We start from the raw sequence: 144179 nt of genomic DNA on the forward strand, positions 1-144179 counted from the left end.
ATTGTTGGTTGGACCAGTTCAGAAGATGTGCACAGGCGCATAGGTGTTGGGGAGAGGTAGGTTCTCAAATGCAAGGTGTGGTGGCTTAAATGACAAGTGCCCTCTATGAGCTCTATTTGAACACTTGAGCCCTAGTTGGTGGAGCTGTTTGGAAAGATGCTGCAATCCTGCTGGAGCAAGTTCCTCACTGAGGTCGGGCTTTGAGAGGTCCCAGTCTCACCCCAGTTTCCATTGCTCTTTCTGCTTCGTGTTTATAGTTGGGAGATCTCTTAGCATCCTGCTTCTGCTGCCTGCTGCTATCCCTTCCTGCCACAATGGCCTCTTACCCCTCTGGAACCGTAAGCCCAAACCAAAAACCAAAACAAGAAACCAATACTCTTTCTTCCATAAGTTGCTTTTATGGTCAAGGTATTTTACCATGGCAACAGAAAAGTAACTTGAGACATAAAACAATCCAGATTTTAGGTTCTCAGAACTGGAACTCACTATGTATACCAGGCTGGCCACTCTGTAGACCGGGCTAGCCTTGGACTCACAAGCATCCATTTGCCACTGCCTCCTGAGTGCTGGGACTAAAAGAGTGTGCCAACCAGCCAGAGGAAGGTACTTTGTTTTGTCTGAGACAAGGCTATTTTATGTCACTCAGACTGACATTTAACTAGTTATATACTCCTGCCTCAGCCTCCTGAGAGCTCCTATTATAAGCCTGACACACAAAACCCAGCACCAAACATACCCAGGCCCAAATAAGAGTTGTTTTTTTTTTCTTAAGATTTATTTATTTATTACATGTGAGTACACTGTAGCTGTCTTCAGACACCAGAAGAGGGTGACAGATCTTTTATGGATGATTGTGAGCCATCATGTGGGTGCTGGGATTTGAACTCATGATCTTTGGAAGAGTAGTCAGTGCTCTTACCTGCTGAGCTATCTCTCTGGCCCCTCTGGTTCTAAAAATGCATTTATTATATGTGTATGTGTGTGGGATATGTGTATGGGCGTGAGCACTACTGCTTGCACATGGAGGTTAGAACACAACTTTGTGGAATACATTTTATACATTTTCTTCTTCTCCTTCCACCTTTATGTGGTTTCCGAGATCAAAGTCAGGCGCCAGGTTGGCATGGCAAGTGCCTTTTTATTTTTTTAACCTACCAAATCAAATCTCTGCTCCAGACGTTTAAGACATTTTTTGCCTCTTTTATTTCTTCAGTCCTGAGACTTGAACATGGGGCCATAGGGCCACCAGGCAAGTGCCCCATCACTGGGTGGCTTCCCTGTCCCTTACTTGTTAGTTTTGTTCTGAGACAGGATCTCCTGTAGCCTAGGCTGACTTCAAGATTGCTACAGAACAGAAAATGACCTTGAAGTTCTAATCTTGCCTCCACCACCTGAGTGCTGGGATTATAAGCAAGAGAAAGCGACAAACTATATCAGCCACCTCCAAACATTTTTTTCTTAGATCACCTAGTTTATGCTGCAAAACAAAAGTTCTCCAGTCTGTAAAATTTCATGCTGCTTATTTGAGAAACATTTCCAGTTTTGACATGTTAAATACTGCTGCAATTTCTGTTGTGCCAGCAACTGCTATGAAGCAGAGTCTGTGTGATGTAATTTATGACATGCCAGAGGATAGAAGCCTGAGCTGAGTTAGCTCAGTGGTAGAGCAATCGCCTTGCATGTATGAGGCCCCGGTTCTATCTCTGGTACCAGAAGTAAAAACTGAAAGCCCAAATCCTTTGAGGAGTGGGAGAACTAATAAACCCTCAACAACACAGTGACTACTTGAGAGAGCCCATTGGCACTTGTGAGTGCCAGAGCCAGAAATCTCAGCAACATTCTGCAAATATTAAGTATGTTGTATAGTAAAGGCATGGGATATGCCTGCACCCAATGGAAGTTGGCTCATACATTTTTAAGTGTGTTGGGAGAACCAAGAGAAAATTACTTATTGTCATATAAAATGATTTGTTTTATGGTGTGTGTGGGGGCAGTGGGGGGATAGGTCTGTGCACCCCAGCAAATGTTTGTGGAGGCCAGAGGAGATGCCAGATGTCTTCCTCCATTCCCTCTTTAAGACATGACCTCTTTCTGAACCGGAAGCTCACCTGAGGTGGGGCTGTGTACCCAGAAAGCTCCCAGGATCTACCTGTCTCATTACCCCAGTTCTGGGCTTCCAGCTATGTCTGGCATTCAGTTTGCTTTAAACTACATATGTTTTCTGGGGGGGCGGGAGGGGAAACACAGCAGGAAGGGATAGAATTTCTTCCTAACTTACTGGTACAACAGTCTCTCCCTTGTATGTTTCTCAGGATACGCAAGACTTTTTGTCTCCTTTCTCAGTAGCCTAAGCAGTCAAAAGTTCTTAACTTCCACCTTATATGGATAGCCAACACCTAATATGGTTATCCAATAGCAGCCTAAGTTGCTAAGAGTGTAACAGGCTGATGCCATCTTGGATGGGTTAACCAGATACAGACAGATGGAGCCAGGAGGGATTTTCTCACAGGTCAGCTCTGGGCTGCTGCTTCATAAGCTGTGTTCAGGCCACACCTGTCCTGTGAAATGACTACCAGCCTTCACACATAACACTCCGGCAGCCATCTGAGGGCTCTCTGGGGCAAAGGGGCCCTCTAGAAGAGCTGACAGTTGTCCAAATGCCACACTGGGCTATTGCGGCAACCTCACAGCACTCAGGTTGAAATTGTCCAGGTTGGAGTTCAGGGAGCTATGAAAAAAAAGATCCTTTATCTAGCACGGGTCTCCCAAATCTTTGAAAAATTTTCTCCAGGATGTAAAAAACCAAACCAAAACAACAACAACAAAACTAACACCCTCACAAAGAAAAAAAACAGAATAAAAACAAAAACTAGTAATTTCTCTTCTTTCTTTCTTTCTTTCTTTCTTTCTTTCTTTCTTTCTTTCTTTCTTTCTTTCTTTCTTTCTTTCTTTCTTTCTTTCTTTCTTTCTTTCTGAGAAAAGGTGTCAACTGGTCTGGCTGGTCTGGAACGTTCTCTGTAGACCAGGCTGGCCAAATGCCTAGATTAAAGACATGGCCTGACACACCCACAGACAGAAGAGGGTGTCAGAGCCCCTGGAACTGGAATTACAGACAGTTGTGAGCTGCCATGTGTGTGCTGGGAACTGAATGTGGGTCCTCTGGAAGAGGAGCCAGTGCTCCTAACCACTGAGTAAGCTCACCAGCCCCACAAATTGCTTTTAAAAAAAAGTCACATTTGCTACAGTGTGGTCAGCTCCTTACAATGACCTCATCTCAAAAAGAAATACTTGAGTAAGGCTAGGGGGAATACACCTTTAGTTCCAGTGCTCAGGAGGCAGTGGTAGGTAGATCTCTATGAGTGTGAGGCCAGCCTGGTCTACATAGTAAATTCTAGGCTAGGCAGAGGCTATGTAATGAGGCTCTGTCTCAAAAATTTATTAGTTTTTATTTATTTTATTTATTTGGGACACACATGTGGAGGTCAGAGGACACCTTTCAGAAGTCACGTGTTTCCGTTCAACTTGTGGGGCAACAGGGGTCAGGACTCAGGCTTGACTGCAAGTACTCTTATCTACTGAGTTAATTATCTCACACAGTAACTGCCTTTATTGTGCGGCTGCTTGTACCAGACTCTGTAGAATGCCTAACATACTGGAAACTCAGTGAACATTACAACCTGCAAGGAAGTATTGTCCTCATTTTAACAGATGAAAAGCTGATGGAGACTCAGAGGGGGTTAAATGACTTGCCCAAGTTCATCTAGCCAACAAGAGGCAAGGCTGGGACTTGAACTCGGGACTGACGGTCATGCTTGCCCACTGTGTTGTAATTTTACGCAAGGTTTTAATGTGTATAGTAAGACAAGAAGTCTATGCCAACACAGAATCAGGTGTGAGGTTTAACTGAGACAACTTATGTAAGTATATAATCCAGGCATATGGCAGTTCAGTAAGAATTATTTTATTTTTGAGACACTCTTACTATGTAGTTCCTCCTGAGACTAAAACCAGGCTTGCCCAGAGGTTCCCCTTACCACTGTCTCTTTAGTGCTAGGGTTAAAGGCATGAGCTGCCATACCTGCCTAGTGTTTATTAATAATAATAATAATAATAATAATAATAATAAACTATTGGCTTACAAAACTGGGCAAGGTAGTAAAATCATAGTTTGTGGAATGGAGGCATGAAGATCAGAAGTTCAGGTATATTCTTCCCTCCATAGCAAGTTCAAGGACAGCTGGGATAAGTGAGACCCCCCGTCTCAAAAACAAACAAACAAATAAACAAACAAACAAACCCTGAAACATGTGCTGTAAAATGAGACAATGCTTTCCTGTTAGTGGATTTCAAGGGCAATTATTATTTATTTAAAAATAGCAACACTCACATGGCTCCCTAGTAAGTCAGTTGGCCAAGTTAAAAATAGCTTCTAAACACAGCAAGAACAGAAACTCAATCTTCGCTATCATGGGAAGCCGTGATGGTGGCTGCAACTTAAAAAGAGCCCGAGTGAACTAACTATGCACTGCATGAAATTAACCCATCTCCAGTTCAGTTCCAGTCTGCCCTTTCCACAGCAGAAAGAGCATGCATATGAATACACACACAAATCAACAGACTAAAGACAAATTACTATTTATCTGCAATAATACATACACACCTCTTAATGTTGAAGGTTGATACAAACACAGGCACAGTGCAGCAATATTAAGGTCCTTAAAAACATCTTTAGGTGGAGGACAAATGATGTATTTATTTATAAAATTAAAAAGAAAGACTAGGTCTCACTAAGTCTCACTAGGTGGATGGTACAGTTTGGCCCAGAACTTGATATGTAGAGCAGATTGATTTCAAACTCACAGCAATGCTCCTGCCTCAGCCTCCCAAGTGCTAGGATTATTAATGTGTGCCACCACACTCAACAACAGGAATGATTAATGTCTAAAGGATCTGAGGTGCAGATGCCAGAGAGCCTAGGTTGGTCAATAGCTAAAAGAGGCAGGTAACTGTTCCCTGTGTTCTCTGCCAGTTCCAGTGGTAGACTGGAGAGCTGGGTTTACACTTGTTCTGTCATTTGAAACCCTGAGAATTGGCATGGCAGGCAAATAAGAACTGTATCCACTGTGCTAGGCACTCACTCTCCAGAACCTCTGCTGACTCAAAAACTGCACTCAGTGGCCATAGTGTGTGCACACATACCTTTAACCCCAATGCCTAGGAGGCAGAGGCAGGCAGATCCTGTGAGGGAGAGGTCAGCCTGGTCTGCATAATGAGTTCCAGGACAGCCTCCCTTTCAAATGTAGTGTGGGACACTTGGTTCTTTTTCTCTCCGTTTCTAGGGTTCTTCAGTTATGGACAGAATTATTTCATGAGAAAGCCATCAAATGTATACACTTAATCTTGTCCTATGGCCATCAGGAAGACAATGGGAAAGCCAGGTGTGGGATGATGGCACCTGTTGGTGAATCCCAGCCCTTGGGAAGTTGAGGAAGAATTTGTGATGACCAAGGTCAGCTTGGTCTACAGAGTGAGAGCCTATCTTAAAACATCCTCCCCCAGCACACATGCACACACACACACACACACACACACACACACAGAGAGAGACAGAGACAGACAGAGACAGAGAGAGAGATTATGATAGATGGGTGTGTATTATAATTTAAAGTAATAGCAATATAAAACAATTTGTTCTGAGCCAAGCATGGTAGCAGGCAGATCTTAGTGAATCTTAGATCAAGGCCTGCTTGATCTTCAAGGCCTGTGAGTTCCAGGACAGTCAAAGATACACAGTAAGGACCTGTCCAAAAAAAAAAAAAAAAAAAAAAAAAAAAAAAAAAAAAAAAAAAAGACAAGAATACAGATAAAAACAGGAATGAGTTTGTTGGCTGCCATAAAAAGAACAAGGAAAAAAAAAAACCCTAGAGTGCTCTCTTTGATAGCACATATTCTAAAATTAGAACAATACAGAGAAGATTAGCTTGGCCCTGTGCAAGGCTGACAAGCCAATTTATGAAACATTCCATATTTAAAAAGAAAAAAAAATCTTACAAAAGGACTAAGATAAAACTGATTTACAAATTCATGAACATTATTTTCTCCTAAAAAAGAACTTGAAAAAGCTTCATACTTGTAAAGTCCTGAGGAAACTAAGAAAATTGAGGACACAAACATAGGAGAGAGTGGAGTAGTTAATTGTGTAGAATTTGGAGTCAGGTTGCCTGCATTTGGTCTTTGGAGGAGGGACCTCACAGCTTTTTGGATTGTTAAGTGGCAGGGATTAACTACTGTAGTTGTGAACGGTAAAAGTCCTTCCTGTATGATACATATGGATGGAACACACAGGACCCTAAGTATTAGCTCTTAGAACCTTCTGAAACTGAGAGGCTGTTGGTACTGTTGAATACTTGAGTAGGGAAGAGAGAGAAAGCCAGAAGAGAACACATGTTCCTTTCCTGCCTCCCTGCACAGTGATGTGAATACTCTCTCTGCTCTACCAGGCCATCTCCATCAGAACCAACTGAACCCTCTGAAATCATGGACCCAAGGAAATCTTTTCCTTCTTAAGGAAATATCCCAAGAGCTATTTTGTTACAGCAATAAGGAAAGTAAGGTGGGATAGACTTGAAAGGGAGAATGGCAACGAAATAGGAAGCTCTCAGCCAGGAACAGTTAAGACTCACACGTGGAGTTTTGTCTGCAATAGCCAGGTCTCTGACGTCAGCATCATATACCACAGAACCAGTTGCTTACATGATGCTCCTTTGGTTCATTTCCTGAGAGAGTTGAGTAGGTGTCTTACTTTCTGTAGGGCATTGGTTTCAATGCTTTGAAGTAATCTGGGCCCCAAAAGTAGGTATCTGTGTGTCCAAATGCTGAAGATTCTTGTCCTCAATTGGTTTTTGATGGATTAATAAAGAACCAATGGCCAATGATTAGGCAAGTAGACTAAGGCGGGAATTGGGGACTTGCGCAGGCTAGGAACTGGAAGAAAGGAAGGAAGGGGATCACCAAGATTTGGAGGGAGACAGATCAGATTTAGAGCAGCAGATGGAAAATCATCTGAAAAGCAGGTGAGAGGGAATGGGGCCCCTGGAAGGGCTGCCCGGAAGCATCGTGAGCAACAAAGACCAGGGGGTCACTCAGAAGGAGCCAGGGCTCCAAGATAAAATATGGAATTGAAGGGTGTTAAGCCAGGAGTACTGGAAGGAAATGTGTGCTAGCCACGGGGAGGATTAGAACTAACCAACCTTTGAGCTAGTCAAGGCATATTTAAAATTAACTAGTGTGTGTGTGTGTGTGTGTGTCTTTCATTTGCAAATCCAGATAACTCTTGTGTAGGTGTGCCCGAGCACCCCGTTGGGAGCACAGAGTGGTTAGCCAACTACTGCTACAGCTTTCTACATGTATTTTTTTTTTAAGTTTTAATTTATGTGTATGAATATTTTGCCTGGGCTAGTGAGATGGCTCAGTGGTTAAGAACACTGACTGCTTTTCCGAAGGTCCTGAGTTCAAATCCCAGCAACCACATGGTGGCTCACAACCATCCGAAATGAAATCTGATGTCCTCTACTGGGGTGTCTGAAGACAGCTACAGTGTACTTACATATAATAAATAAATAAATCTTAAAAAAATTGAATGTTTTGCCTATGTGTGTGTATGTCTGTGTATCACCTGTGTGTCTGGTGTTGGCTGAGGCCAGAAGAGGGCATCTGATCCTGGGGAACTAGAGTTACAGCCAGGGTTGTGAGCTGCCGTGTAGGTGCTGTGAATTGAACCCAAGTCTTCTGGAAGAGCAGTCAGTGCTCTTAATGGCTGAGCCCTGTCATGGTTAGTTTTGTCAACTTGGTACAACCTAGGGGGAGGAGAGTCGCACTTCCAGTAGGTCTACATCACTGTGGGTATCTGTGGAATTTACTTGCTTGTTTAATTCAACTGAGAAGACCCACTTACTGAGGGCTGCACCATTCAAATGCTGATTTCTGTGCCCCCATATCTGGTTGCAATCCTTATTCTAAGTATCTCCTATCTCAATGTTGTGTAAGCTTTGCTCCCCATTTATTCTCTGTTTTGTCAATAGAAGCTGATTAGCCAGTGACTAGGGCAGGGAGACATTTCCAGCTAGTGGGAGGGAGGAAGGAGAGAGAGGGAGGAGGGGGAAGTGGGGATTAGCCATAGGGAGAGAGTCCAAGAGAGACCTTGGGAAAACCACCTGTCGCCCAGAGAACCAGATCAGTACTAAAATGCAAGTATCACTGGGATTTTGACTGGGAAGTAGCCAGATTAATTTAGAGGATTAGTTGTTGTGCCCTCAAAGCTTGTTAAAGAAATATAATAGTCCAGTCTCAATTATTTGCGAGCTAGCTGGGTTAAGAGAAAACAACAAACAACACTTATTAAAGAGCTACTGACAGTCCTGTGTAAAGTACAGAGCAGATCTGAACAGATAAGGATTTCTTCTTTCTGCTCTTGACGGGGTGTGTGACTTGCTGCTTCTGGTTCCTGTCACCTTGACTCCTCAGTGTTGGATTGCACCACAGTAAGCAGAATAAACCTTTTCTTCCTTAAAGTTCCTTTGCTTGGGTATTTTATCACAGCAACAGAAATGAGATTAAAACTGGTTGTGTATACTTGTAATGCCAAACTTAGGGAGCTAAGGCAGGGAGACCATTGCAAGTGTGAGGCCACCCTCTGCTACAGAGCAAGTATAAAGCTTGCCAAAGTTTTGTCTCAAGGAAAATAGATAGATAGATAGATAGATAAGAGCTGTCTTAAGGGTGTCTAGAGATCATTTCATTTAAAATTAAGGACCGTGGGCTGGAGAGACGGCTCAGAGAGTCAGAACACTGGCTGTTCTTGTGGAGGACCTGCCTGGGTTTGGTTCCCAGCACCCATATGGCAGCTCACAACCTTCTGTAACTCAAGGAGATCTGAAGCTTTCTTCTGTCCTCTGTAGGCACTGTACACATGTGGTGCGTAAACATACATGCAGGCAAAATACTCACACATACAAACTAAAAAAAAATCTTTAAACATAAGGAACACAAAGAAAGAGTTCACAATCTTTTTTTTTTAAAGAAAAAATCATTTAAAAGAAGATATTTATGATCCTTCATTCTGAATAGGTATTTAACGGCATATAGGAAAGGCTTTCTATTTATGGGGACGTTAGCCTCTAAGTCATAGTTTTTAGCCTCAACTGATTCCTATCTGCTAAGTGGCCACAATCCTGGGCTGGGCTTACACAGTCAAGGTGGAGTGTGGCACTAAGGCATTTTTCTGCTGAACTTTAAATTGAAAAGTGAGAGTTGGTTGTCTCTAGTCCAGAACACTGTAACAAATCTCCTTGTTGTGTGAGAGACAGTCTCTGTATGAGATCAAAGTGACAATGCTGCCCTCAAGTTTACGATCCTGCCTGTGTGGCCATACACACTCCTAGTCCCAGCAGTCTGCAGGTAGAGGCAGGCAGATCTCGGATTGGTCAACAGATGGGGTTTCACATTAGTGAGACCTAGGCTCAAAAAACAATTTATGATTCCCCTGCCCTTTATACCCCTGTCACACCCCGACTGCCACCTGGGACTACAGGTGAATGTCACAATGTCTAACAGAAGTTCTCTTTTTAGTGGCTGATTGTTTATTATACCTAAATCAAAAAAAAAAATCCATTATTATGACCCCAATTATGTAGGGTCAGTACTTGGGAGGTGGAGGCAGAAGGAATTTCAGTTTGATATTTCAATATCAAATTGAAGCCCAGTCTGGACTATCTGAAGCCTTGTGTCCAAACAGCCCCAACAACACAAATTTGTCTTTGGATATCAGTGGTGAGGGGCTCAGAGGTAGCATGGGTCCGGGAAGACCTCAAATCCATCCCCAGGACCACAAAACACTACCCACATATGTGCCTCTCTATTGCTACAGACACTACCTAATGCCAGGGACACAATCCCTCCACATGGCATCGTGGTGATGCAATCCAGAGATCCGGTAAGGCGTGACACCTGGGCTTTCCCAGCATTGTGTGGAATGTGCCTTCCTCAGACCTTATTATGACACAGGCGTTTTGCTTTTCTGTGGTGAAGAAGATAAAGGAGGAAGAAGAAAGAGTCAACTCAAGATGGACGCTGCTTCTATTGATAGAACATGCATTAGTTACTCTTCTGTTGTGATAAACCCCACGACCAAAGGCAGTTTACAGTTCCAGAGGGACAGAGCTTATAGTGACAAGAATAGACGTAGCAGTGAGAGCTGGAAGCTGGCTGATCGTGTGTTCATCCTCACACAGGATGTATAGATAAGCAGAAGAGGAGCCAGGCTATAACCTCCCAAAGCCCACTGTCCTACTTTCTCCCTCAAGGCTCCACCCCCTAAAGGTTCCATGACCTCCCCAGACAGCGCCATCACCTGGGAGCAAGCGTTCAAATACAGGAGCAGGTGGAGAACATTTCTTGTTCAAAACACAACCCATAGCGTTTTGCCATACACTTTTTATAACTCGGAGTTCACTGTAAAATAACAGTAAATACACAAACTAGCAGTGTTTGTGTGTTTGCTATGATCAAGTATTCGACAAGTATAAACAAGCATTATGTATTATACATAATTGTTTTGTAATACCTTGTCCTGCTGGCATGCTGTAAATTCATTTACCCCAGTATTGTGTTATCATCATAATCACTGTGGGTTGTTTTACACTGCTACTCATTGCTAGGAGACAACAAATGCTCGTCTCTGTGTTAGACTTCTTACTGATGTGACCAGACCTCTAACACACAAGTCTTTGGAGAGAGAGTTACCTCATATCCAAACCATAATAGACTGCACTATAATCTTATAGGATCGCTGTGATATAAGGTTCTGCCACTGTTCAGTGTGTGCCTGTATTTTTTCATTATCTAAAATATTTTCCCTTTGTCCTTCAAGAGTCTCATGCACTATCATTATTTACTTCGCAAACTTAGGGTAGAGAGATTCATCGTAGTCCTAGCGATCCTGACCTAGCAGGGAGAAGAGCTATACAAACATGTGCCCAGGACACCACCACCTTCTTACCATCTCAGAGAGTCAAGAACGTTATGCATCAGGGGTCATGCCTGGGAAGATTGTCTATGATTCCAGAACTTGGATAATCTCATTATGGATATGGATATCCATAATCTCACTGCAAATTCCAGAACTTGCAAGTCTCATCATACCAGCTCCTTTCTGTAGACCAGCAGCTTCAATGCCTCCAAATGTTAGCAAACAGATACTTAGCTAGGAACAGGGCAGCAAGGAAAGTGGAAGTTAGGAAGGCTGCAATCTCTAGTTTCCTCAGAGTGTCTCTCTTTACCTCATGCGATGAATAGTGCTTGAGAGGGTAGCAAGCTAATTCCCTAGGCTTGAAACATGGTGAGGGGAGGTTGTGGGGAAGATAATTCCAGATGGAGATTTTTTTAAAAGATTTATTTATTAGCCTGACAGTGGTGCCACAAGACCTTTGGAAGAACAGTCAGTGCTCTTAACCACCGAGCCATCTCTCCAGCCCCCAGACTGAGATTTTGAGCACAATTTCAGGAAAGGCTCCAGGAACTGAGTGGTAAACAGAGAGAAGCCCATTTTGGTTTCCTCACCCATAACTTGGGAGTCACCTTAATATGAGGAATGCCTTGTAAGACTTGCTATGATGAAGCAAGGCCATCCATGTAAAATATGCTGGCACGGTTCCTAGAGCACTATATGTGCTCCAGATATTAGTATTCCTGGCCTTGGAGTCATGTGAGGGTCATGTGGATAGAGTCCAAAGAAATTAAACCCAGCTTTATGTAAAGGGAGAGCTGTAGATTGCATTCCATATTTGAAACTGAGGTTATAGGTTAGAACAAGTTATATATCCAAATTTTTATAGCTGGGCTAGGGGCATCGCTCAGGGGCATAGCTTACTTGTGGATGAGTCTCCAGGCTCTGTTTGGTTTTTTTGTTTGTTTGTTTTGGTTTTTTTGGTTTTTTGAGACAGGGTTTCTCCGTATAGCCTTGGCTGTCCTGGAACTCACTCTATAGACCAGGCTGGCCTCAGATTCACAGAAATTTGCCTGCCTCTGCCTTTCAAGTGCTGGAACTAAAGGTGTGTGCCACCTTCTGGCTAATCTCCAGGTTCTGGGTTTGATTCCTAGCATACAAGCAATCAAATAAAACCAAAGTGATGTAGCCAGTGAGCAGCATATTGGGATCTACCCCTAGATTCCTTTGCCCTATGAGACAAATTTGTTAGTTTTCCTTGGAGTGTTTGCTATCTCTCAATACAAATGTTAACATAAACAAGACTTTATTTCGAAGATCCCAGTTTGGAGCTTCTCTTAGTTAACATGTTCTATTACTGTTCGAAGACACCATGACCAAGGCTTATAGAAGAATGCATTCAATTAGGGTTTTGCTCAGTTTCAGAGGGTGAGTTCATGGCTATCATGGTGTGGAGCACGGCAGTGGGCCGGCAGGCATGCTGCTGGGGCAGTATCTCAGAGTTTATATCTGATCCACAAGTTGGAGGCAGAAATCGAGAGACTGGGTGTGGCCTGGACTTTTAAACCTCAAAGCTCACCTTGAGTGACACATCTCCTCCAACCAGGCCACACCTCCTAATTCTTCCTAAACAGTACTAACAACTAGGGACCAACCATTCAAATATATGAGTCTTTGGAGCTGTCTTAGTTAGGGTTCCAATTGCTATAAACAGATACCATGACCAAGGCAACTTTTATAAAGGACAACATTTAATAGAGGCTGACTTACAGGTTCAGAGGTTCCATCTATTATCATGGTGGGAAACATGGCAGTCACCAGGCAGGCACAGCAAGGGAGAAGCTGAGAGTTCTACATCTTGATCCAAATGCAGCCAGAAGAGGACTGTCTCTTCTGCACTGGGTGGAGCGTCAAAGACCACTCCTCCAGTGACACACTTCCTCCAACAAGGCCACACCTCCTAATAATACCACTTCCTATGGGCCAAGTATATTCAAACCACCACAGAAGCCATTCTATTCCCACCACCAAAAAGATACAATCAACAAAATAATACACAGTCAATTAGCAGTGTGGGTTTACCTCACACTTTCACACTAGAGGGAAATCATTGTGTAGGCAATCAAACATTCATTCAATTTTTGGGTCAGCCATCGACCTTCATTTTTAAGGTCTGCTAACTACTATACTTTTAAAAGAGAAAAGTAATTTTATTTGTGTGTATGTGTGTGTGTGTGTGTGTGTGTGTGTGTGTGTGCCAACACAAAGTCATGGATCTGAACCTAGGACATACCTGAATTGATCAGCACACCAGTCACCTGTACCTGAATTCCCCAGCATCATCTCTCCAGCACTGCCCCAGCTAGCTCACCTAGTGCTGCAGGGTACAGGGCCAGCTCTTCTGCTCTCATGTTCTTGGGCCTGCTCACCCTTGCTTTCACTATCAGGGCCCACTCTCCTGAGTGCTGCAGCCAGTGAGGGGGCAGGGCCAGCACTCCCACTCTTGTGATCTTGGGGCTAGCTCTCCTACCTGCTGGAGCCATCAGGGGGGAAGGGGGCATCTTTCCCTTGCCCATGCCACAGGTCTTCTTATTCATCTTCTTCCTCCTCCCCCTCTTCTTCCTCTTCATTGCTGTGCTGAGAATCAAACACAAAGCACTAAGCCATATCCCCAGACTTGTTACTATTAAAATAAAAATAATTTTAAGTATGGTTTTGTGTGTTGGTGGTGTGCGTGCGCGAGTGCACACACACACACACACACACACACACACGCCGTGGCACTCCTGTGAAGGTTGGAGAACAACTTACAGCAGTTGTTTCTTTTCTTCAGCTACCTAAGTTATGGGAATTGAATTTAGGCCATCAGGCTTGGGAGCTTGTGCCTTTACCTTCTGATCCATTCCGTCAGACCCACTGTTACTGTTTCATAGTACCCTGGTGTCTTTATCAAAGAGCGTGGGAAGCCATGGTGAGTTTTGGGGAGGAAAGGAGCAGCTGAATCCCGTGGATGTTGAGCTCCTTAGGAGCTCCTCCCCCACGTCTCTCTGGGCTTCATCTGTGAGAGCAGAGCAGCAGCTCTGGTAGACCAGAGAGTCTCATTCTCAGCACATAAAGGACAGAGCCTTAGTCAACAATCCTTGAAAAGTGCTGCTTAGGGACCAGGGCTGCGTAAGCAATGAATTAAACAGCCATTTTCTGTGTCAGTGCTGTGTTTTAAAGAGAAGCGGAAAGAACTGTGCTTGGACAGGGGACGAAAGGCTGGGGCATGGCTGCTGAGGTGTGCCTATTCCTATAGGCCATGGTTTCTGCAAGGCTTGCTTTCAAGGTGCCACAGCCCGGCTTTCTGGGCCCACTGCCTCAGAATGATGATGCTACTGCTAGTTCTGAAAATATTCTTTTATTTATTTATTTATTGGTTATTTTATTTATTTATTTGTTTGTTTGTTTATTTATTTTGGGTTTTTTTGGATTTGGTTTTTCGAGACAGGGTTTCTCTGTATAGCCCTGGCTGTCCTGGAGCTCACTCTGTAGACCAGACTGGCCTCGAACTCAGAAATCCGCCTGCCTCTGCCTCCCAGAGTGCTGGGATTACAGGTGTGCACCACCAGCGGTTATTTTATTTTTTTACATTTCAAATGTTATCCCCCTTCCTGGCTTCCCCTCTACAACCCCCTCCCCTCCCCCCACCTCTATGAGGATGCTCCCTCATCCACCCACTCCTGCCTCTCTACCCTGGCACTCCCCTACACCAGGGCGTCGAGCCTTCCTATGAGGACCAAGAGTTCCCCTCCCATTGATGTCTTATAAGGCCATCCTCTGCTACATATGCAGCTGGAGCCTCGGGCCCCTCCGTGTGTACTCTTGGGCTGGTGGTTTAGTCCCTGGGAGCTCTGGTGTGTGTGTGGGGGGTCTGGTTGGTTGATATTGTTGTTCTTTCTATGGAGTTGCTAACCTCTTCAGCTCCTACAGTCCTTCCCCTAACTCCTGCATTGCAGTTTCCTGTGCTCAGTTTGATTATGCTCAGTTCCAGCATCCGCTTATGTACTGGTCAGGCTCTGGCAGAGTCTCTTTGGAAGCAGCTATACTAGGTTCCTGTCTCTGAAAATATTCCTGTCCAGGGCTATAACTTTCATTTCTCCTTCATGAAGAGGCCCGAGATCTAAGTGAGCAGCGAGGCGAAGAGAAGAAGCCACAATCTGGCCAGGCCCTTAGTTTAAATCATCGTCTGTCCAGACAGGACAAAGAGCGCCCCTCTGTGTGCCTCCTTCAGCGTTTCTGAGAGATTCTGCCACATTTTCTGCTTCATGTTTTGAAGCAGATTTTTTTAAAAAGAAAAAAAAAAAACCCACAAGGAGAGGTGACTAATTCTGTGGAGAATTTTGCCTTTAATGTTCTTCTGTAAGGATTCTGCTTACTAAGTTGGCTCTCCCAATGGCACACATAAAAAAGTTGAGTTCAGATGAGCTGTAGTTCATTCCAGACACATAACTATCTACAATACAATATCTGAAGGCAGACATGGCTCTGGAGAGGCAGCTGAGAGTTCTACATCCAGATTGGTGGGCAGCAGGAAAAGAGAGACACAGCCTTGTCGAGCACCTGGAACCCCACAGCAGACCTCCGGTGACACACTTCCTTCAACAAGGTCATACCTTCTAATGCCCGTCACTTAGCAACTACTCCCTAATGACCAAACGCTCAAATATACAAGCCTATGGACCATTCCTGTTCAAACCGACACACTGTTGCTCTCAAGTCTCTGCTGATCTTCATTGTGAGAGATACTGGCAGAGAGCTTCTCCTGGCGTCCCTGTGGGTCCTGGTCACTCCCACTGCCAATTTGGAGGAGGCCTGGCTATGTCTGCTAGGTTGTGCTGCCACTGCTGGTTGATGTTTGCTATCCTGACTCGACTGAACTGGACTGCTGGTGTATTCGTGAAGTGTTTTCGAGTGGATAGAGCTGCCACTGCCAGTTCCTGAGAACTGAACTGCTGATTTCCTGACAATGCAGCTGGGATCCTCTCCAAAGAACACTGTCTGTTTAGGTTCACTTCCCTCATATCCTAATAACCGTTCTTTTCCATTTCCTCTGATGGGTGGTGGGCTAGAAGGGAGGTTAAAGCATTTAAGAACCAGTAATAAAGTAGGTTTTGAAAAAAAAATTAAGCCTACATTAACCAAGTTGAAAAATTATATTAGATACCTAAAATATGCTCCAATGAGACTAGGTCCCGTTGATATGGTAAGATCTGTCTCTTGTTTTCAAAGGTGGAGGGGAGTATTAGCTAACATATTCTGTCTGTCTGTCTTTGTTTTTTACTACCTGCCCCAGCAGTTTATTTTTTAAAATTTGGCCTTTTTTGGGGGAGGGGGGTTCAAGACAGGGTTTCTTTGTGTAGCCCTGGCTGTCCTGGAACTCACTCTGTAGACCAGGCTGGCCTTGAACTCAGAAAACTGCCTGCCTCTGCCTCCCAAGTGCTGGGATTAAAGGCATGAGCCACCACTGCCCAGCTAAATTTGAATTTTTGTTATAGGATCTTAGAATATGATCTTCCACACCTGATTTGAATGTATTGCTTAAAATTTTCAAGAGGAATTCAAAGAAGTACAGACTAATATGATATAGAATAACTAAATTGAAATTCTTTACTAGTTTAGTAGAATGCACAAAATATTGGGAGGGGGGTTACAGAGAAATTTTCTTAACTTTCTTAATTTAAAATGTTAACTAGGTATATGAACAAATGCCTATGTAAGGATCCCATTTTATTACCATGTGCTGCCAATACTTTTACTGATACAAAAATATAATGCAAGAGGAAAATCTGTCTTACAGTAAGTTCATTGGTTCCGAGTGTGTTGGAAAAGTCATTGAGAATATTAACTTGTCTTCATTTTTAAGACCTATATTATATTTCAGACTAGATGTCAGCATGTTCCTGTGAAGTCCTAGACACTCACGAAGGCCAAACAGGAGCATCATTTGAGCCCAGGAATTTAAGACCAGCCTGGGTACCTAAAGAGAATCCTTCTGCATACAAAATACCAAAGCAAAGACGCAAACACACACGCACACACATCTCTCTCTCACACACACATCTCTCTCACACACAATTCCAGTCAGAATGTCCCAGTGTATAGCACAACTTTACTGGCTAGAAATGTACGTGGTATAAACAAGTAAATAAAATAAAAAGCACTATAAACCATTTTGAAAACGCTGCCTCTGGGACCACCGAGGAAGACTTAAGGGGCAGGTGACCTTCAGGATCATCTGCAATCAGGAAGGGACATTTCTCTTACCACACTTGCTGCTAAGTCCATCTTCAGGGAGAGTAAGAGGGAACACATAAAATGTAAATATTAACATAAATGAGTGCTGATTTCCATATTTTGAGGTGATAAACTTACTGTGTACACCTGAGTGCATCTTAGAAGTATTTCTTAATATGTACCATTTTCTGATTATTCAAATTGTAGTTAGACACCTCATCAAGTCATTATTTTCTATAGAAAGATAAATGTTTTTAATGAAGAATACAGTTGGCCTGCATTGAGGGTTCATCCACTGAGATTACAGAAGTCCAACGACTAAAAACTAGCAATAAAATTAAAATACTAAGGCGTAATGTGAATAAACATTAATGAAAAGTCAAGACAAAACAAAAATTAAATACTACCTTGAATTTTAAAGGCCTCAAAATTTAGTTACCTTTATAAAAATATTTAAATAAGTACACATATACCACAAAATACCATTAAAAGATTACAACTAGATATTCACTTGAGTCACACTGTTAGACATTTTAAAACTGTTTTCAAGAAAGAATATATCCTAGTATTCTGAACTTATCTATAAAATAACAAAATATGCGATGGCCAAGTTTCTCAGGACTCAAAATTCTCACTGGAAGGTCACACCAAATTGCACCATCAACATATCAATGTGTGCAACCCTGAGAACAGGGTTCAATTTATTTGTTGCTATGAGAACACTATTTTGTATCAGAAATTGCAGCCTTGGCGACGAAGTGTTTGCGCCTATTTTGTACATGTTTTTCTACAAGTCCTCTCCCCCAGCGATCCCGGGGAGAGGCTTGGCTTCCTCCCGCACCCGGCGCACGTCCGTTTTCGCTCCATTTGCACAGAGGCTCCGCTTTGGAGAGGGTGACGCCAGAGAGCCACAAGGCCTGGCCCGGGTGGGGTTGGGGTGGGCGGAGCTTTTCGGGGAGGGACCGTGTGGCGCGCAGGGGCTGCCTTGTCTGCAGCGGGTGCTGGGGTGCACCTGAGATGGCGGGAACAAAAAAAAGCTAAATAAAACAATTAAATAAATAAACGAATAAACAAACAAGGCGCACTACGTCCTTGCCAGTCACAAGCAGGCCACGGCGGATTCCGGAGCCTTATGAATAAATGGCTCCCCTAGGCCCAAAGAACGCGGGCCTCGGTTGGGGCTGGGGGGATCGGGAGGGCCGCCATGCGTCCAGGGGCTTCCCGCTCGCGCGTCCCGCAGGGTTTGTGATGGGCATCTCCCAGGCGACGGGCTCCGCACCAAGATGGCGGAGGAAAAGGACTCGGAAGGAACAGGTAGGGTCGTGCCTTGCGGTGCCACGACGTCTCGCCTCTGCGCCGGAGGAAGCGCGTCCAGACCTCCATCTTGAGCCCCTAGGCCGGGAGGACGGTGGGCTGAGGAGCGGCGCCAGCCCGCGTCCCCGCCGCCCGCCCAGCCCCGCTCGCTCCTCCGCCCTCGGCCGCCCCGCCCTCCCTTCCCTTCCCCTTGAGAGGTCTGCGCGGGCCCGGCCGTGGCCCCCGCCGGGGAGGTTCATAATGGCGTCCTTGTCTCTGGTGCCTCCACGCCCCGTGAGGGCGCCGACCGCGGCCCAGGCTGTGGGTACCCGGAGGGCGGCCTCACGGAGGACCCGAGCTGGCGCCAGAACCCGGCGGGTTCCTCTGCGGCAAGCAGTGCCGAATCCCCGCCCCGCCCGGCCTGGCCCTGCCCGGCCCGGCCCGGCCCTGGGCGCTGGCCGCCTCCATTTTGCTTCCTCTTCCGCCAGGCGGAGCGCGGCCTCCAGGTCAGACTGGGCCCTGGCGGCCCGGGTCATGCCCAAGCCTTGCTTAAGGAACACGTACTCAATCACTTTAAGAAGGATGGAAAGAAAACCCAGCCGGGACCGGTCGGGTACCCGAGAGGCCCCAGGGGACCCGAAAAACTAACGATCCACGTTGAACTGCAAGACCTTTTGAATTGTAGCTAACCCAGCGGAATGACTTAAAATCGGATCCGTGGTTAGCAACTAGTGACTCAAAAGCCTTTACGTGATAAATTGACATCAAGGCTAAATAAATATGCCAAGCAAGCCCTAAAACAGTAAAGGGCAAACATTGTAAAAAAAAAAAAATGAAAGCAACACTCCATCCTTGCTGCAGTTTTTGATCACCACCCACCCCTTCTCTCTCCTAGTCCCCTCTGTTTGGAACAAAGTAGTTAGGTTAACAACTAATATTTACATGAGATGTTTAGTCCATCGTCATGGTGATTACAGAAAACCAGCCGGGAAACATGAGACCGTGCAAGAGAAATTATTGATAACCGGGAAACCTGCGATTTATACATGGTAAAATTAATCTCAGAAGTCGGGATTGTAGTAGAGTTTTAACTCTAAGGTATAAAGATTTTGTGGTGCTGCTTTAGAACTGGAAGATTTATTCTATTTTTTTTTGTTGTTGTTTTTACAAAGAATATGAAGTTAGAGGGCAGGGAGTTTGGGGGAGGTGTTGGGGGAAGGGAAAGAATATGATCAAACTATGTTGTATGAAAAATGTTTTAGAAAAAAAATAAAAAAAAGCTTCCCCAGAAAGTATTTTTATTTAATTAAACTTTTATATAACCCCCCCCCAAAGAAAGAAAAGGAGAAAAACATTAGGAGATGAATTAGTTTTTTAGATTACTTTATTTTATATGTATTCGTGCATTATTGCCTTCGTGTATGTCTGTGTGAGGGTGTCTGATCCCCTGGAAATGGAGTTGCAGACAGTTGTGAGCTGTGTTCTGGGAATTGATCCAGGGTCCTCTGGAAGAGTACGGAGTGCTCTTAACCTCCGAGTCATCTGTTTTTTAACAAAATCTAAATCATTTGGTTTTACCAGTGAAAAGCTGGGAGCCAGAATCTGTGGTGAGAGCTTCCCAGCTCAGAGAAGCAGAGAAAGCACCCGCTGACCGTCCTTCCCAGCCAATGTCCCAGCCATTGGTTTTTTCCCCTTAATAATTCTGTTTTCTCCCTGTCAATTGATTGCTTGCTCCATCTCTTAACTTATGGTTGACTTTATTTAATTCTGTTTACAGTATTCAAGTAGAAAACTCTTGGATAAATGTGTATGCTGAGGCTGAGCCACACCACAACTAGAGACAGATTTTTCCAGCAAATAACACAATCGGGATTCCCAGTGTGATCAAATGTCCAGCTCTCCGGCCCCTACTTTTTATTTAGTTAAGGGCTTATTTAGGGTAGCATTGGAGTATACAGCAGGTTTTTACAATTTAAAATTATACACACACACACACACACACAGAGACACACACGCAGACACACAGACACAGACACACAGGCACACACAGACACACACACACACACTACACTTAGGGCCTCACCTTGTAGCTCTGATTGGTCTGGAACTCCCGGAGATCCACCTGACTCTGCATCTGACTGAGTGCTGTGACTAAAACTGTGTGCCACCACGCCCAGCCTGATCTTCACAATTTTAAAAATAGAGACAGAGACAGACAAAATTTCTGTGTCTTTAGTTTCCCAAACATATTTTAATGTTTAGTGTAAGTTTAGAAGAAACAGTTCAGTCTGCAACTAAGTGTGGAAGTGATGGCTGCTGAAAGTTGGACTTCATCTATTCAATTTCTTACACATTTAATGCTTGCTTCATGGAAAGTAGTCTGGTGAATGTTAAACCTGAAGATTGTGAGGAGAAAGACCAAACCCACGGTTGTCCAACTGAAGCAAGCTTTATTAAATACTGGCCAAGTCCATATGTGGGATTCCCACAGAAATGGTGATGAGTTACATCGGTCAGGTGCCCATAAAGGCCGGACCCACAGGGCTCCTTACTTCCCACCTAGGTTCACCGGGGGCAAGCATCATCCTGACTGACTTCCTGCCTATGTGTCTCCTGCCTGCATTTGATCAAGCACATCTGGTGCAGTTGGGACAACAAACTTTGTTTATTGAAGTTGAACAAGTGATTTATTATCTTACAAAACCAACAGCCCTCAGCATTCCGGGGAGTTATCTGTCCTTGGGCAAGTGGGGTTTAAAGCTTAGCTTTAGCCCTTATGTGAAGGCAGAACTTTAGTGAATAGGGAGATGAAGAAGGCATTGTCTTTGTTCTCCCCAAAAGGGAGGATATCAGTAAGGGCGATAAAAGAGGAAGAAATGGAAAACAAGAAGCCAAGAGGAGCAGTAGGAGGGAGCCAGGGCCAAGATAAGGTCCTCAAGGCACACCCTCCAGTATCCTGCTTCCCCTAGGACAGCGTCCTTTTCGCCATTCTGTTCAAAATTTTGAATCTATCAGTGGATTAAAATGGATTAAGTCGGTGCCCTCAAGATCCAGTTGTTTCTGGAAAAGCCCTCTGAAATACATCCAGAGGTATCCAAGTCAAGTGGATAATATAGATTAAGAATGGACTGGGAGAATGGGGGGTGGGGCAGCTGGAGAGACAGCTTAGCAGTTAAGAGCACTGACTGTTCTTCCGGAGGTCCTGAGTTCAAATTCCAGCAACCACATGGTGGCTCACAACCATCTGTAATGGGATCAAATGTACTCTTCTGCTGTGTGTCTGAAGATAGCTACAGTGTACTCATATAAATAAAAATAAGTAAATTAATAAAAAAAGAATGGACTGGGTGGGAGCTGGAGAGATGGCTCAGCTGTTAAGAGCACTGACTGCTCTTCCGAAGGTTCTGAGTTCAAATCCCAGCAACCACGTTGTGGCTCACAACCATCCATAATGAGATCTGACTCCCTCTTCTGGAGTGTCTGAAGACAGCTAGAGTGTACTTACATATAATTAATAAATAAATCTAAAGAGAGAAGGGAGAGAGATATTTAAAAAAAAAAAAGAATGCTCTGGGGCCTGGTAGTGACCCCGGCCTTTAACCTGTCAGAGCCCTCAGGAGGCAGAGGCAGGTGGGTCTCTAAGTTCCAGGACTGCACAGAGAAGCCCTGTCTCAAAAAAAATCATAACTTAAAAAAGAAAAATAAGGAATGATTTGGCATTTTTATGTACTTAAAAAAATACTGTGTGGTTATATATGTTGATGTTATGTTTCCCTATAGCTTATTTTGTGTTTGAACAACATAGATTTCCTAGGTTATTTTCTCCTAGATTATTTTTTCTGTAATTAGCTAAAAAGCAAATGAATTAAAAAAATTAAAACCAACTTAATTTTAAGTCATTTATCTTTTTTGTACTGAAAGAATGTTTGAAATGTGATAGAAAAAGCTTCTCTTTTTGAAGTTTTATCATTTCTTTGAAGTTTCCTCAGCATTTTTTTGTTTGAAGTTTTTTTTCCCTTTCCTGTTTTGTTTGTTTAAGTGGATAGTTGATGAGGTTGTTAATTGGTTGGAGCTTTTAATACCAATGTTCATGTTTCCTAGAGAATTTTACACAGTGCTAGAAGGCTCTTCTGTAATTAGAATCAGGAAGCCAACTGCTTAGGTATAGATTTGTAACTTTACGCAGACCAGAGAGATTTAGGAGGTGTGTCAGTTTTCTAACAGATTCCCTTTCAAGTTTATTTTTGTCTGTACTAAATTATTACTTGATATTTTGCACTCTTTGATATCATTACTTGGAAAAAAGACTAGTCCAATTGTAGAGGAGGTTTTACATGTTTTGTGTTTTTTAAAAAAATTCTTTGTATGGTACCACTCTGAAACCAAAACATTTAAAAACCTAAACGAAAATGTTGGAGAGATCGCTTCCTGGGTAAGAGTTCTTGCTGCACAAGAAGGAAGACCTGAGTTTGCATCTCAGGGCCCGTGTAGAAAGCAGGCCACTGCTGCACGTGCTCTTCAGACCTCTGCAATATAGGGGCAGAGCAGGAGGGGCCCTGGGCTTCTGGCTACCAGCCTAGCTCCAGATTCAGTGAGACCCAGCCCTGTCTGAAAAGATTAAGACACAGTGTGATACCAGTGTCCTCTCCTGGTCTCTACATATGCACATAGTTGTATACATATAATAACACACACACAGACACACACAGACACACACAGACACACACAGACACACACACACACACAAAGGCAAATTGAAATAGAGGAGATAGAGAAGGTGAAAGTGAACTTATGTGTGTGCGTGCACTTATTTTTTTTTCTTAGTAACTGTTGTTTATATGCTAAAGACTGAGGGATAGTACAGTTAACACAGGTGAGCTTTGGAAGGAGACCTGCTTTTGTATGTTATCTTTCCCAAGCTACAACCATCTGATCTTAGCCTGGGTGCTAAACCTAAGGAGCCTCCGATTCCTCAGATATAAAGCAAAGAGACATACCTGTTTATGTTGTAGTGAGGATAGTATCTTCTTCTTTCTTCTTTTTTGAGATAGTAGTCCCACTTGTTCTACTATGGCTCACTATGTAGACCAGGCTTTGAGAGCTTCTCAGAGCTCTGCCTGCCTCTGCCTCCCTAGTGCTGAGATTAAAGGTGTGCAGGATGCTGCACACCTAGTGGATGGTGTCTTCCTGTTCCTCATTATGGTTCCAGCACTCTCAGTGCCTGGCATGAGAATGCTGAGAACGCAGGGAGCACTCTGCGGTATGGGGCCTGGTGGTAACTAGTATGTGCTTGACATGAAATCTGAGGGTAGCCGGTAGCGCACGTCCTTAATCCCAGCACTTGGGAGGCAGAGGCAGATGGATTTCTGAGTTTGAGGCCAGCCTGGTCTACAGAGTGAGTTCCAGGACAGCCAGGGATACACAGAGAAACCCTTTCTCAAAACAACAACAACAACAACAACAACAACAACAAAACCAAAAAAGAAAAAAAAAAAAAAAGAAATCCGAGGACAACAAAAACAAACACAAACCTAAGGCCCACTGTTGATCATACATCCAGCATTTGTGCATATTTCTGAAGCCACTTAACAACTATTCTTCCTGTTTTAGGAACTAAAACTAACAAAGAAGAAGAAAAAAAATTTTAAAGTTTACCTTTCTATATACTTCAAAGCTCAAGACAGGACTTGAAGATAGTTGGCCTAGCTGATAGTGGGAATGACGTGCCACAGGATGGTTCTTGTCTCTCCAACAGTGGGTGGCACATTCTGGGTTTAGTTCTGTCAGTTGTCAGGAATGTCTGTTTCTGTGGATAGCTTTCACTGAGATTCCCTCATTGCATATAGCCGACTCTTTGGTTTCATTTGATCTAAAGTAGTAGTTTTGGGTTTCTTTGTTATATTGTCAACACTGATTGGTTCAGAAAGGGTTTGCATCTTTAGAAATTTATAGGTTCCTTATATTTCTACAGTTCTCACCTCTATTTGGAGCCAACTTTTTATATGGCAGAGAAATGATAAGCCATAAAATGCAGAATGCATTGATCAGTCTGTCTCATTTCCTGTCTCTTCAGCAGGGTCTTACAGCCTAGGCCAGCCTTGGATTTGATGAGTGGCCAAGGATGCCCTGATGCTTTCATCCTCCTGACTCTACCCCCAATCACTGAGTATTAAATACTCCTAATAGTTCATGCACATTCCAAGTTACATAGTTTTAATTTATGAGGTGCTGGGGGAAGCCAAGCAGGGCTTCATGGACTGCAGGCAATACTCTGCCAAGAGAGCCACAGCCTTCGCCCTTCAGGTTCTTGACACATTTCTCTGCATCTATTGGGTTACTGCAAACACCTCTAGCTAATTATAACCAATTTACTGTTCTTCATCTGGATATGAATTATTTACCCAAAACTCTTACTTGCATTGTTTTAGAATAGTCAGAACTCCCTAGCAAAGCAAACGAAGCAGTCTTTTTTTCTTTCATTTTTTTTTTTTTCTGGCTACATGGTTAGTAGCACCCTTTATACATGCTTTGTTACGGGGAGTGAATTATTTGCTAGTCTTATAAGCAACATTCTAACCTGGGCATGTATTATTTCTTCATCCTACACTTAGTAAATAATACTTGTTCATAGCTCAGGTCATGAACTCTACAGAGAGGTGCATGAGCTGGGAACCCCAGTATTCTAACTTCTTCACATGTCAAGTGAGTGTAGGAGAACTACTTCATTCACTGACAGAACATGTAGCAAGAACTACGTGTGTCATTAGAACTTTATAAATGTCCTTACTGTGTTAGCACTGTGCTCAGTGGGGAATAAAAAGATGCTGGCCTTGTCCTCTTTGAGATTACTTACTGTTCAGAGAGCCATTACAGAATTATGTAATTATTTAATTACATATAGGATAAATTGTTCAAAAACCTCAAGGCTACAACAAAGGAACATAGATGTAATTTTTCCTTTCTTCAGGAGCTTTGAATGTGACATTTCCATCTGCTGAAAAGCAGCTGGCTGAAATTCAAATGCTTGACGAAAAACAAAAACAAAACTCATGAAAAGAAAAGCAGTAAGCCAGAAAGGAAACTGGCTTATGAGAGGAGCTAAGTAGGCTTGTATGGTTGGACGATGAGCTGGGGAGGGAGGGGAGGGGGGAGGGTAAGAGGTGGAGGTGGAGGGGTGGAGGTGGAGGGGTGGAGGTGGAGGGGTGGAGGTGGAGGGGTAGAGGCGGGAGCGGTGGCAGGGGACAGGAGGGGGAGAGGGGGAGGGGTAGAAGGTGAAAGGTAAAACAAGTATATAACAGAGGTAGACAAGCCCTCCCTGAAAACAGGCCACAATCTATCTGTCTTAGATCAACAGGAAGCCATTGGAGCATTTAAAATGGGGACAGTGCAGCGTCTGCCTTAAGAGGTCAGTTATACCTGACTCCTTTGATCTGTTGCTGTGATCGCAGGCCCCCTCCTCTCAGCTGTTTGGAATATAGACTTGATGCTGTAGTCAGTGCTCTGTGTGCTGGTACAGCAAGCACAGTTTGAGCCTGTGTAATGGTAGCTTAGTGTGCACTGGCCCATCTTCCCCATCTCTCTGAGAAAACTATTATTTCACACAGTGTAATTTAGGTGTGGGTTTGATGAGAAACACAAAGTATGGGGTGAGTTTTTCATATCTAAGGCTCAATGTTATTAGTGAATCTATTTATCTATATGTTGCATACCAATTTATCTTGACCCTTGGACTTTTTATTATATACATTTCTAGAAAATATCTTTTAAAAGCTGTGCTGGCAAGTTTTTATGTCAACTCGACACAGCTAACATCATTTTTCAGCTGAGAAAAATGTCTCCTCCAGATTGGGCAAGCCTGGGTTTTTGTCACTGAAGATTTATGTGGGAGGGCCCAGCTCATCGTGGACAGGCAGTGCTGAGCGCTGTAAGAAAGCAGGCTGAACAAGCCATGCGGAGCAAGCAGTGTGCTGTGGCTTCTGCTTCAGTCAGTGCCTCCCGCAGGGTCCTGGCCCATCTAGGCTTCTATCAATGGACTGTGACCCCTGATATGTAATCCAAATAAACCCTTTCCTCTCTGCGTTGCTTTCTTTGGTCATGATCTTTATTAGAGCAGCAGAAACCAAACAAGGACAGGTACTAACAGAAATTAGCGGAGACTTTAGTCTAGTGCGTTTAGATTTCTTGGAATTGGAGGAAAATATTTGGAGGAGAGCTAGAGGTGAGTTAACACCTCACTAGTATGAGTCAGACTTTGAATTTCTAGGATCTGTCCTCAGGTCTGAGGTAGGGGCTGCTCGGATTTCTAATGAACCACTTACTCCCTGCTGAGTTTAATATTGACCTGTTATGATTTATTGTAGCTGGTCTGTTTTCCTTTTACATTAGAGAGGACCTACTATAAGTGGATTTTTAGTACTGTGCTTGTGTGTGTGTGTCTATGTTTGTGTTCTCATTGAGTATTGAACTCAGGACCTCAAGCATGCAAGGTGTGTGTTCTACCACTGAACTATATTCCAACCCTCAATAAACATTTCGTATAAAAGCTCAGTGTATAAAACTAAATGATTGACTTATATTTTTGGTTGGGCGTTTGTTAATATATTCTCTTTGGAAAAAGTTATTCATAAAATATGAATCACTAAGAACTTCTTCCTCCACACAGGCAAGAATTGGTTCCTTGGCTGTTTTTAAACACTGTGTGTCTGGAATAGATGTTGGCATTTCTTGAGTCAAGCAGGACAATAACACATACTTTCCAGTTAATTAACCTTCAGGGCATTCTCACCTTCTCCCTTGTATACTTTGAACAGTTCTCATGGTAAATGCTTCTCTTGGGATTTGTTATCTTGTCTTCATTTCTACAGGTTAGGATTTTGAACACCTAGTTAAACATTTGAACATGTACACAGATATCTAGGTATCAGAAAAATCTCAGCTGCATTTTTATTTAAAACTCTTGTATTCTTTGGTGATTTGACTTCTGCTTAATTAGGACTGCTTTCTCCGTGTAGAGTCCCATTAATTTCTTCCTTAGAAAATAGGCTTACTCCCCCACTCCCAGTTTGATTTTTAACATGTTGAAACACACTTTTAGTCTTCTTAGCATTCTGGTTGCCAAAAAATAAAATATTTCTATTCCCCAGCACTTCAGAGGCCAAGTGTATGGATTTTCTATACCAAACAGTCTCTAGTTCTTTGTGGACACCAGTGGGTGTTCTGGTACTACTGGAATTAGTGCACACTATACTGGTTAAGTGTTAGTCCACAACATTGTTCCCATGGAAATATGCCAGCTGCAGGCAGAGGCTACCCATCCCTCTGACGGACTTGGCTACAGGTTGGGCATTCCCACTGTCCCCTTCTCAGTCTGCTAATGTGCTGTAGTCAGTCTCAGAGCTGATGGGAACAGTGCTTATGTTTACTAAAGACACAGACAAAGAAAGAAGAAGCCTGCTAAGGCTCTGAGCCCAGGATCTCCCGTCTCTGTACAATTGTAGTGCATCGTCTTCTTGGTCTGTGGATATGTTTGTCAGTTTAGGAGTTCTCCAAAACTCTGGAGAGTTTTTATGGTGGTCCCATTGTGTAGGTGTGTTTGATTATAGTTGCTCATGTATGACTGACCCTCTTCCCTATCCCTTCACCTCTCTGGAGATTAGGGGATGAGATGCCTTTTCTAGCAGTTTCTTGTTTGGGTGTTAGTCTTTACGATTATTACTTTGGTCACACTTGCCAAGGGCTTCTTTCCTATGGTCAGATTTTATGTTAATTATTTTATGGGCTTAATTTTATTTAATCTTCATAACAGCTGTATGAGATGCTATTTTATTTTGCAGGTGAAGAAGTGGCCTAGTTAAAGGACTTGCTTGATTAAATACATAGTGCTGGGGGAATAGCTCAGTGTCAGAAATCCCCCTGCCTCTGCCTCCCAAGTGCTGGGATTAAAGGCATGCGCCACCACCACCTGGCTAGGCATGCAGTTTGAATTTGTATTCCTAGTACTTGGGAAACTGAGGCAGAAGGATCCTAAGTTTAAGGCAAGCCTGGACTACACAGAGTTCTAGGTCAGCCTGGCCTACATAGCAGGGCCTTGTTTCCGTGAACAAATATATATGTGTGAGTATGTAGTTGGTTATAGAAAGACTTATTTGGAAGTATCTTATTACTTCCTGTTTATGTAGTCTATCTTTATTTGGTGGTCAAGTTCTCTCTAAACAGTTTGGGCTAGTTTGGAATTTACTGTGTGGCCTCGGTTGCCTTCAGATTCATCATCTTGTTTTGGCTTCCCAAGGGCTGGGACTGCAGGCATGTGCCACTATGCCTGGATGTATTTGCTATTTCAAAATTTTAAATCGATATAAAATTTTTGAAAACCAGTAAGGATATTGACATTTATTCACTCATTAAATAAATATCCATAATGAAACTATGCCTCTTCTGCTGCTTCTGCTACTGCTGCTACTTCTCTCTTCCTCCTCTTCTTTCTTCTCCTCCTCCTCCTCTTCCTCCTCCTCCTCTTCTTCCTTCTCCTCCTCTTCCTATTGAGACAGGGTTTCGCTTTGCAGTTCTTTTTGTCCTGGAACTCACTCTTTAGACCAGGCTGATGGTCTCAAATTTGCAGAGATCCACCTACTTCCACCTCCCAAGTGCTGGGATTAAAGGCACGTGCCACCTTGGCTCAGTGCTGTGCTTTTTCCTGACGTTCAGTACCTTTCAAATTATTTTCATCTACTTTTATTCTTTAAAGGAAGGCTTTGCTGAATTTCCTAGTATGAGATGTAAAGAAAGCTGCTAAACTGACTTCATAAAAAAAATCAGCTGGATTGTAGAAGACCTTTAACATTTCATAACTGTTTTTACATCATACTAAAAAAAAATCCCTTGGAAATAGCTGACAGTTAGCTAAAAATGCAACAAGCTTTCCTCTAAATATGAAATACAGTTGACAGACATCTTTTTATAGATGTCTGTGACTGCACACTGCTTTTAGGCTTGATAAAATTTTTTAGAAATAAAAATTTTTCTTTCAAATTTATAAAAGATATTTACAGTAAAATAGCACAGTATGACAAAATAGAACCCAGCCCTGTTCATCTTACGGCTTGTTTGGACCACGTTTCTTAAGGTGGGGCTGGCAGCAACAGAGAACACAAGGATATTTTTAGTGAGGATAGGGTTTGATTGTTTGTTTTTGTTTTTGTTTTTTTGTTTTTTTTTTTTTGGCTTTTTGGCTTTTTGGCTTTTTGGCTTTTTGGCTTTTTGGCTTTTTGGCTTTTGGCTTTTGGGATTTTTTTTTCCCCCCGAGACAGGGTTTCTCTGTATAGCCCTGGCTGTCCTGGAACTCACTCTGTAGACTAGGCTGGCCTCAAACTCAGAAATCCGCCTGCCTCTGCCTCCCAGAGTGCTGGGATTACAGGCATGTGCCACCACCACCTGCCGGATACGGTTTTTTTTTTTTTAAAGACTATCTACAAAATAATTTTTCAAACATCAAACTATTTATAAAATTAAAAACATGAAAAATCCAGATGAGAATGGTAACAGAAAGGAAAGCTAATCAAACTTAATAAAATATTTTAAGCAATGAATATTTCAGAAGTAAACAAATAAGTTAGACATAGTCCTTGGATTAGCTAATTATTTATGTGCAACTGGTTACCCCACATCAACAGGCTCCAATCTATAAACATTTTCCTCACACAACTCTGGACATAGTTTTGCTGAGTGATTCTGGCTCTGACATAACTCTGGAGCTCTCTGTATGCCTGTTGGCAGGAGGCCTCAGTCCCCCTCCCCTTTCTCCTTTCTTTCTTTCTTTCTTTCTTTCTTTCTTTCTTTCTTTCTTTCTTTCTTTCTTTCTTTCTTTCTTTCTTTCTTTCTTTCTTTCTTTCTTTCTTTCTTTCTTTCTTTCTTTCTTTCTTTCTTTCTTTCTTTCTTTCTTCTCCTTCCTTCCTTCCTTCCTTCCTTCCTTCCTTCCTTCCTTCCTTCCTTCCTTCCTTTCTTTCTTTCTTTCTTTCTTTCCTTCTTTCTTTCTTTCTTTCCTAGTTGAAAGAGATAGATGCTGGGGGAAAGCAGAGAAGCCAGACTTTGATTTTGTAGTTCTTTGGTGAGTCAGATGAGGTCTCGGTGCTGCATAGAGACAGTCTGCAGCCCCGGCCCATGGCCTTCTTGAGCATCAGCACAGGTGTGATCAAAATCAGGTCTTGGGGAGAGGCTTCTTGCCGCAGTTACTTAACTGCTCCTTGAGAACAGCTTTTCTCAAGTGTGAAGAGTATAATCTTAAGAGACCAGTTATTTATTCTTTACCACCCCAGTATTTGATGGCAAAGATTATCACCTATAGAGACATCACATCAATTAAAAAGGGGGAAAGGAAGAGGAGGCATCCAAGAGTTAATAGTTCATAAAACTGAGGTAGGCAAGTGTTGGGAACTTTTTAAAATTTAGGATTCAAAGGGAAGAACAAGCTGCTTCCATTTTTTTTTCTGTCTCTTGTCAACTTATCTTTTCCATTCTATTCCCTCCACAGCCCTGCCATCTTTTGCTTATTTTTTTTCATCCTTCTACTGACCCCCCCCCCCCCAGCACTTTCCATGGGCTCTTGGGTTCTCAGACTTTTCTACCACAGACAAGCTTCTGTACAAACACTGTTTTATAAGATGTCCATCTCACTCCTTTGATTGTATGCTAGCATTCGCTGTCAGGGTCGGGAAGAAAGGTATTCATCCCCCGTCTTCTTAATTCAGTACCATAGTTAATCATTTTAGTTCCAATTAAAACATTTTTAATATTGTTTTTGAGCCAGGCTAAGTAGTAAAGGCTAAGGGGAAACTTGTAATCCTCCTGCCTCTGCCTCCCCAGTTCTGGGATTACACTTATGCAGTAACGTAATACAACTGAATTAAAAATCATGCCCTCACATTGTCATGGAAATTCTAATTTTAAATTTGCAGTTGGTTTACAAAACCCTGGGTTTCCTTCTGACCCTTTCGTAGGCACATCGTCGAGTCCTGCTCCCTCGGTCTCCCTCTACTCTCTTCCATCCCTCACCCACGCTGTCCGCTTTCTGTCTTCATATCACACATGTGGGCATATCTAAGTATGTGTTCAAATCTATGGCGTGACAGTAAGCATTGATATCTTTGCCACCTCGGTCACCTTGTTACTCTGCACTGTCATGCTTTTTAGTATCTCTCTAGCTTACTTCTGTTGACCAATGACTGTCATCGTTGTTAGTTTTTCAGTTCACTCTAAATCCCATCATCCTTTTGGGTGACTTCAGTTATCATTTCAATAACTATGTGGACTTTATTCAGGACTTTATCCCATTTCCTCCTTTCTTTAACTCTAGTGACTTCCACTTCCACTCTGCCTTTTCAGCTCTTCTCTTCTCTTCTCCTCTCCTCACCTCTCCTCTCCTCTCCTCCCCTCCCCTCCCCTCCTCTCCCCTCCCTTCTTCTTCTTCTTCTTCTTCTTCTTCTTCTTCTTCTTCTTCTTCTTCTTCTTCTTCTTCTTCTTCTCTCTCTCTCTCTCTCTCTCTCTCTCTCTCTCTCTCTCTCTCTCTTTCTCTTTTGAGACAGGGCTACTTTATGTGGACCAGGCTGTCCTAGAACTCTTTATGTAGACCAGGCTTGCCTTGAACTCAAAGATCTTGATAGCCTCCACCCCAGTCCCTTCAAGTGCTGGGGTTAAGGCTATTCACCACTACCTTCTGGTTTAAAATTATCTTCTTGAGATTCAGTCCTGTACAAAAACATCTGTCCCACCCAGCCTAAGTCACGAGCCTACTCTATTGTCACCAGAGACCTGGGAGAGGGCATATCTATCTTATTTGTCTTATCTGGAGAGAAGTAGACACTGTTCTCTGTCAGAGTTTTATACAATTGGGATTCCCTTCTAAGTAAGAGAAGTGTTCAGATCACGAATGTTCAAAAAGAATGAAGAAAGAAGGAGGAGGAGAAGGAAAAGGAGGGGAAGGGGAAGGGGAAGGGGAAAAGGAAGGGGAAGGGGAAGGGGAAAGCGAAGGGGAAGGGGAAGAGGAAGGGGAAGAGGTGACTAGGACCTGGAAGGTATCCATTCTAGCCTTCTTTTGGTTTGGGAATGGCAGAAATATCTACCTTTAAGCCCCTGTTAGAACTTGAACTTTGTAATTCTCCATGGATGATGTTGCTTTATGTTTTTAAAATGGTAGTCACTACACTTGTGTGAGCTCCATTGTTGCCTTAAAACCCATCTCCAGTGAAGGGCTCTTTTTTCCTACATTCCTTAAAGTAGGAAGGCCATTTAGTTTTGTTTTTGCATTCCAGAGATGGAGCCCAGAATATTGAATGTGTTAGGCTGGTGCTGTAGCACAGAGCCATACCTCTACCCCTGCCCTCCCATAGCCATTTTGGTATCTGTTTCTTTTGTTCAAGGCTAACATATGCATTCATGTTTAGAATCTCATCTACCTTGTCATCTCCAGGACCTTCCTCTGTTACATGATCATTCTTAGATGATTTATTAATTCTTCCTCTTGTGTTGGATACTACTGAATACAGGAGATATAAAGATGAACTTTTAATGGCTTTGAAGGGCTTAGTGTATAGTGGAGGTAAAATGTAAACAAGTTGAAGTGTAAGGATTTGATCACATTCAATTCTTTGCGTAATTTGCTTAGTGTCTGATTTTCCATTAGAATGGTAACACTTGTTTGTCTACTTTGTTTGCTACGATCTTTAGTGTTTAGTACCTAATACGTTCTCACTTGCATTAGTGAATTCCAGAGGGCAGGTAGGTGTCTCAACCTAGAAAACGAGGGAAGGAAGAAGGCGAGTGTAGTGGAGGTGGAGGCTTGCTGGAGAGACTGCATTGATTGGGTTAGGAGCTGGCGTGGGAGAAAATGAGGAATTACTGCAGAATTCTTGGAGTAAGGACTAGTTTCCATTTTAGAAGAAAAACTTTAGGATGTGAGTGAAGTTTAGTGGTAGAACATTTGCCTCACACACACAAGGTCCTGACCCTGGGCAGCATGGAGGAGAAAGGCAAAACTCTTTGCAGTCCTTAAGGAACACAACTTGCTCAAGTTCCCTTAGCCAATAACGTTAGCATCCTGATTTACTGTGGGATCCTTCTGGTTGCAGTCTGATGTTCTTTTATGCAATGGCATATTTATGGAATGGGTCCCAAACTTGGCTACTCATCAGAATCCACTGAGGAAGCTTTGGGGAAGAGATTCTTGGACCCCCTCCCCTTCTCCCTCTCTCCCACTGAACCAGAATTCTGTCCCAGGAGCAGAGCTGCTTGAGATCTGGAATTAGCCCCGGGTTTCTCATAGGGACTGTTCCAGTAGTGGTTCCCTTATCCTTAAGAATCATTGTAGATGGCAGCACGGCCTGGCATGCTCACTAGGCAGGGGTCTTCTCCTGGATTGTCCGTCTTCTTTAGCCTGCGGCCACTAGGGAGTAACTAAAGGCTGGAGAGTAGCATAACCAGACAGACACTTTGTGCACAACTCTTTAGCAGCAAAGCAAGGTTCAACTACTATGTTAGCCAGTTCCTTTTTGCCCTCAAACATTCTTTGATCATTTGCCCTTTCTTCTTTTGTTAATAACCTTTCACTCGTGTGTGTTCTTTTTTTATTTTTTCCCCTAGCTAATTTCTTTAGAGAAACACTTGTATTCAGTTCTGGGTTTCAGTCAGTTCAAGAATTACTACTTTTCATTTTCATCCCTGTTGCCTTACCCATACAATTGAGCTTTCTGGCCCATCATCTTATATCTTCTTTAAGGCTAGTTTTTTTGTTTGTTTGTTTGTTTGTTTTTTCCGAGACAGGGTTTCTCTGTGTAGCCCTGGCTGTCCTGGAACTCACTCTGTAGACCAGGCTGACCTCGAACTCAGAAATCTGTCTGCCTCTGCCTCCCAAGTGCTGGGATTAAAGGTGTGCACAACCACTTCCACTAAAACTAGCTTTCACACAATAATTACTTTTTAGAAGTTATTTGTAAGCAGAGGCTTTTTTAAGATTTTGAGTTAGAGATACCTGGGGTCTTTTACTTTTTCAACACTTAATCATCATGCCATAAACTTTACCGAGCGGTCAATAGCTTCCTTGTGTCTGCCTTGTGTGAGGGCCTGGGGCAAACAGCAGTGCTGTGAGGCTTCCCGTGTAACTAATGGGGACTGGCAGTGGGAGACAAAGTAGGGACAGTGCCTTTGTCACCTCTTCTCGTCACTGTCCTCAGGTCTACGCCTCCAGCATTGCTTCGTCCAGCTCAGCTACCTCCTAGCAGCAGGAGTTATCTTGAGAAGCTAGGTGCTCAATAAATATCGTTTACATTTTATATGTATTACCTTATTTAAATGTGCATTGGTGTTTTGCTTTCATGTTTGTCTGTGTAAGGGTGTTGGATCTCCTGGAAGAAGAGTTACAGACAGTTGTGAGTTGCCACGTTGGTGCTGGGAATATAACCTGGGTCCTTTGGGAGAACAGCCAGTGAGCCATCTCTCCAGCCCCAGCTCAATAAATAATTTTATAAAAATTCTATCTATATTGGGCTGGAGAGATGGCTTAGTGGTTAAAAGTGCATACTGCTCTTGTAGAGGACTTGAGTTCGACTCCCAGCATCCATGGTTGGACAGCTCACAACTGTCTCCTCATGTCCAGGGAACTTCATCCCCTGGCTCCCACAAGAACACACACACACACACACACACACACAGAGAGAGAGAGAGAGAGAGGAGAGAGAGGATAAAAATAAATCTTAAACCTACATGCCAGGCCTGATGGCACACATCTTTAATCCTAGCACAGAGGCAGATGGGTTTCTGTAAATTCAAATCCAGCTTGGTCTACGTAGTGAATTCCAGGCCAGTCAGAGCTACATAGTAAGAGTCTATCTCAAAAAACAAGCAAGCAAACAAACAAAAAAGTAATATGTATATGTACATTCAATTGATGATGATGATGGTGGTGGTGGTGGTGGTGGTGGTGGTGGTGGTGGTGGTGGTGGTGTGTGTGTGTGGTGTGTGCAGTACCCATGGGAGCCAGAAGACGGTGTCAGAACCCTTGGAGCTGGAGTCACAGGCAGTTGTGCTCTGGTTGTTGTAGGCGCCGGGAACTGAACTTGGGTCCTCTGGAAGAACAGCGAGTATTGTTAGCTGCTCATCCATCTCCCCAGCCCCTCAGCAAATCTTTTTCCTTAGTGTCCATATATGGGATCCACAGATACTCACTTAAAACCTCTGCAGCTGTTTTGTTGTTCTTAGATAAACTTCAGCCTCCATGTGGTGGCTGACTCAGGAGCTGAAGCTTCCCCACGTGTTGCTGGGACTCTCTCTTCCAGCAACCTCTCGTTAAAGGGACAGTCAGGGAGGAGCAAACCACCAAACTGTTCCTCATGCCCCGTCCCGTTCTGCACCTCTGTTGTATAATTGTACTTTTTAATTCTTCCCTTGCTCTTTCATTCCCCTTCCTTCTCTCTCTAATTTGTCTTTCTTGGTGGTGCTGGAGAGCAAATCCAAAGCCTCATCATAGACAAGCACTCTACCACCGAGTGACCTCACTAGCCTATCACCCTTCTAAAAAGTATTCTGAATTATTTTGAAAAGAGATTAGTTAATACAAAGGATAATTAATGGAAAACCCTCAGGTAAGAGTTAGTGTATAGTAAGCACCCGGATGAATGCCTGGGGATGGGGAGTAGCAAGACCTGACACGTGTCCTGTCTGCTGACATTTCAAGACACTAAGATGCTTTCTTTTCCAAAGTAGATACAAATTTACTCTTAGCCATAAACAGTCTACTAAGATGTATACAGTAGAAAACAGCCTGAAATGAACTGTATGTTGCAGTAGTTATGTTAACTGAGAATTCTGTTCTTGTTGTAGCATCTGGTCCACATATAATAGTGCTTACGTCAACATGTGGTCTCTCTCTCTCTCTCTCTCTCTCTCTCTCTCTCTCTCTCCCTCTTTTTAGTTTTTGGAAATGGGCACTCTGTAAAATAACATTTACTAGAACATTTGCTGAACACGCCATGTACCTAAAAATTAATTAATTAATTAATAATTTACTATCATCCTTCAAGCTCAGAAAAATTACATAGAGTTTATTGAAAACTTAAGCACTACAGTTTTAATTTTATTTAATTAACTTAATATTTCTGGAATTAAATTAGGTATAATTATGAGTCAAATAGGTATAATTCTATTATAAACCAATCATGTCCACATATATGGTGAAGTTATAGTTTAAACATTTTCTGTAGCAAGAAGTTGGTATTTCTAGCAAACTTATGAATTATGCCATTGCTTATTGGCATGACTAATGAATGGAAGTTAAAATAAGACTGTGTGGGTTGGGGAGAGCTGTCAGTGGGCCACTCGACAGGACCAGAATGGGACTCCCAGGACTCACATTTTATAAAGCTAGGCTTCTTGGCTCAGCCTCATAGGCTTAGTACTTGGGTACTGATGGGGGATGGGAGGAGGCAAAGAGAGATGGATCTCTGGGGCTCACTGGGCAGCTAGCCTAGCCTGCTTCTTGAGTCCCAGGACAGTCAGCGACTGTTCTAAAACAAAAAAGATAGATTGTGCCTGGAATGATTCTCTCTCTCTCTCTCTCTCTCTCTCTCTCTCTCTCTCTCTCTCTCTCTCACACACACACACACACACACACACACACACACACACACACGGGAGGGGCAGCAACACAAAGACTTCCTTGTTACTAGGTCTATTTTTTTTAAAGAATACATTTTTACTTAGTGGTAGTTATAGTCAAAATCGCTTCCCTCTTTTTCTGTGGTCCTGTCTGGCTTTAAACTCAATGATTCTCCTGTCTCAGCCTCCTGAGTGTTGGGATTACAAAAGATAGCATCACATAGACAGCACCAATCTACTATGTTGCATTACACAAATGTGAAGCCAGAAGTATTTAAAACTTCAATTTTATTTGCATGTGTCTGTGTGTATGAGTGTATGTAGTATATGTGCATGAATGTGTAAGGTGATCACACCTGTGACAGCCATATGGAGGCCAAAAGAGATTGTTGGCTATAACTTCAATTTTTTTTAATGTTTAATGATGGTTCGTAAACGTTTTAACCTTCCTTTTAGCCCACCACCCACCAGAGGTAGTGGGAAAGAAAGGATACATGTACATGGGGCTGGCAGGGAGCAGGGGAGCAGGTTGCTGTTTAGAAAGGTCCTTTGGAGCAAGTCTTGTCTATGTTGTCTGGAAACTGGAAGTTTAGTTCACAGGTTAGCAGTGGCAGTTCAATCCACTTGAAACACTTCATGGATACACCAGCAATCCAGTTCAGTAGAGCCAAGGTCGCAAATTTGAATCAGCAGTGGTGGCACGACCTAGCAGAGACAGCCAGGCCTCAGCCTCAGCACAAGTCAGCAGGAGGGACCAGCCCAGAATGTCAGTAATAAGTGACTGGGGCATTGTTTGTGCTGTTGTCTGTGAGACTCCGCTACTCAGGCTGAGGCAACAGGACTTGCTGATCTGGAAGTTAGCTGTTGGGCATTCTGGACAGTATCATGAGAAAATAAAACAGAAGGTAAAAAGATGTTCTGCCTTTAGTATCCCCCAAGCTTCTTGCTTTTGGCTTCAGTGCTGGAAACTTGGATCCAACTCTCCTCAGAGAGAAAGTAAGGCTCTCACTTAGAACTTGTACACAGGAGATAGTTTGTCCACACTAATTCTTGGGAATACAGAATACCTTTCACTAGAAAGTCTGACTTCAGTTCTAGGTTTTCCATAAAGGCTCCTATTATGCTGAAGAATGCTAAGAAATTCCTAGTTTTCAGATTTTTTTTTTCAAGACAGGGTTTCTCTGTATAGCCCTGGCTGTCCTGGAACTCACTCCATAGTCCAGGCTGGCCTTGACAGATTTTTTCAATCTTGAAAAGATGTTGAATATTGAGATACACCTCTAAAATGTGTTTTTCCCTGTTTTTTCCTCTTCCTCCTCCTCTTTTTCTTTTTTAAAAATAATTTTAATGGGCTGGAGAGACGCTCCGAGGTCACGAGCACTGGCTGCTTTTCCAGAGGACCCAGGCTTAGCTCCCAGCACCCACATGGCAGCTTCAACTCCAGTTCTAGGGGATCTGACAACTTCCAGGATGTCACCTGCCAGGGAACATACCAACACACATAAACAAATAATTAAAACAACTTTTCTTTACATGATAGGGTCTCTCTGTGTGTCCTGGCTGTCCTAGAACTCACTCTGTAGACAAGGCTGGCCTTAACTCAGAGATCCACCTGCTTCTTCCTCCTGAGGGCTGGGACTCAATCATGTGGACTGTGTGCCATGTGAGTGCCTGATGTTTACAGAGGCCAGTAGAGGGTGGTAGATCCCCTGAAATTGGAGTTACAAATGGTTCTGAGTCACTGTGTGGGTTCTAGGAACTGAACCTAGTTCCCCAGCAAGAGCAACAAGTGTTCTTAACTACTGAGCCATCATTTCTGTCCCTTGTTAATGTTTTTGAAGGATTTTGTGACTCTGTAAGAAATAATGCTCTGTAGCATTTCTTTTTTTTTTATTTTTGTTTTTTCTTTACTTTTTTCCTTAAATCATGTTTTCCTTAAATCATGTGCCTTGTATGCTCATGTACTTGGAGGATAGGGTGGTAGCATCACTTGGAGGATAGGGTGGTAGCATCACTTGGAGGATAGGGTGGTAGCATCACTTGGAGGATAGGGTGGGAGCATCACTTGGAGGATAGGGTGGGAGCATCACTTGGAGGATAGGGTGGGAGCATCACTTGGAGGATAGGGTGGGAACATCACTTGGAGGATAGGATGGGAGCATCACTTGGAGGATAGGATGGTATCATCACTTGGAGGATAGGGTGGTATCATCACTTGGAGGATAGGGTGGGAGCATCACTTGGAGGATAGGGTGGTAGCATCACTTGGAGGATAGGGTGGGAGCATCACTTGGAGGATAGGGTGGTAACATCACTTGGAGGATAGGGTGGTAGCATCACTTGGAGGATAGGATGGGAGCATCACTTGGAGGATAGGGTGGTAGCATCACTTGGAGGATAGGGTGGGAGCATCACTTGGAGGATAGGGTGGGAACATCACTTGGAGGATAGGGTGGTAGCATCACTTGGAGGATAGGATGGGAGCATCACTTGGAGGATAGGATGGGAGCATCACTTGGAGGATAGGATGGGAGCATCACTTGGAGGATAGGATGGGAGCATCACTTGGAGGATAGGGTGGGAGCATCACTTGGAGGATAGGGTGGGAGCATCACTTGGAGGATAGGATGGGAGCATCACTTGGAGGATAGGGTGGGAGCATCACTTGGAGGATAGGGTGGGAGCATCACTTGGAGGATAGGATGGGAGCATCACTTGGAGGATAGGATGGGAGCATCACTTGGAGGATAGGATGGGAGCATCACTTGGAGGATAGGATGGGAGCATCACTTGGAGGATAGGGTGGGAGCATCACTTGGAGGATAGGGTGGTAGCATCACTTGGAGGATAGGATGGGAGCATCACTTGGAGGATAGGGTGGTAACATCACTTGGAGGATAGGGTGGTAACATCACTTGGAGGATAGGGTGGGAGCATCACTTGGAGGATAGGATGGGAGCATCACTTGGAGGATAGGGTGGTAACATCACTTGGAGGATAGGGTGGTAACATCACTTGGAGGATAGGATGGGAGCATCATTTGGAGGATAGGGTGGGAGCATCACTTGAGCCTAGGAGTTTGTGACCAATCTGAATCACATAGAGTAATCACATTTAAGAAAAGAGAAAGAGGGGCTGGAGAGTTGGTTTAGTGGTTAAGAGCATTGGCTGCTTTTCCAAAGGACCTGGGTTCAATTCCCAGCGCTCACATGACCGCTCACAACTGGATCTGTAACTCCAGATCCAGGAAATCTGACCATCACACACATACAAGCAAGTAGGACACCAATGCACATAAAATAAAGTCTTTTTAAAAAGAAAAGAGAAAGAATGAAAAGGAAAAATGCTTAAATCAGGTTTATTTTAACCCTCATTGAGTGGCGAGGTGTTTCTGTAGGTTTTGGTTTTGGAAGAGTTTGTGAAGGTTTGGGGTTAGTCCTTCTGTGCTCCATTCACTGTTGACAATGCACCATACGTGCTATATTTTCCTATACATGCTCTTGCCATGTTGCCTAGGCTAGTTTCTAACATGTGGACCCAATTCTGCCTCCAGCTTTTCTTTATGGGCTATCTGGGATACCATGCCTGCACTGTTTTGTGTGGATATATTTGTATCTTAAACTAAAGCCTTTGGACATATGATAAAAGTACATGCATGTAATAAATATACAGTGAGGACTTGGCTGCACTGTGCATGTGGCTACTCTCCATGTTAGAAAGAAAGACCTGCTTCTTTCAATATACTGCTTAATTATAGAATAGATAAGAACCCTGTCTTAGGCTGTTTGAATTATTTACTTACTGATTTACTTTTAAATGATTTACTTTTATTTATGTGTATATGTCTTTGCAAGCATATGCCATACCTGTGTGTGCATGCTCTTGGAAGCAGCTGTGAGCTGCTTGACATGGATGCTGAGAACTGAACTCAGGTCCTCTGGGACAACAGCAAGCCTTCCTAACCACTGGGTCGTCTCTCTAGACCCTATTTACTGATTTTTAATTAATTAATTAGCTATTTAATTAATGTGTGTGTGTGTGTGTGTGTGTGTGTGTGTGTGTGTGTGTACAGGTGCCAGAGGAGCTGGAGGTATAGGTGGTTGTGGGCCACCTATACCTGATTAGAAATTGAACTCAGGTCTGCTGGAAGAGCAGTAGGTTCCCTTCACCACTGAGCAGTCTCTCCAGTCCCCTTGTTAGGCTGTTCTAGACGAGATTTTTACCCATAAGTTAATATTTTTAGCTTTATGGAAATTGCTAGCACAGGATATATGAGTATGTAACAATGGCAACATGTCTAGGCTAGAATTTAATACATTTAAAAGTCCATTGTATACTTAGACTTTTCCCGTTTGTTTGTGAAGTGAACATGTAGCAGTCAGAGAACATGTAGAGCTGGAGTTGACTCTTTCATGAGAGTTCTGGAAACAGGTAGTTAAGCTTGGCCACGGACACCTTTTACCTGATGAACCATCTCTCTGGCCCTATACGAATGCTTTTAAAAAGTAATTCTACCATTAAATTACTGTCATGCATATACATTTTCTGATCAATCATTAAATAAACACTGAGAAAGGAACTTATCCTTGAGTTGGGAAGCTTTGGGCTAGTATTAATATTTTAAAGTAAACATTATTTTACTTCAGAATTTTAAGCAAACATTTTCGTATTGGAATCATTTGGAGGGGAAATAGATGTCAGGAAATTTGTCCTTAGACTGTTAAGATATTACCAAAGAAAAATCACTTTTTTGAGGATACATGGGTTCAATGCTTGATGGGATATATATATATTTACAGTAAAATGGATTGCCTTAATTAAAATGTGACTATATTGCTGGGAGTTTTCTAGAAGAAAATTTGCATTAAGTCTTTGGTATTTTTATATTTAATTATTCAATTTTTTGTCTGTGTAAAACATGCTCTATTTATTAGAATAATAGAATGCTTTTTTCTATATTTGTAGTCTCTGTGAATCAAAGAATTATAATGTATCTTTCTTTCTCTTTTAAATAACAGTTTTACTAAGCTGTTGTCTCTCTAGCATTCGGTTCACTTCTTGAACTGCTTAATTCAGTTTTTCCCCCTGTATATTCACAAGTATATATAGCTGTTATCACTGTCAGTTTTAGGATCTTTAGGAAATCACAATGGTTAATTCTTTTTAACCTTTACTTAAATTAGGCTCTTTTCAAATGGTCTACTTGGCCAACTATTTTTAAGTATACAATTCAGTGATATTAAGTGCATTCAAAATACTGTGCATCATCACCCACTGTCCATTCCAGTATATTTCCTCATCCCATCTGAATCCCCATTTCTTCTTCCAGCTCTTGGCAACCATTGCTCTGCCTTCTGTCTTAGTGAGTTGATAGACGTCATCTAAGTGTCATGCAGAACTGTCCTTCTGTCTTTAACTTGCACCATCACTAAATGTAATGGCTGGAAATGTAATTCAGGGAGGGGGTGCCTTTGCCCCTTTTCTATGCCCACTCTAGCCCACTTTAGCTTCCCAATAAATGACATGGAGACATAATACATTTATGAACAAGCTACAGGCACCATGCTGGGCAGGCACTCACCTATTGTAACCCTCTAGGACTGCCTGCCTCCCAGCCATGTGGTCCTTTACTGAATCTGAGTCTTGCCTTGGCTTGCTCTGTTCCCTGTGTGTCCTCATGGCTTCTCCTCTCTTCTTCTCCTCTCTTTTTTGCCAGTGACCCCTCCCCCACTGCTGGGATTGGAAGTCCTGCCCCATTCTTTTCTGCTCAGTCATAGGCTGAATCATCTCTTTATTAACCAATTAGAGGTGATGGAAAACAAGTTTTACATATCATTGACACTCTAAATAACTTGACAGTGCCAATGTCAGGACTGTAACCAGATTCTCTGGGCACAGTAATCAACATCTCAATACTCCAATACATAGTGCACAAAACCATCCCTCAATAAATGGTCTTCAAGGTTCAAAGTCCCCTCCCTTTTAAAGACTGAATAATACTTCATTGTATGTGTCTGCCCATTTTTGTCTACATATTTGACTGAGTGCTTGGACTGATTCTATCTTTTGACTGTTGGAAACTCTAATCCCTGATTTTGAGTCAGAATTGTTGGAGCAATGGAAATGAAATGTTTAAATTTTTGAGGAGTTGCCATATTGTTTTTTAAATAGTATCTGTACCATTTTATATTTCCAGAAGCATTCACAAAGGTTTATTTTTCTATATTCACATAGTCTGTATTATTTGTCTGTGCTCCTATAACAAAATATTGGCTACATTATAAAGAACTGGAGTTTATTTCCTGCAAGGTCTAGGGATTAGAAAACTGAAGATCAAATCACCATGTGACAAGAGCCTTCTTGCTCTGCAGTCCATGATAGACAACAAGAAAGGAGGGAGAAAGAAGAGAGGTCAGAAGCTAAGGGAAGGAGGCTGTAACAGTTCAATGCAATTGTCAAGATCAAAAGCAACTTGGGGAGGAAAGGGTTTTTCTCCACCTTATATATCCCAGTTACAGTCCATCAGGAAAGGGACGTCAGGACAAGAACTCGAATAGGGTAGGAACCTGGAGACAGGAACTGACGGAGAGGCCATGGAGAGGTGCTTCTTACTGGCTTGTTCGTCATGACTTGCTCAGCCTGCTTTATTACAGAACCCTGGACTTCTAGCCCCTCAGGTGGCGTCACCCACAGTGAGCTGGGCCCTCTCCCTTCAGTCATCAATCAAGAAAAAGCCCCACAAGTTTGCCTACAGGCCAGTGTGGTGGGGGACATTTTCGCATTTGGCGTTTCTGCTTCACAAAGGACACCAGTTTGTGTCACATTGATGTAAGACTAGACAACACAATTTGACCCCTTGGTAACTTGACACAAATACACATTACTTTCAATCTTTCCCTTCCTATTTGTCCTTAAGATGGCGTATTATTAATATGACAATATTAAACAGTCCAACTTTAAAAAGGTACAGTCTTTAAAAAAATTCAAATACTTAAAAATTAAGACTTTTTAAAACATGAAAAAAAAATCTTTCAACTGCCATTGAGACTGCACCTTCACCATGGCCTCTCCTGGCCTCTCACAGTGACAAAGTGCAGCTGCTCTCTGGGCCTCCTCCTTGCTGTTTGTTTGCTTTTGAGACAGGGTTTCTTCGTGTAGCCCTGGCTGTCCTGGAAGTAGCACTGTAGATCTTGCTGGCCTCAAACTCAGAAATCTTCCTGCTTCTGCCTCCTGGATGCTGTGACTAAAAGTGTGCTGCTTCCTTCCCAACAACAACAACAACAATAGCAGTGGCAACAACAACAGCAACAACAACGCTTTCCTCCGGAGCCTCACAAGCCGGGCCTCTATTGTCTACCCTGCTCTCAGCATTATCTTCTAAGTTTCTGCAGAACAGCCTTCTAAGTTCTGAGTACTCAGTGGCTTTCCAGCCTGAAGTCCAAATGCCACCGCAGTCCTCTCCAGAACACATGGTCAGCCCTGTCACAGCAATACTGCATGATACATCCCTGGTACTAATTTATGTCTTAGGGCTTCTATTGCTGTGATAAAACATCAAGACTAAAAGCAGGTTGGGAGGAAAGGGGTTATTTCAGCTTACATGACTTGATCACAGTCCATCATGATGGAAAATCAGGGTAGAAACTCAAGGCAGAGACCTGGAGAGAGGAGCTTAAGGAGAAGCCGAAGGCTTGCTCCTCACGGCGTGCTCAGCTGGCTTCCTGTAGCCTCGAGGACCACCACCTAGGGGTGGCACTGCCCACCGGCTAGGACAGGGGCACTTTCTCAATTGAAGTTCCCTCTCCCTGTATGACTCAAACTTGTGTCACTTGACACAACAGTGGCCAGCATGGAGGCTGAATTCAGTCAGTTTCTGTCGTAAGTACATTAGCTCTTTCCAGAGAGCACAGGCAAGGGCTCCGAGGTCACCTCTTAGAGGTCCTGACTTAATACTGTTAGAGTCGCAGGTACATTCCTTCGTGAGCTTTAGGAGGCCAGAGTGCAAACATAGCAACTTGGTTTTTTATGGCATCCTAACTGGTGTGAAGTGCTCTCACCATGCCTCTGATTAACATTTCCCTAATGACCAACAGTATAGAGTACCTGTGCATCTTCTGATTACTTCTTTGTATATATATATATACAATATATATATATATATATTGAAATATATATATATATATATATAGTATATATATATTTTAGAAATAGTTATTCAAGTCCATTGCCCATTTTAAAATTGGGCTATTTTCATGTTGAATTGTAATGTTGAATGTTTTAAGAAAACGTATTTGGAGCTGGGCAGCGGTGGTACGCACCTTTAATCTCAGCACTTGGGAGGCAGACACAGGTGGATTTCTGAATTCGAGGCCAGCCTGGTCTACAGAGTGAATTCCAGGACAGCCAGGGCTACACAGAAAAACCCTGTCTCGAAAAACAAAAACAAACAAACAAAAGCTGTATTGGGCAATTTGTGCATGGTGGCACATGCCTGTAACCCAGCATGTGGGAAGCTCAAGCGGGAGCTGTCCTGAGTTCCGTAACAAGTCTGAGGGCAGCCTGGGCTTTCGAAAGACTCTACCTCAAAATAAATTTAAAAAGGGAAAAATAAAAATAAATCTATATGCTGGAGACAGGGTGGGACCTGGTTCATGAAGGCCTTTGTGTGTCTAGTTAAGGAGAGTTGCTGTTTCTTGGAACGGCCTGTGGACAGGGATGCGGTGGGGAGACCATTGAGGGATTAGAAAGCAGAAGGCCATAGATTCAGCTTCCGTTTTAGAGAGATCATGCCTGTGCTGGGCTACAGCTCAGGGCTATAGGCTTACTTAGCTTGCCTGAGGCTCCCGATTCTAGCTCCCTCGCCAGCAAAACAAAAAACACTTTTTCAAATGGAAAAGAAAAAAAAATCACCCAAGCAAACTGTGCGCGTGGTTTGAAGAGTGGAATGGGAAAGGAAGCAATGGCAGAGAGGCAGGAAAGGACTTTAATCCATTCAGAAGTGATGAGCTCTAAATCCACATGGCGGCGGAGCAGGGGAAGGGGAAGGGGCCATGTAACTAGAATAAGAAGGCATTTGTCATCTAGAATTTTGGACATGCCTTGCTGTAAACTGAATGAGTCGGAGTGATAAACTTGGTGGAGGGGAGGGGGAGGGAGGGAAGAAGAGAGGGGGAGGAGAGGGAAAGGCGGAGGCGGAGGGAGAGGGAGAGGCAGAGGCAGAGGCAGAGGCAGATCTGACAGCAGTGAGAAATTGTAGGTGGCATTCCCTGAAGGGACGGACTCTAATGGATCAGTAATGGAAAGGAAAGCTATCAGCCAAGTCTATGTTACAGGGAACATTATGTAAGCTGTGGATGGAACTGTCTCGACAACAAGCCCATTTCATGGTGGGAGAAGGAGTGTAAATGATGGACTGTTGAAAAATGCACACATGTACACATTAAATGGAGCCCATAAACTTTTATGAAATTTTAGGCTGAAGGAAGTAGCAAAGACATTTGGGGACAGATGGAGACATTTGAATATGGAACAGACACTAGATGATTATAGTGAATTTGGTTATTTTTGAGGATATTAAAATAGCTTGAGATTATATAGGAGATTGTCCTTATTTTTAGGAGATGCATGTTGCAGTATCGAGGGGTAAAGTGTCATTGTGCCTGCAGTCACATACGAGGAAGGATGGAAACAAATGGCCGTCTTAACAGGTCTGCTGTCTAGGTGGGAACGGGCTGCTGCTTTCAACTTTTTTCTGTTTGAAAGTTTCTGAATTGAAGAAAATGGAAAAGATGAGCTATGAGTAGGAGGTTACTAGTCGTACTGTGGAGCAGAGTGTAGCTCGTGGTTGTTTGAGGAGTAGCATGGGAAAAAGGCAGGAGGTGCGTCTGGAGTCGCTCAGCTAGTGAGCCAGAGGACAATGAAAAAGTTTAAGGAGATGACCTCTGGGCAACAAATGGCTTATCATTCAAAGCATAATCATGAAAAATAGTATTGGATAAGATATTGGAAGAGTAACTAGAAGAGGTTTTGGAAATTAATAAGTGGCTTGATAACCAGTGGTGGAGATAAACTTTTATTTACATTGCTTTGCATATGCTAGGCAAGCCTATTACTACTGAGCTACATCTCCCTGCTGTTCTTAATTTATTATTATTATTATTATTATTAATTATTATTATTGAGGTTGTGCTGTGGTATATGTACAGAGGCTAGAAGACAACTCTGGGGAGCCAGTTCTCTCTCCTGTCACCATTAAATGGGTTCCAGGGACTGAACTCAGGCTGTCAGCCTTCCATGGTAAGCATCGTCACCCACTGAGCTGTCTTACGAGCCTCCTTAGTTACTGAGGCAGGGTCTCACAGTGTAGCTGAGACTAGTCTTGAATTAAAAGAACTCCCCACTGGCTACAACATCTAAAATATTAAATTCCTTTTACTTCTTTTTTAAAATTTATTTTCTGGACTAGACATATGGGTCAGTGATTAAGAGCATTTGCTGCTCTTTCCGAGGACCCAAGTTTGAATGCCAGCACCCATATCAGATGGTTCACAGCTACCTATAACATGAGCTCCAGGAGATCGGAGACCCTCTGTTGTCACCTGTACTCATATGTGTAAATGCCCCAAACACTTAATAAAAATTGAGTAATTTTAAACTCTTTTTAAAAAGATAAGCCCTCACTGTTTAACTGAGGAGGACCTTGAACTCTTGCTCTCCCTGGCTCTGCCCCCTGAGTACTTGGATATGAATGTGTGCAGCCACACTACCCATGGTTGAAATTCATTCTTTTCCCCTGAGACAAGGCCTCACTATATAGCCTTGGCTGTCCTGGAACTCCCTTTGTAGATCAGGCTGACCTCAAAGTCATGGAGCTCTGTCTGCCTTTCCAGTGCTGGGATTAAAGGGGGGGGGGAGATTCAATTCTTGATAAAATTGTTGTACAAGTCTCTTAGTTTTTGATAGTATTTTACCAATGAGAAACTTCACCTAAAAATGGAAGGCATTTTTGAAAACATTAAAATTGTAATTATTAAAGTTATAAATTTGCAACTAACAACTATAACTTAAAATTTTCTACTATTATAAATGGTCCATTCATTCATCTGAACCTTCTTACATTAATTATTTCACAAGAATACCAAGGGTGGGTGTGGTAACCCATGCCTATAATCCTAGCAATCAGAAGATGGATACAAGAGGAGTTTTGAGTTAAAGACCTCATTGGACCATATAGTGAGGATTCGTTTCAAAACAAACAAACAAAAATGCCTACTAAAATAATAATAATATTCCGTCTCTACACATGTACATGTTATTAGAGTCATATAGTGAGCTTAGCTGCTGCTCAAAGGGCACTGCAGCTCCCCAGGGACAGAAGCCACCAGCCCCTCAATCCCAACTGGTTGTACTTTAGGGTATATGCCAGCCCTTTGGGTTTCTGGACTATCAACCCATTTCTCCAGTAGCTCCCTGAATGTCTTTCCAGAGTGGCAACAGTGGGCTCTCTTTCAGATTGATTGATTGACTTCTTTCTTTCTTTCTTTCTTTCTTTCTTTCTTTCTTTCTTTCTTTCTTTCTTTCTTTCTTTCTTTCTTTCTTTTTTGTTTTTTTTTTTCGAGATAGGGTTTCTCTATATAGCCCTGGCTGTCCTGGAGCTCACTCTGTAGACCAGGCTGGCCTTGAACTCAGAAATCCGCCTGCCTCTGCCTCCCAGAGTGCTGGGATTACAGGCATGCGCCACCACCACCCAGCTCTCTTTCAGATTTCTTATGGTTATTACTAATAGAAACTTTCCTGGGACTAGGGATGGAGGTTAGTTGGTAGAGTATGTGCCATGAGGTGCTGGATCAGATACCTGGACAGTGTAAACTGGGTGTGGTCGCACATGCATCTATTCCCAGCACTCAGGAGGTGGTGGAAGGAGGGTCAGAAGTTCAAGGCCATCCTCAGCTAGCCATTCAGTTTTAGTCACCTGGGATACAGGAGACCTTGTTTAAGTAATAACACCTTTCTCATATTTTATATAACTGCAACCCATTTAACTCTGTCTCTTCCTCTGTATGTCTCTCTGTGTGTCTCTCTCTGTGTGTGTCTCTGTGCTTATGTCAGGAGTCAGCATCAGGTGTCTTCCTCCATTGCTGTCCACTCTTTTGAGCCTGGAGCTCACTGGTTCAGCTAGACTGCTGGTGAGCAAGCCCTGAGGAATGTCCTGCCTCTGCCCCCAGAGGCCTGAAAACACAAGCCTTGGTGATGGTCCGAGCGTTTATGGGTACTGGGGATAGAACTCAGGCCCACATGTTCCTCAGTGAGCACTTTCTAGACGGAGCCATCTCCCCAGCCTCCTCCATCACTGACTTTCATTGGACTACAAATGCACAAAAATGAGCTGGACAAGAATGTTCACGGAATAAGTTATTCTAATAATAAAAGTAACCTAAAGATCCACAATTGGGGTGGGTCTAACTAATTTTGGTAAAGACCTCTACTTGACTGTCAAGCAGTCACAAAAGATATATGATGTAATAACGTTTGAGAAGGAAGAATACTTATAAGTTACCTTTGAGTGAAAGGTTAAATAAAGCACAATATCAAGAGTAACTAGTTCTGGGTGGAGTAGGTAGACATTGTTAGGTGATTTTAAGCTAATTTAAACTCTCCCATATTCTTTGCCCTGCTTCTGGGAATGGATGATTTTGATGTCCAGAAAGAGCATCTGCTCTCGTTTTACAAAACCAAATTAAGTAAGTGACCTTGAAAGTTGTTCAAAGTGCTTTTGATGGGGGCATTGAGCCTGCTTTCCAAGGAACTCACACAAACTGTAAGAAATAATAGAAGACCCTGGTAAGGATTGAGTAAGGAACTTGAGCTGATGATTAATAACTGAAAACAGGTGGGAAACAAGCACATGGGGGCATTAGTGATACTCACATGTGATCAGAGAGATGTAAATATAAGTAATGAAACTACATTCATGTTTCGCTTATAAAATTAGCAAGCTTTTTGTTGCCATGTTATAGTAAAATTTAATTATGTTAATAAATTCTGTTGTATTCCTCCGGTGCTGCTAAAGATGGAAGATTATGCTGCAACCTGGAAAAGCACATTTAACTGAAGGAACTATAGGTTATAGTTCTCATGAATGCTAATAGTCAGATGGAGTGAGAGTGTCAGAGGAGCAGGATTCAAGTTAGAAAGACCGGGTTCCATTCAGCTCAGCCCCTAAAGAAACTCTGACCTTGGGCTAGTTGCTGAATTTCACCGAGCCTTGGTTTCACTAGTGCTAAGGATGAGCTGGAACCAGACCCCAGGACTTGCCCCACAACTACTTCTCGAGTGAATGAATGGTGACGACTAACTGCCTTGTACAAAAGGGCATGGGCAGAGACAGCCTGGAGGAAAACAGTGCATTAGAATAAGGAGGGAGATTATTATAAGCATTCCCATGTTTTCTTTTGGCTTCTAAGGTGGGGGGCAGGTATGAGGTCTCATCCCATGTTTGGTGGTTTTATATTTGTGATACACTATGCTCAGACCTTATCCTTCTCTTCCTTTCTGGGTGTCCTGTTGTTCACATGGCTTTGCAAACCTTGGGACCTGATTGCATAGCTGCATCAGTGTTAGAAGCTGAGACTTGAAGATACCCGTTTATAAGGGTCTCTCATTTACACTCTGTCCCTGAGCTGTGCATTTAGTTGCCCCTTCTTTTACAACTCGAAACATTCTGAAGTCAGTCTCACCTCATTGCTGCTCCTAGCATCAACTCTGTCAGCACATCTTAGTGAAACCACCTTCAGATCGTAACCAAGACCTCTCATTTCTTTCCATGTCCACTGTACCCCTTCCGGGCACAGCCACTGTCCATAATTGAGAGATACTGTAGTCACCTCTGGACCTGTCTCTTTGACCACCTTTCCCCTTCCAGTATCTTCTCAACAGAGTGACAGGTGAGAAGACACGCAGGTCACCATAATGCCTAGAACTTTCCAGTGGTTTTTCACTGCATTCAGGTGAAAGGATTCAGCTCCCCACCCCCACCCTCACAACCATCTGATCTCTAGCCTGCTGTTCTGCACTTTCTGTTCTCTCTGCTTGAAAACTTTCTGGAGATAGTTACAGATTGGCTCTTCCTGTCTGCCAGCTCTGTCTCTGTCACCTTGTCACTGAGGTGGGCATTTTCATTGGGATTCTTCACATCTTACATTTTTCTCCTGTATTTAAGGTCATGCACCCTACTGTATATGTTGGCAAATATGTAGACATTTATATCTTTCCAATAAAAATAGCTGTGAGGCAAGCCTTTTATCTGTTTGGCTCTTTGCTCTGACCTTGACTGTGTGGAGTCTAGTAAGCTCTCAGCAGTGCTTCTTGACTCCTCACTGTTCCTCGGACGTGGGCTTTAGTCTCACACTGTTTAAAGCTCCCCAAGGATGCACAGGGGGGTTTATCTGCCTCCTGCTCACTTCAGCCCTCTAGAACAAGAGCACGAGCAGGTCTACTATTAACTAGTAGGTAGACAGCATTTCATGTTGAGCCAGGATGGCCCCCAAACTACATTAGATAGAAGCTAGCTGGAAAGTCTCCATTTAGATCTGTGTTGGCTTTTTGTAGTATATGAACGATGTATTTAAGAGGGCCTTCAGAGATTGCTCAGTAGGGAGATATCTCAGTGTCTGAAATGGCAAGAGGATGGTACAAGCAAGAGGATCTGAATTTGGATCCCCAGCGAACACTTAGTAGCCAGGGGCAGCAGCATCTCCATAACTCCAGCAATGTGTGTGGGGTCGGGGGCTGTCGGCAGAGGCAGGCAGATTCTGGGGGCTTGCCTGACAATTTGAATTTGCTTTTTTTGTTGTTGTTTTGTTTTTTTGGATTTTTTTTTTTTTTTTTTTTGAGACAGGGTTTCTCTGTGTAGTCCTGGCTGTGCTTGAACTCACTCTGTAGACCAGGCTGGCCTCAAACTCAGAAATCCACCTGCCTCTGCCTCCCAGAGTGCTGGGATTACAGGCTTGCGCCACCACCGCCCGGCTCTTGCCTGGCAATTTGAAATAGCAAGCTCTAGGTTTGGTAAGAGAACTTGTCTCAAAAAATAAGTTGTCAGAGTAGAAGGAGATACCAGATAGTGATATCCTTCTCCCTCCCTTCCTCCCTCCCTCCCTCCCTCCCTCCCTCCCTCCCTCCCTCCCTTCCTCCCTCCCTCCCTATTTCTCTGTCTCAGTCACGCACATGTATGCATCCTTACCTACACACACAGAACTGTTTGGTGCCGTGAGTCCCTCAGCATGAGGGTGTGTGCTGGAGCAGCCCCTTCCAGCCGTAGTTTGCTTTTGTCAGATCTATTCTTTGCATTTCCTCAGGGTGTTAACATGGCGTGTGATTTATAAAGGAGATCAAGAACGACTCTTTCAGGTTCTTCCTCATTTAGCTTTCTGCTTTAGCCAGCATGATGGCACATGTCTGGAGTCTCGGCATTGAGATTGAAAGGCAGCTTGGTCTATATATGGAGACAGTGAGACCTGTCTCAAGACGGACAGATGGATGGATGGTCAGAGGAAAAAAACAAAGAAACCCCCAAAAGTTTCTAGTTAGGTTATTGAGATTTTTGTTTTGAGTTAATAAAGTGATTTTGTTTCCTTTGTCTTTTGCAGAGGCATTAGTTGCAGAACTTCATAAGAAGATCAAAGAGGCATTTGAAGTGTTTGACCATGAGTCGAATAATACAGTAGATGTGAGGTTTGGAAATATTCTTTGTTATAATTCTAAATTGTGGATATAATTCATAAATAGAAGGGGGATGTTCTTTCCTTTTTTTTGCACTGTACTGTTGTGCTGTTTATTTTCTTATATTCTGTGTTTTTGCTAACTACCACTTCAAGATAAATTCTGTTTCCTGTTCTTTGTAGTCTAGTGGAGAGACTATGTTTTCATTGTCTAGTCCAACCTATAGACTGAACTGAGTAAGATGAACTTCATTATAGCTGTAGTGATGTCACATGTTTGGTACTCAGTAAGTCTCTGTTTAGTGAGCAAATGGAATTTGCATTTTAAAATATACAAATATGAGCTGGGAGATGGCTCAGTTTGTCAGCGTGCTTGTCACGCAGGCGTGAGAGCGCAAGCTTGGATCCACATTGCTGATGTAAAAGCTGCACAGCCACACAAACCTCTGCCCCCAGCATTGGAGGGCAGGGACAAGCAGATCCCAGGAGTGCATTGGTCAGTCAGTCCCGCTGAACAGCAAACTCCAGGTTCAGGGACAGACCCCGTATCAAAGGAATAAAGAAACCAATAGAAGAGGCCTGGTGTTCTCTCCTGACCTTTGACTACATGTATACCTATGCACACACACAGACACACCACAGATTCTACACATACTATAGCACATACACACACTATTAAAAAACAATATAAAAAGTAAATAGATATGTATTATCAAGCTACATGTTACAAAGAACAGTTATGTTATAGAATAATATACTTCCCAAGTAAGATGGAAATGGGCTAAACAGAGCATGAGAAATGAAAGACATGGTGACTATTGGGAGGTCTGGGGTAGAATACAGGTGTGGTGGTGTACACCTGTAAGTGCAGCACTTAGGTGCTATGTCAGGAAAATTGCGAATTATGAATTTGAAGGCAGCCTTGGCTATGTATTTTGGGGTATTGGGGGAAGGTAGAGGAAATCACACAGGAGACTAGCAGAAATTGTGGGATTTGTGCCAAATACAGTATAGGAAGCCAGGAATCCATTCTCCTAAGAGGCCAGGCGAAGTGAGGATTATTTCATGGGTTCATAGTCTCAAGAGCTTCTAGTACTGAGGCCAGCAAAGCAGTGGGGAGCAGTCTAAAGTTCAGCAAGGAAGTGTTTATAAAGCAGGCCACCTGTCACTTCTTGTAGCCAGGGGCCCAAGTGCTTCAGACTTGAGCCAAACTGAATGAACAATATGAGACCTTATTGATAAGTTGTTACTATATGCATTGCTTAGTTTCTCATGCCTGATGGTCTGAGATTAACCAATGTAACAAGTTTCATTTCTTCATATTAACATATTATGAAGTTATGTTATGAAGTTTTGTTTTGTACTCTAGTTTTGTGTATAAGCCTGTTTGATAGACAAGGTGGAAGATAGAATGGAATTTGTCCTCTAGCACCTTACTTGTAGTGGGCTTGGCTAGTGACCTGTCTTGCTGAAACAGTGCCTGACAGAAGCCGCTCAGGTGAGGGAGGGTTATTTGCCTCATAGTTTGAGAGTACAACCTGTCATGGTAGGGATGTCATGGTGGCAAGAGGTTGAGGTAGCAGCTGGTCACATTGTGTCCATAGTCCTGAAGCAGACAGCAGTATGAAGCTCAGCTCCCTTTCTGGTCAGTCTGGAACCCAGCCTGCAGAATCTTCCCATCCTGGTTAGCCTTCACAGGTGTGCCCCGAAGCTGACCTCATCTTATCCCATGGCATGCTTGTCTCTTAGTTGATTCTAGATCCTGTCAAGTGATAGTTGAAGTTAACCATCATGAACAGAGTGAGTCTGGGTTCAGCCATTGCAATGGAAGTGTGACAGGAACTTACAGGGTGGCCTGGAAGCTCACAGAGTACTGAGTACAGTTTCCTTGGGGGGGGGGGAGGAGGGGGAGAAATGAGTGGGCTGGTTCCCAGTTTGATGAGTAGCTTGAAACTTGCAGCCCTACTTAGCCATTAGACAGACTAGATTATGATGGACAAGTGCTTGTCCACTGACCTCTCCTTGAAACTGAATGGTTCTCTTCCTGGACCAGGAGAGAAGCATTGTTAGAAAAGTCAGGGAGGGCATAGCTTTAGACATGTCTGTCTGGTTGTGGTTTCTGGGCATGGATTCCAAGGCCTTGTGCACAGCAGGCAAGCACTCTCCTGCTGAGTTACACTCCAGGCCTCCCACGGCTTTGTGAGACAAAGGGGAAAGAGAAAAGCACTTGCTTACATTTTGCTCTCTGACAGTCCAGCTATCTGTAATTGACATCTAGGAGCTTTGTATCCATTACCTCATGTTAATGTTTTTAGCTGTGTGTGAAGGTTTGGCACCTCTGGTTTTGGAGACAAGTGACAAGTCTATGCTTTGCTCAATGTCACATCGTAGCTTTTCCAGTTCCAAGTCACTGGCTGTGCTTGGGAGCATGCCCTCATTCTCCTGTCCCAGCCCCTCGCAGATCCCTGGGCTGAAAGGTGCCCCCCACATCCCATGCAGCAAGGATGCACCAGGCCTATTTGGTAAAAGGGCCAATTTAGGATGAAGAGATAGGTTTATGGGCTGCAACTTTTCCCCATTCAAAATTAAAATAATTTAACTGAGGCCCTGAGAGAAAGTGTGTGTTCTTATAATGTAGTCTACTCTGTCAAAGAGAGATGGTTTGTAAGAGAATAGTCATTGTTTGTAAGAGAATAGGCATTGTTTCTGGCACTAAAATATTAATGCTAAACATATTTGAATAGTAACATGGATGGCTTCAGCCTTTAAACTTGATTCCTTGTGATTTTTTTCTTTTTGAGATAGTCTTATTACTCTGCAGTGCAGGCTGGCCTTCAAGTAACTGTGTAACTTAGGCTGGACTCAAACTCAGGGCCGTCCTCCTGCCTCAGCTTCTGAGTGCTGGACTTCCACGTGTGCATGTTGCCCTGCCTGCCTCCTTATACTGAGTTACATGGAACTGTCTCCCTGTGCTTCTGGTGTCATTTGAATCAACCGTTGTAACCTGGATGTGAAGGACAGACACAAAAAGCCTTGCCCAGGGCTGCACAATAGTGAGCAGCCAAGCTGGAAGTTAGTTTTCTCTGTCGAGCAGCGTTTTCCAAGTTGGCTGCACACCAGCCTCAAGAAGGCCCTGGGAAGGCTGTGCTGAGCAGGCCAACTCTCTCCATTTATAAATGTAGTTGTTCTGTCTGGAATTCATTATGACTTATGGTTAAAAGGGAAAGTCTAAATAGATGCTTATTTTTAACCTACTAAACAGTTCGTATTTGCTGTTGGAATTGTTAGGCCTACTGTATCACGTGCTTACTTTTGACTGGAGCCAGTTTCAACTGGCTTCTGATCTATTGCATTATGTTGAAGTTCAATACTTAATTAAGAGCTATCAATTTATAAAATACTTTATTACTCTTCAAACAGTTAAGGATTGAAGGCAGTATTTTAGTAGAGAAGCGGCTCACACTCATAATCCCAGCCCCGGGGAGAGGGGGCCTCATTCCACAGTAAGAAAGCTTTTCTCTAAGAGGAAGCCAGGGCACTGACTGCCTCAGAGGAAAAGTATGGAGTTGCTTTCCTCACTGCCTTGGAGACTTTTTTGGTGACTCTTTCCTTTCTCCTCCTCTCTTGTGCACAAATGGAAAGATTTAATTTTAATTTTTATCACAATAGATAGAAAGGAAGTCTGATATTGTGAGTATTAAGCAAACAGTGGGTTGCTTGTTACTATCTGAAACATTTTGAACTGGTCTCTCCGCTTCCTCCGACCTGGGAATAAGCCTACTTCCTGGGCCCCAGGGCCAGCTTCACGGTGGTGAGGGACTTCTGTGCTCTGTGGCCTCCTTTTCCATTTGCCTTTCAGGGCTGTAAGTATAACAAGTTTTCCAAGTGGCTTGGAGATTTCCTTGTATATCCCCAGTATCCTGCATGTGACTGTGAGGTCAAAACTATTTGCACTAATAAAGCAAAGGTAGTTTTAGGTATATTTTTAAAGATTTCTTTTCATTAGTGTGTGTGGCTATAGCTGAATGTATGTATTGTGCATCATGTATATACAAGTGTATGTAGACCCCCAAAGAATCCAGAAGAGGGAGTTCCATTCCCTGAAGTCACAAGGCATTGTACAGTCCTCCATCCAGGGGCTACTTGGAACTGAACCCAGGTCCTCTGCAAGAACAGTCAATGCTCTTAAGTATTTCCCTCTCATATTTATCATGAGGGTTTCAAAGGCTAGATGATAGGCAACATTATTTTCTATAATTGTTTTGTCATTTATATAGACATATAATAGATTTCTAAATCAATTAATAGGGCTAGTGAGATGGCTCAAAGTGATTACCTGATGATCTGAGTTTGATCCCTGGAACCCACAGAAGAGAACCAACTTCTACAAGTCATCCCTTGACTTGCACAACAAGCACACATGCAGACACACAGAAACTCTCTCTTCTTTCTCTCTTAAATAGATAAATGTACTAAAAAATTAAATGAATAAATATGTATTTTTAAATGGAAGGTTTAACTTCTAATATGCTAAGTATAGGCCCTTATAACTCATGCAAGTGGTTGACTCCTCCTTTTGCATTTATAAACTGCCATTTGCCTACGGGCCATATCTGTCTCCTCTCTGTCCAGAGGTGGTCCTCTGTTCCACTCCTGGACAAATATTACTTACCCCCTCCCTTGTCCTCTCCCCTTCTCCCTACTCCTCCATCTCCTGTCTTTGGTTCTTTTTTTTTAATCGTCTTCATTTACATTTCCAATGGTAAAACCTTTCCCAATTTCCCCCCTCCCCTAAGACCCCCAACCCCTCCTCCCACCCCCTGCCTCCACATATATGCCTCCCCACCCGACACACTCCCACTGCCCGCCCCCCCCCCCACTTGGTTTCCCTTTGTTGGGGCCTCTGTTGAGCCTTTATCTGACCAAGGACCATTCCTCCCACTGATGCCCAACAAGGCATTCCTCTACTACATTTTTGACAGGAACTAGGTGTGCCCCTTGGTTGATAGTTCACTCCCTGGGAGTCTTGGGGTGTCTGGGTGACTGAAGCCATTGTTCTTCCCATGGGGCTGTAAACCCCTTTAGCTCCTCTGGACCACCCTCCAGTTCCTCCATTGGGGACCCCATGCCCAGTCCAATAGTTGGTTGCTAGCATCTGCCTCAGTATTTGTAAGGCTCTGTCAGAGCCCCTCCAGAGACAACCATGGCATGCTCCTTTTGGTATACACTTTTTGTTGTCCATAGTAGTATCCGGGTTTGGTGACTGTTTATAGGATGAATCCCCAGGTAGGGCAGTCTCTGGATGACCTTTACTTCAGTCTCTGCTCCACACTTTGTCTCCCTTATTGCTCCTGTGAGTATTTTGTTCCCTTTCTTAGAGGAACCAAAGCTCCCTCACTTAAGTCCTCCTTCTTCTTGAACTTCCTGTGCTGGGTGAATTGTAACTTGTTTATTTTGAGTTTTTGGGCTAACATCCGCTTATTAGTGAGTGCATACCATGTGTGATCTTTTGTGATTGGGTTACCTCATGCAGGATGACACTTTCTAGTTCCATCCATTTGCCTAAGAATTTCATGAATTCATTGTTTTTAATAGCTGAGTAGTACTCTATTGTGTAGATATACCACAGTTTCTGTATCCATTCCTCTGTTGAGGGACATATGGGTTCTTTCCAGCTTCTGGCTATTATAAATAAGGCAGCTATGAACATAGTGGAGCATGTGGCCTTATTATATGTAGGAGCATCTTCTGACTATATGCCCAGGAGTGGTATAGCTGGGTCCACAGGTAGTACTATGTCTAATTTTCTGAGGAATCACCAAACTGATTTCCAGAGTGGTTTTACCAGCCTGCAATCCCACCAACAATGGAGAAGTGTTCCTTTTTCCCCACATCCTCTCCAGCATCTGCTGTCTGTCTTTGGTTCTTATTCCCTGTTCTCTGTCCTCTTTGGGGCAAATAGGTCTATTTTGGTCTTGGGGTATCTGGAGCTGACTTTGAGGTTCCCTTTCGTCCCCCATGGTGAACTTCAGTAGAATTGTACCTTAGTTTGTCACTAGGACTTAGGATGAGTAGTGGGCTAGAGGTATATGATGATAAGAGCATGCTTTTTGTCTTAGTCAGGATTTCTGCTCCTGCACAAACATCATGACCAAGAAGCAAGTTGGGGAGGGAAGGGTTTATTCAGCTTACAGTTCCAAATTGCTGTTTATCACCAAAGGAGGTCAGGACTGGAACTCAAGCAGGACAGGAAGCAGGAGCTGATGCAGAGGCCATGGAGGGATGTTTCTTACTGGCTTGCTTCCCCTGACTTGCTCAGCTTGCTCTCTTATAGAACCCAAGAATTCTAGCCCAGGGATGGCACCACCCACAAGGGTCCTTCCCCCCTTGATCACTAATTGCAAAAATGCCCACAACTGGATCTCATGGAGGCACTTCCCCAACTGAAGCTCCTTTCTCTGTGATAACACCAGCCTGTGTTAAGTTGACACACAAAACCATCCAGTACAATTGACCCCTTGTCAACTTGACACACAAACACATCACTATTAAGCCTCAATCCTTACTTTCTTGTTCATCCCCCAGATCTAAATAACTTTAAAAGTCTCACAGTTTTTACATATTAAAAGTTCAATCCCTTAAAAATGTCCAAAATTTTTTAAAATTCAAAGTCTTTTAAAAATTCAAAGCCTCTTAACTATGGGCTCCACTAAAATACTTTCATCCTTCAAGAAGGAAAAATATCAGCACACAGTCACAATCAAAAGCAAAACTCAAACTATAATGGTTCAATGTCTGGGATCCAACTCACAATCTTCCAGGCTCCTCCAAGGGCTTGGATCACTTCTCCAGCTCTGCCCTTTGTAGCACACACCTTGTCTTCTAGGCTCCAGCTGTCTGTACTCCACTGCTGCTGCTGTTGCTTGGTGGTCATTTCATGGCACTGGCAACTCCAAAACACTGCTGTCTTCCACTGTAACTAGGATTCACCAATAGCCTCTCATAGGCTCTCTTCATGGTGCCAAGCCTCAACTCCTTTGCATAACTCCTTCAGTCCTGGGCTGTCAACTACAGCTGAGGCTGCACCTTCACCAATGGCCTCCCATGACCTCTCACAGTGCCAAGCCTCAGCGTCTCTTCATGACCCCTTCATGCCTTCAAAACCAGTACCACCTGGGTGATTCTTACACAGTACCAACTCCAGCCACGGCACAAAATACAACCATGGCTCTCTCTGTAACACAGCCTCTGTGCTCTCAGAAAGCAACTTCCTAGAAGATTTCACCTCAGTGATGCTGGTCTCTTCTTAATCACTGCTAATTTCTTAGCTCCAGCTAACCAGCATCAATAGTCCCAGTAACACAGAGGTTTGCTTTAGTGGTTCTGGTATCTTGTTAATCACAGCTGATTCTTCAGCCCCAGCTAACCAAAACCACAGAATCGTCACAATCAAAACATGGCCTTGATCAGAGTCTTTAATCTTCCCTCTGAAACTTCACAAGCCAGGCCTCCATCTTCTGCCCTGTTCTCAACATTATCTTCCAAGCTCCTGCAGAACATCCCACAGAGCTCTTAACCCGGAATGGATGTCTAGCCCAAAGTTCCAAAGTCCTTCCACAGTCCTCCCCAAAACATGGTCAGGTTGTCACAGGAATACCCCACTATGCTGGTACCAATTTGTCTTAGTCAGGGTTTCTATTCCTGCACAAACATCATGGCCAAGAAGCAAGTTGTGGAGGAAAGGGTTTATTCAGCTTACACCTTCTGCATTGCTGTTTATCAGGAAGCAGGAGCTGATGCAGAGGCCATGGAGGAATGTTTCTTACTGGCTTGCTTCCCCTGGCCTGTGCAACCCTCTATCTTATAGAACTTAAGAATACCAGCCCAGGAGTGGTACCACCCACAAGGTACCCACAGCCAGTACACTTTTTAAAAATAAAAATAATTTACTTGAGTGGGACATGGCAGCTCACATCTGTGATCAAAGCACCTGTGAGGTAAAGGCGGGAGGATCGGGAGTCCAAAGTCATTCTCAGTTCGTAAGTTCTAGACTAGCTCGGCTGCATAAGACCTTGTCAATGAAATTAAACAATTAAATTAACAAATTTAATTTCCATTAAAGGAATTGTGGAGTTTCAAATGTTTGTCATATAAGACATTATTAAGTTTAGAAAAGAAGATCTTAGGAGACTGTAGGCACATGAACTACTTCAAATATAGAAAATACCATTTAGCTTTTTACTATAAAAGATAAGGAAATCAATATTTTAAAAATTCCTTGTATTCAAGTTATTTTATTATTTTTTACCTACAAGTTAGCTCTATTCACACTGTAGCATTCACTTAACCTGTCTGTCTCCCCACTTTCCCTTCCCTTTCCTTCCCTTCCCTTCCTTTCCCCTTCTCTCTCTCTCTCTCTCTCTCTCTCTCTCTCTCTCTCTCTCTCTCTCACACACACACACACACACACACACAGAAGAAAGAAAAGGGGAAAGTCCCTTCAGTGGCACTGAGATTCCTGAATTTGCAGGCTTTGGGACCCTGCACTTCATGTCACTGTCGCGTCTGCACATGGGCTTTGCTCAGCTAACATGCTGGTGACAGCTCCTTCCAGGTCTTCCCTGCTACTGCCAGGTCTCTACTGCTGCCTCTTCACCCTTCTGCCCGTTCACTCCTGGCTTCTGCAGTCTTAGGATCTTGCTTACTGTCTTCTCTGCTACTCCTCTTCTAGTTGTAGCCCTCTGTATGTCTTGTTTCAAAACTTCCAGAGAAGAAAAGGGAAATACTACTTTGATCACATATTAATATTCTGCAGAGGGCTCCTTTGTTGAGCAGAGCTCATGCTAGACTTCAGAGGCCTCTCCTGAAGGTTGTTAGAGACGTGTAACCTCGGGGTTAAGTAGCCACCTCTGGTTCAGTCAGTTGTGCCTGGGGTGAGAGATCAAACATCACAAAATGCAGCAATCTGTACAGGAAGCAACCGTTAACAGAGGATTTGACAGGGACCTTGCTTCCTTTGTGATATAATTACTTGGTAGTTAAGCCCAATAGGCATTCTGACCCCATTTCTAGACCAGCAGTTGGCACTTTGTGGTAAACTCACTGGTTTCTTACCATTCCTGTCTAGTTGTGCTAGTGATTAATGCCTGAACAGGTAGCCCTGCTCTGACTTCCAGACTCCCTCAGAGACAGACCGTGTGACAGTCAGTCAGTAGATGGGGGGGGGGGGGGGGAGGGAGGTGATGTGCAGCTCAAATGGGTGGAGCTATTAGCAAGCCTCTTTCCCTCCTCACCCCCTCCTTTCCTTTTAGGCTAGGAATTTGATGGAGGGCCTGTGAATGGTAGGTAAACACTGCCATTGAGTTACAGCCCCAGGCCTTATGAACCTTTCTCCCCTGAGCTGACAAGCTGATTCTGAAACTTATATTTATCTGCAAGGGATTTGGTGTGACCTAAACAACCTTGGAAGTGAAAAAGAAGGTTGGATGCCTACTTCCTGTTTTCAAAATTTATTTCAGAACTACACTAACTGAGACTGTTCTTTATTTGATCTCCAGTAAAGGTGGAACAAGGAAACTGAATAGGACTTTTAAATAAATGATTTGGATCCCTCCCACACACCCCATATAAAAACTAACTTAAAGGAAAAAAAAATCACATGTAAGACCTAAAGTTATAAAATTGGAAAAAACATTGGCATAAATCTAGTGATTTGGATTGGATGGTTCCCTGGTGGGTGGAGGCGGCTAAGGGCAGCAGCAATAGTCTGTGATGTTTTGGGGATCCTTTGGACAATCCTGACAACTCAGAGGAGGACTTCTCATGTGTGGTGTTGGGGTTTAAATAATGTATGGCTCCTGAGGGAAGTATTACCAGCCCAGATGGGAAATTTTGGTTTAAACTATGTATTTATATTTAGACACCAAGTTACATGTATTGTTAGCATTTTTAGGTAGATACTAGTATGATTCCTTTTCAGACATCCTTACTGTCTTTTTACTTTCCTCCCTCCTGAATTATCCTTTTCCTCCGTCCCTAACTGAAGTCCTCTTGTCTCCCCATTTCCCTTGTCAGTAAGGGAGGCAGAAAGATTGTCAGAGCCCAAGGAGCAGCAAGTTTGTCATGAGAGTGTCTCCTAGAAATACCACAGAAGCTCCACCCATGATTTCTCACCATTCTGGCTGCCTAAACATGTCCTGAATGAGGACAGCACCAATAGACATGCTTACATGGAAGGGTAACCACAGCTGGTCCAGAGGCCCAGAGACCTCAACCACAGGCAAAGAACCACAGTTGAGAGTGGAGAAGCAGTCTTCCCAGGGAAGGGCTCACCGACTGGTGATCTAACGCCAAAATGCTCAGCCCTGAAAACATGCATACAAGCAACATTAAATGGACATCAGGTTGTATTTTTATATATTAGGAACGTGTGTGTGTGTGTGTGTGTGTGTGTGTGTAACAACAACAAAGAAAAAAAGAGGACATGAATTTAAAAGAGAACAAGTGGGGAAGAAGAAACAAGGGAAAAATAATGTAATTATATTATAATCTCAAAAACATATTTAAAAAGTCAACTGAAAAGGGCTGGAAAGGTAGCTCAGTGGTTAAGGGATTGTGCTGTCCTTACAGAGGATCTGAGTTCAGTTCCCAGCACCCACTGAGGTGGTTCACAACCCTGTAACTCCAGCTCCAGGAGAGCCAACCCCCTGTGCCGGCCTCCTCAGGCGCCACTCACACAGACTTGGACACACAGAAGAGTAAAATACATAGTTAAGAAAATCAATCCAGGTTTTATGTGGAGGTCCTTGATCCATTTGGAGTTGAGCTTGGTACAAGGAGATAAGAGTGGATCGATGCGCATTCTTCTGCCTGCTGACCTCCAATTGAACCAGCACAATTTGTTGAGAAGACTATCTTTTTTCCACTGGATGCTTTCAGCTCCTTCGTCGAATATCAAGTGACCATAGGTGTGTTGGTTCATTTCTGGGTCTTCAATCCTATTCCATTGATCTGCTTGCCTGACATTGTACCAATACCATGCAGTTTTTATCACTATTGCTCTGTAGTAATGTTTGAGGTCTGGGATACTGAATCCCCCTGAAGTTCTTTTACTATTGAGAATAGTTTTAGCTATCCTGGGTTTTTTGTTATTCCAGATGAATTTAAGAATTGCTCTTTCTAGTTCTATGAAGAACTGGGTTGGGATTTTTATGGGGATAGCATTGAATCTGTAGATTACCTTTGGCAAGATGGCCATTTTAACTATATTAATCCTGCCAATCTGCGAGCATGGAAGATTTTTCCATTTTCTGAGATCTTCTTCGATTTCCTTCTTCAGAGATCTGAAGTTCTTGTCATATAGGTCTTTCACTTGTTTGGTTAGAGTCACCCCAAGATACTTTATATGCTGTTTGTGGCTATTGTGAAGGGTGTCATTTCCCTAGTTTCTTTCTTTCTTTTTTTTTTGTTTTGTTTTTTTATATTTTTATTTTCTATATTCTTTGTTTACATTCCAAATGATTTCCGCTTTACCGGATCCCTCCCTCCCCATATGTCCCATAAATCTTCTTCTCTCCATACATTCTCCCATCACCTCCCTCCTTTTTTTCTCTGTCCTTATATTCCCCTCCAATGCTAGATCAGTCCTTTCCAGGATCAGGACCTTCTCCATACTTCTTCATGGGAGTCATTTGTTATGCGATTTGTGCCTTGGGTATTCAGGGCTTCTGGGCTAATTAATATCCACTTATCAGAGATTGCATTCCATGTGTATTCTTTTGTGACTGGGTTACCTCACTTAGGATGATATTTTCCAGATCAAACCATTTGCCTAAAAATTTTGTGAATTCATTGATTCTAATTGCTGAGTAGTATTCCATTGTGTAAATATACCACATTTTCTGTATTCATTCCTCCTTTGAGGGGCATCTGTGTTCTTTCCAGCTTCTGGCTATTATAAATAAGGCTGCTATGAATATAATTTCCCTAATTTCTTTCTCAGTCTGCTTATCCTTTGAGTATATAAAGGCTACTGATTTGCTTGCATTGATTTTGTAGCCAGCCACTTTGCTGAAGTTGTTTAACAGCTGTAGGAGTTCTCTAGTAGAGTTTTTGGGGTCACTTAAGTATACTATCATATCATCTGCAAATAGTGATAGTTTGACTTCTTCCTTTCCAATTTGTATCCATTTGTCCTCCTTATGTTGTCTAATTGCTCTAGCTAGGACTTCAAGAACTATATTGAAAAGATATGGAGAGAGGGGGCAGCCTTGTCTAGTCCCTGATTTTAGTGGGCTTGCTTCAAGTTTCTCTCCATTTAGTTTGATGTTGGCTACCGGTTTGCTGTATATTGCTTTTACTATGTTTAGAAACCTGACACACTGAAACTAATAGAAAAGTAACTGGGGAAGATCCTTGAGGACATGGGCACAGGGGGAAAGTTCCTGAATAGAACACCAATAGCTTACGCTATAAGATCAAGAATTGACAAATGGGACCTCATAAAACTACAAAGTTTCTGTAAGGCAAAGGACACTGTCAAAAGGACAAAACGTCAGCCAACATATTGGGAAAGGATCTTCACCAACTCTAAATCCAACAGAGGGATAATATCTAATATATACAAAGAACTCAAGAAGGTAGAACCCAGAGAACCAAATAACCCCATTAAAAAGTGGGGTATGGAGCTAAACAAAGAATTTTCACATGAAGAACTTCGAAGGGCTGAGAAACACCTTAAGAAATGTTCAACATCATTAATCATTAGGGAAATGCAAATCAAAACAACCCTGAGATTTCACCTCACACCAGTCAGAATGGCTAAGGTCAAAAACTCAGGAGACAGCAGGTGTTGGCGAGGATGTGGAGAAAGAGGAACACTCCTCCACTGCTGGTGGGATTGCAAGATGGTGCAACCACTTTGGAAATCAGTCTGGCGGTTTCTCAGAAAACTGGGCATGACACTTCCTGAGGACCCTGTTATACCACTACTGGGCATATACCCAGAGGATTCTTCAGCATTCAATAAGGACACATGCTCCACTATGTTCATAGCAGCCCTATTTGTAGTAGCCAGAAGCTGGAAAGAACCCACGTGTCCTTCAACGGAGGAATGGATACAAAAAATGTGGTATATTTACACAATGGAGTACTATTCAGCCATTAAAAACAATGAATTCATGAAATTCTTAGACAAATGGATGGAGCTGGAGAACATCATACTAAGTGAGGTAACACAGTCTCAAAAGATCAATCATGGTATGCACTCACTGATAAGTGGATATTAGCCTAGAAACTTTGAATACCCAAAACATAATCCACATATTAAATGAGGTCCAAAAAGAATGGAGGAGTGGCCCCTGGTTCTGGAAAGACTCAATGCAACAGTATAGGGGAATACCAGAACATGGAAGTGGGAAGGGGTAGATGGAGGAACAGGGGGAGGGAAGAGGGCTTATGGGACTTGCGGGGAGTGGGGACCCAGAAAAGGGGAAATCATTTGAAATGTAAATAAAAAATATATCAATTAAAAAAAAAAAGAAAACCAATCCAAGTAAAAAGCCAGCCAGCCAGTTCCTAGAAAATTTATCCACAGAAAATCTAGATATGCTTCTTCCTGTAGCCAGGATTTCAAAGGTTCTGCTGCTAAAGGCTTCCGTCCAGACAGCTGCAGATTACAAGTGTTGTCCTCACAGGGCTTAATCTCTTTCAGGAGATGGGACCAAAAGAAAAACTGTTGAATTATCATTCTAACACTGAGAACCTAATAAAGATTGCATAAAACTACAAAACAACTTTATTATGAATAGCTATACAAAATTGCAAATAGAAGCAACAAAATCTAGTACCACATTAATGCAAACTGTGTTTTTTCTAGAAATGTAAAAGTATTACTTTGTTGCACATTTACTAATGTAGCAACATCATATTAGTATGCCTAAGAATAAAAATCATGATCATTCTAGTAGATAGTTAAGACACATTTGACAGAATTCAGCACATATTCTTAATTTTAAAGTCCCAATAAAGTAGTCATTAGAGAATGCTTCCTTAGCCCCAAACTGAGGTTCTTACTTAAAAAGGAGGCATGTGCACCATTTGGTTAAAATTATGAACAAGATAAGGATATCTACATTTATCATTGTCAATTAATATTAACATAACTGGGCAAGTGGTAACATGGACATTACTAGGCATGAAATGGTAGGAGGTAGAAAAGATAGGAGAAAGAAAAACTATTTGTAGATATATGACCAAATATCTAGAAAACCCAGGAGAACTGATAAGAAAACTATTGTAAAGAAAAATGAATTTTAGTAAAGTAGCAAGATTGTTATACAGAAGACTGGTGACAGGTTCAGCAGGGAGAGGCACTTGTGTGTAGCCCTGACAACCTAAGAGAAATCCTGGATCCCACGGAATGACCCAAGAGACCAGACTCCTGAGTCATCTGTCTGTCCTCTGACCTCCTCCTTCTCTCCATGGCACAGGTGTCCCTGCATTCACCACCTCACCCCTAACAAATGGAAAAAAATTAATATTTAAAAATAAATTAATGTATGGAAATCAGGAACCAGATACTTGTTTTCTGAAAAATGATTTATTTTATTTTTTTCAGTGGATTGTTGTTATGTCTGTGTGATATTCCCTGGAACTGAAGTTACAGACAGTTGTGAGCTGCCATATGGGTGTTGGGAATTGAACCTGGGTCCTGTGGAAAAAGTCAGTGCTCTTAACTACTGAGCCATCTCTCAAGCCCCAGGAGCTGTATATTCTATAAAGAGTGCCCAGTTAGTTGATATAATGGAGGATAAGACCCATTTATAATAGCAGTAAAATATTGAGCTTATAGACAAAAATGCACCAAGAAATATATAAATCACACCATAGGAAAATCCACGTGGTATAAAAATAGAACAAATGGAAAGAAACCATTTGAAGGATAGAAAACTTGAAATAATAAAGATGTCAACTCATCCTAAACTGACATGAATTCAGCACAAATGGAAATGAACATTTCTGTAACTTGACAAGTGAATTTTATTGTACATATGAAAAAGTAAGCTAGAACAGCCAAGGGAACTCTTGAAAAAGAACAAGAAGACCCGTGTAGCTTTATTTGATATCAAAACATATTACAGGGGCTGAGGAATGGCTCAGTGGTTAACATTTGCTGCTCTCACAGAGGATCCCAGTGCACACCTTGGAGAGGAGGGGGGGACACAACCATCTTTTCTGCCTCTGAGGCAAAACCACTCATATTCACGTGTACACTTACACACACACAAAGGAGAAAGGAAGGGGGACGGAGGAGCGAGGGAAGGAAAGACTAGAAATAGTTATATGAAGGATTAGTGGGAGGGACATACAAAGGCCCTGTGGGGGGGAAGTGACCTTAGTATGTTGGGGAAAGCAGAGAGAGAGAGAGAGAGAGAGAGAGAGAGAGAGAGAGAGAGAGAGAGACAGAGAGAGAGAGAGAGAGGGAGGGAGGGAGGTTAGCATGCAGGTTAGAGTGCAGTACCATCATGAAGGTGTGAAGGCGGCTAGGCCTGCAGGGAGCATTGTGGCAGTGAATGGGTAAGTGAACGATGGGATTCTAGTGCAGGAAGTTCGCTGTGGTTGCTGTGAGGAGAGTGGAAAGGGCGGCTAGTGCAGTGGCCCAGGCAGGAGGACTGCAGTCAGCAGCAGCACAGTGGCAACAGGGTGTGAAAACCCATCTTACTTCTATGGCTGCACTGCTGTCCCTAAACTTCATCTTTGAAATGCCCCTTTCTTTTAAATTGATACATGATCATTTGTATGTTCACAGGGCACACATGACATAATTGTAAACATGTACACAACATGTATTGACCAATTGATAATTAACAGTTCCATCTTACATGCTGATCTTGTCTTTTAACTTCTTTTCTTCTAGATCTTCATGCAACATGTAAAGGTCTTATAAACTGTTCTCACCATTCTGGCTGTAGGTTCAGAACTTCCTGCTCCTGTCCTACTGTATGCTAAGGTCTGCTTTCCAGGCCTGTCACTGCCTCCATTGTCCCCCTTCTTATGAGCAGTTAGATACTATTCTGATCTGTTCCTCTATGGGATCAATGTTTTTAGGTTTTGTACATGATTCAAAGTGTATATCTTTGTATTTTTTTGCCTGATTTGTTTTATTTAATGACCTTCAATTACATCTACTTTGCTGCTGCAAATGATAAATTCAACTTAAAAAAGTCAGCAAATAACCTTCCATTGTATGTGTGTGTGTGTGCGCACATACACGAGTCTGTTTCCTTTAGCCATTCACCTGACATACTGTAGTTGATTCTGTCTTGGCTGTTGTGTGTCCTGCTGGGGTAGACAGGACTGTGCAGGGATCTCCTTGAGATGCTAGTTTATTTTCTTCAGCAAGGTAGCAAGAACAGAATGGCTGACTCGTACAGTGTCTCCAGTTTTAGTCTTGAGAGGAACGATCAGTATTCTCCATATGGCCACACTAATTTCCATTCCTTCAATCATCCGTCAGTCTGTCTCCCTCTTCTCCCCTTCCCAGCATTAGTACGTTTCAGTGTTTTGTTAATTGCCATTCTGAGGGGTGAGAGGATATGTCACTGTGGTTTGGATTTACAGTCCCCCAGTCAGTAGTGACACTGGACATATTGTCATATGTTTGTCGACTGTTTGTAGGTCTCATCTTAGAAAATGCCTGTTCGGATCATTGGCTTTCTTTAATCCAGAGACTTTTTAGTTGTTCAAATTCATCATACTTTCTAGATATTGAGCCCTTTTCAGATTCATAGGTTACAAATATTTCCCCTATTTCCTACCTGTCTTCATTCTATACATGGCTTTTTTTTTTTGCTGTGAAAAGTCTCAGTTTGGTATAATTCCATTTGTCTATCACTGCTTTTGTTGGCTGCACTTTTGAGATCTTAACTACCACTTCAATAACAGTAACAGCCAAGACACCGATCATTGCTTTACCTGCCTCGAAGTGTTTCCAAATCTTAATATCTGCTAGCTCAAAATGTGAGTGAGTTAATCTTCAGGTCAGGTGTTTACAGAGGTGGTTGGATTTAAACCGATGCTGAGAGAGAGGCCTAATTGTGCTCTCTGGTTCTCTCACCCTGTGCATGCCAGGCAGGTGGCTTGCCACTGGCTTATACCAGGAGAGATGCCAGGGAGTCTGCGTTCAGAGGGATGACTCCGTGAGGACATGGCAAGGGCTGTCTCTGCAAGTTAAGCCGGGAGACTTTGGGTGAAACCATAGCCCAGATTTCCAGTCCTCAGAGTGATGAGAAAAGAAGTTGCTGACACTGTCCCCCATGTGCTACCCCCACACCGCGTGAGACTGTCTCAAGGTAGTTTCAGCAAGCTAATGCAGGCACAGAGGCAGCAGTGGTGACACGGCTTCCTCACAGCGCTTACCACCTGCTAAAATTAGCTTGTGCTCATTTAGTAGTGTGTTTGGTTCCTCCCCGTGGCAAGCTCCAAGGGGAGAGCAGGGGCTCGCCCTTTTCAGGCCCCGTAGCAGTCACAGCACCGAGCAAAAGTAGCTGTGTCATTGACTTACTGATTCTGTCTCTGAAATGTCTGGATTTTTACAGAGCCCAGAGTTCTTTTTGGGACTGTGACCTCTAGCACAGAGACTAAGAAGAAATAGCATCACAGCAATTAGGAGCCAGAAACTCTTTGTTCTTCTCTTTCACAGTCTCTTCGGTTGATTATGAAGGCCTTTGAAGCCATTTTGGAACAGAAAATTTGCCCTTCTTTTAAATTTATTTTATTAGTTTAAAAATACCTTGGATCTAGGAAAAATGCCTTTGTAGGGGAAGAAGGCAGGGTCTTTGTTTTGTTCTCTATTCTTCTGTAAGTACCTGATATAGCTTAGCTGTCCTCAGCAAATGTTTGTTAAATGAATGGAACCCCTTTTCCAGAATTGTGCTTTGTTCTAGAAATTTCCAAATTGTGTTATGCTTACTGATACTCAGTGTAAAACACTTGTATTCTAGAGGGATAAACGGGTTTGCCGCCTTTTGCCCCTTAGAATTGCATCAGATGCCCTCAATCTGTCTGCACTGGGGTGTTTTTGACCTTGACTGCCCTTAGGGATGACTCATAGTCTAGCTCAATGGCACTGGTGCCACCCTGCGTCGGCAGTGGCATACTACACCCACCGACTGTCTACTAAGACTCCCTCCCAGGCTTCTGTTGGGTTGCTCTTTATGATCTGTTTGTCTAAATGACACTGCTTTCTGTATGGGATAAATGCAGAGACAAATTCTTCTGTTTAAAGGTCTTTAGAGCTGGTTTGTTATCAAATATATAAGAAATCTATGTACTTCAATAAAATACATAAAAGGTTCCATATTTTAAAACATTTATGTAAAATAGTTGTTTCATCTGTCACTTTATTAAAAATCCAATAAAAGGTTTATAGTGAAGAAAATAATATCGTAAAAAGCTTTAAAAATTTAAATAAGATTTTTTGTTGATTTCTGCATCATTTGCATGGTAGATTACAAAGTGAGTTGGTTCTAACCACTCTAGTCAATGGAGGAAATGAACTTGTATACAGACGGGCTCCTGCACCAGCTGTTTGAAATAGCAGTGGCCACAGTATCAGTGACTGATGTGCAGAAGCTAGTTTAGAAAAGCATTCTGAAACCATTGTTAAAAACTAGTTGATATTAGAAATCATTTAAACAGTTTTAAAGGGATCAGGCTGTAGAGATGACTCAGCAGTCAAGGGCACTCTTGCAGACAACCTGGGTTTGGTTCCCAGCACTCACATTGGACCACACACATATTGGACCAGCACACATTCTGAACTAGTCTGTGAGCTCATATTGAAGCTGGCAACTACCTGGACTCCAACTCAGGGAATCTAATTCCCTCAACTGGCCTCCTTGTGTATCCACATGCGTGTGACATAGTCATACACAGAGACACATAAAAATAACTAAATAAATCTTTTTAAAAATCAAACAAGCCAGACGTGGTAGCTCACACCTTTCATCCTAGCGCTCAGGAGGCAGAGGCAAGCAGATATTTGAGTTTGAGTTTGGGGTCAACCCAGTCTGCAGAGTGAGTTCTAGGACAGCCAGGGCTACACAGAGAAACCCTGCCTTAGAAAACAACACACAAACAAATAACATCCAAACAGAGTTGCTTGTTTCTACAGCATTTGTTGTTTATTAAATATTTTTGGGGGATGGGGTCTCACTATGTAATCCTGGCCTCACTGTATTGACTAGGCTGGTCTTGAACTCATGACAGTCCTCCTGCCTCCCCAGTGTTGGGATTACAGAGGTATGCTACCATTCCTATCATAAGAAGTATTACATATTTGATAGATGCCATGACACATGTTCTTCATGCTAGCACATAGAAAGCTGAGACAGAGGATTGCTTTGAGTTCTGGGATAGCATAAAAAGACTCTTTCAAAATACAAATAAGATTTAAAAGTGCCTTAATGATTTTAATGATATTAAAGGGTTTGATTGGAGCAGTGAGATGGCTGGGTAGAGAAGTCCTTGCATGACTGAGGACCCAGGCTTCGATCCTTTGCACCCAAAAAAAACGTTGGATGTGCCAGTGACTGTTGTAATTCCAGTCGTGGGGAGGCAGAGGCAGAGACTCTGGGCTTACTGGCTAGCCAGGCTCGCCAGCTGGTAAGCTCCAGTTCAGTTAGAGACCCTGTCTCACAGCATAGGGTAGAGAGCGACTGGGGAAGATGCGGGCAGAGACCTCTGGCCTCTGCGTTTGTGTGCACACAGGAAAATAGGTTTATATTGTTGCTGTTTTGGTTTTTGAGAACAAGCCTCATTATGTAGCCTGGGCTATCCCAAAACTTGCTGGGTAGAGTAGGTTGGCTTTGAATTTGTAGTAATCTTATATCTCAGCCTGCTGAGTGCTGAAATTATAGGTATGGGCCACTATTCCAGGCTCATTAAAAATAGATTGAGGAAACCAGGTATAGTGTCACACATCTTTAATCTTAGCACTTGGGAGGGAGAAGCAGATAGATAACAGATATCTGTGAATTCAAGGCCAGCCTGGTCTACATAACTAAGCTCCAGGACAGTCAAACTTACATAGCAAGACCCTGTCTCAAATCCTCTGTGCTCCAAAATAGATTTAAGTGGGTTCTTAAAATAATTTTCAGGGCCAGCAAAGTGGCCCAGTGTGTAAAGGCCCTTTGCTGCCAAGCACCATATTGATTACTGGAGTTCAATCCCTAGGACCCACATAATGGACAGAAAGAACTGACTCCCAGAAGTTGTCTTCGAACCTCTGCATGTGTACAGTAGCATGCACTTCTAACCTGTACCCTTCCCTCTTCCCATCCAGCTCCCCAACAAATCAATCAATAAACAAATAAATGGAAGAAAAATTAGACTAAAAAACAAAATAATTTTCAGTAGTTTACTTTACCTGAAATCTTACTTAATAGAAATAGGCTTAACCAACTTTTAATATTTATATCATCCTACCTCTTGCTTATTATTTAGTAATTGATGTTTTGTTTTTCTTTACAAATAAAATTTATTTAGTAATTGATGTTTTGTTTTTCTTTACAAATAAAATTTATTTTAAAATATACAACTCAGTATTGACTTTTTTTAGTCATCAAAATAATTTATAACAGTTAAATGCCTCTTAAATATCCATGATTATTTTCTGAAGCTAAAAGTAATATTCACTCAACCAGTTTTTAAAATCTTTTTTTCTTTTTTCTTTTTGGCTTTTCGAGACAGAGTTTCTCTGTATAGTCCTAACTATCCTGGAACTCACTCTGTAGACCAGGTTGGCCTCGAACTCAGAAATCCGCCTGCCTCTGCCTCCCAAGTGCTGGGATTACAGGCCCCAGTTTTAAAAATCTATTTGGAACATTAAACATGATAGAAGTAGAAAAAAATCTCGGGGGCGACGTGAGCGCCGAGGAGACAGTGGGCTCTTCGCCTGCGAAGGCCAACGGACCGGAGAATGGCCCCGTGAAAAGCACTGGAGACTTAACCTCCAAGGGTGAAGGGGAGTCGCCACCGTGAACAGAACAGAGGAGGCAGTTGGGGTGATGCCATCGAGTCAGTGCCCGAGCCAAGGGGGCGGTCGCTCCCATGGAGGATGAGGAGGGGGAAGAGGGAGAGGAGGGGGAGGAGTAAGGGGAGGGGAGGGGGAGGGAGGGGAGAGGAGGGGAGAGGGGAGAGGAGGGGAAGGGGGAAGGGAGAGGGAGAGGAGAGGGAGGGGAGAGGAGGGGGAGGGTGAAGGGAGAGGGAGGGAAGAGGGGAGAGGGGGGAGGGGGAGGGGAGAGGAGGAGGAAGGGAGAGGAGGGGGAAGAAGGGGAGGAAGGGGAGGAGGAGAAGGGGAAGAAGAAGAAAGAAGAGAAGAAGAAATTCTGTTTCAAGAAGCCTTTCAAATTGAGTGGCCTGTCCTCTAAGAGAAATCAGAAGGAGGGTGGGGGTGATTCCTCAGCCTCCTCACCAACAGAGGGAGAGCAGGAGCAGGGGGACATCAGCGCCGGCAGTGATGAGGGCACTGCCCAAGAAGGGAAGGCTGCTGCCACCCCTGAGAGCCAAGAGCCCCACTCCCTCGGGCCCTGCAAGTGGCAACACATCTGCCAGTGCTGAGCAGAATGAGTGGCTGGGTGGGGGCAGGTGGGTGATCTCTAAGCTGCAAAAACTGTGCTGTCCTGTGAGGTTACTGCCTGGACCTTGTGCCCTGTGCCCAGAAAGGAAGAGGCTTGCTGACCCCTCCCAGCCACGCCTTCCTCCCTCCTGTGGATTCTCTCATCAGCCATTTGGTCTTACTCTTAGGGCCAGTTGAAGATGGTCCCTTACGGTTTCCCAAGTTAGGTTAGTCATGTGAAATGCTCCTGTCCCTACCTCCTTCCCGAGCCCCATCCCTGCAGAAGGTATGCTGGGTTTCCAATTCTTTTCCAAGTTCATTTTTAAAATCCTGCTTCTCAACCTCCTGAGCCAGAAGTGGGGGCTGATACTTCCAACCCTGAGTGTCCAGCCTTTCCCTATTGAATTCTTAGTCTCTTGTGCTGTGCCTAGTGGCACCTGGGCTCGGGAGGACATTGCTCCTGTCTGGGAATTTATAAATGTCTTACTCAGGTTCAAGCCTCCAGCTTGTGAAATCAACCATGTCTCTGACTTGATAAGCAAGTGTTAGGCTTCAGGCGGGAGGGAGGTCTGTAATGTGAAACAACTTCTTGTTGTCTTTTCCCCCCCTCCCATTGTTGTAAATAACTTTTAATGGCCAAACCCCAGATGTGAACTTTTCCCCCTAACTGCTAAAATCACTCTTCCACCCGGATTTACTGTAACGTTTGGAAAAGGAATAAATGTTGTCTCTTAAAAAAAAAAAATCTTGCTGGGCAGTGGTGGCGCACGCCTGTAATCCCAGCACTTGGGAGGCAGAGGCAGGCAGATTTCTGAGTTTGAGGCCAGCCTGGTCTACAGAGTGAGTTCCAGGACAGCCAGGGCTATACAGAGAAACCCTGTCTTGAAAAATCAAAAAAAAAAAAAATCTCATATGAAGTCCTCTATGAAAGGAAATTGAGACAAGTTCCTGATTAGCCAGAAACTGTTTCATCTTCAAGAAAGAATACGCAGTGTAACTGTGGCTTCATAGAATGAATTGGGTAGTGTTCCAGTAATTGATGTTTATTCTTTACAGTATATTTTTATTATTTTTCCTATTCTCCAACTCCTTCCAAATTCTCACTGGAATTCCACTCTCTACCCACCTATCTTTGTATTCTCTCTCTTATAAGAAAGAGAAAAAAGCCATAAAAGCATAGATCTCATTTGTGTTAGACAACTTCTACTGAGTATGGTTGATAGACTCAGTGTTTACTGGGTGTATTAGTATATTCCATTGAAGAAAACTGTTTGTCCTGCATCTAGAAGCTATCATTTTGGAAGCACTTCTTTGCCCACTTTCCCTCTTTTGCATTGGGATTTTGTCAGGTTTGAGCTGTCTTAAGTCTTGGAAATGTCACAGTTTCTGTGAGTTCCTATGTGCATCTTCCTCTTGTGTCTGGAAAATGCTATTTAAAAAAAAATATTCAAGACCTTTTACTCTTTAACCCCACCCCCACCCCTTTCCACATGGATCCCTGACCCTCTGCAGAAGGGTGAAACAAAGATCCCATTTAGGGCTGAGTACTCCAAATCCTCTCACCTGCTGCATATTGTCTTGCTTTCTGTCTTTGCATTAATTACCATCTACTGCCAGAAGCTTCTCCACTGAAGACTGAGCAATAATTCACCGACTTATGGTGTAGTGATTTGAATGAAAATGATTCCATACACTCATAAGGAGTGGCACTATTGGGAGGTGTGGCCTTGTTGGAGTAGGTGTGGCCTAGTTGGAAGAAGTGTGTCCCAAGCCAGGTCCAGTGACATTTTTTCTTCCTGCTACTTGCTAATCGAGATATAGAACTCTCAACTGCCTCTCCAGCACCATGTCTGCCTCATGCTGCTATGCTCCCCACCATGATGATAATGGACTAAACCTCTAAAGTGTAAGCCAGCTCCAACGAAATGCTGTCCTTTATAAGAGTTGCTGTGGTCACGGTGTCTCTTCACAGCTATAGAATCCTAACTAAGACATAGACATAGGGGTATACCGATATATCATTAGGAATCATTTTATTCCTATGCTCATTTAGCAGAATAATAGAGGTAGGTTTCCAGAGGCCCATGACTTGAGTGGGTCTTAAGCCTCCCCTCTCCCCCCCAAAAAGTGGGTGGTTAATCCTCTAACACCCATGCCACTGTTGAATCAGTGAGGACATCTTGCAGGCAGGCCATCACTAAAGCTCACAGGGTTTGGAGCCGGGTGAGATTGAGCTCGATGAGATTTCTCTTCTGTACTATGCTTAGAATCTTCTAGCACTATGAACACTAGCTAATAGGGTGAATCTTCTAGTTGAGTACCACTTAGATTTCTCCATTTTCTGTGACATAAGTGTGTGGTGTCTTCAGCAATAACATCTTACCAAGTTGGAGATAGCCTGTGGGGTTTGGGGAGCCTGTCGGACCCCTTTGGCTAGTGACTCAGAAAGGTGTAACCCATTCTTACTACTGAAAGTTTTATTTGGCAACAAATAATATCTACTTGTTGTATTGTCTCCCTCATAATATAGTGACTATTTAAATTCCTTTTATACATGTATATATTTTATGAAGTTTCTACAGTAGTAGATTTTCAAATAGCTTTTTAAAAGGTATTTATAATGTTAGTTGTTCACACCCATATTCCCTCCTCTACTCTGTCCTCCCTTCTCCCACCCCATGTAATCCTTGTAATTCCCCCTTTACCCATGTCTAACACTATATTCCATTTCCCTTCCTTGGAAGACCCTCCCATGATGACTTTCTTATCTCATAATTCTGTTTCATTTTATAGTACCCGACACATTTATTTGATTACTTTTGAACTCTGTCCTTGTTGTTGACATTTCTGTTTTGTGTTTCTTGAAATTACATTTTCATCTCCTTTTTGTTTGTTTTTGAGATGGACTCTCATGTAGCCGAGACTGGCTTTGAACTTTCTGTGTAGGAGAGGGTTTGAGCTCCTGCTGATCTCTTGCCTCCATTTCCCAAATGCTTTGGATTGCAAGTGTGTACTGCCACATCTGGTGTGTTCATCTCTTTTGGTGTTTTCCTATATCTCCCTTTCAGTTTTCTTTCTTCCTAAGCCTCCTTTTCTTTCAGTGCTAAGGCCTGGACCTTTTCTTGCCTGTGTTCCCTTTTCTCTGTTTTCCATCTCTGGAAGCATCACTGTTCCTAGGGCTGCAGCATCAGCAGCCTGACTTCCTCACAACGGCCAGCATCCCAGCCCATCTAGAAGCCATCTGGAGCTCTGTGGTGCCCACCTGGCCCCTTCTGCTGTGTTCCCACGTTCCTGGCACCAGCGCTGTGAGAAAGTAGCATGGTCGATTGCTTAGTCTCTGTGTATCCAGCCTTGTGTATCATTCCGGCTGTGGGAAACAGGGAAGCTGAGTCATCAGGACATCTGCTGCGATTGCCCTTTCTCCCCATTACACGGACTTGGGGACTTTCCATCCCTGCTGGTGTTCAGATTTGAACCCAGGGCCTCACACATGGAGAGCTCTTGAAATAGATTCATTTCACTTCACTACTATATAAAGAAACATTTAGAAAGCCTGGCATTTAAATGCCACCTTCCTGTCCCTTCCTCATCTTCTCTTCTCTTTTCCTATCAGCCTCCTTCTGTTGCCTTTAGTGTGTTTCCACTGAAGGTAACTTAGTGATCTGCTTTCTCTGCCTGTATGTCCATCTGCCATTTAGCAGGGCATGCTCCTCATCTTCAGAGAGCCAGAAACTTCTGCTTCTCAAGACACAAGCCCAGTGCTCAACCAGTCAGTTACAAACCCGGCTCTTACAATAGTGGAGGCAGTAGTTCACATTGCTGCCTTCATTGATGTCTCCAGAGGAAGAAAAAGAGGCTCTGTCCTTTTCATATACTTTTCTGTCTTCAAGGAGAGCTCATGTCCAGCCCCGTTTCCACTTTCCTGAGCACTGTTGATGTTCTATCTATCTAGATCTATCTGTCCAGACCTTCCAAATTTTCAAGTGCAGTGGGCATAGACCAAAGCTAGTGTTTTGCAAAGTCTGATTCCATCCCATGATTTCTTACAGGTTTTATAGTTTGAGCAACAATGTGGAGATTCCTGTATGCATGGACCTTGTGAGGGTGGTCTTTGGGTCTCATGACCACTGAAAGGATGTTTCTTTTGTAGTTTAAGTGTGTTTACAGAAGCAGATGTGGGTAGCCATTGGGACATTCTTCCGTTAGCAAACGCGGTCAACTATTTCTACAGATGGCTTTGTAAGCATTGCTTTTTCAAGATAAGAGGAGCATTCAACTGAAACAAGCAGGAGTACAAGCAGAGTGAAGTAAAATTTAACCCAGTCCGTCTCCTCTTCCTCCTGTAGCCCCGCCCCCAGGCTACCCCAGTGCAAGGCTACACTTAGGTTGTGCTGGTGTGTATTAGTGTACTAAATGGTTAACCTATATTCTCTTTCCTTCACCATCAGAGTTAAATAACAGGTAAAGCCAGCCATCAAGTGGCAGACATTCCTTCTTCCTCCCCTCATGTTGTCCTGATTCCTTCTCTGGAGCTTTGAGATTTTGAACTAGTCAGGGCTTGATTTGCTAGTCAGTGAAAACCTTGGCCTGCCTTGGTTCTTGTGCCTTTTTCTTTTCCCAGGAAGTTTCTCATATATTTGTGAGCCTATATTTAAGTGAGGTGGTTTGCTATGCTCCCTGTGATCTGAAATAATTTAGATCATTATTTGATAATTTATACTACAGTTGCCTCTCCAGAATTTATATTCTAAAACTTTTCACAACGTTTTTTTTCTAGAGAGATTGGGACAATTATCAGGTCATTAGGATGCTGCCCGACTGAAGGAGAGCTGCATGACTTCATTGCAGAGGTAGGTACGTGGGTGAGGAAGGGTCACTGAGCTGGCTCTAGAACTTGTCATGCAGACCAACCAACCAGCCAACCAGCCAACCAGCCAACCAGCCAACCAGCCAACCAGCCAACCAGCCAACCAGCCAACCAACCAACCAACCAGCCAACCAACCAACCAACCAAAACAACCCTTACCTCAAACTGAAAATTCCCTAAATTACTGAGGGTTTTGTTTGAGAGTGTTAGAATAGCTGTGTGCATAAGTCAGCAATGGAACTTGGAAGCATTTTGATCAAGTCGTGAAGGCAACTGTTGATAGTTTTTAAATTAGTTGAAAATAGGCCAGTGAAGATAAGGAAATCTGACCACGTGGAGAAAGACCAATAACAGATGTATTTAATAATAATAATGTTGGTCCACAGGGTGTGCAGAGAGACTAGTTTTTATTTACTTGAGGAAATAAAACTAAGCTTCAGAATAGATAATAATAATAATAATAAATAGACTACAGAATATACTTAAATAAAAAAAAAAATGGAGTTGCCCATGATAAAGTTAACTATTGCCAAACAGAATTCTCCAGGAAAGCCAGTTTCAATGGGTATCATAATAAAGATTCAGTTTTAATCTGGTTAAGAATATTAATCAGCCTAAAATTGTAAAAATTATTATTCATAATAATAACAAAATTAACAACTTTAGTTACAAGATTTTGATTGATTTTCCTTTGTGGTTATAGATTAGTTGAAATGGGTAAGCATTTCTGACCCGAGGAGACTGGTGGTTCTGCCTTCCTCCCTAGGGAACAAAGATATGATTGGCTGGAGTTACTTTCCTTATAAGGCAGGGAAGAGAGGCTAAACAATAGGAGAATCATTAACAAGTTAACATCAAGTTACTCCAGGCAAGTCCTCTCCCCCACAAAGATTAAAACAGAAGGATTCAGTACCCACTGAAACTTGGTTTCCTGGGGAACTCTGTTTGGCTGTGTTTAACTTCATTACAGGTGACTCCATTTTTTTCTTTTTAAGTCTGTTCTTTGGGACCTAGTGTAGGAGCTTAATCCCAAAGTCTATTGTAATCATTTGCTGTGTGAGCTGAGGCTAGGAGAACGGAAATGTGGATGAACAGTCCATGCCCAAGGGAGCTTCATACTCCATTTTGCTTTCCAGAAAGATCTCTGATTCAACCTTAAGTGAAAGTTTTAGTTGAACAAAGAGAGACTGTCAGGGGGAAAAAGCTGCCTGGGCCACCAGCTGGAGAGACCTCTAACAGAGCTGCTGCTCTAACAGAGGTGATGCTCTAACAGAGCTGCTGCTCTAACAGAGGTGCTGCTCTAACAGAGGTGCTGCTCTAACAGAGGTGCTGCTGTAACAGAGCTGCTGCTGTAACAGAGCTGCTGCTCTAACAGGGGTGCTGCTCTAACAGGAGTGCTGCTCTAACAGGGGTGCTGCTCTAACAGGGGTGCTGCTCTAACAGGGGTGCTGCTCTAACAGGGGTGCTGCTCTAACAGGGGTGCTGCTCTAACAGGAGTGCTGCTCTAACAGGGGTGCTGCTCTAACAGGGGTGCTGCTCTAACAGGGGTGCTGCTCTAACAGGAGTGCTGCTCTAACAGGGGTGCTGCTCTAACAGAGCTGCTGCTCTAACAGGAGTGCTGCTCTAACAGGGGTGCTGCTCTAACAGGGGTGCTGCTCTAACAGAGCTGCTGCTCTAACAGGGGTGCTGCTCTAACAGGGGTGCTGCTCTAACAGGGGTGCTGCTCTAACAGGGGTGCTGCTCTAACAGGGGTGCTGCTCTAACAGAGCTGCTGCTCTAACAGGGGTGCTGCTCTCTCTTTCCTTGGGGGAGTGGGAGGTTGTTGGAGTATTAACAAGGGGTGAGAAAGAAAAGCAAAGAAGTAGAATTTGTCCTATCTTTTTGAAACTTGGTAGAGTCGTTTATTAAAAAGGAGTTTGGGATTTCAGGTTGATGTAGATAAACTTGAAGTAGTAAAACTGATGCTACAGGATTTACTAATAAGTTTGCTTAGGAAATATTAAGTTACATAAAAGTGAAATTTAGCTAAAGGAGTGCTTCCAGGATGACTAGAAGATAAGTACTATGCTCACCAGACTTGCTAGAAACTGTAGGAATGAAAAACTTGTACCATAATTGAAGTTTAGGGATGTTAAGAAAGTTTCTCCAGGGGCTGGAGAGATGGCTCAGTGGTTAAGAGCACTGACTGCTTTTCTAGAGGTCCTGAGTTCAATTCCCAGCACCCACATGGTGGCTCACAACCATCTGTAATGGGATCTGATGCCCTTTTCTGGTCTGTGTGTGTGTGTGTGTGTGTGTGTATATATATATATACACACACACACACACATATAAATGTATTATATATATATATATATATATATATATATATATAAAATACATTTAAAAAAGTGTATCCAACATTTATTTACCGAGATTGACCTTCAGTGAGGCTCTATTTCTATAGAAAAAGGAGAAAACCAACTTAGTCCTGGCCATTAGGCTCATCCCATATCAACAAACAAACCTCTAAGGGCCGTTCAAGGGGTGCACAGGGTCACACCCCTGCCATTAGGGCTCTGTGCTCTTACCAGGAAAAGCACAGTTGTGCCAGATGGAGAAGATGAAACTGGGTAGCAACTCTTCACAAAGCACAACACTGGTGCACTGAAGAAATAGGAAGAACAATTCTGGAAATACATTCGCTGTGTAAGTCTCCCATCTGTCCAAGTGGCCAGACTTGCACTCTCCTGACTGTTTAAATTGTTCAGAGTGGAACATGGGGCCTGGACCCGAATGGGGTTTAAGGACAACAGCATATGCGAGATGCAGAAGCGTTGTAAGATCCATCAGTTAGTCAGATTGTGGGTTCAGGGCCAGCTCCCCTTTGAGCATTAGCCACAGCTGGATGAGTGCTATATTAGATGCTCTTCTTTTATGAGTCTCTAAGTGTGCAGAGTGATTGGGGAGGCAGTTAGTTCTAGAACAGGGCGAGCCACGTCATTTCTATGACTATCAACCTCTCTATAGTAACGACTACTTCAGAGTATATCTCAAAGATACAGTAAATAATATATCACAAGCCAATTTTCAATGGAAAAACACTGTAAAGGTCAAGTAGTTTAAACTTAGGAGGACCGTTGCTCAGATAGCAGCACCTTGGCAACTCTTAGTTGTTTCACATTGCTGTGCTCACAGTACCTGACAGAGACGGCCTGAGGGAGCAAAGACTTGTTTGGTGCATGGTTTTAGTGCGGTGGTTGTCATCCTTCCTGATTCTATGACCCTGACTCTTTAATACAGTTCCTCATGTATTATCTTCATTACTACTTCATAACTAAGTTTGCTACTGTTATGAATCATATTGTGAATATTTTTTGGGAGCTAGAGGTTTGCCAAAGGGATGGCCCTCCACAGGTTGAGAACCACTGTTTTAGAAGGTTCCAGTCTACTGTCACCGGAAAAGCCCAGTAGAGCGGCTCGGTTCATGGTGTACCAGAGAAGCTGGAAGCAGGTGTGGGTGTAACCTTCAAAGGCCACCCCAGCCACCCGTGTCTACCGGGCTTCACCCTCTAAAGGTTCCATGGCCTTCCCCAGATAGTGCCACCAGCTGGGTAACGGGTGAGAGCATGAGCCTGTGTGGGATTGCAGACACACCCCATGGCAGCGGCAGTGGCTTCTCATTACTATTTTGAAAGATTTAGTAAGAAATTATAAGTTCTAAGAAAGCATTGTTTTTCTACTTTAGAATTTTAAAAGCGTTTGAATAAAAATGAGGAGAAAGGCCTGTTTTTCCTGTGAACCCACCTAATCCCCCACCTGAGTTCTTGTTCCAGTGATTGGTTTAAAATGTTTGCTCATAAAGCTGGAACTAGTGCTGGGAAAGGCAGAAAGACACTGGGAGGAAGACAGGAAGTTGATCCCTGCACTTGGGAGGCAGAGGCAGGCAGATTTCTGAGTTTCAGGCCAGCCTGCTCTACAGAGTGAGTTCCAGGGTAGCCAGGGCTACAAAGGAAAACCTTGTCTCTAGAAAATCAAAACTAAAACAAACAAAAAAGAATCAGTGTGTGCCCAGTAAACAGAAAAGAAGTAAGACAAGACCAGGAAAGGAGAATGTGTGTCTTAATATGTGTTAGGAATCTGAAAAACCCTACCCAGATCATCAAAGCATCACAAAAGCCACTTATTCTTATTCACACACACACACACACACACAATTAGTCTGTAAATACATTGAAACTTGTATCTGGAAATTAAATTCTCTAGCTTTCATGTGCTTGAATTTTAGAGCAGATACATCTCTAACTTTTAGCATTTTCAGCTCTTTGCTTCCCGAAGATCAGAAACCTCCTGAAATAGATGCTTTAAAATCCTTCAACACTGATTCATCTGTTTAATATTCTGAGATTAGCACTGGTTGAAGTAATCCCTGCCTGTATAGGATGTTATGAAGCTAGCAGCTGTGACAAGGAAGGGCTAGTGTGAGTCTTAGTGCTCACAGGCTTCCCAGCAGAGGAAAGAGACTACTTAAAGGTCTATATTCTTACAATTATAACTTGCACAGAATTATAGAGAATTTAAACTAATTACACAGGAAAGGTAAAGGATGTCTCAAAAAAGGCCTTGTGTACCTGATTATTGATTTAGGCTTCAGAACTAAGACAGGATTGCGCTTTTACTGGGGAAATGCCCTCAGCCACCATCTCCTCCACAGGTGCCTGCAGTGGGTGGGGGGGGGCAGGGTCTTTCTTGGACCCTCTGTTTTTTGTTTTTTGTTTTTTTTTTTTTTTTTTTTTAAAGATTTACTTATTATATGTAAGTACGCTTTAACTGTTTTCAGACACTCCAGAAGAGAGCATCAGGTCTCATTACAGATGGTTGTGAGCCACCATGTAGTTGCTGGGGTTTGAACTCAGGACCTTTGGAAGAGCAGTCAGTGCTCTTAACAGCTGAGCCATCTCTCCAGCCTGGCCCCTCTGTTTTGTTAATGTACTGTGTTCTCGAAAGCATATCTCAGCATTTCCTTGTGTATTAGTCAGGGTTCTGTAGAGTAACAGAACTTACAGAATCTCTCTCCCTTTCTCTGTGTGTGTGTGTGTATATATATATATATATATATATCATAATATCACACATATGCATATCATCTATATATGCACATATACACACATATACATGTATATACTATATACACACATATACATGTACATGATATATACTGTATTCATACATATATACATATCAACTATATATATATATATATATTAAACAGATGAATCAATGTTGAGGGATTTTAAAACTGATCTATTTCAGGAAGCAAGAGAAATTTAAGCTGATCTATTTCAAGAGCTGAGAAATTTAAAAGTTAGAGATGTATCTGCCCTAAATTTCAAGCACATGAAAGCTAGAGAATTTAATTTTCAAATAAAAGTTTCAATGTTTTTGCAGAATAACATTGTGTTTATATATATGTTTGTGTATATATATACATATATACACATCATATGAATTTATTAAAATGACTTACAGCTGGGCTACGGTCTAGCTAATCCAACAGTGACTGCCTATGAATGGAATATCCCAGAATCCAGTAGGTGTCAGTCCATCAGGCTGATGTGTCAGTTGGTCTTTAGTCTATGCCAGAATCCCAAAAAAGCGGGTTCTAATGCAAAGAAGGAATGGACTTGCTAATCAGGTTGAGAGCAAGCAGGCAAAGAGAGAGAGCTTCCTTCTCCCGTGGTCCTTATATACGCTGCCCAGCAGAGCATGTGCTCCACATAAAGTTAGGTCTTCCTGCCTCCAAAGACATGGATTAAAGTACTGTCTTCCTATCTCAAAGATCCAGATTAAAAGTGGATCTTCCCAGTTTAAATGAATAAGAAAAAAATTTCATCACAGATGTGCCCAGCCATTTGGGTTTTAGTTAATTCTGGGTGCAGTCAAGTTAATAACCAAGAATAGCATCACACTTCAGTTTCCAGTGCTGTGAGGCCTCATAGCTTCAGGGATTAAACAGTTTCACATGGTTTCCGTTACATGGGCTAGAGAGAGCTGCCTGGCACATCAGCCTGTAGACGTTAACCAGGCAGGTTTGTGTACCCAGTGACCTAGTGAACCTCCCTGAAGTGGAAACTTTAGGCTTCTTTGGAAAGTTGGTTGGATGGTGTTTTGCCAGGGCAAACATGTGAAGGAATGTTTAGCTGAAGTGGACACGGTGAAAGGCTAAGGCAGACTCATGAAGGAACGTTTAGCTGAAGCAGACACATGAGAAAGGATGTTCTACTAAAGAAAGCGTGTGAAAGGACACGTGATGAAGGATTCTTTGATAATGATGTGCATGCATTGGTCTGCCTTAGATTGCATAGTTGAGCTGCATTTGTTGGGACCCCATAGAGAGAAATGAGCAAAAAAACTTCTGGTGGTGTGCTGCTGTTTCTTGCTGCTTTTGTGGACCTGGGCTGATTGGCAGAGTGATGTCAGCCGAGACAGACACAGATGCTGAGGCGAGACCCACAGAAGCCACGTGATGTCTGCAGGATATAAATCGGACTGACAGACAGTGACGGAGGCGGAGCTAAGCTTGTTTTAGAACTAGGTGTGCAATGCTTGTGGGTCTCCCATCTCCACGGAGATGCAGCCAGGAACTTCTGGCATTCCTGCTGGTCCTTCCTGCTGACTTGTGCTGAGGCTGAGACCTGGCTGTTTCTGCTGGGTAGTGCCACTTTGCTGATTTGTGTTTGCTATTCCAACTCTACCAAACTGGACTGTTGCTGTATCCATGAGGTGTTTGTGAGTGGATTGAGCTGCCGCTGCTAACTTGTAAACTGAACTGCTGATTTTCAGACACCACAGAAGAAGTTGCTCCAAAGAACCTTTCTAAATAGGTCCACTTTCTCCATATCCATTCTTTCCCACTACCTCTGGTGGGTGGTGGGCTAAAATGGGGGTTAAAATATTTAAGAACCATCATTGAAAGTAGGCGCTTCAGGGCTGGAGAGATGGCTCAGTGGTTAAGGGCACTGACTGCTCTTCCAGAGGTCCTGAGTTCAATTCCCAGCAAACACATGGTGGCTCACAACCATCTGCAATGGGATCAGATGCCCTCTTTTTGGTGTGTGTGAAGAGAGTGACAGTGTGCTCACATACATAAAATAAATAAGTACATCTTTAAAAAGAAAAGTAAGCACTTCAAAAAAACTAAAGTTACACCTCCCTGACAGGGAGAGCATCCTGGAGCTGAGTGCTGGTAGGCGTTTTCAGCAGCATGCCCCCCAGACCCTCAGTAGACTTCCTTCCACCAGCTTCTGAGGGCCCTAATCCTCTGCTGGGTTTTCTGGCTCAGTCAGTCCATGCTAAGGAGAAGTGGACCTTGTGTTTCATGTGCTGTTTAGTTATCAGTTATTTAATCCAGGCCCCTAAGAGCCGCCCTGGGAGCGAGCTTTCCCACCCGGGTTCCTTGCCAGAGCGGAGGGCTCTGTGTCATGGGAAGCACCTGAGGCAGTTTTGTTTCCCAGTCTCTTATTTTAGCCCTCTGCGCTTGCCTCCTAGTCGCACTAGCTAGTTCCATTTCTTCCTTTGCATGCATTTACTTTCTTCCCCTGATAGGCCCAGTGCTCCCCAGCTAGGTTATGCTGGAGTTTAACTCAATTTACCATCTACCTTGTAGGAGAGAGAGATGTTGCTGGGGTGCCTGTTGCCCGGGGTGAGTCTTCTGCAGCACGACAGTGCCACCTGCTGTTCGAAAGGGATGGCTGCAAGCCTAGCGCCTCCAGAGAATGTGCCTCCAGTGTCCTGAGAGGGGCCTGCAGTTTGGTTTCTGTATCTAACATGTCAGCATGCCAGGCCTCTGCAACCAGGACTCCTGCCTTAAGTACCTGTTTTGCCAGAGCATGTAAAACGGTTGCATTTTCTATTTCAGGGATGTTAAACTGGAGTGGATGTGTCTCTCCACAGCCTGGTTTTGTTGTTGTTTGTTTGTTTTTGAAGCCTGGGCTAAGGATGATCTATAAGTTTCTTTTCTTCTTGCTGTGACAAAATACCTAACAAGAAGAGCCTGAGGAAGGACAGGCTTCCTTAGTGCACAGTTGGAGTCCATCACGGTAGGGGATGAAGGTGGTGGGAACATTGCCCTTTGATGCCACCCACCCTTAGGGTGGGTCTTCCTTTTTTGATTAACCCTTTCTGGAAACACTCATAGAGACACCCACAGGGGCATTTCCAGGATGATTCTTAATATTTGATTATGAGCTGTTAACATCTGAGCTATCTCCTGTCTTCCAATGTGGTTCTTAATACAATCAAGTTGACTATGAAGATAAAGCATCAGTGATGGTTTAATATTTTAAAATGTTCTAAAAAATAAAGTATGCATCAAAAAATCTTATATATCTCACAGTACTAAATTATTTATTACCCCTCTTTCATGGAATTATTCCACTCCTGTTAACTGATGGATGACAGAGTCTGCCGTTTACTGTAAGAGACAAGTGCTTCTTCACAGGCTGCTGAAGAGCCGTGTGGCCGCAACCTCCAGCAGCTGCTTAACAGAACCCCAGTTTCTCCTTGTCACACGGGCCTCTGCACAGCTTACAAGTACTGCTGTTTTATAGCATTGTCCTTCCCTTCCTTAGGAGGCTTGCATTCCGTGCTCCTCTTCCAGCATGTTCTCAGTTACCTCTCATAAACACCGTATCACTGGACTTCCAGAGTCAGACAGTCTATGTCCACAGCACTACATCACCACTTTGGCCTATAAAGCAGTGAGTCTGCCTGACTTAGTCGTCCACCTCACTGCCTATATCCTTTGTGTCCCCTTGGATGTCACATGTGATCCTGTGGATACTCTTAAGAAGCTAACACTAAGCCATAGACATTCAAGAGACTTAGCGGGACTGCCCGAGCCAGAGGAGGTGGGAGAGGGCCAGAAGGCAGTGGAGCGCGTCTGCTTACATTTCTTAGAAACAGGTTAAACAGAGGAACATTCCACAGGAGACAGCTGTGGTGGTTTGAGTGAGAACGGCCCAATAGGCTCATGTGTTTGAATGCCTGGCTCTCAGTTGGTAGGCTATTAGGAAGGTTAGGAGGTGTGTCCTTATTGGAGAAGGTACGTCATGGGGGCGTGGAGGTGAGCTTTGAAACTTTAAAAGCCTGTGCTAGATCCAGTTTCTCTCTGTATTCCCTGCCGTGATGATCATGGACTAACCCCAAGGAACTGTAAGCAAGCCTCCAATTAAATGCCTCCTCTCTAAGTTACTTGGTCAAGGTGTCTCCTTGCAGCAATAGAATAGTAACTATGGCACTGTTGCTGTCACCCAGCGGAGCTGTGACGGGAACTGGACGTCAGATGTGCAGAACCACATGATCAGGAGCCATCCGTGCTTAGCGTTTATTCCTAGCTCAGTGGGCTTCATGTTCTAGATTTCAGGATTAGGTTAAAGTACAGCGACCGGACTCCAGGGAAGGCTGTGCCATCACCAAGGAAACCACAGGAGAGTGAGCAGAAGCTTGTCAGCACATGTTAAAGATGGGCCAGTGATGGCCTGGGTCAGGCTTGTTCCACAGTCCTCATCTTGGATAAAATGATGGTATCATAGCCGGGGCCCTCAGTGCAGCTGTGTCCTTAGCAAACCCCTCCAGTGTGGGTGCTTGGCCTCTGCACATGGGGCAGAGCTGTCATTAGGGTATTTCTGGGAACTGCTCTTTCCCCTCTAGACTCTGTATTGTTTCTTGTTTCTTTCATATTTGGCACATTCTTTGATAACTTCTTGGAAAGGAGGAAACATTTTTTGAGACTTCTTAAAAAAATTTTCTATTGCTGGGGATAGAATTTTTTTTAAGAGTTTCGGGCTAGGCTTGGTGGTGCAGGCCTGTAATCCCAGCTAATCAGGAGGCTGAGGCAGAAGGATTTCAAGTTTAAGGATGCATGGATCACAGAGTGAATTTAGGGTCACAAACAATTATAAAAACTAAAACCAAAAAGGCCCAAGGGTGTAGTCCAGAAGGAAATACTTGCCTATTACATCTAAAGCTTTAGGTTCAATCCTCAGCACTGCAAACCAGCCAACCAACCAACCAACCAACCAGCCAACTCACCAACTGACCTACAACCAACCAACCAACCAACCAGACAACTAATCAACTGACCTACAACCAACGAACCAACCAACGAACCAACCATCAATTTTGACATCAAGCACTCTTTGTTGTTAGACTCCTGGTGATGCTGTTGAGATAGTCTGGATCCATCCTTTGTATGTGATTTCTTAATTGAAAGTTCCTCTGGAGGACTGCTTTTCTTTTCTTTATCTTTAGAGATTGAAATTTCATAATGGTTTGTCTGGATATAGATCCACTTTCATTTGTTAAGGACCTGATGGCCTTCAAACCAGAATTACATCCCTTTGCTTCAGAAAAGGCCTTGCAACTATGGTGTTGATTTTTATGTACCTGTTTACCTTCTTGTTATCTCTTTTAGAATTCCTAAAATCACTGTGCACTTCTGGACTATTGCTACTCTGTGTTCTCTCTGTAGACGGTTGAGCTTATGCTTGCAGTGCTCTTACTGAGTTCCTTGTTTCTGATGGTGTGGATTTCCAGGAGAAAAACTTGCTTTGTTCTTGGATTCATGTTCTTCTTCCCTGCCTTCCAGAGTTCTCTGTGTCTGATCCTTTTTCTCCATGTTGATCACTGTGTTTATTTTGGTTGTTTATTTTGTAAGAAGATTTTCTTGAATGTTAATGAACTAATGAGGTCATAGCTCAAACACAGTGCTAGTCAATTTTTAAAAATTGAGAATAGACACTCAGACACTATTTCGGATGCCAGCAAGTGCGTGCTGACAGGAGCTCTTTCCAGAGAGGCCCTGCAGTGCCTGACAAATACAGAGGGGGAGCTCTCAGCCAACATTGAACTGATCACAGGGTCCTCAACTGAGAAGCTAGAGAAAGGACCCAAGGAGCTGAAGGAGTTTACAGCCCCATAAGAGGAACAACAATACAAACCAACCAGTACCCCCAGAGCTCCCAGAGTCTTAACCACCAACCAAAGAATACATATGGAGGGACCCTTGGCTCCAGCCACATGGGTGGCAGAGGATGGCCTGGTCAGACATCAGTGAGAGGAGAGGCCCTTGGACCCATGGAGGCTCATTGCCCCAGGGTAGGTCAGGGAAGTGGAAGTGGGTGGATTAGTAAACAAGGGGAGGAAGGATGGGATAGGGGGTTTTCAGAGGGGAAACAAAGAAAGGGGAGAGCATTTGAAGTGTAAATAAAGAAAATAATAACAAAAAGAAAGGAAAGGCAGAGACATGGCTGCTTGCACAGCTGGGGGGGGGGAAGAGACTAGACTTTTTTCATACAGTGTATTTTGATTATGGTTTTCTGTCCCCCAACTCCTCCCAAATCATCACCTCCCTTCCTATTCACACCCTTTCTATCTTCTTAAAACACAAACAGACTTATACAATAAAAAGTAAACTGAAATAAAATAAACAAACAGAAGAAAAAGATCCAAAGAAACACTTGTAGATGTAGAGACACACATGCTCACACACACGGGAATCCCAAACCCACAAAACTGGAAGCCATAATATATACACAAAAGACTTATAAGGTAAAAGGCAGGCAGGCAGGCAGGCAGGCAGGCAGGCAGGCAGGCAGGCAGGAGGGCCCTAACAAAGCATTATGAGACAAAGAATGTCCAAAGATGCCATTGAGTTTGCTTGTGTTCTACTACTGGGCATGGGGCCTGGCCTTAAGAGTGGTCCATTTTCCCAGACTCTAGCATCATAAAAACAGAACAAAGCAACACCAAACAGAGAAGAGGCAAGGCCACACTTCTGAAGGAGCAGCTTCATGTGGTTAGTGAGGTATACTCATGCCTGGAGTTTCTACATGGAGTCCTTTAAGAAAGGGGCTCATTGCACAGCATAGGAGCAGAAGAGTTTGTACTCTGGGTAATGTAACCATCATCATCAACTCTCAGGGTTCACAAAACAGTCATATCCTGTCTCTTAAAACTCACACTACTTCATCAGATAGACATTAAACAACTCACAGTGAGCCAAATAAGATAGATCTTAAGTGTTCTTGTTATAGACAAAAAGGAAATCAGCGAGGTGATAAATATGTTAATTACCTGAGCTGTAGTAATAATTTCACTTTATATGGCTATAAAAGCATCTATTTGTATTTCACTCTATATGTATAATTTCACTCTATATGCATATTAAAGTATTCATTAAATATGTATAATTTTAATTTGTCAATCTTGCCTCAAAATATCTAAAGAATTTAAAGCAATAGGAATGCAGGTGAAAATTCCTTTATTATCTTTGCAACTTTCTGTTAAAAACCATCCTAAAAGAAAATTATTTGAATATAAAATAATTTATAATAAAATAGTGCTTGTCACTCATTAAACATTCCATGCATGAATGTCATATTTAGAATAGTTATGTTTTAAATGCCATTGCTTATGTATGGTTAGAGAAATATAGATATGGCCTCTAGAGGGCAGTGTTGAGTCATGGAAAGAATTTGACAGTTTTAAATGACTAAGGAACATTTAAAATGGACTTAAAAATTGTGTGCATGTGCTCATGTGCATGTATGTGTGATGTGTTTGGGCACACACATATATGCCATGGTGGACATGTGAAGGTCAGAGGACAACTTTGTGGAATCTGTTCTTTCTACCTTTCCTGGTAAAAAGTTCTGGGACTGAACTCTGGTTACCAGCCTTGTGCAGCAAATGTTGTCACCCTGTGTGTGTGTGTGTAATCCTTTCTCTTTAAACTGAAGAAAATTTATATTAGACACGATGAAAAAAAACTTATATCAACCCTAGAGATGCTTGGGTAAGGGGATTAAGAGTTTTAAGGCCAGCCTAGGTAATATAGCAAGACTATCTTAAAACAAAAGTAAAGAGAAACTTAATACCTTTTTTTTGCTATTCTGATTGTTTAGAACTTGTCTCTAACATTCACCACTAATGTGTTTGAGTAAGAATGGTCCCAAGAGTTTCATATATGTGAAAGCTTAGTTAGTGGGGAGTGGAACTGTTTGAAAGGATTAGAAGGATTAGGAGGTGTGGTCATGGAGGTCATTGAAGGCAACATGCCAAGCCCAGTGCGCTCTCTCTCTCTCTCTCTCTCTCTCTCTCTCTCTCTCTCTCTCTCCCCATGCATCATGATATATCTCTCAGCTCCAGCTCCAGTGTTTGTCTACATACCCATGCTCTCCACCATGATGATAATGGACTAACCTCTGAAACTGTAAGCAAGTCTCAGTTAAATGCTTTCTTTTGTAAGAGTTTCTATGGTCATAGTTTCTCTTCACAGCAATAGAACACTAAGACAATCAAAAAAACTTTTTTTTTAAAATCTCAAAAACCATCTGTAGAGTTTTAACCCTAATGTTCTCGTCACCTAGGGCTTGTGAGTGATGAGGAAGAACTCAGGGGGCAGCATAAGGAACATATTATATGTCATTTGTCAGTTCTAATATAATTCAAGTGGAGTTACAGAGCTGAATTTGGAATACTAAAATCAGTAGGCTGATGCAGGTCTTTTATAAGGTAAAAGGATTTGATTTTGTAAAAGTAAATATTGCCTGCTCTGTAGCTGTTTAGGGAACATAGAAATATTAAGGGATGTGGGGATGATTGTTCTGCTCTGGAACAGTTTCTGAAGGAATAAGAAGGGAAACCCAACCTTTTAATTTTAATATTTTCACTGTGGGGTAGTGAGATGGAAATTGTCCTCTGACCTCCATATTCTGTGGCACAGGTATGCCCACACTTACACATATACACGATAAATAAATGTAAAAAAGAAAAGATTGCTCTATAAACGATTTTATGGGACCAACTCTTTTTTGAAATGATTATTACATCATTTCCCCTTCTTTTCTCTCTCTAAAGTTTAGAGTCTGAACCCTCCATGTACCCAATCCCTTTCTCTTTAAAGTTTATGACCTCTTTGTCTTTAATTGTTATTACATATAAATGCATTCCTAAATATATAAATACAGCCTGATCAGTATATATAATGTTACTTGTATGCATGTTTTCAGGACTGACCATTTGGTATTGGATAACCAGTTAGCATGCTCTTCCCTGAGGATGCCTGTTTTGCCCATTTTCAGATTTCTCAGTTACCTGTGTATATGAGAAAATAGATTTTCTTCGTACAGTGTGTTTTGATTATGATTTGCAGTTCCCCGATTCCTCTCAGATCTTCCCTACCTCCTCTTTTGCTTAAATCCACACTCCTTTCTTTCTCTCTCCTTAGAAAGCAAATGGGCATCTAAAAATGATAATGAAAACAAAAAATCAGAAATTTTAATATATACAAAAGACCTGTAAGGTTAAAAAAAATGCTATTGAGTTTGTTTTGTGTTGGCCATCTACTGCTGGGCATGGGGCCTGCCCTTAAGAGTGGCTTGTATCTCCAGTAAGACTCCACTGAGCAAAACTAATTTTTCATTTGTGAGTGGCTCTCAGTTAAAGGTAGTGTATAGGTTAGGGCTGGGTGCTTGTGCCCACCTCCCCTCTCAGCACAAGACCCTATCTGGCTTAGATCCACGGAGGCCCTGCATAAGCTGCCACGGTCTCTGAGTTCATGTGTGTGTCTGTGTTTAGAGGCCTTGTTCCCTTGGTGTCTTCCATTGCCTCTGGGTCGTACACTCTTCCTGACCCCTCTTTAGCAGGGTTCCCTGATGGCGACATTCCACTTAGGACAGTGTGTTCACTGTCTGCACACTGTCAGGTTGTAATTCTCGGTTCCTATCTGCTCCAGAAGGATGCTTCTCCAACAATGGCTGAGCGAGGCACTGATCCGTAAGGATAGTAGAATGCCATTAGGTGCCTGTAGTGCTTTGTCTAGGGCGAGGCTCCTTCAGCTTTGCCGCTTCCATGTTAGCAAGTCTGTTGGTGTTTTCCTCATTCAGGCCATGTGCAGGCAGCCATGTTGGTGAGAGACTTCATGAGCGTAGCGTCTCTGAAGTTTCTAGGAGACACAAGAGATTGACTTTTAAAAAGTCTGCTCCAAGGATTAAGTCACAGAATCCATAAACACTCTGCCACTGAGCTGCACCTGTGCCACATATTTAAATTTTAAGTCTCTGGGTGTTGGGTTTTCAGACTATTGCCCAAGTACAACGCAACTACATTATCATGGATTGTCAAACTGCTCACCTCAGACCTTAGAGGAGTCTACAGAAATTGTTCACATACTGATGGGTACAGAAATTATGAAACATGATCTCTCTAGATAGATTTGATTCTCTGTGATAATGGAGTCTGAAGACTCCACTCATATGAGGTATGACTCTCAATATGAACATCAAAAGTTGTCATTTGAATGGCAGTATATCTCACTTAATAGCAACTTATAGATTTATTTTTTGTTGAATCAATAAATCTCTTTAAAGCTCATCTGTTGAATTGGGATCTATGAGCCTTTTAATAGGATTTTTGAAAGAGAGTGCAAAATTTATAGCTCCTCATAAATTGCCTGACACGGAAGTTTAGGTCAGTAGAGTTTTGTTCGTCAGTCTGACAGTTGGACTGCAGGTGAGACCTGTTTCCTTCTCATCCTGTAATGCTAAGCACCAGAAGCTCTCCTTTTTAGAATAGTATACTCCTACCTTAGGGCTGGCCGAACAAAGTTCTATTACTTAGGTAAGTATTTCATAAATACAAGAACAATTTGAGATGTAGATTGGTCCTTGAGATGTTGACCGACAATCATCTGATCTCATGCACTGTTCTTCATTTCAAAGAAAAGCAGTCAGAATTGGGGGTCATCCCAGATGTCTGTACCTCCTTATCCATAACACGTGGCTGTAGTCAGCCCTGTCAAATCTTCTTAAAGGTCTCCTGGGTGTAACTCCCCTCATGGCCTCCGCTTCTGTCAGCACAATCTTTCTGTATCTGAAGAAGCCACCTCACCGACGACAATAGTGGCCTTTCCACCACACACCCCTGAGGCCCTCAGTGATTTTACATTGTTCTTGGGATACCAGGGAATGGAAATTCTGTGAATGGCCAGGCCTCACCTGTCCTCAGCACCACCTTGAAGAACTGAGCCCGTCGGAATCTGTGACCCAGCCCCACACTTCTTGTCCTGGAGAACCAGATCAGACAGCACTTTCTTCAGTGATTTTCAGATCGCAGAAGTTTCCTGTGTTCTGTGCTCCTCTTGACCCACACGTCTTCCTCTACATGCTTGCATGCATCTAGAGTTAGACATCCAAGTCAGGGATGCTGGTTCATGTCTCACGTGCCACCATTTGCAGGGCTGCAGGAGGATCGCTGCAAGTTTTAGGTTACCCTAAAAAGGCAGGGTCTTTTACTCTGTGAAACAGACTGGGTACTTGGTACTGCGCTTTGTGTGCGTGCAGGCATACACGTGCCAGAGGTTGACTGCAAGTGGTCATCCACCGTGCAGCTACACGCCTTGTTTTTTATGTGGGTGCTAGGGATTGAGTTCAGGTACCCCTGGCTGCATGGCTAGCACTGAGCTGTCTCCCAGCGGCTAGCGCTGTGGTATTTTGAATTATGTGTATCTCTCCTAGCAAAAACAAGCTCCGTGAGCAGGATCTGTGCCTATATCCTCCTCATCAAATCCTAACATTTGGCTCAGTGTTTGAAAAAAAAAAAGAGTAGTTGCTTAATATACTGTTGAGTGAATAAATGACTATTTCTAACTGTTTAGGTAGAAGAAGAAGAACCCACTGGATACATTCGATTTGAAAAATTTATTCCAGTGATGACCAGAGTACTTGTGGAAAGAAGGTAAGGAAGTAAATCCAATTTTAAGGCACGACGATGACTAGAATTACATTAATGTGAAAACATTCAGCTTGGCCGGACACAGTGCCTCATGCCTGTGACTCTGGCACTTAAGGGAATGAAGCAGGAGGATGGCAGCACATGTGAGGATAGCCTTAGGTACATAGCTCCAAGCTAGCCTGCACTCCAGTAAGATCCTGCTTCAAAAGAAAGGCACTTGGATTTTCATATTTTATTTACCCAGTATATGTCTTAGGGTGGCTTCCTCTAGCCTTACAGTGTACTTAAGGCTGATTTAGGGATAAGCTTAGGAATATCAACCATGCTAGTATTTATTGGTCTAGGCAAGGCATAATTAAATGGCATAGGAGCTGCATAAAAGAACAATATTTAATTGTGAATTATCATTTTAAGATAAAAATTAATACCAGTTTCTTTTCTAGTGTAAGTGTAGCATTATTACACTTACACAGCTGATTAGTACACACCACAGTTGATTGAGTGAAGAGGTTTTGGCCCTAAACAAGTTTATTTTCATATCAATGAAAAATTGCTAATAGGTAATAGCCGGCGCTCCTGGGGAGCGGGTGCCGCTGACGTTCATATCCAGAAATCCGAAGAAATTTCATCGCGGGACATGCCATTAGCCTAAGATATTAGTAGCTCTTGTTTTGCTTTGTTTTATGCAGTCATTTATCATAGAGACTGAGATAAATATGCTGGCATTAACTGACTTTATTGTAAAATTGCAGATACAGACCGATTGCTGAAGATGTCCTTTTGCGAGCTTTCGAGGTGGGTAAGCTCTACATTATTCATGTATATGTGATAAATTAATTCCTCATATAGAATTTATTCAACAAAGACAATATATGATATCTACTTTCCTCAGGTTTTGGATCCAACTAAACGCGGGTTTCTGACTAAGGATGAACTGGTCAAGTACATGACTGAGGAAGGTCAGAGGGCTTTATTTCTTGTAAGGTAATTTATGCAAAGATTAATAGGTTTTAAAGATTTTTTTTTTTTGAGACAGAGTTTCTCTGTGTAGCCCTGGCTGTCCTGGAACTCACTCTGTAGATCAGGCTGGCCTTGAACTCAGAAATCCGCCTGCCTCGGCCTCCCAAGTGCTGGGATTAAAGGCGTGCGCCACCACTGCCAGGCTAAGATGTTTATTTTTTAAATCTCTCTCTGTCTCTCTGTCTCTGTCTCTGTGTGTGTGTGTTGTATATGTGTGTGTGTGTACATGTATGTGTCTCTGTGTGTATGTGTGTGTGTATGTGTGTGTGTGTACATGTGTGTGTCTCTCTGTGTGCATGTGTGTCTGTGTGTCTTTGTGTATGAGTGCAGTACTCATGGAGGCCAAAAGCAATTGGTCCCCCTGTAGCTGGGGCTACATGGTAACTGAACTCAGGTTCATGGCAAGAGCACGGCCTTAATTGCTGAGCTATCTCTTCATCCCCAATTGATAATTTTTAACAATTATGCAAAATTTATAGGAGATGATACTTTAAAAACAATTGTTTGGTTAAATAGTTATTTATTATTTCTATTATTTTGGTTTGGTATTTGATTTTGTATAATAGAAGTGTAATGATTACTTGCATAAATTGTGCTTACTTTATTTACTTAAAATGTTTCCTGAATAAAAGATATGCAACTTAAAAAACATGAACTGTCAATCATAAACCAATGCCTTTTTAAATAGAAGATCTGAATTAAAGTATATAAAATATTTTTTTAAAAGCCCCTCTTAGGTGGTAAAGTTGCAAACAATATAGCCTAAATTGGATATGAATTCACACGAAACTATTTCCTTACGATAATGGGCCCTCTCCCACGACTATCTATATATTTCCTTTGAACCCTGTCTTTTCAGGTCAGTCTACCCATGTGTTTCCCCTGACTGTCAGTGGCGTGCTGGGCAGTCATTAGTGCTCCCAGATGCTCAGGCTGAGTCCTGAGTGACGCGGCTGCCGCACGTCCCTTGAGAACATGGACACAGGCTGCAGTGGGAGCAAGAAGAGCAGTATTGACTCTGTACACCTGCTTTGGCCATTTTGACTCAGTTCACCATCGGGAAACAGAAAATGAGAGAGGAGAGATATGAAAGTCACAGTTGTCATTTAGGATGGCAAACAGCGTTAAGTCATCAAGCAGCTAACTTCAGTGTGTTACGACTTTCAGATCCTAAAGATGAAGGGAAGCAAACCCGAAATTATATTGGGTCACATAAAATTAATAAAAACAGCCAAGGAGGTTCAGTAACTCCTCCTGTGTGCCTGTTGTGTGTTTAGTGTTGTTACAACACATGGGCATCAACACAGGAGTAGTAACACATGAGCTGCAGAAGAACCAGTGGGGGGTGGATGAAGACAGGGGGAGGGGCTGTCGGGGGAAATGGGTAACAGAACGGGAACAAACTCTGCAAGGAAGACAGCCGGGCATGGGGAAGAAGTGAGCTCAGGCAGCCCGGGGGTCTTGTTGGCCCCAGTAGGAAAGGAATGGGGGTGGATTTCTTGGGGCTGAATTGTAGAGGCCTGCCCTTGACTTACGGGCATCCCTGGGCGGCGGCGAAGAGTGGCCAAGCTGAGTCACTGAGTGAGGCGGCGCTGTGGGAAGTGATTCTAGTGCTGCTCAGTTTGTAGCTGAGTAACAAAGGTTCAGCGGAGAGATGAGCGGGGCGCTCCTTGAGCAATTCCAAGCTCTCCGATATGGCCTGGCCTGGCCTGGCCAGAGTAGGAAGAGGGAACTGATGCAGTAGGACTCAGTCACAGCACCCTGGGCCGTGGTGACCAACAGAGGGCAGGGGACAAAAATGCCAGATGAGTATAAAGTAAGCCCAAGATTTTCCATGGCCCATGGGTGTCATCATGATAGTAATGCTACTGACTGGATCAGTGAAGGCAGACACTGCTGCACTGTGTGTAGGGACAAGGCTGTGTGATTCATAGGAAGGCGTTTTGTGAGGATGTCCATGAAGGTGTATGTATTAGCTAGGGTTTCTATCACTGTGAAGAGACACCATGATTGCAGCAACTCTTATAAGGAAAACATTTCATTGGGTCTGGCTTATACTTCAGAGGTTTAGTTCATTATTATCATGGTAGGAAGCATGACAGCATGCAGGTAGACATGGTGCTGGAGAAGGAGCTGAGAGTGCTACATTTGGGTCTGCAGAGAGAAGGAAAAGAATGAGACACACTGGTCACATTTGAGCATCTGAGACCTCATAGTCAGACCCTGTGACCCCCTTCCTCCTGATATTGCCAATCCCTGTGACCACGTATTCTAACATGAGTCTATGGGGCCATTCCCATTCAAACCTCCACAGCACACATCCAGAGTTCTTTTACTTCCAGGGCAATTGTTGTGTGTCCTAATAGATGGGGCCTGCATCAGCATTTTTTCCAGAGATCATAAATGGTTTCAGTTATTTACTCAACATTATTTAATTTTTTCCATGTTGTATGTACCAGTATATTTGATAGGTGCATATAAGGTGCACCGTGATATCTTAATGTATCACCATTATTGTATATAGCATGTTCTTCCTTTAAGTGTGGTTGCAGTTGCCTAATTCAGTAAAATGGTTGATTGCTTTGTGATTTGTGATTTGTTTTGTTTTGTTTGCTTGCTTGTTTGAGACAGGGTTTCTCTGTGTATCACTCTTTGTCCTGGAAGTCACTTTGTAGACCAGGCTGGCCTTGAACTCAGAGATCCACTTGTCTCTGCCTTCTGAGTGTTGGGATTAAAGGTGTGTATATGCAAGTTTGGGGACTATAAAGTTACGTCTACAATCCTTTCATAGTATCTGCAGAGCAGTCAACACATCTTTACGTTTGAGAATGAACATTTTACATGCCCAGGAGATTGTAAGATAAACACCATAAAACCTGCTGAATCAAGTACAAGACAGAATCCATGTTAGTCCAGGATATATATTGCATCAGAAGGTATTTAGTAGCAGGGAAGATCTCAAGTCTTTTAAAAACAAATACAAGTTGCGATGTGTCATATGTTTGTGGAAGTGCTATTTGAATAACACATTTAATCCTTAAACCAAGCCCATGGGTGGAGAATGTTACCATTGCCTGTATTGTGTAGACTGGGAAGAGAGGTTAAGCAACCTGCCCAACACCATTAAGCTAGTTTGAGAGTCGGGGCTTGAATGTGTGAGGCTTGTCCTTCCAGCATGTGCTTTCCAGTGTTATCCTAAGTCAAATACTGTAGGCATAGCAGAGTGACCTCTGTGAGCAAGGCTTAGTCTAAGCAGTGCTGTGGAGCGCTTCAGCTAAGGTTGAAAGGCTGGCCTTCTCAGGCTCAGTCCCCACTGACTTGCAGGCAGGCTGCATTGTCTGTGCTAAAAGTGGACATGGTAGTTCTTGTGAGGCAGCTGGGAGATTAACTTAGTTAATATATGTGAAACAGTCTTTCAGCTGTATGTGCTGTTGAGCATTTTCTCTCTGTCTGTCTATCTTTCTCCTTCCTTTCCATCCCTCCCTCCCTCCTTTCTTCCTTCCCTTCCTATCTTCCTTTCCCTCCTCCCTTCCCCCTCCCTCCCTTTCTCCTTCCCTCCCTTCCTCCCTCCTTCCCTCCCTCATTCTCTCCCTCCCATGCTGGGGATCCTCAGGACCTTACATATGGTAGATACTCATTCAGTCACTAATTAGACCATGGGTTTTTGTTTGTTTGTTTGTTTAAGACAAAACTAGGTCTAGCCTTAAGCTCACTATCTTCTTCACCCTGGGTGCTAGGACTGTAGTGGCACCCATTGTTAGCATCCAGGTTCATGTGGCAGTGGATTTAGCGTCTGTCAGTCAGGTAACATCCAGAATTTGCTACTTCAGCATTTCAGGAATTCTTTCTTTATGTTGCATATTTATGAACCTAGCACTCAGAAGTCGGAGGTAAGAAGAGTCTGAGTTTGAAGTTTGACTCTTGGACATGTCAGAATTCTTGTCTCAAAACATAACAAGAAGACAAAATTTAAAAGCAACAGCCACAGAGTCCCTGTCTGCATAAGTTCTGTAACTGGTAGCTGAATCCCAACACAGAGAGTCCTGGGGACAGTGAGAAGTATCCTAGGCTTGAGCATGAGGTAAGGAACCCTCCTCGAGCCCTGGTGCTGCGGATGGTGAGCATCAGACTCGCCTAAAGATCTGGTGATGGCCAGATGGATGCCCTGCCTTTTTCCTCAACACCGAACATCGTTGTGTCTTAAACAGTCCACAGCCTTTTCAACGTTCTTCTGAAGTTTGTGTCCTACCTAGTTTCCAAGATGTCTTTCAGATGTTACCTGAGTCCAACCAAAGCCCAGATTTTCTCCCAACTTTTGACTCCATTGCATCAACATAAGCCCAGACTGAAAGGAGGAGGACTCTTAGGGTGCTTGATGAGACCCATCCAGGGTGGGGCTAAGCCAGAGAGAGTGAGGCGTCCTGAGGGAGTGGTCAAGTGTCTGGTCTCTCTTCAGCAATAGCTAACGTTTAATCATCTCTTCATAGTTTTAATAAAGATAATAATTACGTTCACTTATAAGACTTTAGCTTCCAGCAAATACTTTTGCAATTTCAATCATTTTAGTTTAAGTGAATTAAACAACTATGTTCATGGTCTTCTCCTGCCGTTTTGACTAAAATGATGTATTCTGTAGGTCCCAGCAGGGCAACAAGTCTACAGCCTTGTGGGTGTGTGGCAGCACTGCGGGGGTGGCAGCCTTGTGGGGGTGTGGCAGCATGCCTTTTGGACTCCTGGGTTCTCAAGTTTTGCTGTACAACTCCAGTGAGGAAAAAACTGGACATAGCTGGGGCCTGTGGACTCCACGGCAGTATAGCTTGCTAGTGGGGAGAGCAAAACCTCTGACTGGAAAATCATGCTATCCCTTCTTATCTCTCCAGGTGAGCCTTTTTCCCAAGAGGAAATGGAAGAAATGTTGTCCGCTGCAATTGATCCCGAATCAAACACCATTAATTACAGGGACTACATAACGATGATGGTGATAGATGAAAATTAAATGCTCCGAAGACTTCTTTTTTCTCCTTTTAAGACAACTGTAAACATTCAATTTCTAATTGAAAGGATAATTTGAAAAATCGTTTGTCCTAATTAATTTCACATTTTATCTTATAATGTCTATATTTAGTGCCTCATGACATAATTGTTTCAAGGTATTTTGTTTACTAGAGATGATCAATTTAAAACATAAATTTATTTAGTATGACCAGATTTATGAAAAAACAATTTGATTATTTAAAAGGAATTGTATAGTATTTTAATGTTAAGTATATCGTTGCTTATTTTCCACAACTAGGCCAATGATACATTGAAATTAATTAGACAGAAAATGGAGATTGATCCGAAGCCCCTAAGATCTGCCATCGAAAGCTCTTGCAGGGCAGGATGGCCACAGACTAGATGTGAGTGACAGAACGGTGATGGCTGCCTTTCAGAGCGGCAGTAAACACTTCAGCAAGCAGAATATGGAGGGAGAACGACCGGAATACTATTAATAATTGATTTCTTATGAATGCCAATTACAAATCTCATTTGAGAGTCTAATAACTTTGAGTAAAATTGAAAATTGCTCATCCAGCATGTTGCCATTTACGGACTAGCTAAAGGAGGTGAGATAATTGGATCCAGAGAAAGGAAGACTGAATGAAAACTGATAATGGCAACTCCTCTTTTGCTCTTTAGAATTCTCACCTATTCAGAATATCTGTCATGGGAATATTGTCCTGGGTACTGAGTGTATTCATCTGTTGTTACCAGAATGTAGTATCTGATATGGGCTGACTCCAGAAGAAAAAAGTTCATTTAGCTCACAATTATAGATGGCCAAGGCCCAGGCAGCATTGTGCAGGCTGAGCGAGAGCCACTCTTGTATGCATCTCACCAAGGTGCAGCTAGCCAGCCAGAAGCACGTGGTGGTGCAAGCAAGAGCAGAGAGGCTGGCAGCAGGGGTCAGGCCTGCTCCTTTTACAGTGATTCTCTCATAAGAATTACTTTCCAGGCTGGGGAGACATTTTGGTAAAGCATTTGCTGAGTATCATTAGATAACATGCTGGAAGCTGGAGATGAAAGATGGATATGCCTCTAATTAACCAAGGTCACAGTTTAGTGAGGGAGTCTGCAAGTCAATCAGTAATCAACACATTCAGGGGACTGAAGGTTGCACAAGAGAAGCAATACCTCAGCCTGGTGGGGTGAGGATGCTTTCTGGTGGGCAGACTCAAAGAGGTAGCACATAACTTACAAACTTAGTAGTTCTTAAGTCTTAACAAACAGTCATTCTTTGAGCAGTTTACTTCAGAGTGTGTCAGCAGCAGGACAGCAGATCAAACCCCCAGAGGTGTCATGGAACACAAGAATCTGAGAATTGAAAGTATGCTTTATAGATATTTGGACCCTGATGAGAGAAGAGAAGGTTGAGACAAGAGTCATATAACGGGCTAATTGGGGTTAAGGTCTCAGTGTCTGAACATGAACTTTCTCTGAAAATCACAGAGAACGGAGCTGGAGTTGTAAATAACCTGAGAAATACTTTGAAGGGTCAAGACCAGCGGCAAGGAGACCAGCTGGTGGGCTGCTTCACTGGCGGTAAGAGATGGCCTAGGGAAAGGCAAGCACACATCCTGAGTATCTGGCTTGAACACTTGATAAATAATATCAGTGATTCAGATAGGCTACCCAAGGCTTAGGCTAATGAGCATGACTGTGGTCATCTCCAGCTTGAAGAGCTGGTAGAAGATAGAAAGATCAATTGGATAAATAAGGGAACATCTGCTAGAGACACAGGCTTTGAAGTTGTCAGCACATGGTGTCCTGGAAGGAAAAGATGACCAGGACAGAACCAGGAACACAGAAGGGGAACCCTCGAGCATGGGGAGGAGCTGAAAGGGGGGAAAAGCTGAGGAGAAGCCATGGCAGGAGAGCCTCTCAAGGAGGCAGGAACCAAGCCAGAAGTGGTGGAGTTGTGAAGTCATTGATGATGAGGAAACGTCCCTCAGTTTCAGCACCAACACATTCACTGAGAACCTCTCTCAAGGCAGATTTGTGAAGTGGCAGGTGGTGGAGTTCAGTGGCTTCAGGAATAAACAGATGTGAGCGAGAGTCTGGAGGACATGCTACTGAGAGGTGAAGAGAGAAGGTAGGAGGGGGGTTGGAGGAGGTAAACTGTGCAAGAACACTGTCAGCTTGTACTTCAAGAGTTAAGACATGGCAAAGGAGCAGAGGACACTCAGAGGAGTGGAGATCCAGGACCACAAAGGTCTTGACCTTGGTCATGGACATGAACTAGTGTAGTAGTCCCTGCCTAGTGTCCTCTAGCTCCACTGCCTTTTGTTGTTGTTAAGATAGGGTCTGTTATGCTTACAACTAGTGACCCCTCAGCTTCTGCCTCCCTAGTGCTAGGATTCTAGGCCTGAGCATCTATACCCGGTTATACTGTCCCTATCAATGAAAAAGAAAATGGTAGGTTATAGAGCTAGAGGAGATGATAGAAATCTGAAGTTTTGTGAGAAATGAGATAGTTGGGGAATAGTCTAAAAGAGAATTTTCAAGGAACTCTGGAGGATTTTGTTCAGTAACCCTGGCCTAGAAGCAAAATATGTGTTGTAGTGAGTCAAGGCGGTGAAATGGACAGACAGAAAGGCCAAGATTGACGAGTCAGCAGAGATGAGTGACCCTGATGGCCTGTAGGCTAAGGTGGGAGGGCAATCGGCTAGGAGTAGGCTCACACGGAGGACTGTGTAGGGCAGACAGCTGCTGTGTAGGGAGAGGGCCTGCCGTTCCTGGGAACAGTACACTCTGCTTGCAGTTACACTTCACGGTACTGTTACAGAGCACTTGTCTGTTATTATTAACTAGAGATAGTATACAGCATGCATACATCTCTCTCTATGTGTCAGGCACTGTTCTAAGTGTTTTACTTAACCTACTCATTTAAAACTCTTGTCAACCCACTGAAGTAGTTAGCATTATTATGAGGGCGTGGCAAAGAAGTTTTGTAGCTATAAGGGACTGCATTAGTCAGCCTTTATTGATTATGTAATGATGAATCTTCACCCCAACAAAAGTAATTTTTCATGTTTCATGTCAGCTGGGATTCTGTGTGTCTTACTTTTCTTCATTTCTTTCATAAGTAGAATGGCTTTATGTCCCATTTGAGGTGGGTGGACCCATCCTGCACCTGCTATTGAAATATAATCATTGACATTCTCCATTTCACTCTTAGAATGCCTTCACTTGTATGATTCACATGTGGTTACCCATTTCAAAAGCTAATGAAAACGATAATGGAATCCCTCCTGGGGGCTGGGCAGATGGCTCCACTAGTAAAGGTGCAGGATAAGCGAGGATAAGGGCGTGGGCTCAATTCCCACCACCCACGTGAAAGAGCTGGGCACTTACTACCTTAGCACTGGGGAGGCAGCTCTAGGAAGATCCCTGGAACGGACTGACTAACCAGCCTAATTGGTGAAGCCCAGTCCCAGTAAGAGACATCGTCTCAAAAACTGAGTGACTCCCGAGGAACGCCTGAGTGTGATCTCTGGACAACACATGGGCATGCACACCCTTAAAATATGACTGTACACCAGCACATGTCAGTCAGTTCTGGAAGGGTCTATGAAAACAATAGTGGCTGTGATGGAAGTACCCCTTCCTTCAACAGTTTCATAAGAACACCTAAGGTTTTCTCCAGGTAAAGACCAAGTGGAAAATTGACATGCCACTCACTTAACCATGAATACTGGGGTCCCCACCTGCAGATGAAATGAGCCTTGAGCATTTAGGTCAGGGCTGGGACTCAAGGAGGGTGTGGTAATCCACAGTCAGGCTTTGTAGTGGAGTTGCATAGCAGACATGAAAAATACTCGTCACAGTGGAAGTCTCCCCAGGGGCGAATCCTGGTGCAGGCCAGTGTACCATGCAGTCACAGAACTTGCACCAGTGCCTAATGCCCTTGTCTGGATCATCCAAGATGGCTCTGAGTATGTCACCCTGGCTATGTCGGTCTTGGTAGCCAAGAGGTACCTCATTCTCTTGGTGCAAGGAGAGGCTCATATACAGGTCATAAAGAAGATCCTGATCCCACCTAGAACTTTTAAGTGTTCAGGTTGGTGCTTTACTCTACACCCAGCCTGTCTCCAGGGCACACTCTTTGGTTGCCTTTAGGAGCTGTGATTTTTATTTTCAGCATCATTTTTTAAAGGTCACCAAAGAATGCAATGCAAGATGCCAAAAAAAAGTGTGCGTTAGTCCTCAGTTGCAGAATAAATAAATACCTATGTTTGCCAGGGAGCGCTGTTGTCACTGTGCCAGGGGTTGGATGCCGGGCCTGGTCCAGGCTAGGCAAGGCTTCTGCCTGTGAGTTACACCGGCACTCAGTACTTTCCTTTATACTTTGGATGGGCGTTTTACCTCCTAACTCACCCCCCTTGCCCAATCTGTAAACTGAACCACAATGCTATTTTTCTGGCATGAAGAACACTGGACTCTTTGCAGAATGTTTGTTTTTCCTAGAACATCTGAGTTCTCTTGCTTCTTCAGGATCCCTGGCCCTGTCTGCCTTTGGAGGGCTGCCTTGTAGTCTAGGGAAGCATCGTGACTCATGGCCTGTGTGTCTGGGGTAGGGGTGTCACATTCTGATCCCACTTTGCTTGTGATTCATTTGTGATCAGGCACCTCACTTGATCTGCATGGCACCCTGAAAATGAGAGCCCAGGCTGGGACTCCCCCTTTGTAGGTACCAATAATCACGTGCCCGGTGCTTGAGAGAGCCAAAAGGACTGTCTGAGAGGGCAGGCTGCCTGGGAGTGTGGACCAGAAGATGTTTGGATTGTTTCTCTCTTCCTCTTTTCCTTTGTTTTTCTAACTCTTATACATAAGAAAGCACCTTTTATATAGACGTTTCCTTGGAGACCATCATCATTATGCTACGGTGTTAATAAACAGCTTCTTGGTCATATACACGCAGACCTCTTCCAGATTCAGGTTGTCTCCAGTATTTCTAAAAGAACCACTGTCAGTCTCTTGCTTCAGAAGTTCCTAGGGCGTGGGTGGGTGTTGGAAAGTAATTATGTAGCCAAGGATGACCAGATAGATCCTCAGAACAGTTTCTGGGGTGTAGCCCCAAAATCTTCATTTGGAGTGGACATGGAGGGAGAACCTCTACCCTGGGAAGCATACACACAGACAGGATGTGGGCGTGGCCTTGGCCTTATAGAGACTAACTGCACAGAACCCTGCTATTGCTGGGCTTCTGTGTCTTTACATGGGACGGGGCGAGAATCACTATATAGGGCTGGTGTGATGATGGATATCATAAAGCAAGAATTCTTTAAAAGCTATAATGGATGGAGTTATTTATAGAAAACCAGCTAGACAGGCAGAGAGGGGGTGGAGAGGAGATGGAGACCTGGGCTGCCTGGGCACAGGCAGCTAGAGTGTGGGAAAGCAGGGAGCTGAAGGGAAATTCATCTGTGGGACAAGGGTAGTGCTGATGGAGAGATACCAAGAGGTTTGCTGTCATTGCACTATGAGTGATCAGCTGTTATGTTTGTGTTAAGGACTTGAAAGTAGGAGGGTTTAGAAGGCTCATCCTCTCTCCCTCTCCCTCCTTCCCTCCATTTCTGCATTGCTATCAATCATAGTACATTTATAGCAGCATGAGTCATTCACCTGATCTAATGAGAAAAGACGTTCATCTGGGGCTGGGGCTGAGGTGCAGCTCAGTTGGTGGAGTGCTTACCTAGTGGGCTAAGCCCTGAATTCCAGCCCTAGCCTATGTAAACAAGGCATGATGAAGCATGCTTGCCATCCCAGTTTCTGGGATTGCAGAGAACTGGAAGATCAGACATTTATGGACATCTTTAGCTATGTAGTGAGTTCTAGGCCAGCCCGGGATACAAGAGAACTTCCTAACTCAAGAGAATAAAAGAACATAAAGTCAGGATATTATGTGATTGTTTGGTCCAAGTATGCTGTTTATTAGGTTTTCAACTAGTCAGTAAGAAATTGTGAAAAGATTTATTGCTATTTGTGGAATTTATAGGTTAATTATCATGTCACTGCCAGCTTTAAAATATGCCGAAGTTTGTTCCTATGTTTCAAATGATTTGTATTTAAATGTCTTGCTTTCTGTCCTAGCTGTATTCCAGCTCTGGGCCTGCTCAGGGCCTGATGCTCATGCAGGCCAAGTTGTTAATGATTGTGGAGGCAAATCTGTTTCTGATAGTCTTGATCCAAGACTTTTACATTTCTTTTATTACTTATTAAATATGATTATACTACTATTATTAATCACAGCTGGCAAAGAGCTCAGAGGAGTAGATTTATTAGCTTTGGCTTGTATCCCTGGGCTGCATTCCCAGCACACCCCACCGTGTTCTCGAAGCTTACTGTGCTTACAGTATTCAAGGTTACTTTATGAAGAGTCTTAAGCCAATCACAAATTTATGCAGGTTCTTTTCATCAAAACTAGACAATCTTTGTAAATTCTCCACTTATCTAGACACCACGGATTTAGTAGTTACCTGTCAGTAAGCAAGGTAAAGGATGAAGAGGGGTGTGGCCCCTTGGAGATCCCATAGAACATCTGCCTGCTGTTCCTGAACGTGCATCTTTGACCCATAGACCCAGTGAAACTGTCAGTGAGACCTGATTCTGACATACAAGGTATATTGGTGGAAACAGAGTCTAAGGTTCCCTCCTGTGTTCCCCTGCAGGTTGGCACATGCCACTTTTTAGACTCTTTTGGGGAATGGCTCTTTGGGAGAAACAGTGTGAAGTTTAAAATGCTCTGTAGATGGCTACAGTAGTAACACTCGACTCCATAACTTCTTCAGAATATCACTGTGGACTGTCAGGGCTCTTGACAGACATGCAGACAGCAAGGTGGACCTGAGGGAAGACCCAGGAGCAGAGAGGGCTGTGCACAGGGCTTCAAGCTTGCACTTGCGGTGGACTGTGTGGGGCAGGCTCGGGGCAGACTGCTGTGGAGCAACAGGGAACAAGAGTCACAGTCACCATCTGCATAGGCTGCCTGTCCTGCGCAGGCTGAGGACAACCTTGCTTCTCAGCATCCGTCACAGATGGTGGACCGCGCCTGAGGATTTCATCACCAACCACATTCAACAGAAGGAGGAAATACTCTGTAAGAAATCAGTCTGTGGGGAAGAGAAATAATAAACACAACTGTTTACTGCAGACTCAATCCACAATGTTATTATGTAATCTGTTAGAAATTAATACAATGCAAACAGTTTCCATGTTCATATATACTCACCTAAAATGTACTTTTTTTTTTTTTGAGACAGTCTCCTGTGTAGCCCAGGCTAGCCTGGAACTTATGATTCTCCTGCCTCAGCCTTCTGAGATCTCAGATTATAGGTATGCACACTACCCCCCCCCCCCCCAACCGCTTTAAAGCCAAACTCTGTCATTACTGGAGCTTTTAAAATCTCATGGCATTGTACTGAAGCATCCAATTGGATTGTTCCAGGAGACATCAAATTGTAACCTCATTGTTTCCTCAGACAAGGACTTCTCTCATCCCTGGGAAATAGGATCTCACAAGGCATGTTTTAAATAATCTGAATTCACAAGAGACATCTTCCTTCAGAACAGTTACTACCAGGAGGCAGTTAGTGCAGAGAAGCCTCCATGGCAGAGAAATGCTGCAAACTCTCCTGTAAGGAAGTGGGAGGTGCAGAATGCGCACCCAAATGTGAAGCCAAGAAGGGTCCTGAGAGGCTGAGCAGGGCCAGCTGGCCATCTGCTCAGTCAACAGCTCGCAGGGCGGAAAGCCTCCTCCTGGAACCCATTTGCTCTCTCACTGAACAGGCACTGAATTTCCATTGCATGGCAGATGCTATGCTGGGCTCCAGGGACAGACAAGCATTGTCCTTGAGAGACTGCAGACGTAGGGACAGGCAGGACAAACACACAAGCAGTAGTTAGTTAGTTCACAGCATTAACAAAAGCTTTGGGGTTGGAGCCTCCGGCAGCCAACTTTGCCTGTGGCACAAAGGGCTTCCTGAGGGAAGTGACGGACGAGCCACAAGTGTTTCTAGTGCCCATGTTGGCAGTACTGCCGGCTCCGGACGGCCGGGAGGGGGATACTCTATAGTGCGATGGCCTGAGGCTAAGGCTAGCGGAGCTTTATGGAGTGGCTTAGGGTAAAGAATGGATTTGCCCTGAGTCCCAGCTCTTCTTCTTTTTTTTTTTTTTTCTGGTTTTTCAAGACAGGGTTTCTTTATGTAGGCCTGGGTGTCCTGGAACTCACTCTGTAGACCAGGCTGGCCTCGAACTCAGAAATCCGCCTGCCTCTGCCTCCCAAGTGCTGGGATTACAGGCGTGCACCACCACTGCCTGGCCCCAGCTGTTCTATACAGGTTATGTGACCTGGTAGAAGTCCCATGATCCAGTGGTATCTGTTCCCAGCAAAAAAATGTCAGAATCACATCTGCCTTGGAAGGCCACTCTGAGCATTAGATGTCTTCGTATGGGACTTAGAGATATCAACCATCGCAGGTTGCTCAGTACAAATCTGCTGAATAAATGAATGGAAACGTTTTCTCTATTTGGTAGTTATTTTTCAGTTATATAATGTCAGGTACAGGTATAATATTTCTTAGAATGAAGGTTGTTTCCTAAACTTCATGAACTTGGTCTTTGTGTCATTAAATGCTTATTTTATAACACTCTGTGCTAAGAACTGCTCTGGTGCACAAAGTCCCTCACCTTATGAGACTTAAGTTCAGCTCAGGAGTCAAATTCCATGTAAATCAAACAATATGGAAAAACAAAACAAGATGAGTGGTTAGAGAATAAAAAGATATTGTTCTAGTTAGAGTGAGATTAAAAACCCTAGCATTTCCTGTGAGGGTGACATTAAGAGCCTGAAGGAACAACATCACAGAGGCTACCCTTACTGTGGTATCCAAGCAGAGAGAGAAGTAAGAGGTTAAGATGGAGAGGCAAGCCAGGCCCAGCACACTAAAGGGTCAGGGAGCTAGGGAGAGAACTTTGTATGTGCTCTGTGTGAAGAGAAGGCACTGGATAGTACTGAGTCAGCACAAGCAAAATGGTATCTCAGATCTGGAGAAGCGGTAGGATTTAGAAGGTAGACTGAAAAAGATTTCCTGCTGTGCTGGACCTTAGTGGGGGAAAGGGTGGATAAAGGATGACTTCAGCATTTGGCAGAGCAGCTAAGGTTTGGGGGAAATCAAGAGTATGGTTTGGGTGAATTAATGTGGAGAGGCTGATTCTGCAGACTGGTGAAGGGTCGGTGTGCACGTGACACCCCACAGCAAGGATGATGGCCTTAGAACTTGGAGGCAGCTTCAGGTTACAGACAGAGAAGGAGAGCTCAGTACAAGAGATTCAGTGAGCGCACAGACCCGGGGCTCACTAGACCATACCCCCCAGGCCCACCCAGTCCTCCATCTCCCACTCTTCCTTTTCAGCAGTCCTGATGTCCCAAGATAAAGTGAGCTCGCCTGGACAAAGCAGTGCTGCAGTTAAGCTTCTTAGACTATGGTGAGAGCACAGTTGATCCTCTCCACAGTTGTGTGGAAGCCGATCTGTGTTAAGGAAGGCTCCGCTCTCCCAACATCTTGTCTTGCAGCCATCCTCGGCTTCTGACTTTCTTATGGGCCCTGGGTTAGAGTGGCAGTCCCTCTGAGATGAACGCACGAGCCTTCTTCCAAGGTCTTCCCACCTCTAGCCCGGGGACCCCGCACATTCTGCTCAGACCCAGCTTCTGTCAGTAGGAACAAAGGCTGTTGAAAACTGCGCATTCTTCTATGTTTGTCCCAGAAGACTTGGTTCTTCAAGATTCAAAACACAGTTTACCTTCAAGAATGGTCAGTAAAGGGAGAGGCAAAGGAGAGGAGAATTACTCCTCCTCCCTAACAGAAGTAGAAATAAAACACCAAAAATAACTAAATTATCCTGTCAGAGAAGATCTCCCCCTCAAAGCTAAAGTGGATAGGGCTTTATGAAATGTTTTATTATATTGAGTCGGTAGACAACAATGCAGTGGGCCCTCACACACCTTCACCTTTTCAATGACTGTTAGCTCAAGGCCAACCTCATCTTTATTTCAATAACGTCACCCCTTCATTATTTTAAAACAAATATAAGACTATTTCATTCTGCCCATAATTTTTTTCAATAGGGATATTTTAAAACACAGCACATTTAAAATCTTTAAAAATAACCACTGTTTTCAGTTCCTTTTCTCATTGGTAACATACTTGACAAGAAGTAACTTAAGGGAGGTAAGATTCATTGTGGCCGCTGTTTAAGATGACACAGTGCATCATGGCTGCAAAGGCACACGTATGTGACATAGCCTGTGTGCATCGCGGCACATCAGGAAGCAGGCAGACTGAGGTAGAAATGGGGCGGTCTCAAACCCATTAGGCCCCGTGTCCGGCAACCTTTCCTCCAGCAATGTACCTTTCCTGAAGGTACCTCCCAAACGAAGCCACCAGCACGGAACCAAAGTTCCCACAGATGAGCCTACAGAGAGCATTTCACAGTTAAGTCATGGTGACCACAACACGGTGGACGCTCTTAATAATTATCAGCTATCCAGCTGGTGTAGAAGTGATCATTTACCTCATTAGTTTAGAGAACACACAAAGGAAGTAAAAAATATTATTTTTGACGTTTTTTTAAGCCACCCTTAATGCATACTTCTCATTTCGAACTCCCTTTTCTCCTTTGGAGTTTTTTGAAGATTCCAAGACATGTCCATGTTCTCACAGCCTGGGTTTTGGTGGTGGCATCTGCCCGGCATATGCAGTTAAGCACATTATATTCCACTGTCTGTCCTACAGAAAGTTGGCAGCCTGATCTAACATAAGGGTGACTTTCTGTGGGTGCAGGATTACCTTATAATCTTGTACTAAGCAGTGGAATCAGTGACTCAATCCCAGCTTCAGGAGGGTTTATAATTTTGTTTTAAATCCTATTTGTTGGGCAAGCAACAATGAAAACACAAAACTAAGGAAGTAAACCCAGCAGGGTCTTCAAAACCAAACCAAACCAGTAGGGTGGTGTGGCTTTTTCTGGGGAGACAGGAGCAAAGTCAGTTTGTTTACAGTTTGTATAACACTGGGGAGAGAACCTTACCAAGTCTATACATTTCTGGGTTTTTTTTTGTTGGGGTTTGTTTGTTTGTTTCCAGTTGTGAGGTTCTTGACTTCCTGGTCTTAGGAGCCTCTCTCTTCCCTCCAGGAGGGAATGCTGCAGTTCCGGGGGAAACAGCTAAACAGGAAGCAGGAAAGGGAGGCGTGACTCATGACTGACTAACCAGGTTAGTCTTCCAGAAGGGACGCAGCAGGCCAGTAGTCAGAGGGCAAGGCTGTTGACTGCAAGTCGTCTAGGCTAGAGAGAGGCCGACAGAGTGAGGAGTCTGGACCTGCGGGCTTCCTTGGAATTGCCCAGTACCAGAGTGGACCTTTGAGGCGAGGAGGGGAGGGCGAAGTGTGGACGCTAAGAAGCTTGGTAGGAAGTATGTTAGCTTTCATCGTGGTGATAAACATTGGAGACAAATCAGCCTAAATACAGACCACAGGAGCATGCGGCAAAGCGCGGCTGAGAGCGGAAGTCGAGGCTGGGTCGGTCTCCCAGTGCTATTCCAAAGCAAGGCTCCAGCGCCCTAAAGGCCCCGCGCTGGCTTCTGCTTCTTCAAGGCTCCGTCAGCCCTCAGCAGTGCTGAGCAAGGAACTGAGCTTTATACCAGACTGCAGCTCCTAGGGAATACTAATGCTTTAAGTTAAAACAAGATAATCGTAGAAGGCAAATTCTTGCTCTAGATGGGAGAAGCGTGGACCTGTGGAGGGAGGGTGGACTCAGAGAGAGCAGAGGAAAAAGAGGCAGAAGAATCTAGACTGAACACACCACTGGACAGTGCCCGGCTGGATCAAAGTTTCTTTTCTGGACAGTGGGTGCTTCCCTGACTTTAAGGTGGGGTTGAAGGTGGAAGGCCTTTGGGTGGAATACAAACACCTATGTTACTACGGAAATACCTCTGCAGGGCAGTGATCACTAGTTTAGGTGATGAAAACAAGGCTTTTTGCTAAGCTTCAGCCCTAAAGGAATAAGAGGACATGAACGCCTCCGTCAGCCCGCTGATCTGTGGCTAAGTGCCCTTCATCTAGTCTCTCTTCGCCTCCAGCCTCACGGTGCAGATTATTTTGAAAACAAATTCTAGACATTACTTCACTCTTGTCTGTAAGAGCTGAGAGATGTCTTGGCTGTATAGGGAACTCCTTCCCTTTCTCTAGCTGACTAGAAGCTGTCAGAGCTAGGAAGCTTCTTCAGTGTCCCTGAGACACACTGCTCCAGTGCCCACCACTGACTTCGCAGTGTGATTTCTGTTGCTTTCTTCCAATCAGGATGCAGACAGGTCAGCCATTGCACTGAGTGTCTTCACCCCAGGACATGTCCCTCTCCTTGGCTGGACTGTTTCTCTCCTACTCTGAAGTGGGAAGTTATGGGGTCCTTGGAAAGTCGGCTGGATGGTGTTTTTCCTGGGGGCAAACACGTGAAGGAACGTTTCATTAATGTGGACACAGGTGTGAAAGGCTAAGGCCAACTCGTGAAGGAATGTTTAGCTGAAGCAGACACAGGAGAGAAGATGTTCTGCTACAGCAAACGTGAAAGGACGCGTGATGAAGGATTCTTTGCTAACAACACACATGTATTGGTCTACCTTTGCAGTGTGTAGTTGAGTTCCATCCGTCCTGACTCCGTGACTCAGGCTGATTGGATGCAGAGGTAAGACCCGTGCTGAGGCTAGGCCTATAGAGAACACGTGATGTCTGGAGGGTGTAAATAGGACTCCACGGAGTGACAGAGACAGAGCTTGGCTTGCTGACACAGCTAGCTGTGCAATGCTTGTGGGTCTCGAGTTTTCCCTGATCTTCACTTCCCTGAGAGAAGCACAGTGGAGAACTATTCCTGAAGTTCCTGCTGGTTCCTCCTGCTGACTCAAGCCAAGGCTGAGTGAGGCCTGGCTGTCTCTGCTAGGCCAAGTCACCGAGTCACCGCTGTTGCTAAGCCGACCCTACAAAACTGGACTGCTGGTGTATCCCTGAGGTGTTTTTGAGTAGATCAAGCTGCCGCTGCCTGCTAACTTGTGAACTAAATTGCTGATTTCCAGACAACACAGATAGGAGGTGCTCCAAAGAATCTTTCTAAACAGGTCCACTTCCCCTCTACCTTTTCATTTCTCTACCTCTGGCTTCAAGGGAGGTTAAAACGTTTAAAAACCATCATTAAAAATATGGTTTGAAAAAACCATACTGGTTACACTAGTCTTTGATGTTGAAGAATCTTCTGCACTTTTGGATTATCTGGATACACTTCTGTGGTATTAAGATGCCCTGCTATTCCCTGTGTTTCTATAGACCAATTCGTATATCTTGGAATTTGATCAGCTCAAAGTCAGTTTTATTTTTCTTCTTGTCTTTTTTTTTTTTTTTTTTTTTTTTTTTTTTTTAGATAAATCAACTTAATGGATGAATCTCAATTATTTTCCTCCAGGAGGTTCAGTGTGTCTGGACCATCTCTTTGTCACTGTTCAGCCCCAGATGTGGCCAGCTTGATCTAGCCAATACAGCGTGTCCACCAACCTGTCACCTTATGCTGCCATATTACAGTTGGCCGACCTTTTGATATTGAGAGGTAATGCTGTGATCTACAAATGTATTCATAGCTAGTGAGCCACAGGTTGGGTGTACCAGCTGGCATAAACATTTTATTAGGTGCTTTATTATAGTTTTAAGAAGGACTTATGACTCCCAGTGGAATTTTTTATTCAAATACTTGTTTTTAGTATTATTATTTTACTTATTTACTTTACATTCCATTCACTGCCCCCTCCAGTCACTCCCTCCCACAATCCTTCCCCCATCCCTCCTCCCCTTCTGCTTTGAGTGGGTCGGGCCCCTTGGGTATCTCCCTACCCCCAGTGGAATTCTTTAAGTAAAAATAATTTCCCAGCCTCAACTATTTGATTTTTTCTTTTCTTTTCTTTTCTTTTCTTTTCTTCTCTTCTCTTCTCTTCTCTTCTCTTCTCTTCTCTTCTCTTCTCTTCTCTTCTCTTTCCCTTTCCCTTTCCCTTTTCCCTTCCTTCCTTCCTTCCTTCCTTCCTTTCTTCCTTTCTTTCTTTCTTTCTTTCTTTCTTTCTTTCTTTCTTTCTTTCTTTCTTTCTTTCTTTCAGACAAGGCTTCACTATGCAGTTCTGGATGACCTGGAACACTCTATATAGACCAGGCTGACCTGTGAGCTACTATACCCAATTTAATTTAGAAATAAAAAAGAAACCAGGTGGTGGTGGTGGCAGTGGCGGTGGTGGTGGCGGCAGCAGCGCACGCCTGTAATCCCAGCACTCTGGGAGACAGAGGCAGGCAGATTTCTGAGTTCGAGGCCAGCCTGGTCTACAGAATGAGTTCCACAACAGCCACGGCTAAACAGAGAAACCCTGTCTCAAAAAAAAAAAAAAAATCCAAATAAATAAATAAATAAAAAGAAATAAAAAAGAAATGTTTCTTGATTTCTTTTTAAAATGTGCATTTTAGTTTGATAGTTGTATGTTGACATTGTTTATGTGTTTTGACACTGACATCATCAGTGTCCCTTATAAATTCCCATTTGGTCAGATGCTATCAAAGTCACTCTTGGTGATCTTCTTACCTCACTGTGTTGTGAATAGCAGTGTTTGAATTAGCAGTTACATAGCTATTTCTGGCACAGCACCTCTATATTCTTAATGTGTGGAAGCTAAGTGTTTGCATTCGATTTAATGAGAGGCTTGAAAATTAATAAGTTTCAAACCCAATGGAGATGTAAGAAAACAAGGACTTAGTATAACCTCATAAGACACATTACAGCAAGAGTTTAAAATCTGGAATAACTTCTCCCTAAACAAGTTAAGTAATCAATTTAATACTTATATATTCTGATATTACATGTTTAATTATATGTAACATACATATACTATATAGCATTTTGATTTTACAAATTTTACTTATATGTTAAAATATATATTTACAAATAAAATTGCTCAGCTGGGAGTGATGGTAGACACCTTTAATTCCAGACTCATAAAGCAGAAGCAGGTGAATTTGAGTTCCAGGCCAGCCTGGTCTACAGAATGAGGACCAGGACAGCCAGGGCTATACAGAGAAACCCTGTGTACCAACCAACCAACCAAACAAACAAAATAAACAACAAAAAACAACAAAACAACTGCTTACACAAATTATATGTGCTAAACTTATAATTTCCGTATCCTTCTAAAAAGTTCTACAAAGCTTGCCATTGAATTCAGACAGAAATCTGAGTTTGATTCCTGCATAACCAGAGTGAATCAGGCCATTTATTCTTGGTCTTTGTCTTAGTTTCCTTTCTATTGCTGTGATAAAACACCCTGGCCAAGCATTTATAAAAGAAAGCATGTAATGTGGTGTATGGATTCAGAGTGTTAGAGTCTGTGAAGGCAGAACAAAGGATCGTCCGAGAGCACACATCTTGATCCACAACTGTGAGGCAGGAAGAAAGTACTGGAAATAGCAAGAGCCTTTTAAACCTCAAGGCTGTCCCCTGGTTACACACCTCCTCCAACACAGCCATCTCCCCAAATCCTAACCAAAGTTCCACTAACTAGGGACCAAGTATTCAAATACACGAGCCAATAGGGGTCATTTACTAGATCAGCCTCCCTGAGGGCTGGGATTGCAATTGTGTGTCACTGACTCAAGATTTTCCTAATCTAGCAACGGAATTCATCTGATATATAGAACAAAAGTATTTCTAAACATTTGGGCTCTCTAATGTCCCCCAAAAGGCTAGTATCTCTCTACATGGCCAGCATCTATGGCTTCTAGTCGTGCCTGCAACCACCAGGCAGTGGCTGAGGGTCAAGGGTGGGCACCATTGCAGACTTAAGTGGAGATCATGGACCAAAAAGAACAACTCAGTACAGTTGATGACCACAGCTTCCATGCTGGAGAAGGTGATGCGGGTAGGTAACATTTTGGTCTCTTTCATTCTCCTCCTTTTGCAAGCCTTGAGCTTTGCAGACCTCCCAGTCACAGCCAAGGATGCACAAGGGGACTTCTTGTCTGCAAACTGGGCACCTGCTTCTCTGCACTGCCCTCTGCTGGCTCTCTCCTCAGTGTCCTGAGTGTCCTGAGTTAGGCTTCCCTCCTGGCCCAGGTTCTCAGTGTAGTCTGCCCACAACCAGATCATTGACCCATGATCTCTGTCCTAGACACCCCCCACACATACACACATACAACTCCAAATCGGCTTTCCTCCAATGCTTTATCTCCTACTGACTCTCTCCGACCTTCTCCCAGACAGTCCTAGATGTTCTGTATATTTGTCGTTGTCCATGCATGCACTACTCATAGACAATAGTCTAAGTGGGTCCTACCCTTTTGAACCACTTTTCCTTGTACTGATCCCTTTTGTGGCTGTTCTTCTGATACTTTATGGGTTCTTTCTCTCTTCTACCATTCTCTACCCTTATTCTACCCTTTCAACTGCCTAACACTAGATAGGAGAGAAAGAAGGATAGAGAGGGAGGAGAGGGGTGACATTATTATTAGACTACTTCCTGATGGTTAGGGATGTTCTTTGGGGCAAGTTTGATCTTCAATGTCAGGATATCTAATTTCTTCTTGTTTCTTCTTCTTTGCACACAACCACTTAACAAACTGAGACCAACAGCCACCAACCAACAAACAACAACCCACCCTACCTCTTGGGTACCTCTGAAGAGTCCCCAGAATTCCCAACACACCCACAGAAACTGTCTGAAGTTGGCAAAATCACGCAACTGCTAGAGCAAATAGTAGTCAACGGGCAATCTGAAGCAGGCCCATATCCTGTTCAGATCCAAACTATTACAGACTCTTGGATGAGAGTTTTGTGTAAATTATTTATTTGGGGGTGATCTCAGGAAGCACATATGTGAGTAAGGAAGTAAGAGGGAAGGAATGCTCTCTAGGAAGGAAGTAGAGTCTTGATGGGAGCTTCGTGTAGTTCCTGTGAAATGTTCTTTGCTTCAGGTTTGCACCAGTGAGGCACTGATTTCATTTCTGTTATAATTCTCATCAGGCTCTAGGGTAGGATGGGTTAATTCTACAGAGATTCATTCCCATTCTGGCAAACTTGGATGCTTATAATATCTTTAAACAGTGGCGGTCAAGCCAAGCTCAACAGGTGAGGCCCCAGGAATGGCAAAGTGGACAAAGGGTGATATTCTTTTAATCCTTACACTCAGTAAACTTCAGAGACCCATCAGCCCACAGCCTTCCCTGTTTTCTACATGTGTTACCGAAGACATGTATCCTCACATATTTACAGCTGTGTGTTCCTAGCTCTGATCTTCTCATAGGCCAGCTGATAACACTAACTGGCTAGTTTTATGTCAACTTGAAAAAAAACCTAGTCATCAGAGAAGCCTAAATAGAGAAATGCCTCCATAAGATCCAGCTGTAGGCAAGCTTTTGGGAAATTTTCTTAATTAGTGATTGATGTGAGAAGGCCTGGTTCATTTTGGGTGGGGCCATCCCTGATGGTAGACTGAGCAAGCCATGGGGAGCAAGCCATTGAGCAGTGCCACTCCATAGCCTCTACATCTTCCATGTTCTGGCCCTGTGTGACTACCTGTCCTGACTTTCTTCAATGATGATTTGGAAGTGTGAGCCAAATAGATCCCTTCCTCCCCAAGTTGATTCAGTCACGGTGTTTCATCACAGCAATGACAACCCTAAATAGGACATTAGCTATATGTACTAGGAGCTTGATGCAGAAAATTCCATTCAATATGATGTGATCTTTATAATAGCATGAGTTGACTAAAATTATCATCTCTACCCTACAGATAAGAACCCTGAGGCTCTGTGAGGTGAGAAAGGGGTTCAAAGCTAGCTTGTGGTAAAGCCTCGCCTTGACGCTCAGGTCTGACTCCATGGCCGCTGTTGCCCACTAAGATTTAGTGCCTCAGATAATTAATACTTCTCCCACCCCAGCAGTAGCCTGTCCCCTGCTTCTGAATGGAGGTGGCTTCAACCTCCACCGTTCTACACAGATGGCATTCCTTTTTATACTTATATAGCAACCCTCCACGGCTGGTGTACCTGACAACATATCCACTCGTTTCATGTGACTTCTTCAAACTGTGAGCCCTCCTTTCTCTCACCTTCACTGCCTGGACCATTGCCTAACTGGGAGTAAAGCCTCCCTTAATGTCTATGATTAGAATTCAGTTGAACAAATATAAAATTCTGACTTTGTTTTCATACAATAAACAGTGTTTTCATACACATAAACAGTGAAAGATAACTTCTTAAATAAGGCAGAATACAGTTGAGATATTCTGGGGATATTGGTCCAGGTGGGAAAGAAGCAGGAGATGTGCTAAGCACCACAGGATATGAGAACATTGAAGAAATCCTGGGAAAACAAACAGGAGAAGGAGGACTGTGTCAGTCCTTCATTTAGAGCTGTCTGCAGAAAACAAAGATTAATACATTCAGACAGGAAAATAGCTTTCCAGGAACCACTGGAAATAGAAGGATAGTAATGATATCTAAGAGTCATCAAGCATGCATTATGTGCCAAATAGCATACTAGGCTTTACTCTTCTGTTATCTCATTTAATCCCCACAAAACCCTTGAAATTAGTCACTGCTATGCTTCCCAGCCTACAGTTGAAAATGCTGATACCACAAAACAAAGAGCACAGGACTAAGATGTGATGAACTGTAGATACCAAGTCAGATAGTTCACCCTGACTGCAGGGTACAAGTGTGCTGTTTATCACTGTTTGCAGGACACCCAGAGGTATACCACGATATCAACTGGGGTGTTTTACCAGCATTTCAGAAGTGAGTTGAGTTTTGCCATGTTGAATTTTACTTTTCATTGACTATGAAGAGGGTTGTGTAAACAGTGTTGTGTAAACAGAGCACATTTTTTATGCTGCCATTTGGTCTCTGCCCCAAGTCCTTCATGCTTCTGTGAATGACAGTGCTTCTGTAAAGAGATCTTCCTAGTTTGCTCCTGAGCCTTTCCCAGGTGATGACCCTGTAGAAATCACTACCTACAGCTGAGTGGTTGACCAGTTGTCTCTTCCTGCCGTTATTTATATCAGGCTTGGGGACTTGCCCCTGATGAAAGTTGGTGTTGCTCAAACTATTCTGTCTGCTTGTCCTATGAAGAGAACTGTTTTTATTACTTCAAATTGGTGAAAGAGAGATGTGATCTATCAACCCATTGATTTCAATGCTTCATGTAAGCAATGGAGTAGAAAAAGTGTTCCTGAATCTTCCAGAGTCGCTATCAATTTGGGAAGTGGTTCTTCAGAGACACCAGAGGGTATGCATATACTGTGAGGTGCAGTTGGGAACTTACACAGATGGGTTCATTTTTTTCTCTATCTCAGCCCTTTGCTAGCTGTGATCTGTATGCCTTCTCTCAGTAATCTCATACATTTATTTGTCCCTCCCTGAACATGGTACAGCAAACTGTGGAGTGGGATCAGGGACTAATCCACTGTGCTTCCCTCCATCCCCAGCCCCCTGGTCTAGTGAGGGGGAGAGAAGTACCAATGTGCCAGCATCACAGCTATGACCAGCATCATACCAATGTGCCAGCATCAGGGTGAGTGTTGGCAAAGTGCTGTGGGGCAGCATGCTATTCCTAGCCTCATTGCTGGGACAGAGTACCGGACAGAAACAAGGGAGGAAGGTCCATTCAAGCTTACGGTTTTAGAACACACAGTCCATTGTGGTGAGAAGTCAGCAGAGCAGGGCAGGGCAGAGGAAGTGCATGCTAATGTCCCTTATGTAGCACTCGAATCTTGAAGTCTATGGTCCCCTAAATCATTTGCTGGGCACTGAGTGTGCAGACAGGAGCATGGGGTGAGGGTGGGAGGCTTTTTGCATTTAGACCAGAACAGGCACATAAGCCAAGGGAGCTGTGGCTGTAGAGCACTGGTGGGATTTTCCCAAAGAGCTGCCCTGCGTAATATTCTATGGCATGATTGTATCATATCTTATTCCCTGAGTCCCCTCTTAGGGAACACTGAAGTTTTCAACCTTTCAGAAGTTCTGAATTAAATAGCAGCAGTGGGGCTGTTTCAGGTAGAGCATCTGTGTGTGGGGGCACAGCGCTGTAGGGATCTGGCTGAGGCTTCTTCAAACAGACGCAGAGTTCAAAGTCGTAAATCCTCCTTGGCAAGGAGAAAGTGTCCGTGTTTCTTCTGTATATTTTGTGCCGTAAATTAAAAAAAAAAACTTTTATTTTTATTTTCCTAAGGCTTTCAGTCACCTTGAGTATCTGGTTAAAACCTTTCTTTGTCTTGAACTATATATATATGGAGATTAATGCTGTCGAAGTGGCAGAAAAGCTGGTCTTGTAGAAATGTTTGTCAACTAAATGCCTGGGAAGAGCTGTGTAATAAAGGCTCTGCAGCTCCTGACGGTGAGCTGATAGTGCCAGGGTATTTTTTCCCCTACTTCTCTTCTTGAGGCTAATACTTACAAAGCCAGCAAAGATTTTTATATGACATTCAGAAATATCAATATAAAAGCCTTTAAGCCCCAGAAAGAAAATTCTCTTCTTTATTTTTTCCACTGATATTGAGACACCCCTAAAGGCAGTCAGGGCTGGGCAGTTTTTGCAAAGACTGTCACCATGTCTGGCATATATACATAAGTGATAGAGAAATTAAAGTACAGCCACCTGGTTGTCTTTTCTCCATGATGGTGACGGAGCCCGTTGCCCTGTGCAAGCAATGCATGCAACATACCACTGAGCTATACCCCGACCCTCACTTAGTTTAAAATATGCGTCAACTGGAGAATGATGATCACCAGTCTGGGCACAGCTACTCAAAGCAAAGCCTCAGTCCTGATAGAAAAGAATTATCAGCACTAAAGTCTAACTGTGAGAGGGTCCAGCCATGGCTCCTCCATACATTACACTGGCATCTGAAAGACTCTGCAATCAGACAACATAAAGTAATAAGAGAAAAAGATGATGGGAAAAAAGGGCACAGCACTCAGAAACCATGCCTGAGGTTGAAAGGGAGATAGGATGGGTCATGGCACTTAGAAACCATGCCTGAGGTTGAAACAGCAGGGCAGCCTCTTCTAGAAGATGCTGGCAATGCTTATTGTTTGCTGTTGTTTTAGTCTGTTGAGACAGGGTTTCTCTATGTAGTTCTGGCTGTCCTGGAACTCACTCTGTAGACCAGGCTGGCCTTGAACTCAGAAATCCTCCTGCCTTTGCCTCCCATGTGCTGGGATTAAAGGCATGTGCCAACATACTTGACTCTTATAAATGCTTGTTTTGAGAATTGTTAGGATTGAACTTGGAGCCTCATGCATGTGAAGTATATGCTCTACCCCTAAGCTGCCCTTGTTTGTGAATGGTAAATATGAAGAGAGAGAGAGAGAGAGAGAGAGAGAGAGAGAGAGAGAGAGAGAGAGAGAGAGAGAAGACCAATAAGTGTCTGAAAAGGTGGTGAGGATGCCTGAAGGTCTCTGAAGTTCACCCCTGCAGCGTCCTCTCAAGAGCAATAAGAACCCCAAATATGTTACATCATTCTAAGTCTTTAGCAACCAACGAGAGCCCCGGAATATTGCCCCAGGCACCTATAGCCCAGGGGCAAAGACATGCAGGCAGAGGCCAACTCATGCCTCTGCTCTTACTGGCAGTTTGAGAATTCCAGAAGAGTGATTGATAATGAAAAAAAATGAGTAACTTTAAAATTTATCATAATAAGTGTTTGTGCTTACCAAGCAGAAAAAAGCATGAACCTTTTGCCAAGGCATAGCTATATTTCAGTAAAATAGTATCTTGCTTTTGATGATTGTAATAATGATAACCAACACAAATTTGGGTGTAACCTTTAAGGTTAGCTGGCCCCAAATTCCTTTTCCAGAAAGTAATAATGAAAAAATTGGGGAGCTTATTTCCTTGTCACAGTAAAAATGTCTGGTCAACAGATTCTATATGTTCAGCCCATCTGTGTCTAAGCATCTACCACAACCCAGGCCAATATCTGCATAGCCTTGTGTTTATGTGTTTTTGCCATGCTGTGGGTGTTATTTGGGGCTGCCTACATGCTAGACCAGTGGTCTGTCACTGAGCTACCCCAGCCTTGCATAGTGCCCCCTTCTGCCATATTGTATTCTACCATTCACATTTAAAGGAATACTGGCATTGCTCCCAACGTTTCAGAAATTGTGAATTAAATTACATGGGACACTCCGTCCAGATCTAACCAGAACTTGGTCTCTTTAGTACTCTTGCCTGGTGCCTTTTTGCTGATTCTCATTTCATTGTGTCTGAAGTGTCTGGTTTTGGGTGTGTCTCTGGTGTACCCAAGATGCTCTGAATGCGCACATCTAGCAACCTCAGTCATCTCCACGATTGGGTGAAAACACCGCCTGAGTAAGGTCACCCAGAAGGACACACATGATATATGCTCACTGATAAGTGGACGATATTAGCAAAAAAACCCCAAAAATACAGAATACCTAGGACACAACCCATAGACCATGAGAAGTTTAACAAACAGGAAGGCCCAAGTGAGGATGTTTCAATCCCACCAAAATGATCACAGGAGGCAGAGAGAGGGAGGGAGGAACCTGGGTGGGAGAGGGGAAGGTAAGGAGAAAGGGGAACGGGATTAGGTGTGGGGGCAGGGAACAGGAGAGAATCCCAGAGAGCCAGGAGAATGAATGAAAATATACAGCATCTGGAGGTGAGAAGTGGGGAGACCCTATAGAAAGTACCAGAGACCTGGAAGGTGAGAGACTCTCAGGACTCAATGGGGGTGACCTTAGCCAAAATGCCCAACACTGGGGAGAGGAAACTCAAAGAGTCCACCTTTAGTAGATAGACAGGGCCTCAAGCAGAGGGACAGGGCTACCAACCCATTGTCAAAATTTCTGACCCAGAATTGTTCCTGCTAAAAGAACTGCAGGGACAAAAATGGAGAAGAGACTGAAGGAAAGGCAGTCCAGTGACCAGCCCTACTTGGGATCCATCTCACGTTGTGCTTACAGACAGGAGCCTGGCATGGCTGTCCTCTGAGAGGCCCTATCAGTAGCTGACTGAGACAGACACAGATACTTACACCTCACCATTGGACTGAAGTTGGGGACCCCTTTGGTTGAATTAGGGGAAGGATTGATGAAGCTGAAGGGGAGGGCAACCCCCATAGGAAGACCAGTAGTCTCAATTAACCTGGACCCCTGGGAGCTCCCAGGGACCACCAACCAGGAACATACACAGGCTGGTCAGAGGACAGCCTGGTCTGGCCTAGTGGGAGAAGATACTCCTAATCCTCGAGAGATTTGAGACCCCAGGGAAGGGGGATGCCTGGTGGTGGTGGGGAGCACCCTCTCAGAGGCAAGGGGGAGGAGGAATGGGATGAGGAACTGTGGGAGGGGAGACTTGGAGTAGGAGAAACAGTTGGAATATAAATAAATAAAATAATTAAACACACACACACACACACACACACACACACACACACACACGAGGGAAGTGTTGGTAGGGATGATGTTAAGTTAGATCAAATATAAGTTTGTCAAGCATAGACTTCTGCTTCCAAAATATTTAGAGCAAATATAATTCAGAATTAATCTTTTCAATTACATTTTTCTTAAAGATGTTGTTTATTTATTTATTCTTTTATGTATTTATTTATATGTGTATGCATGTGCTTGAGTGTTTGTGCATGCACCACATGCATTCAGTGCCAGAAAAGTGTGTTGGATTCATGGAGCTGTGGGCCGCCAGACCTGGATTCTGGGAATCACACCTGGCTCCTCAGAAAGATCAGCAAGTGCTCTTAACCAGACTCATCTCTCCACTCTCCAGCATTTTTCTTTAGTTTTGAAAAAATGCGTATTTTACTAGTTAAGGAACAACTATTTTTAGCGTATTTTCAGTAATTTAACTTTTTATGAGGGTTTAATAAACAAATAATGGAACAGAGAAACAGCTATATTCTGACAGCTTTTGCACTTTAGACTTTTTGGGCTACAAGTGTAATCTTTGTTACTGCAAGTAAGAGGAAGCTCATCTTGCTAAGGAGGAATTCCTGGGTCTACATTTGTCTGAACAGGGGCAGTGTCTCGGACACAGTTTGATCTGGGGGGACAGGCCATCAGAATCCAAGCCTGGCTTCTGTCACTTTGGGTCAGCTCATTTTTAGAGTTTCTTCCCTCATGTTATCAGCATGGCTGGGGGTGTAGATTAGTGGAAGAGTGCTTGACTAGCACGCATGAGCCTTGGGCTTCATTCCAAGCATCACCCACCTTCCAAACACACACACATACACACACACATGCATGCACTCAGGTATACACACACACACACACACAAACAAACAAACACACACACACTGTGTACACATACACAAATACATAGGCATGTATGGTCATATACACACACACAAAACAAACACAAACACAAACAAATATAAACAAACACACACATAAACACAAACATACATAAACACAAAAATATACACATGCACACACAAACTCTCTCACACGCACACACCACACACACACACACACACACACATTGTTTAGCTAGGCATGGTGACACATACCTGTAATCCTAGCACTTGGGAGGCAGAGGTTGGAGGGTATTCTAAGTCTGAAGCCAGCCTAGAGTACTTAGTAAGACCATGTCTCAGAAATCCAAATATGTAAATAAATAAATAAATAGATTCAGATGTTGGAAATCAGTTCCTTAACTTTCCTTTGCAGAAATCCACCATGATTTTATCACTAGTCCTGGATCAATATTCTTGGACTGTATTGTTATTTGAAGGGCTAAGTATATCTTGGATCATCCCCAAAGAGCTTAGGCCTGATACAGATCCCCACCCCACAGAGGCAGAATTGATCTTCCACAAGAATGCTCCAGAGCGGGCGGGGGTGGGGGAGATGCATGCCTCAACAAGTGCTGGGCAGAAATGGACAAAGATCTTCCACAGTTCCCATGCCTGTAAGAGGAGGAACCCACTCTGGCCGTCTCACGCCCAACTCTACCAAGAGTCTCTTTTTGTTGTTTTGTTTGTTTCTTTGAGACAGGGTCTCATTATGCAGCTCTGACTGCTCTCTAACTCACTTTGTAGATCCTGCTGGGCTCATACACTCACAGAGATCAGAGATGTACCTGCCTCTGTTTCCCTAGTATACAGGCGTTAAAGGCCTGCACCACTACGACAATGGCTTCCTTGATTTTTGATTCTTCTCTGCACCTTGCCATGTCTGACTGTTTTTCCACATTTGCTCAAATAAGCAAAGATACTGGGCTTTGGTCAGAAAGCTGTTCACATTTGTTCTTCCTTTATGTTTGCAGGCAGCGAACATGTAGGCTGGAAGAGAGAACCAGATCTCCTGGAGCTGGAGTTACAGGAAGTTGCAAGCAACCAGACACGGGTGCTGGAGCCTGAAGGAAGAGCAGTAGGCGTTCTTAACCATTGAGCTATCTCTCCAGCCCCTTCAGCAAGCCTGAGGACCTGCCTGTTTCTGCTTCCCCAGCGTTGGGACCTAAGTGTATGCTACCACATCTGGCTGTTTTTCCCATGGGATTTGGGGATTCAGCTTGGTCTCTCATGTTTTTCTGGGAGGTACTTTAGACTGAGCCACTTCTTCAGCCATATTGTGAAGTATTTTTAAATTAATATATGGTACTTGTATATGTTTATTATAACATTTACATATATACATACTATACATTGACCACATTCAACCCCGATGACCAACTCTCTTTTTCCCTCTTCTCTTGTTACCCTTATTCTCTTCAAATAGCCTCCCTCTACTTTCATGTCTTTTTAAATGCAGATTCTGGATCAGGGAGAAAACATTTGATATTTGTCTTTTTTAGTGTGGTTTATTTCCCTTAACACAATGATCTCTTGTTCCATCCATTTTCCTGAAATGACATAGTTTTTCTTCTTTACAGTTGACTATAACTTGTGTGTGTGTGTGTGTGTTATATCATATTGTCTTAGTTAGACTTTCTATTCCTGCACAAAACATCATGACCAAGAAGCAAATTGGGGAGGAAAGGGTTTATTCAGCTTATACTTCTGCATTGCTGTTCATCACAAAAGGAAGTCAGGACTGGAACTCAAGCAGGTCAGGAAGCAGGAGCTGATGCAGAGGCCATGGAGGGATGTTACCTACTGGCTTGCTTCTCCTGGCTTGCTCAGCTTGCTTTCTTATAGAATCCAAGACTACCCAGGGATGGTGCCTCCCCCAACTGACCCTCCCACCCTTGATCACTAATTGAGAAAATGCCCCACAGTTGGATCCCAAGAGGCATTTCCTCAAGGGAGGCTCCTTTCTCTGTGATAGCTCCAGCTGTGTCACACAAACCCAGCCAGGACACATTTTCTTTCTCCATTCATCTGCTGTTGGGTCATTAGTTTGGCTTCCTATCTTGGCTATTAGGAATAGTACACCATCAATAAACATAGATGTTCAATAGAAGATCAATAAAACCTGATGGTCCATGTCTTTGTGGCATGCTGACTTAGATGCCTTTCAGTATATACCCAGGAGTGCTCTACCTGAGTCATATAGGGTGGTTAAAGGCTTGGCCTTGACCTTGTAGGGCTGAAGGAACTTTAAGAAGTGGGGCCTATTTCGAGGAAGTTAGGTGGTTCTGGGAAGTCCCCGTGGTGAGGTTATGGAGACGCTGGCCCTTTCATTTTCTCTCTTTGGCTTCCTGGATGACAGTGATGGTACAGTTGGGCTCCATCACACGTTCCCTGGCTTCTCCATGATGCACCCAGACTGGAAACCTAAAAGGCCTCAAGACAATCCTTTAAAACTGAGCCAGCTAAACCTACTTTATAAGCTGAGTCTCTCAGGTACTGTTTACAACAAGGGAAAACTGACTAACCAATGAACATACTTGAAGCTGGGGCTTTATAAAGATAACTTAGCAAGTCTTTTGTCGTCTCAGCCTAATACCATTGGTGTCTGTATAAGAAGGGAGAACTGGACACCACACACATAGGAAGAAGATGATATGAAGCAACATAAATGAAGATAGTAGCTGTTTATGATGCAGGAAGTGGGGCCTCAAACAGCTTCTTCCCTCCCAGACCTCAGAAGCCCCAACCCTGCTGGATCTTGACCTTGGACGATACTGGCCGTCCAACTTCCAGAACCATGACGGTAGCTGTTCTGTGAGCCACCTCTTCTGTGGTACTTTATGGCAGCAGTCCGCACAAATGGAGACAGAGTCACTCAGAGAGATGCTGGGGTCACACATGCTGCAGCATACCTGCAGTCCTAGCTGCCTGGAGGCTGTAGCAGGACATTCATTTGAACATAGGTATCAGACTGGCCTGGACAATGGGCAGGGTGAGAAAGAGTGATCTGACTTACATTTCAGAAGGCTTTTGTTGGCCAGGGAATTCGAAAAGCAGATGGAGCCAGTGATCCACCTACAGACACCATGGTAGCTGAGTACCAGGAAATGCTCAGATATGGGGAACAGTTTGAGAGGAGAACCACTGGGATTTCTTGATGGGCTGGATGTGGTGAAGGAAAGAAAAAGGAGCCAAAGAGACTCCTGACACTGGAACCATACGTGCAGGGACAGAAGTGCCATGGGAGGGGATGCAACGGCTTGCAGGGTTGGCTTCAAGGTTGATCACCAGAAGCTGGGTGATAAGTTAATGATGTGGTAAGCTAAAGATGCCCATTTAACAACGAGGTACAGATATCAAGTAGAAAGCTGGACATGGGGTGGGGCAGTACTCAGGGCTGGAGATAGTAACCTGGGGATCACCAGCAGATTATTAAAACCATGAGGTAAGTAAAGTCACTAAGGTAGAGGATACATGGAAAAGTAGCTGACAGACCAAGCCGCAGTATTCTTTCTGTCATGGACAGGAAGAGAGGTAGCAATAAAGGCTACAAAGAGGGGGTGATGGGGGAAGGAGGAGCTAGAAGAGGGGTCCAGGAGTCCAGGGAGGGACAAGCATCAGGGACGGAAGGGTGACTGGCTCTGTCAAAGAGAACCAACATCTGGCATCCAGTGTTGGCCCCACCTACGATGGCCCAGTAAACGAGAGCCCGTTCTTATTATTATAAATGTCATCACGGTGAGGAGGGGTCAGGAGAGTGACAAGCGCTAAGCCTTCATGCTCCTTCACACGGACTACAGAGCTGGTTGGCAAAGGCAAATCAGGAAACTGCTGGTTAAGCACATACTGCTCAGAAAGGCACTTCCAAAAGGGCGGAGCAGCTGCCTGGAGGAGAGGCGGGCCGAGGGCACGCGGCCAGGACACGGGGTCTCAGAAGCGGGCCTTTGCTGTTACCTGATTTTTAAACTATTATATACGTAATTCTTTTGTGAAGGAAATTTAAGGGTCACGGAGAGGACTTCCCTGCATGGGCTCCGCAGGGGAGGGTGCGTCACAGGGTTGCAGAGGCCTGCATGGCTGTCGGTCTCCTGTCCAAGGACCCCTGCTTTAGTGCAGGCTGACATCATCTTTTATTCTCCACGCTGTTTGTCAGGCTGGGGAATGGATCACAGGCCTTACTTGTGGTCGAAAAGCATTTTGTTACTGAGCTATATTCCTCCACCCCTTGCCACTCCCCACCTCCTTTTTAACTTTTACATTTGGAGACAGGCTACCACTGGGTGCCCAGGCTGTCCTTGAACTTGGATGTATCCTGCAGGAGCCTAAGGCATCTTATTAGCACCCACTAGGCTCTTTGCTGACTCGGTGGGTGACAGGAGCCCGGCCCTCAGAGGGCTAGGAATGGCCCCAGGCTCTGGGGGAAGGAAGCAATTAGATCTTTCTCTCAGGCTGTCTCTCGGGTTCACTCTCTGCTGCTGGGGTAGGCTGGCAGATGAGCTGCCGCAGCCCTCCCCTCCCCTCCCCTACCACCCGTCTCCCAGGACAAGGTCCCTCCCTCTGTAACACCCAGGCTCAGAAAGGACCAAGCGACCTTCCTGCATTAGTAAATGAGAATTCTCGGGAGATGAACAGAAATGCAGGTAGAAAATGACTGAAATTACTGGGTATCAGGAGAGAGGATGACCTGCGTGAGAACGCAGGTGTGAGGAGGGCAGGGTGAAGGCGTTTGAAACTCCATAATGACATGATGCGGAAGCTGTTTGCTTATTTTTTTTTTTCTAGCTTTTACTCCAAATGAGCAGATATGGCTGTCACACAGTGCAGGGCAAAGTATAAATCTAGCATTCGTAATGGAGGCTCCCGGGTGGTGGTGGTAAGGGGGCTCGGAGACTCCCTGGTGTGATGAAGAGAGGCTGGACAGGAAAACTAAGAAGCAGAAGAGATGGACGGGAGGCCCGGAGAGACACTCAGTAATCAACAACCGAGCTGCCTAAAAGGGCACAAGGCGCACAGGTGTGGGGAGCAGAGCTGTGGGGGTCATGGGTTTGTGAGGTGATGTAACAGGCCAACGTACCAGCATCCCACAGCTTCCAGAGATGCCCATGAGCTTGCTATCTTAAGAGTAAACAACCTTTCTTCCTCACAATCGAGATCCAGAAATTCAAGGCTCAGGTATCAGCAGGGCCACGATGCTTCTGGAGTCTGGGGAGGCTCCCTCCTGCCCCTCTGGTTCCCATGGCACCAGGCATTGCTTGGCGTGTGCCAGGGTGCACTGGGCCACGGTGTGTTCTCCCAGGGCATCTCCTCTGGCTGTTTCCTGTTTCCCTTACTCTGGAGGGGGAAAGATGATACCCAGCTCTCCTTTCCACTGGGCAGTGAGCTATCAGTGTTTCACTGGTTCCACTGACACCTGAGCCTCACTGATGGCCACTGACTCCAGCCCACTAAGAGCCGGGGACTGGCGGGGGCTCAGAGGGCATGGAGGAACATACCGGAAGTGGGACATCGCATGGACCGATGTGCGAACTCAGCTTTCCACAGGACAATCGACTCTGGCTCAGGCTTTGGATTCTGGGAAAATACTCACTCCCTTACTTCTCTTAGCTTTCATCTGGCTTGCCACATTCTTTCTGACATGGGTGAACCCAGAAGACAGTACGCTATGTGGAATAAACCAGTCGAAGAATATGGTAAATCTGCCTGGAGTCTGTGGGTCCAAAGGAGAGGCAGCCAGAGAGAAGTGTTTGTTTTTTTGTTTTTTGTTTTCCTGTGATCTGGACTTGAGTCTGTCTTCATCACTTTTCAGTTGCTGTGATAAAATACCCTGACACATAGTACAAGATAGAGCCCACCAAGGCAGAGCTGTGAATCCACGGAGAGTTTGAAGCAGCTGTCAAATTACATCTGCAGTCAGGAAGAAGGGCAAGGAGCACATGCTCAGCTAGGTTCCCAGTTACACCGTCCAGGATTCTGGCTAGGGACTGCCACCGCCCACAGTGGGTAGGTCGTCTTACCTCAACTAATGCAATCGAGATAATCTCCCACAGAAATCTCTCCCCAGAGATCCTTCTCTCAGGTGATTCCAATCTCTGCCAGCTTTCTTATGAGTTTGGGCGCATGATTTAACCTTTTTGTGTTTCGTGCTCTCTCCTAGCTGGAAATAAAACAACCATGTGAACTTCACCCAGGAGAGAGCAGAGGTGGGGACACTGCAGTCAACCAGTACGCATCACTCTGAAAACCCATCTGCCGGGCACTGATGCCGGGCACTGGTGGAGACATGAGCACGGTCCTAGAAGAGCCCCTTGGTGGCGATTGCCAAAGCTAGCTGACTTTGAGAACATCTTCCTCACTGTCCACGGCAAGCCCAGCGCTGTCATCATTTCCATCTTGGACCCTTGCCTGCACGATCTTTAATTTAAATCCATTGTTCCTAATTTTAACCCCCTCCCAGTAAATGTTTTCACTCTCACCTCAAGAAATGAACTCAGTGATACCCCTTTAATCAGAGTTGTAAGACAGATTCTACAGTCCGCATGCTTTATTTTTTATTTTGTGTGAGCACACATGCATCTGTGGAGACCAGACAATCATTCTCGGGATCAATATACTTTTTTTTTTATCGAAAAGGGGTCTTGGTTTAGCCTGAGGCTTGCCTAGTAGACTAGGCTAACTTGTTGGGGAACGGGAGATCTATCCTTCTCTGCCTCTCCAGCCCTGGGGTTATAAGCACGTGCCACCAGGCCTGGGATTTTTTTTTTTTTATGTGGGCTCTGGGGATTAAACACAAGTCCTCATGCTTGCACGACCAACTGAAATGATGAATTTTGCCAGCCCCAATCAGTCTCCTCTAAGTTGTCTCCTTTACGTGTTTAAATCCTTGTGATCACAGACTGAAGTTACCAGTGTGCTATATCCAGTGTTCACATCAGAATGTAATATTGTTAAGTTTCAGCTAAGCTATCTCATAGAAAAAATACAAACAAAACACGTCATTGGTTGAGAGTGACTCAGTGGCAGAATTCTTGCCTAGCACACAGGAGACTTTGGGTTCTGCCTCCCGCCACTACCCCCTTCCAAAAATCTGAATTATGATAAAGAAACGTTCTCCACATACACCTAACAAGAGCCACACAATGAGTACTAGAGACTTAGAAGGTCGTTAAGGTGGCCTCTAACAAGGGAACACATGGTCTCACGCATGAGGTGTGTAGCCACTAAATGGCTATATCATCTCTAAAACTGGAGCGTTCTAATTTACAGTCACTGTGTATCCTAGCATTGCATGGGGACTTCTGGCATTTTTTTTTTAAAAAGAAGCAATACAGTTAGAAGGGAAAGCGGGCTATCAGACAGAGGAGTGGACAGTCATGCTGGCTACATGTTACGGGGGATCTTCAACGCAGTCCCGAAGCAATGGAAAGAGTAATATGGAAAGAGCTAGGGAAGAGTCTTCTAGGAAGTAGACCTGCCTTAAAGGAGCAACAATTCATGGTAATTCTGAGCCTTGAAGTGCCAGGGTGGGGAGATACCCAGGGGGCCTCCACCTGCTCAGAGGAGAAGGGGAGGGCGTGACTGTGGGGGGGCAGTGATGTAAAGTGAGTAAAAGAATATACACACATAGGCACACATGACTCTGCACTTGTGTGGAGGTCAGAGGCCAACTTGTGGGCAACGGGATGAAATTCAGGTTGTCAGGCTTGGCAGCAAAGTGCCTTTACCCACTGAGCCATGCTGATGCTCCGACCCTGCTACTTCCTGTTCCTCTTTAGGGAGAACCATTTTCTAAATGTCTGCTAGAAGACCGGGAGTTAGAAACCAGCTCTTAGACGCGTGCTCCAGCCCACTTTCCTGCTTTGGGCTTTCATAATTTCATACTTAAATGAAACCCCACTGAGGGGATGGTGGCGGAAGCCTGCTTGTCCTGTCTCTGCTTCTCCCATGCTGCTACTCATTTCTTCTTAAAGACAGATCATTTGGAAAGACGACAGGTAAAACTAGGTGCTGGGGAGCACCTGTGATCCCAGCTGCTTAGAAGACGAGGCAGGAGGATTGCTCGAGCCCAGGATTCCAGGGCCATCCTAGGCAACAAATAGAAGAACAATGAGAGAGAGAGAGAGAGAGAGAGAGAGAGAGAGAGAGAGAGAGAGAGAGAGAGAGAGGCAGAGAGAGACAGAAAGAGACAGAGAGAGAGAGACAGAGAGACAGAGAGAGACAGAAAGACAGAGAGACAGAGACACACAGAGAGAGACAGAGAGACAGAGACAGACAGAGACACACAGAGAGAGACAGAGAGACAGAGACAGACAGAGAGACAGAGACAGACAGAGACAGAGAGACAGAGAGACAGAGAGAGACAGAGAGACAGAGAGACAGACACACAGAGAGAGACAGAGAGACAGAGAGACAGAGACACACAGAGAGAGACAGAGAGATAGAGAGACAGAGAGAGACAGAGACAGAGAGAGAGAGAGAAAGAGAGAGAGAGAGAGAGAGAGAGAGAGAGAGAGACAGAGAGAGGGAGGGAGAGAGCGGGCTTCATTCTGCCCCAGGCCTTGTGTTAGAATTGTGGCTTTGAGACAATGCACCTGTGTTCATTTCAGCTGAGATCCCCTAAAAATCACTATGGGAAAATTTTACCAAAGCAAGTCTTTTCGGTTTATAATGAAGTCTTGCAGCTGCCTAAAAGTGAAACCCGCAAAGGTACAGGGCTGCCAGGCAAGGATGGACTTTCGCGGCAGAACCCGGATGTTCATGTTCGTAGCTCCTCACCTTCTGAACACCTGAGGTGGGGCATTGTCCTCTTCCCTCTTCTCCTCCACCCTCACCTCCTTCTTCCCACCTCCTCCTTTTCTTCACCTCCATTTTCTGCTTCCTTCTCCTGTTTCTTCTCAGTATATGTTCACTGTGCTGTGGAGGCAGTGAATGTGGCCACCGGAGAATACAACCGGGTGGACTGACTGGAGGCCGTGGGGTTCTTCCCACACCCTCTTCCGCTGTTCTTGAACCCCTAACAGCACCTAGGAGGCAGTTCACAATGTTTCTGTGATTCCACGTCACCTCACCCTACTTCCTGCGGTTCCCTGGAGACTCGGTTGCCTGGGAAGCACACAGCAGGACCATGGCTCTCCTGGGACGAGGTTTCTTCATCCTCAGTGTGGGAATGAGAATGTTTCCTCCCTCACAGGTGGCTGAAAGGAATTATAAACCAATAAAGTGATTGCTTAGCATATGGCTGAATGTCAAGGGTAATATAAATGCTTAATTTCATTTATTTAATAGTAGTTCAGTTGCTGTGGAAACTCTAACTTCTCAATATCTTGACACTTATCTGTGCCATTGTTTTAAAATGAAATTTTACATTTAAATCTTGTAGATTTTTTCTTTTTCTGGAGACAAGGTCTAATTACATAGAGCTGACTGGCTATGTACACCAGGATGGCCTTGAGTTTGAAGAGATCTGTATGCCTCTGCTTCTGCCTCTGCCTCCCAAGTGCTAGGATTAAAGGCAGTCCCCACCATGCCTGGCTTACTGTAAACTTTTTAATATTGGAAAAGTAATAAGGAGGATTAGAACTTGATCCACCTTTGCCTTTTCAAAGAAACTGTATAATGGGTCAGCATGCACATCACTAGTGCATGTGTGCATGCACACACATATTCACACATGCACATACATGAATATACTCACATTCACATGCATGCACACATACATGCAGGCACAAATGCAGTCACTCAATGCACACACATTTATGCACATACACACATGCATACATACATGCTTATGCATACACATAGTCTACATAAATAAGTGTGAAAATAAAGAAACTTGTAAGAATTGCTATTGTTCCCCTACCCAGGATCATCAAGTTATTCCATCTCTTTTATTTCCCGACTGGATGGATGTCTTTCATTCCATGCATGCATACAGCAGTCACTGACTTTTTCTACCCATCTGTTCCCTTCATTCCTCCCTTGCTCCACTCATCCCTCCACCTATCCCTTCCCATCTCTCCACTCATCCATCCACCCACCTACCCATCTATCCCTTCACCCATCCATCCACCCATCCCTCCACCATCCCTCCACCCATCCCTCTACCCATCCACCCACCCATTTATCTATCCACCCACCTGTCCACTTGCCCACCCATCTATCCACTCATCCATCTACTCATCCATCTCTCCACTCATCCATCCGTCCATCCATCTACTCATCCATCCATCCATCCATCCATCCATCCATCCATCCATCCACTCATCCATCCTCCCATCCACCCATCCACTCATCCATCCATCTACCCATCCATCCACTCATCTATCCACCCACCCATCCATCCATTCATCCACCCATCTATCCATCCATTCATCCATCCATCCATCTATCCACCAACCCATCCATCCATCCATCCATCCATCCATCCATCCATCCATCCATGCACCCACCCACCCATCCATTCCTACACATAGCTTTAATTCATGGGTTGAAAGGGCCACATGAGATTTGATCAGGACTCCTGACTTTCTAGTGTGGTTTAATAGAGAAGATTTGTGGGTGGTGGAGATGCCATGGCAGACTGAAGTGTGATGGCAGATGTCTGTGACCCCGAGATAAGTAAGAAGTGACAATAGGTGCATTTGTTGTACCACAGGCCCCGATTCTGCTGGTTCTTGGTTCAAGAAACACAAAATATAGCAGCACCAACAAACACTGGCCTTGATCCTAAGTCCCACTTGGAGCAATTCTTGGTCTCCTAGCTTCTCTACAAGTCCCTCTAGCTCCCTAGCAGCCCCCAGGTGGCTCCCTCCTCCCTCCTGTCCATCCACTGGATTCTGGCTCTGGAATGGCTCTAGAAGCTGCCCCAGCCCGCATGTGCTCCCTGTCCACCACTCTATGGCTGTCTCTCCTGGCTCTCATTTCCACAGCCCGAGCTTCCGCTCTTACACCTGCTGACACTCACATGGCTGAGCTGGAGGCCACTGCCCCTCCTTCTGGCCACAATGAGCTTACTCTGCAATTCCTCATAGAAATCACAACTTTAAAATTAATCGCACATCCTCAGTTTTAAAAACAGGACTCTTCTATTCTTACCAGAAGTCAGCCAGTGTCTTGACACCCTTCCCAGAGCTGGGGTTCAGAGTCCCAAGGTCCCTGTGAAGACAGCATTCATGGGACTGGGGCTGGACACTGAGTTCCTGAAATGACCACACAGCTCAGTCCTGACACGGTTGCTTCAGAGGAAAGGCACCTGGCTCAGCATCTTTCCTCCATGAAGCACACCACTTCCCTCCTCCTCCATTTTCAGCCCTCTTACCCGCTTTAAGAATCCAAAAATCATTTGGACTTCTCCAGGCCCCTCCACTCAGCTCTTTCGTCCGCCGGAGTGCTGATGACTTTTAAATGGTCCCAGATTCTTTAGTCTTTTCCCTCTCCTATCTCATTAAAATCAACAACAGCAGCAACAACATCACCATCGCCAAAAGCCATGACCCCCAGAGTTCTTCAGCTATGTGTACACATAAAATTCACTCTCATTCACATATTCCTCGGTCAGACTCTGCTCCCGTCCCAGTCCCAGGCAACCGCTACACGACTCAACCTTCATAATTAGTCCCTCTCTGCACATTTCATGCCAACGGAATCACATACTACATGGCCTCTTCCTTCTGGTTTCCTTCATTTAGCTTGATGATTTTTATGGTTCGCCAATGGTGTAGCATATATGTTGATTCTTCTTTAAAGGCCATATAATGTTACATCGTATGCTATGTCACAGTCCGTCCATCTGTTCACCAGGTGAGGACGCTGAACCTGTTTCCTTCTTTTGTTAGCCATGAATGACTCTACCTAGACCTTTTTGTGGGCAAATTCCTGTAGAGAATGAACATCTTTACTCTGTGATGAAGTGGACACTCAGGGGAACTAATCGACATAGAGTAATTTTACATCTAACTTCGTAAAAACTGCCAAACTGTTTTCCAAGATGGCTGTTATATGTATTTACCTTCTGTACTGGCTGGTTTTGTGTCAACTTGACACAAGCTGGAGTTATCACAGAGAAAGGAGCCTCAGTTGAGGAACTGCCTCCATGAGATTCAGCTGTAAGGCATTTTCTCAATTAGAGATCAAGGGGAGAGGGCTCAGCCTACTATGAGTGGAGCCATCCTGGGCTGGTAGTTCTGGTTTCTATAAGAAAACAGGCTGAGCAAGCCAGGGGAAGCAATCCAGTAAGCAGCACCCCTCCATGCCCTCTGCATCAGCTTCTGCCTCCAGGCCCCGCCCTGTGTGAGCTCCTGTCCTGGTTTCCTTTGGTGATGAACAGCAATGTGGAAGTGTAAGCTGAATAACTCCGTTCCTCCCCATGTACGGTTGCATCGAACAAGTAGAAACCTTAACCAAGACACCACCAAACTGTAGAAATGTTCCCATCTGTCCACATTCTCACCCATACTGCTGCTGACTGTCTCTTGGATTATGGCTGCTCTAATGTCAAGCTTAACTCACTGTGATGTTGGCCTCTCACGTCCTGAGTGGCAATGATGCTGGCTGTCACTCCCCATGCCTAGGGGCCCAGTTTTGGGTTAGATTGTTTTCTAATCACTGAATCGTAACCGCCTCACTTCCCTTGACCTTTCATTCCTGACTAATGCTCGCTTCAAATTGCCTTTTAAAACACTACCAGCTCAAAGAGGCAAGGTGTCCCTCAGCAGAGACTCACTCACTTACTCAAAACCCCTGTGAGTTTTTCATTGCCTCAAGTTAAAAATTCTGAACATGACAAATTTAAATACAGGGAACATCTTGCCCTTATATAATCCCATCAGCCTGTGGCTCAGCTTATATACTCCCATCGGCCTGTGGCTCAGCTTATATACTCCCATCGGCCTGTGGCTCAGCTTATATACTCCCATCGGCCTGTGGCTCAGCTTATATAATCCCATCGGCCTGTGGTTCAGCTTATATACTCCCATCGGCCTGTGGCTCAGCTTATATACTCCCATTGGCCTGTGGCTCATTTTATATACTCCCATCGGCCTGTGGCTCAGCTTATATAATCCCATCGGCCTGTGGCTCAGCTTATATACTCCCATTGGCCTGTGGCTCATTTTATATACTCCCATCGGCCTGTGGCTCAGCTTATATAATCCCATCGGCCTGTGGTTCAGCTTATATACTCCCATCGGCCTGTGGCTCTCTTATATACTCCCATCGGCCTGTGGCTCAGCTTATATAATCCCATCGGCCTGTGGCTCAGCTTATATACTCCCATCGGCCTGTGGCTCAGCTTATATAATCCCATCGGCCTGTGGTTCAGCTTATATACTCCCATCGGCCTGTGGCTCTCTTATATACTCCCATCGGCCTGTGGCTCAGCTTATATAATCCCATCGGCCTGTGGCTCAGCTTATATACTCCCATCGGCCTGTGGCTCAGCTTATATACTCCCATTGGCCTGTGGCTCATCTTATATACTCCCATCGGCCTGTGGCTCATCTTATATATTCCCATCGGCCTGTGGCTCAGCTTATATACTCCCATTGGCCTGTGGCTCATCTTATATATTCCCATCGGCCTGTGGCTCAGCTTATATAATCCCATCGGCCTGTGGCTCAGCTTATATACTCCCATCAGCCTGTGGCTCTCTTATATACTCCCATTGGCCTGTGGCTCAGCTTATATAATCCCATCAGCCTGTGGCTCACTTATATACTCCCATCGGCCTGTGGCTCAGCTTATATACTCCCATCGGCCTGTGGCTCAGCTTATATACTCCCATCGGCCTGTGGCTCAGTTTATATACTCCCATTGGCCTGTGGCTCAGCTTATATACTCCCATCGGCCTGTGGCTCAGCTTATATACTTCCATTGGCCTGTGGTTCAGCTTATATACTCCCATTGGCCTGTGGTTCAGCTTATATATTCCCATTGGCTTGTGGCTCAGCTTATATACTCCCATCAGCCTATGGCTCAGCTTATATACTCCCATCAGCCTGTGACTCAGCTTATATAATCCCATCAGCCTGTGGCTCAGCTTATATACTCCCATCGGCCTGTGGCTTAGCTTATATACTCCCATTGTCCTGTTGCTCAGCTTATATACTCCCATTGGCCTGTGGCTCAGCTTATATACTCCCATCGGCCTGTGGCTCAGCTTATATTCTCCCATCGGCCTGTGGCTCAGCTTATATACTCCCATTGGTCTGTGGCTCAGTTTATATACTCCCATTGGCCTGTGGCTCATCTTATATACTCCCATCGGCCTGTGGCTCAGCTTATATACTTCCATTGGCTTGTGGTTCAGCTTATATACTCCCATTGGCCTGTGGTTCAGCTTATATATTCCCATCGGCTTGTGGCTCAGCTTATATACTCCCATCAGCCTGTGGCTCAGCTTATATACTCCCATCAGCCTGTGGCTCAGCTTATATAATCCCATCAGCCTGTGGCTCAGCTTATATACTCCCATTGGCCTGTGGCTCAGCTTATATACTCCCATCGGCCTGTGGTTCAGCTTATATACTTCCATCGGCCTGTGGTTCAGCTTATATACTCCCATTGGCCTGTGGTTCAGCTTATATATTCCCATTGGCTTGTGGCTCAGCTTATATACTCCCATCGGCCTGTGACTCAGCTTATATACTCCCATCGGCCTGTGGCTCATCTTATATACTCCCATTGGCCTGTGGCTCAGCTTATATACTCCCATCGGCCTGTGGCTCAGCTTATATACTCCCATCGGCCTGTGGCTCAGCTTATATACTCCCATTGGTCTGTGGCTCAGTTTATATACTCCCATTGGCCTGTGGCTCATCTTATATACTCCCATCGGCCTGTGGCTCAGCTTATATACTTCCATTGGCTTGTGGTTCAGCTTATATACTCCCATTGGCCTGTGGTTCAGCTTATATATTCCCATTGGCTTGTGGCTCAGCTTATATACTCCCATCAGCCTGTGGCTCAGCTTATATACTCCCATCAGCCTGTGGCTCAGCTTATATAATCCCATCAGCCTGTGGCTCAGCTTATATACTCCCATTGGCCTGTGGCTCAGCTTATATACTCCCATCGGCCTGTGGTTCAGCTTATATACTTCCATCGGCCTGTGGTTCAGCTTATATACTCCCATTGGCCTGTGGTTCAGCTTATATATTCCCATTGGCTTGTGGCTCAGCTTATATACTCCCATCGGCCTGTGACTCAGCTTATATACTCCCATCGGCCTGTGGCTCATCTTATATACTCCCATTGGCCTGTGGCTCAGCTTATATACTCCCATCGGCCTGTGGCTCAGCTTATATACACCCATTGGCCTTTGGCTCAGCTTATATGCTCCCATTGGCCTGTGGTTCAGCTGGATCTTCATTTCATTTCCTTCTCTGTGCTGGTTTCTTGTCTGAAGTCTTCCTTTTGCCTTTCTTAATCCTGGAGTTTACAAGCCCCAGCTCAAAGGAGGAGGGTGGAGGGGACCACCATCCCCATCAGTTTATGGTGACCCCCTCCACTGGGGATGTCACTTCCTCTGATGTCCTACATCTTATATGAGAATGTTTCCAGGTTCGACCTAGAGGAGGGTTCTGGTCTCTTAGCTGCACAGTGAGTTGGCTTTATTTGTATCTTGAACTTCTGCAGCTTTTCTGTTTCTTTACTTCCCCCACTCCCCCTCCCTCCCTGTCTCCCTCTCTGCCTTCCTTCCCTCCCCCTGTCTCCCTCTATGTCTCCCTCTCTCCCTCCATCTTACTTCTGCTTCAATTCAACATGGCCTCAAGCTCACCATGTAGCCACAGGCAACCTCAACTACTGACCCTCCTAACTTTACCTTCCAAGTGCAGACATCACAAGCATGTGCCCCTCCCCCAGCCCATCCTCTCCCCCTTCCCTTCCCCCCCATCCTACCTATGATGACTTAAGGCTACGTTTTTTCCTTGGTTACTGTAAACAAGGACACAAAGGATGCTGTGACACTTTTTTCAAAGCAGATGACTTCCTGTGATCCTCAGTGGCTCAGCCCAGGGCTGTCACTGCCCACTACTATTTAAGTGACAGCTCTTCATCTGATAACAAGGGCCACTGTATTTACAAGGCATTTGTGCACACACCTTCTTCCCCTCCACCTTTGTTTTCTGAGTTGGCAATTTCAGGCTAAGGTCAAGGCTGGGAATCGGACAGGAAGCCAACTCAAAGGTAGAATAATTGCTTAGCTTAAACAAACCTATGTTCTATCCCCAGCACTGGGGGGTTGGGGGGAAGATTTAGAATTTAGCACACAAGGAATTTCTAAGGGTAAAGTAATTAGCTGTTGAAACAATATTCTAAGAGTGGAAATCCTTCTTAGGCTCACAGGATAACGACCCTTCTCCTCCACTACAGTAGTGACCAAACCCACAAATTAAAATCATCAGCTTGGCAGCCCACACACATGATCATATGGTCCCAGAACACCAGTAGATCATATGCAAATATTGTCTGCATATTCATCAAGATGCCACATGGACAGTGTAAGCTGCTTTAATTATCTCTCAAGGAGAAACGCAGCCGCCTCTGGCACGCGCACTCGGCGGGCTCCGTTGGCATGTTGCTGCCTGGACTGGTATGGAAATTAGTTCAAAGGAAAGATATTAAAAAGGAGTGGAATCTGTTATAGTCTGTGTTCTGTGTAGCAATTAGGAATTGCCAGGCTGATTTGGGGCCTTTATTTCTGACGTGTACTTTCAGGCTTTCCAACACACAATGGTATAATATATGTTGGCTATAAATTTTATGAGCCATTCATATTTGAGATATAAACAAAGAGGAAGCTAAATCGAATGCTGTGAAATACGAATGCACCATGAAGCACTCCTGAGGAAGTTTATGCGCCTTTAATAATTAAGTAACAAGCAAGGCGGATCATGGATCCCATTTCACTTCTTTGTATTTTTGTGATCATACAGGGAGCAGAGACTCTGTTCTCACCCAACGGTGCCAATGGGCTCAATTATCTACTCGTCATAGAAGACATGCACTGTTATAAGCCAATATACAATTACTTTTCATTCCTAACCTAAGAGTCACTAAATGCAAGCTAATCTTGAAGAAACACTACCAACATCCTTGAATATGAAGAAATGACAACACTGCATAGATTTGGCCTATCCCTCTTTGCAAAGGTTTAGTTGTATCACTGGAATCTTCAGTTTCAGAGAAAATGAAACTACAGCTAGTCTCTGCTAGTCTCCCCTTGAAATTGTATAACAGCCTTAGCTGGGTGTGGTGCAGTCCAGTGGGTAAGAGGCCTTGAGATTCACCAGGAAAGAAAAAAGAGTTCTAGAGGCTTAAGGTATGCTGAAGGAACCCTTGACAATAGAATTAGGGAGCACGTACCTTAGATACAAAATCAAAAATCTCAACAAAAATGATGATAAAAAAGAACAAGAACACCAACCACAAACCAATTCAAAGCTCCCGGGAATGGCGAACAGCAGGCAGATAATGGTGGCACTCAGTCCCCAAGAGAAAGGGTCTGTGGAGTCCAGTGGCTTGGCTGTAGAGAAAGCACT

The 144179-nt window shown here is 43.8% G+C and overlaps 1 protein-coding gene and 1 non-coding gene across 4 annotated transcripts; both read left to right on the plus strand.

The window, feature by feature from the left end:
- Positions 1–5926: 5926 nt before the first annotated feature.
- LOC127698025 (U6 spliceosomal RNA) lies at positions 5927–6032 on the plus strand. Its single transcript, XR_007980667.1, has one exon. It is a non-coding gene; the product is annotated as a U6 spliceosomal RNA (small nuclear RNA).
- Positions 6033–18023: 11991 nt separating this feature from the next.
- Efcab2 (EF-hand calcium binding domain 2) lies at positions 18024–102281 on the plus strand. 3 transcript variants are annotated; one of them, XM_052200666.1, is made up of 8 exons: positions 18024–18592; positions 52855–52939; positions 79323–79395; positions 87058–87093; positions 96109–96188; positions 96938–96980; positions 97078–97144; positions 102086–102281. In XM_052200666.1, exons 1-8 carry the CDS (start codon positions 18562–18564, stop codon positions 102199–102201), a joined length of 531 nt encoding a protein of 176 aa, XP_052056626.1. In that variant the 5' UTR covers positions 18024–18561; the 3' UTR covers positions 102202–102281. The 3 variants fall into 3 exon arrangements, with proteins under 3 accessions (XP_052056626.1, XP_052056628.1, XP_052056627.1); XM_052200668.1 differs by having other exon boundaries at positions 18025–18592; positions 97078–97169; positions 102086–102176; XM_052200667.1 differs by lacking the exon at positions 87058–87093 and having other exon boundaries at positions 18027–18592.
- Positions 102282–144179: the final 41898 nt, after the last annotated feature.

This window comes from Apodemus sylvaticus, chromosome 12 (genome assembly GCF_947179515.1).
Source record: "Apodemus sylvaticus chromosome 12, mApoSyl1.1, whole genome shotgun sequence".
Classification (NCBI taxonomy): domain Eukaryota; kingdom Metazoa; phylum Chordata; class Mammalia; order Rodentia; family Muridae; genus Apodemus; species Apodemus sylvaticus.

Coding starts and splice junctions, on each gene's coding strand:
- Efcab2 (XM_052200666.1), top strand. CDS start 18,562: ATGGCGGAGGAAAAGGACTCGGAAGGAACAG. Junction 52,940..79,322: donor AATAATACAGTAGATGTGAG/GTTTGGAAATAT, acceptor TTTTTTTTCTAG/AGAGATTGGGACAATTATCA. Junction 96,981..97,077: donor TCCTTTTGCGAGCTTTCGAG/GTGGGTAAGCTC, acceptor TACTTTCCTCAG/GTTTTGGATCCAACTAAACG.